The sequence below is a fragment of the Somniosus microcephalus genome, chromosome 18, assembly GCF_052327205.1.
Source record: "Somniosus microcephalus isolate GS21.2 chromosome 18, FLI_Smic_1.0, whole genome shotgun sequence".
Classification (NCBI taxonomy): Eukaryota; Metazoa; Chordata; class Chondrichthyes; order Squaliformes; family Somniosidae; genus Somniosus; species Somniosus microcephalus.
The window spans coordinates 54,564,401-54,708,579 of NC_141004.1; the positions used below are offsets into that span (position 1 = coordinate 54,564,401).

Genomic DNA, 144,179 nt, shown 5'->3' on the forward strand with positions numbered 1-144,179 from the left:
GTGCAGAAGGATGCAAGACCAGTTTACTGCAAGCCACGTCCCGTACCATATGCACTCGAGGAGAAAGTTGAGCAAGAACTCAAAAGACTAGAAACTGAGATCATTATCTCTAAGGTAGATCTGAGTAATTGGGCTACACCCATTGTTGTTGTACCTAAGTCAGGTGGTAAGATAAGATTATGCAGTGATTATAAGGAAACTGTAAACCAGGTTCTAGAGTATAATCTACCCAATATGTTGTCAAATGAGGAAGATATGTTCACAAGCTGACAGGTGGCCAGATATTTTCGAAGTTAGATCTAACAAACGCCTATCTACAACTTGAGTTAGATAGAGAGTCCAAGTCATGCTTGACTATACATACTCACCGAGGCCTATATCAGTTCAATAGGCTACCATTTGGAGTGTCTTCTGCCGCTGACATATTCCAAGGGGTTGCAAGGGATTGAAGGGTAGTGTGTTATTTGGATGACGTACTTGTTTCAGCACCAAACAGGCAAATCCATGATGAGGTGTTGAATGAAGTGCTCAAACGGCTAGAGAAGCACGGAGTACGAGTGACAGCTCACAGGTGTGAGTTGTGTCAAAACTCAGTGGAGTACTTAGGGCATAGAGTAGACAAAGATGGTTTACATCCAACCAAGGGAAAGCTGGATGCAATCAGAAATGCACCCACTCCCAAGAATGTCCTTGAACTTCGATCATTTTTGGGTCTTTTGAATTATTACGGAGTTTGTCCCAAGCTTGGCTACATTGTTATATCCACTGAATGAGCTGTTGAGAAAACAGGTCCCTTGGAAGTGGTCAAAAGAAAGCGACACAGCATTCAAAGGGTGTAAAAGCCAGTTAGCAGAGAGTACCATGTTAGTTCACTATGGTGTATCTAAGGAGATCAAGCTAGCATGTGACGCCTCTCCATATGGAGTTGGGGCAGTGATCTCTCATATAGTGGGGAGGAGAGACCAATTGCTTTTGCTTCACGCACTCAGTGCCAGTGGGCGGAATTATGCGCAGATTGAAAGGGAAGCTTTGTCATTGTTTTTTGGGGTCAAGAAGTTTCACAAATACTTGTTTGGTCGTAAGTTTACCATAGTTACTGACCATAAGCCCCTGACAGCAATCCTCCATCCAAAGTCCCCAGTTCCAACCTTAGCTACAGAGATGGGCTTTGATTTTGTCAGCATATGCGTATGACATTAAGTACAGATGATCAGCTGATCATACTAATGCTGATGCTATGTCCAGGTTGCCATCCCCATCACAAGTTACACCCAATAAGGAAGAAGTGTTCTATTTCTCATACATTGATGAGCTGCCAGTCACAGCTGAAGAGATTGGTAGGGCAACCAAACATGACCAAATTATGTCAAAGGTGTATGATTACATAGCAAATGGATGGCCAAACCAGGTATCAGAGGAAGATATCCATCTATACCTCGTTCATAGGAATAAAGATTGTATCATGTGGGGAGCAAGAGTGATTATCCCAAATAGGTTCAGGTCTAAATTGTTAGGAGATCTTCATGACCAGCACCTAGGAATGTGCTTGACCAAGAGCTTTGCACGCAGCTACTTATGGTGGCCATGTCTAGATAAAGAGATTGAGTACATAGTCAGTCAGTGTACAACATGTCAATCGGTGAGCAAGAAACCACCATCAGTACCATTACAGCCATGGAAATGGCCTCCCAGAGTGTGGCAAAGGTCACATGTAGATTTTGCTGAGCTAGAAGGGCAGCAATTGATCATAGTGTTAGATAGTCACTCGAAGTGGGTAGAGGTGTTTACAATGCGGATAATAACAACAAGCAAAACACTCGACAATTGGCAAAGATTGTTTTTTTCATACGGCCTCCCAGAAGAAATTGTGTTTGATAATGGGCTGTAATTTTGTTCAGAAGAGTTCACACTGTTCATGAGCAGAAATGGAGTGAAACATACCAAAGTTCCACCCTACCACCTTGCTTCAAATGGTGCAGCAGAGCGCACAGTACAAATTGTCAAACGTGCCCTCATCAAGCAAATGTTGGATCCAAACCCAAAGAAGCGTCAGTTGTCGTAGGACCACAAAATGGCAAATTTTCTGATTACCTATCGGAATACTCCTCATACCACTACTGGTAGAAAACCAGCAGAGTTGCTTCTCAAACAACAGCCATGAACCAGGTTCTCGTTGTTAAAGCCAAACTTGGCACAGTCCGTAGAAGAGAAACAATGAAGGCAGAGAGAGAGTCATGATAAATGTAGAGTTAGAGAGAGAAGTGTGAAGTTGAACCAGAAGGTTCAAGTGAAGAACCATCACCATAAATGGTTAAAGTGGTTACCAGGAAGAGTAGTGAAGATATGTGGCCCTCACACATATTTGGTCAAGATGTTTGATCATGGAAAGGTTAGGTTTGTTCACATTGATCATATCTTACCTACAGATGTGGAAGGAGTTGAACGCTGGGATGATGCAATTTATTCTGATGAGTCAGATAGTCTTGTTACAAGTAAAGTACCAGTCGCAAATCCTACATCAGACGTACCAGAAACAAGTCCAAGGCAAAGTCAGAATTTATGTCTGAGCCCGAGTCAGGTGGACAAACAGCCTGAAACTGTAGAGAGTCCAAATGTAGATCGAGGTCAAGATCAAGAAAAATTCTCCGCAGGCTCAGCCTAGAATGAGTCAAAAGTCCTACAACAAGATCTGAAAGTTCTGTTCAAGAAAGAAGGTATCCTCTTCGAAACAGAAAACCAGTGGTTAAGTTTAATTTGTAAATATGGAAAATAAGTTCATATCTTTTGTTCGTGTTACAGAATTCTATAGTAGAATTTGGAAACATAAAATGAGTTCCATTTGAGAAATGTATACCAAGAGTTGTGTATACTATGCAAGTCATGTACAATGATTATTTGCTGTGATTAACTTCTTCAACAAGGAGGGAGAAGTGTAATAGAGCCACCTGGTGGACTACTGATGTAAATAATAATAAAGCCATATGCAGTACAGTTCTTACTGGAAGCCATGTTGTGCTGTTGTGTCTCAAGATATCACAGGTGCCTCCCATCTTGGATCTGCTGCTGGGCAGCCGACAGACCGGGCCTCTCCCTGACCTATATTTCAGTTTAAGTCACGGCACCAATGCTGTCATTCCCGCAACATTTGAATGTTAATGAGGCTCCGCCTACCTTTTGCGGGAGCCTCGTTAATGGCCTAATTTGGGTCTCCAAACATATAAACTCATGGGAATGGGGTCGGATTGGGGCCGCGTTGCTCAATCCTGAAATTTTTAACACCCCAACCCTCTCCCTCCTATCGGTGTGGGGGAGGGGCGGTTAAAATCGAGACCGAGTATCTGGCGAAATCCATGCTTTTTTTTCTGCACAGCAGGGATAAAATTAAAAGAGGGTGTCTGTCAGATGTGTAGCTGCCAATTCCTGCGTCTTCTGAGAAGTGAGATTTTGTGAGGACAAGCAGATTGCAATCCCCTTCAAATACATGCAGCTGGGATTGTCTTCCCAAGAGTGAGGCAACACCCATGGAATTCTCTTACCAAAATGAGCAAGCCTGATATGTAAATATTTAAGACAGCACAGCGGTTGGCTCGCAGCTGACAGATTGCTGCTGGCATCCTTTCACCTATGTACAGGGCCTGCTATAAGTCATTGGTGCTTGCAGACCTTGTGAATTATGGGTCTTTCATGCCCAAGAAAGAACACCAGTAACTCACTGTCACCAGTTGAGATATCACTTATTCATTCCATCCCTCGTCAGTAGATCCTGGAGGTGCGATGTTGCTGGTCCCCTCACACACACACTGCTGCGTGGGCTGTGAGTTATGCAGGAAGCTGCTGTGTTATTCCAGCAGTTTAATGAGTTGTGACATGAACCTCGTACGACGCCAGCCAAGGGCTCGACACTTGTTTTCCATTATAACAAACGTTGCTGACAACTGAATTTGTCACTGCTTTTCGCTGAGTGAATGTTCTGTTACTTCGGTCAACAAAACCTCACACGTAGAAGTCAGCAGCACACACACACACACACTCTCACACACACTCTCACACATATACACACACTCTCACATACACTCACACTCACACACTCTCATACACTCTCACACACACTCTCTCAAACACACTCACTCACACGCACACACACAGCCTGTAGGCACCATTCCCACAGCCCAGCTCTGCTGGAGGTGCAGCCCTTCTGCAATTTGCAAAAACACATAAAAAAAGCACATTTGGAAGCAATCACAATGGAGTAACATCACCGCATGGCTCTGCATGTGTCATCACTTTACAGGCAATTGAGTACAGCCGCAGTCACAAGGATACCAATCTGGCTACAGTCGCAATCAGCCTGTTTGATAGGGCCTTGCTCAGTGTCTCCTTGGAAAATGACACAAAGGTCTTGGTGAAGATTGTCCACCTTTACTTCGAATTAATGTAGGCCATGAAGGAGCTATTTGTAACATCAAGCCTGCTCTTGCCATGTACAATCTACCCTATCGTGGATTCTGCCTCCCCAATATTATAATCTGAGGGAAAGTTCTGAATAAGTGGCCCCGATATTAACTCCCCATCCCGCCCCCCCGCCTCCCCACACACCCCCCACTAACCAGGTGGAAACCGAGCCAGGGGCGGGGGGCATATAAATGAGGGGAATAGCTTACCCCTACGATCTTGCTGCCTTCTCACCAGGTCCCGATATTAACCTGCTCTTTTGAGCAGGACACCTGAATGAAATGAAGGCAGCGGGTTTCCTTCTTTAAATATGCAGATTGGTTTCTGATGACATCAGTGACAGCTTCCCCGTCAAGCCAAACCTGCCGGGAGGTGTGTCGTGAGCGACAAGAGGCCCAGGCCCAGGCAGATATGCTTTAAAACCTTTTCTTAGGTTTCCAGGAGGAGCAGGAACGTTCCTCCGGGCCCCTCAAGTAAGACTCCACCCCCTACCCACCTCACCACCCCCCCCCCCCCCACCCCCCGATCACCTCCGCCCTCCGCTTACCACTTACCTGACTGCTGGGGACCGATTCGGTGAGCCCCTGGCTGCGGCCTGCTGCCTGCAATCTTCCGATCCCGCCCGCCCGCCAGGTAATGTATCTGGCCTGGTTCGGGCGGGACTCTGATGAAAATTATGGTAATGAGTCCATGTCCCTGGACTCTCCGGGTGGGCGGCCTGCTTCGAGGCTCACGCACACCATGCCCATCCCCCCCCCTTTAAAATTGGAGCCAGGGGCCCTGATATTTATGGGTTGGCAGGGAGGGAGCAGCGGCGTGTGTCTGCAGCTGGGAAACCTGGAAACGCCAGGAATGCGGAGGTCCTGCCGAATTTAACGGCAGGACCTCATTAGCATTTTTTTACTATGTTTCCTACCCGGGAGCAGGCCCGATTGAGAGACTGGCCATCTGCTGGGCGGGAAAACCGGTGGTAGAAGGTCACAGCCGGGGACCACTTGCGCTCCTGGTAATTGGAGAAGATCAGGGCATGGTCATGGGGGGCGGGGTGTGGCTCGGAGCACGGCAGCAAGGAGGGAATGGAGGTCGTGGTGGGGGTCTGAAGATCGCAGGGGCTCTGAAGATCGTGGGGGGGGTCTGAATATTGTGGGTGCTCTGAAGATTGGAGGGGTTTTGAAGATCACAGGAGGTCTGAAGATTGCGAGGGTAGGTTCGAAAGATTGCAGGAGAAGATTTGTTTAAGGAGCTGGGAGAAGTGCTCATGCTCCTCTTAGCCCACAAGCAGTGCTATTAAAAGCACTTACCTGCTGGATCTGGCAGCTCCTGTCATCCTTCGACTGCCTCGGTTCCCGAGCCTTGGGAAACCCGGTTCGTGGCTCCAAAAATCTGAGGGACAGAGCCTTATTTAAAAATTATAATCCAGACCGGGTTATACGGACACCCCCAAACTCGCCGCGGTTAAAACGGAAGTAGGCGGGTTGGGATCGGGTTTCACATATTTACCAATTTAACCTGTCCCCAACCCTCTCCCGCCCATCGTCGGGGTGGGGGTTAAAATTATCTCTAATCAAGCAAAACTCAAGAGTATTTACCCAACCCCTGAACCTGGCATACAACAAAACCTGGAACATTGAACAAGATCATCCAGCAAAATAAACTCTCAGTCCTGCTTAAAAAACAAAGGTTTTTTCAAATCCATTTGCTGCAAATAGCAAACTGAGGAAATCTCTTTCCCCATCAACAATAACTAAAAAATTAGACTAAACCCTTAAAGTGACTTCTGCGGTTGGGGCAATTTTAACCCAAACCACCCGGGACCGGGTCGGCGTGGCCGCCCGTTTTACACCCCGCTTGATTTTACTTTCCAGCACAGCAGCAGTCCCGCGCTGACTCTTCGCTCTCTGCTCCAACCATCGCCAGCGAGTCTCCATTGCTTCTTCTGTGAATGCACCATGTGCTGCTGACCCGCTGGTGCATACAAGTAGATGCACGCAGGGCCGAAGTGATTATTTCATTGTCCCTGTCTTACGGGAATAAACTCATTCTTTACTAAACTTAAGGAAAAACACAAAGGATGTGTGGAGTAAGATCTGGTTGACGCCTTTATACCGGTGTGTAGAAAAAGAAAAGAAAGACTTGCATTTATATAGCGCCTTTCACGACCTCAGGACGTCCCAAAGCGCTTTGCAGCCAATGAGGTACTATTTGAAGTGTCGTCACTGTTGTAATGTGGGAAGCGCGGCAACCAATTTGGTGCACAGCAAGCTCCCACAAACAGCAATGTGATAATAACCAGATAATCTGTTTTAGTAAGGGATAAATATTGGTCAGGACACCAGGGAGAACTCCCCAGCTCTTCTTTGAAATAGTGCCATGGGATCTTTTACGTCCACCTGAGAGAGCAGACGGGGCCTCGCTTTAACATCTCATCCGAAAGACGGCACTTCCAACAGTGCAGCACTCCCTCAGCACTGCACTGGGAGTGTCAGCCTAGATTTTTGTGTTCGCGTGGGCGTGGGACTTGGACCCACAACCTTCTGACTCAGAGGCGAGGGTGCTGCCCACTGACTAATGGAGAGCATATTAAATATAATTAAGTGCCAGAACACTGCTATAATTAGCTAATCTAGGGTGTACATTAAATACAAGGGACGCAATTCAACCTATGTTGGAGAAGTTTTTAAACCAGCTGTCATCAAAAAATGTGAACGATCAGCCTATCGTGCCCACACTCTGAGGAATGCAAATCAGACTCCGCCCCGGGGATTTACACCCAGGCACATGGAGGCTGCACACTTACTCGGTTGAGATACCCGTGACTGTGGAACCAGAAAGGCTTCCTTCTGGTCCGCGCTTACAACATAAACAACAGCAACAAGCTGGCTGTCACTTGTCGATCACCCGAGTGAGTGCAGCCTGGTCTCAGGTGGCTCCCTGCGATCCGCAGCCTTTCCCACGAGTGAAGCTGCAGCCGGACACAAAAGTGCTTGAAACCCCGTTTCGTTCATTTCCGCAACTCTCGAAAAGTTTCCGAAATTTCCCCTTCAACCAACCCAGGTTTTGAATAACGAAAGCGCCCCGCGTGTCGTCTCTCGGGTGGGAAGAGAGAAAGAAGGTAACGTTTGATTGAATTACCTCTGAGAATGACAGAAGCCGCATTAATCGTGTCGGTACAAGCACATGGGTAAAGTGAAACCGCATTTCCGACGGGAATTGGTGGGATCGGTTTAGTTACAGGAAATATTCTCAGAATGCAACTTATTTGTAAGCCAGGTTTTCGAGCCATTTTGAGGACATTCTGACAGCAAACCTGTTCTGAATGAGGGTGTCTAACAGGCACGGTTAGTTTGTGGAGTCCAACACAACCCTCTGAACACACCTTTAAAACAATTCCACTCCATTTTGAATACACTAAGCTGTGTTTCACAGAGGAAGTTAAAGGGCACCTCCCTTGGTTGTCAATACGGTGCCTATAGGTTTTGATCTTTGTTGGTGGTTTATCTGGAGTAAAGAAGGAAAAGTTATGGGGGGACTTTTAACATGGAGCAGCGGGTGGGTTTGGGGGTTAAAGTTGGCTAAAATGTCTTCGCGACCAGAAGCTGGCATCAACTCGCCAGCTTCCAGGGTTAACTCGGGTGCGTTCGGCTGGTTGCTCATAACCCACCCCACCGGAAAGGCGGGTTAGCAATTGAAATAAGTAAATCCATGAATCACTGATAGTTTAACCGGTATTTAAATTTGCTGGCATATGCATAGGTTTCCCGGGCTCCTGAAGCTCACCATTGAAACCAAGGCGAGAAGAGACCAGCAATTCACGGGACGCATTAACGGTCGGGCAAATACAGCAGTAAATTCTCGGCGCTCACAGCTTCTTTCTTGCCTACCACCGGGAATGGGTTTGTTCTGGGTGCTTGTGGCGAGAGGTTAGCTTCGGCCCTTTGGAGATATTGAGACTCGGGATGGGTGGCGCCATGGCTGCCTTAGGTTGGCTCTTGGATGAGGGGCAATATGATCAGCAGCAGCAGCAATAGCCTGCTCTGATGAGATCTACAGGTGGTCAGCAGAGAGGGGGGGTGGAGCTCGTAGAAGGCAGTATCGGCGTAACAGGGTGTACAGGCAGAGACTCGGCTTCCCTGACCTCCAGGAAGAGCAATGCTCCTGGAGGTTGTGGAGGCAGACATCTGCAGCCCCCTAGAAGAAGACCTGCTCCCTGCTGGGCCTGGTGGCCATGCATTACCAGTGGTTGTGAAAGTGATCACCGCCCTCAATTTTTTTGCCCCCTGATCCTTCCAGGGTGCGGCCGGAGACATATCCCCGATCTCCCAGTCGGCTGCACATAAATGCATAAGGGAGTTCACCGATGGGTTGTTTGCCAGGGCCGGCAATCATGTGAACTTTGCCTGTGATGAAGCTGGTCAGAATGAGCGGGCGCTCGGGTTTGTGTCTCTGGCTGGTATCCCACAGGTGCAGGGTGTCATCGACTGCACACACGTGGCAATCCGCGCACCCCCAGAACAACCAGGAGTATTTGTAAACTGCAAGGGGTTCCATTCCATCAACGTGCAGCTGGTGTGCAACCACAAGAAAAGGCACAGCATTGCACAGTAGCAAGGATTGGAGTTGGAAGAGGAATAAGACACTGAGCACGCCTCGTCTGCAGATGAATCCGAAGAGGAGGAGGAAGATGGCAATCCCAACACAGCACCAGCCACCCACATTGCTGCCCGGGATGCCAGGGATTCCCTTGTTGCTGTAAGGTTCAGTTAGTTACCACCACTGGACCGATGTAACAATCACATCCAACGGCCACTCTCATCCCCTGCCCCCCAATCCCACTGACGCAAAGCAGTCCTGCAACCACCCATTGCACATCCTCCACCTCCCCCCACCCATCCCATTGGACCCCGTCATTTCATGTCTTCCCAATCATCAACAAGCAACTGAAAAGGTGAGTTGCCACCCAACAACCAAGAATGGGCAACATGGGAAAGTGGTGCCTAGTACTGTAATACATTTTATATGATTCTACTGAAGAAACCTCACAACATAACAGTTTCTCCTACACCCATGTGCGTACCCTTGTGCAACTACAAAGCTTTACTCTTCCTTTTCCTACACGGTGCAACCCCTGTGGCTTGAGCAGATGTCGAAGCAGGCTGCTCAGATCCCTGCTCTGACTGCTTGGATGCTCTTGGCCGATGACCTCTGGCTGTTGGAACCCGTGAGAGCCCTGCCAAAGACTGCTCCACCCGCACCTGTGCAGGGACAGACTCGGCCATCGGGAGAGGAGGTAGCATATAGGGTGCTGACTGGGGGCGGGTCGGGGGTGCAATGAGTGAGAACCCTTTGAGTGGAGTCCCCACTTCCATGTCCCCTTTCATCCCTCATGGGCCGGCCACATTTCACTCCTCTGCTGGAGAGCAGCTTGGTGCATATCAGTGACGTGCTGCAGGGCCAAGGCTAAGGCATCGGTTATCCTATTTAAGGCACCAGGCATGTAGTCATTCAGAGTCTGCATGGTCAAGGCCTGCATGGACTCATTTGCTTGCCACATTTGATGTCCCACGGAGCTGGCCACTCTATCCATGGAAGAAAACATCCTCGCAATGCCCTGCAACATCATCCCACTCATGCTTGCTTGAGGTGGACTCCTCCGTTCTCTCTGCGATCGTGGGCAGTGTGTGTGTGTGGTAAACCACTGTTTGTATTCCACTGTGCACAAGCCTGGACATGCCTCTGCTGACTCCTCCCACAAGTCCTAGTATAAAGGTGACTGCTCCCCAGCCCTTTGTATTTCTGGACCGGTCGACCACTCGAGGCAGACCTTCATTCTTTTGTTAATAAAAGCCTTTAGTTACTCTCTTAACTCTCAGTCTTTTATGAGTAATTGATAGCGCATCAATTTTATTAACAAAATTTTTATAATGGAGAAGATCCTCACACCAGCATGCCTGGACTTAGATCATCGGGAGGCGGACTCATCCACCAAGTTTACTCACTGGCTTAAGTGTTTCGAAAAATTCCTGACCGCCTCCGCAGCAATCAAATCGGACGAGGACAAACTGGATGTCCTGACCTCCAAAGTGAACCACCGAGTGTACTCGGTCATCCAAGACGCGACCTCGTACGCGGACGCTATCAAGCTCCTCAAGGACCAGTACACGCGCCCAGTGAACGAAGTGTACGCCAGGCACCTTCTGGGGAGTCGTAAACAACAACCTGGGGAATCGACCGTGGAATACCTTCAGGCACTGTCTGTGCTTGGCCGGGCCTGTGGTTGTAAGGATGTAAAGGCCGCCGTGTACACAGAGGAACTTATCCGGGACGCTTTTGTAGCGGGCCACAGATCCAATTACACCCGACAGCGACTGTTGGAGCAGAGTGACCTCGACCTCAACAAGGCCTCTGAACTCGCACTATCATTGGATGCAGCCTACCGGGGCATGGATGCCTACTCCTCTGCACCGTGGACGCCGCGGGGAATGACAGCCTGGGACACGGTAGGACCGCCTCATAGCGCCGTGCCACCCCAGCCACACCCCAGCAACGGCCCAACTACCGCAGCAGTGTCCCAAGGCCAGACAGCAGTGCCCCAAGGCCAGAAATGCTACTTCTGTGGCCAGGCAAAACACCCCAGAGTGCGCTGCCCGGCGAAAAACGCGATCTGCTCGGGCTGCGGGAAGAAGGGACACTACACTAGCATCTGCAGGGCCAAAGCCACCCCGAACCCCAGCAGCGCCGCGTGTGGGCCATGCGGGCCGCCATCTTGGGCCTCCCCGGCCATGTGCGAACCACCGGTACAGCAGCCATTTTGGACGCCTCCAGCCACATGGGGATCATGGACACCGCCATCTTGGACGACAGCCGGAACGCAGCAGGCCCCCAACACCGCCTCATCTGATACCCGCAGCGACACACCGACCCGTACGCTGGCATCCGTTACACTGGACCAAGCGAGACCGCACCAGCCGGCCAGTTCCACAATGGACATTAAGGTAAATGGCCACGATACAATCTGCCTTTTTGACTCTGGGAGCACGGAGAGCTTCATCCACCCCGACACGGTGCGGCGTTGCTCTCTCCCAGTCCTGCCTGCGCACCAGCGGATTTCTATGGCCTCCGAGTCCCAGTCGGCGGACATCGGCGGCTACTGCGTAGTGACACTCGTAGTAGACGGGACCGTGTACGATCATTTTAAACTTCTGGTCCTGCCCGACCTCTGCGCTGCCGTCCTGCTGGGGTTAGATTTTCAGTGCCACCTTTAAAAGTGTTACGATGGCGTACGGTGGACCCCTACCCCCACTCACAGTCCGCAGCCAGCAGCTCCCAAATTGCCCGCCGTGCACCAGGTGCAACCTCTCCACACTCAGTCACCCCCCCCCCCCCCCCCCACTGTTTGCTAACCTCACCCCCGACTGTAAGCCCATCACCACAAAGAGCAGGCGATACAGTGCCGGGGACAGGGTTTTCATTAAAACCGAAGTGGAGCGGCTCCTGAAGGAAGGGATTATTGAGGGCAGCACCAGCCCCTGGCGAGCCCAGGTTGTGGTCGTTAAGACCGGCGAGAAGCAGCGCCTGGTCATCGACTACAGCCAGACAATAAATCGCTACACCCTGCTGGACGCCTACCCACTCCCCCGCATAGCTGATATGGTCAACCAGATCGCGCAGTACCGCGTCTTCTCGACCATTGACCTGAAATCAGCGTACCACCAGCTCCCTATCGGCCCTGAGGACCGCCAGTATACTGCCTTTGAGGCAAACGGCCGCCTCTACCACTTCCTTAGGGTTCCCTTTGGCGTCACCAACGGGGTCTCCGTCTTCCAAAGGGAGATGGACCGGATGGTAGATCAAAATGCGTTGCAGGCCACTTTCCCATATCTGGACAATGTGACCATCTGCGGCCGTGACTTGCAGGACCATGACGCAAACCTCGAAAAATTTCTCCGCACCGCCCAACTCCTGAACCTGACATATAACAAGGAGAAGTGCATATTCCGCACAAACCGCCTCGCCATCCTTGGCTGTGTTGTGGAACACGGAGTCATCGGTCCCGACCGGATACGTCCCCTTATGGGACTCCCACTGCCTCAAGGCCCTGAAGAGGTGCCTAGGGTTTTTCTCCTATTATGCCCAGTGGGTCCCCTACTATGCAGACAAGGCCCATCCGCTGATCAAGTCCACCTCTTTTCCCTTGACGGCAGAGGCCCGCTTAGCCTTCCACCGTATCAAGGAAGACATTGCCAAAGCCACCATGCACGCAGTGGACGAATCCATCCCCTTCCAGGTGGAAAGCGACGCGTCCGACTTTGCCCTGGCCGCTACCCTCAATCAGGCGGGGAGACCCGTGGCCTTCTTTTCACGAACCCTCCAAGGCCCGGAGACCAGACACTCCGCTGTTGAGAAGGAGGCCCAGGCGATTGTGGAGGCTGTGCGTCATTGGAGGCACTACCTGGCCGGAAAATGATTTACCCTGCTCACTGACCAACGTTCAGTTGCTTTCATGTTTAACAACAAGCAGAGGGGCAAAATCAAAAATGACAAGATCTTGAGGTGGAGAATCGAACTTTCCACCTACAATTACGAGATCTTGTACCGGCCCGGGAAGCTCAATGAACCCCCGGATGCGCTATCGCGTGGCACCTGCGCCAGCGCGCAGATCGATAGACTGCGGGCCCTCCACAATGACCTCTGCCACCCGGGGGTCACCAGGTTCTTCCACTTCATCAAGGCCCGCAACATGCCTTACTCTATTGAGGAGGTCAGGACCATGACCAGGAACTGCCAAGTCTGCGCTGAGTGCAAACCGTACTTTTATAGACCAGACAGGGCCCACCTGATAAAAGCCACTCGCCCCTTCGAGCGCCTGAGCGTTGATTTTTAAAGGGCCTCTCCCCTCCTCCGACCGCAATGTGTACTTCCTCAATATTATTGATGAGTACTCCCGTTTCCCGTTCGCCATCCCCTGCCTGGACATGACCAGTGCCACGGTCATTAAATGTCTGAACGACCTCTTCACCCTGTTCGGTTTCCCCAGCTATATCCATAGCGACCGGGGCTCATCGTTTATGAGCGACGAACTCCGTCAGTACCTGCTAACTAGGGGTATTGCCACAAGCAGGACCACCAGTTACAACCCCCGGGGGAACGGACAGGTGGAAAGAGAAAATGCGACAGTTTGGAAGGCCGCCCTGCTAGCCTTAAAGTCTAGGGGCCTTCCAACCTCCCGCTGGCAGGATGTGCTCCCCGATGCACTCCTCTCTATTCGGTCACTGCTCTGCACTGCCACTAACGCCACCCCTCATGAGAAAATGTTTGTCTTCCCAAGGAAGTCCACATCGGGGACATCACTACCGCCATGGCTGACGTCCCCAGGGCCGGTCCTACTGAGAAGGCACGTGAGGACCCATAAAATGGACCCCCTGGTCGAGAGGGTCGACCTCCTCCACGCCAACCCCCAGTATGCTTACATTGCATACCCGGACGGGCGGGAGGACACAGTCTCCATAACAGACCTTGCACCCTCGGGGGCCGCAGTAACCCACTACTCACTACCCCCCCCCCCCCCCCCCCCCCCAGATCCGATATCCAGCCCCAGCAGACGGCAGGCCTGGGCCCCGCGACCCGCTCGACATCTACGAGGACGACACGCCTGTGCCACCGCCTACGCAGGACTCGACGCCGGAAGCTCCACTACCCCTGCCGTCGCCACGCCGATCACAGCGGCAGACAAGACCTCCGGAGAGACTCCAATACACTAACTTTTAATACACTTCACCCCGCCGGACTCAATTTTAAACAAGGGGTGAATGTGGTAAACCACTGTTTGTATTCCACTGTGTACATGCCTGGACATGCCTCGGCTGACTCCTCCCACAAGTCCTAGTATAAAGGTGACTGCTCCCCAGCCCTTTGTATTTCTGGACCGGTCGACCACTCGAGGCAGACCTTCATTCTTTTGTTAATAAAAGCCTTTAGTTACTCTCTTAACTCTGTCTTTTATGAGTAATTGATAGCGCATCAGTGTGGAAGGCCTGTCAGTACATTGCAGAATTTCTGCTGCCCCTCAATGATTCTCCTTTTCATCAATGGCCCCCGGGGGTACAGCATCTGTGTCCAGCTGAGCAGAGCTTGGAGCAGGCTGCACCCTCCGACGCAGACACTGTACAGCTGTCCCTGCCACCAAGGTCTGCTCTTGCTCATTTGTGAACTGTGAGTCACCAGGTGAAAACCCAATTATCCGTCTAACTGGACCCGCGAGGTCCACCGACTGCTGCTGCTGCACACGTGAAGGCCCTGGCGGCGAGAAAAGATATGAATTAGTACTGGCAGGGTAAGAATGTTGCAACTTATCATTATAGAGATGATCATATTTCACTCACTGAAATCAAGTCAACATGACTGAGTGTTGTATGACATGTAGGTCGCTGATATTTAATTCTGTCACCAGGTACAGGAAACTTTGTGATATCCGGCACTGACGGGACCGAGCTGTTGCCGTCCCATCAAAACTGCCGGACAAACCAGCGCTAATGTTGAAACATACGGAGCTTTCTATATCTGGCAACAAACCCTACAGCTTCTAAACAGTCGGCTGTACCTTGCAAGCGTCTCTGTAGCTTAGCAACAGCTTCAGCGCGACCTTGCAGAGCCTGACTGGTGGAAAAAAAAAGCAATGAAAAGAAGAAAAAAAACCTAACAAAACGGCTCCTGATTTTTGCCGGTGGATCGAGCATATTCCGGACAGTTAACCTCCGGATAAACCAAAGTTTCCTGTAGCTGTAAGGCCCCAATCATTCCATCTCCAATGGTCAGGGACAGCGAAATGCCACTGCTCTCCAGCGCTTCCTCCTCTGCAGTTGTTAACTGGGAAATCTGTGGAGGACCACCTCCAGTTCTCTCCCTCGTGTTCTGCGCGCTCTTCTGCAGAGGGGGAAAGAACAGAACTATAAGTGACTGTAATGACATGTTCATCTGATCTATGCAGTGCATTTGGTAAGGGTGACTTTGGTAAGGGTGACTATCAGGAAGGGCCATCAAATTGCTTAAGGATGAGGGTGCGTGGCAGTGGTGGATGGGTAGATGGTGATGTGAGGAAGTGCATAGAAAGAGAAGGATGGGTGCGCTTGCAAGGTAAGTGGGTGTGAGGAGTGATGTGATGGAATAGGCTTGACAAGGCAGAGAGAGTGGGGGGGACGGGGTATGTGCACAACAGGATGTAGATGAATGTGCAACTGTACTCTCATTTTCTGACCTGGTTACATCATTAAAGCGCTTTGTGCACTGAATCTAGGAGCGTGGCACCATGCTCCTGCTGCTGACCTCCTGAGCCACATCCAGCCATGCCGCCTTTGTGGCAGCAGCAGGTTTCTTCCTCCCATTGCTGGGGAAGAGTATCTCTTTCCGGCTTCTCCCTTCACCCAGCAGTGCATCAGGCAATGCATCATTAAATCCACACTAATAGCCAACAGCCGCCCTTGAGCGTCCTGAATCCATTCTGAGACGTCGCGCTCTCTCTCTCTCTTGGTTCAAACTCCTAACTCTTCCAAATTCCATCTTTAAATACTTGAGTTGCGATTGCATCATGCAGGTCCTCACCACGCCCGCTGCCGTGCCTTCGGCGCCAAACCTGGAAGTTATATTATAATTAGGTGGCTGCGTTAAAATAACTCTGATCAATGCACTGAAAGTTCTTTGCGTTTCCCACCAGATATCGCAGCCCCCACTCCGACCGCCCCTCTGAGTTATTATCAGGGCCTATGTGTTTGGAACACCAAAATAAAATGCCACTTAGTTCTTTCCCTTCGGCTCTTTTGCTTCTCTATCTGTCTATTTCTCTTTTATGTTGCTGTCCATTCTCAGACTTCTTGAACATGATTCCAAAGACTTTTAAACAGACCTTTGAACAGATAAATGTTTCTTTCAAGCCACTGTATCACACAATTTGATGTATTGGATTTGAACTGTACCATTTTCTATTATTGTGTATATCTCTAGGAGAGAAAACATTTTAACATCAAGAAGTACTTTAAATGTCCCAGGCTAGTCGAGGTGGTGGGGGTGGTGGGGAGAAACACCCAGAGTTGCGCCTCTGATTGGGAGCCGCTGACTCACATTGGGAAGTGTGTAGATGTTGGGGGAAGAACTAGATTGGACTCAATTGTGTTCTCCCTGCAGGGTTGAGTAATCTGCTGCCACCCATTGTCTAGGCTTATAAATGGAGAATGGCTAGAGTCCATAGAATCACTGAGTCATTGTCTGTGGGGGTGGAGGGAAGGGGCAAAAGTATAAATGGAAATATACGTTTGAGTTTTGTTTTACAAGGTTTCTTATAGAAGAGAGAAAGCTGCACTTTGAGTTAAACAGGTAAAGTTTAAGGTGGGTTCACCAGCTCACCCCAGTACTGATTGTCTCACTGCCACTAAGTTAATCATTACATTTGTTTCATTAACCATTTGCTAATATTCACGTACATACAAAGCCATTGTTGATGCTACCAAAGTCTGAGTGAAGATATATTGATTTGCTAAATCTCAGTCATTTAATGAGTTGAAATGTTTGTATAATCTCATATGGTTGTCAAGGGTGTTCATGTTTTAAAGAAACTAGATCCCTAGATTTTAGAGCTGACTATAAACTGAAGCCTAAACTGTGCTTATCTGTTCCATATCAACATTAAAAAAAAATCATTTAGTTAGCATGGTCTCTGTGCTGCAGAGATGAGTGACTGTATGGCTCCTGAATAATTTGAGTATTTTAAACTGTTCATTGAATATTAACACAGTGTACTGTCACTCTACACAATCTAATTCATTCATTGACGAGCTGCACTTGGATCAATTCTAACCTTGGATTGAAATGCTGCTGGATGGAGAGTTGTCACTTGGGGAGAAATACTTTTCACCGTTGTCTGTCAATAGACGTCGGAGCAGCAGAACAGAAGCTATTACATCCCGAGGCATGGTAAAGTACATGCTGTTTGCAAGGAGCAATTATAGAAGGCAATTTAAGCAGGGAATCCTTTAGGCTCTGCTGACAAGGTATGTCTAATAGTGGAATACAATGGGCTTAGTTGTCAGTCCAAGAGTGCTTGTAAAGAAATCACAGCTCTACTCTGAAGTCGAGATGCCAGAAAATAGCAGAAATTTGGCAAGACACAAGAGTCAAGATTTCTTCCTTGTGGAGGAGATTGCTCTGGTAACGCATGTGGGATTGTTGAGTTATGTGATTCATTTTCAAGTTATTCACAGACCTGCTGCTTACTTGATTTTTAAATGCTCCTGAAATCAATAGGAAAATCATCTGGATTGGAAAAAGTAGCTCTCTGATTTTTATGAATACAGAGTATCTTGAGCCTGGCTCGTGCTCCAATATCTGTGACGCAGTTTGGAGAGTTTCTCAGTCTACCCTGACGAGAATGAATAGAGGCTGCGTGTCGGATACCCGTCAATATAATGTTTATTCAACAAGTTCCACCACAGACCCAATTCACGTACGAACCGGGGTCAAGCAAGGCTGCGTCGTCGCACCAACGCTCTTCTCAATCTTCCTTGCTGCAATGCTCCATCTCACCCTCAGTAAGCACCTCGCTGGAGTCGAGCTAATTTACAGAACAAACGGGAAACTATTCAACCTCCGTCACCTCCAGTCCAGATCCAAGGTCGTCCCATCCTCTGTCGTCGAATTACAGTATGCAGACGACGCTTGCGTCTGCGCTCACTCGGAGGTCGAACTCCAAACCATCGTCAACACCTTCACCGAAGCGTACTAGAGCATAGGCCTTCCACTAAACATCCATAAGACAAAGGTCCTCTACCAACCTGCCCCCGCCACACAGTACTGCCCCCCGATTATCAAAATCCACAACAAGGCCTTGGACAATGTGGACCACTTTCCATACCTCGGGAGCCTACTGTCAACAAGGGCAGACGTCGACGACGAAGTCCAACACTGCCTTCAGTGTGCCAGTGCAGCCTTCGGTCACCTGAGGAAGACCAGGACCTCAAGCCCGTCACTAAGCTCATGGTCTACAGAGCAGCAGTGACACCCGCCCTGCTGTATGCCTCAGAGACATGGACCATGTACAGCAGGCACCTCAAAGCACTGGAGAGCTACCACAAACGCTGCCTCTGCAAGATCCTGCAAATCCACTGGCAGGATAGGCATACCAACGTCGGTGTTCTTGCTCAGGCCAATATCCCCAGCATCGAAGCTTTGACCACGCTCAATCAGCTCCGATGGATGGGTCACATTGTCCGCATGCCCGATACGAGACTCCCAAAACAAGCGCTCTACTCTGAGCTCTGGCACGGCAAGAGAGCCCCAGGTGGGCAGAGGAAACACTTCAAGGACACCCTCAAAGCCTCCTTGAAAAAGTGTAACATCCCCACCGACACCTGGGAATCCCTGGCCCAAGACTGCACAAAGTGGAGGAGAAGCATCCAGGAAGGCACCGAACACCTCTAGTCTCTTCACCGGGAGCAAGCGGAAGCCAAGCACAGGCAGCGCAAGGAGCGCACCCACCAGCCCCTTCAACCACCGTCTGCCCCACCTGTGACAGAGACTGTAGGTCCCGCATTGGACTCCTCAGTCACTTGAGAACTCATTTTTAATGTGGAAGCAAGTCATCCTCGGTTCTGAGGGACTGCCTAAGAAGAAGAGGATTCAACAAGTGGACCTGACAGTATTATGGCGTTATCATGTCATATCCACCCATTTGATAAAGATCTTTATTCAGTGGGTTTTTGATGTATGCTTTCTGGTGTTGTCTCTCCAGTTTCTGCTCAAAACATTGGCTCATGCTGACACACACTGACATCAGCAACTCATCCAAGCGACAGGCATTTCATGTGTAAACTGACCCAGAACTTGCCAGTAAGCTGCTTGATGAGGGATTTCACAGACAAGACCAGTCGAGTTCCTCTTCGATGTCCACATGCATGAACTTTTAAGTTGAGGTTGCTGGGTAATAACCAGGAACAAGAACCTTGGTTGGTTTTTCCCCCTTAAACTAAGAACACCTATGTCAAATTCAGTGCCCCTAGCTGAGAACAGCTAATTCAGCATAATCATACAAACCACTGCATTTCGCATTGACAGTCAATGTTTTGGGGTCTGGTCGATGTGCCAATCAGTGCCCTTTCCCAGTCCCATTCCGAACTGTGATGAGCTACTATTGGAATGGAACAGATCTCTCTTGCTCTCTTTTTCTCCTTTTGCGCTAATCCTAGTGCTAAAGGCAGGGACTGTGGCCTCTACAACTGTAGCAGGAATTCCTGTTCTTGCACGAGCTTCCGCATACAGTATACAAAGACTACAATCCTGTCCATAGCACTGAGAGGAGAGAGGGACCCAGCCTGATCTGGTATTGGAGGAAATGTGTGTGCAAAGCTCGCTGACACCTATTTGCATGTAATTTACAATGCTGTGTTTCATCAAGCAGAGTTGGCTGCAAACACCAGAAAAGTCACAAAGGAGGTTTGGGTCCGGTGTTATTCTGGGTCTGGTGTTATCCTGGCTCCAGTATTATTCTGGGTCTGGTGTTATCCTGGCTCCAGAATTATCCTGGGTCCGGTGTTATCCTGGCTCCAGTATTATCCTGGGTCCGGTGTTATCCTGGCTCCAGAATTATCCTGGGTCTGGTGTTATACTGGCTCCAGTATTATCCAGTGTTATTCAGGAACAAAGTGGGTGCAAAGGATTAGCACCTGTTGCATCTGTTTCTCAAAAGCTATTTGATCAGGGCAGAGGAAAATCATCCCAATAATTTCAAGACCTTATGAATACATAGCCTGGTACCTGGTAATCAAAGCGCCTCTAGATGTTTCCCAAATAGTTGGATAACTGTTATTTTAAGTTTCTCTATTCCTGTTTGAACAGGAATAATCGGGTATTAAAACTGCCTGTGTTCGCACACTGGACAGGGGATGATGGATAGGAAAGGTGGGAGGGGGAAGGCAGAATTAACACATTGATCTGTGTTGAGTGAGGTGATTTCAAGTGGGGCAGCAAAAGGGCTGAAAAATGGAACAATCAGCCAAGATTCAGGCTTCTGGTCACTATATGCAGCAACCCCTTGGAAATGCAGATGGGATCTGGCTCTGCTGTAAAAGCTTCTGCAGCTGAACAGCCTTCTAAGTGGTGTTGTCGTCATCGAGCTGATTACCAGGTGCCAGCCTATGTATTCATAAGGACTTGAAAAGTGGCCACTGGGGTAAGGCAGTATAGGGTAAAGTATCAGAATGCCACCTCTGACCTATATCCCAGCATGAATTACTGGGGGCAGTGGGGGGAGGAGATGAAACGGAAAAAAAACTCCTGCAAAGTAAGGAACCAAGCATTGTGTCAAAAAAGGAAGAAGGGAATCTAATAATCTCCAAGGCAGGAGGAAAATGTTTTGAAAACTGCGGTAGAGCCTTGTAATAGTTGCAGGTTATCGGGGAATCATATGAATTAATAGTGCCTTATGTGGCCCAGCCAGATCTGGCTCAGCCAATTGTCCATAATCAGCGTCCCTTGGACTTAAGGGAGTGGAGATGAAGGCCGTACCAGAGGGAACAACCTCAGAGTAATAGTAATGAGCATTGGGACACGGGTATCAAAGGTGGAGGTGAAGGTGTAATTGAGCAGATCATTAGCTGCAGAAATGTCGTTGCGAATGGAAGGCCAACAGTTAGATAGTTGGGAATTTGAAAATGCTGTTGTAAGTGACTTGGGGAGAGTTTTTTTCAGACACAGAAGTAAGTGGAGTTGGGAAAGGCAAGGAGAATGTGAGTGAAAAGGTTACAAGGAAGTGACTTTATCTGTGATTGCTGCATAATGTTGCACAATGGACTCTACCTGCCTATTTTGTATGTTCCAAAAAGGCATTTCATAATGAAAGATATTTCATTACCTTTGACTGAAAGAATGTAGCTTGATGAGTTCTACATTGCATTGTATTTGCAAGCAAGTACTGAAGAGATTATTGAATTCTGGTGCAGGCATTAATGCAATATGAAAGCCTGCCTCCTTGGAACCAGCTCAATAAGCACAATTCAATAGTCAATTCACAATCTATCCGCTAATGATTATATTACATGATCCAGAGTGTTTTGATGCTGGATTAAGGAACCTCGGGCTGGTTTAATCAGATCTCTCTCCATTAAGGATGCTGGAATGTTTGTTGTAACTATAATAACAACAGCTGGAAGGCCAGCTGCAATCTGCGACAGGAGGCCATTAAATCAGCTTGGCTTCCCGATCCCAGCAAAGCCAAATTAAAAAGTATAGAAGACACAACCATGAGTGAAAAGCTCAAGGGGTTTATGCTAGTAATCTGAATGCCCTGATTGTGTTACCACCTTTAACTCCTTCCAGGGAGTTTCGAATTGGACAGTCTGGTTTTAGATTGAGCTGTCAAGAAGTGCCATAAGATTTGAACGGGATACCCAAGCCTAGATTTTCCAACCAGTGTTATCTTAACACGAGCGGTAAGTTATTTGAGGGTTTTGTTGCTTGTACTCCAGTTTCCATTACCCTGTATCGAATAGATATCCAGCAGCACAAAATTACCATGTAACGACCCAGTGCCTGTTGGGTGACACTGTATCGTACATTTGTTACAGCAGTTACTTTGTTTAGATTTCCTCACTACCACTTCTCTCGACCGCTCCACAGTCTCTAAATTGTCAGACTGCTTGTCCGACATCCAGTTCTGGATGAGCAGAAATTTTCTCATATTGGGAAGAGCGAAGCCATTGTTTTCAGTCCCCGCCACAAACTCCGTTCCCTAGCCACTGACTCCATCCCTCTCCCTAACATCTGTCTGAGGCTGAACCACACTGTTCGCAACCTTGGTGTCATATTTGACCCTGAAATGAGCTTCCGACCACATATCCACAACATAACTAAGACCGCCTATTTCCACCTCCGTAACATCGCCCGTCTCCTCCCTTGCCTCAGCTCCTCCACTGCTGAAACCCTCATCCATGCTTTTGTTACCTCTAGATTTGAATATTCCAATGCACTCCTGGCTGACCTCCCACATTCTACCCCACATAAACTTGAGGTGATTCAAAACTTGGCTGCCCATGTCCTATCTCGCACCAAGTCCCGTTCACCCATCACCCCTGTGCTCGCTGACCTACATTGGCTCCCAGTTAAGCAACGCCGCAATTTCAAAATTCTCATCCTTGTTTTCAAATCCCACCATGGCCTCACCCCTCCCTATCTCTGTAATCTCCTCCAGCCCCACAATACACCTCCCCCCCCCCCCCCCCCCCCCCACAGAGATAACTACACTCCTCTAATTCTGCCCTCTTGAGCATCCCTGATTATAATCGCTCAACCATTGGTGGCCGTGCCTTCTGTTGCCAAGGCCCTAAGCTCTGGAATTCCAAGCCTGTCCGCCTCTACCTCTCTTTCCTCCTTTAAGACGCTCCTTAAAACCTACCTCTTTGACAAAGCTTTTGGACATCTGCCCTGATTTCTCCTTATGTGGCTCAGTGTCAAATTTTTTGTCTTATAATACTCCTGTGAAGTGCCTTGGGACATTTTACTACGTTAAAGGAACTTTATAAATACTTGTTGTTGTTGTTGTTTCTATGGCACTTGAAGGCTCTGTTTACCCACATCACTGATGGTAACAGAGCACGCACCAGAAAAATCACATTCCAAACTCTCTCTTCTTGAAATAACTCCAGGGGGGGAAAATTTGGTTGCTTTGCGCCTCCCGTTAGCGCCCTAAGAGGGCACTTACGGGGCGCAAAGCAACTAGCGCCCGGGCGTGGCGCCACCAACGCTTCCCGCGAAGAGGTTAGCGGCGGCGGTAACCATTAGTGCCCCGCGGTGCTGCACTGCCGGCGATGAGGTCATCACTGTGCGCAGCGCCCCGACCGCGATCTTGGGTAGCGCCACCCCCCCCCCCCCCCCCAGCAGAGTGCCGGCTGCGCTCTGTGAGCCTGGCACTTCCCTTGAGTGCTGGGCTCTTTTGCTGGTACTCCAATCCCTGGTGGCCCAGCTGGGCCTCGGGTCGCGCTGCGCATAGTCCCTCCTCTTTAATAAGGGGTGGAAGGCCTGCAGTACCGCGGTACGTAGTGCCACGATATTCCCTCCCAGCGCCCCAAGAGGGAGGCGGGGCGCTTCCAGTAGCGCCCCACTTCCCTCTTGGGGCGCTACCGATGAATTTCAGCCACTGGGGTGCTAATTTTTTTGGGTTGCTAAAAGTAGTGCCCCGGCGAAGCGAAGTTAGCGCCCCAAAGGGGGCACGACTCAATTTATCCCCCCAGTTTTCTCCCATGCATCTCAATATATTTTCATCGTCGGTAAACCTCAGAACTCGAGCCATGATTCAGCTCTGTGTCCCACCCCTTCATGACACCCACCCAGTTTTGGCTTTGGTAAAAGATGGTATGAATTACTTTACAGGAATAGAAAATAATTTTTAAGCTGGATAAGTGTTCGAGCAATGTACTGATAAACGGAGCCTGCCAGTGGCCCAGCAACAATGTAAACATGTGAGTGCTGTAACAATGTGTGATACAGTAATATGATCGCTACTGAGATGTCACATGGTAATTCTGTACTGCTGGATAGTCATTAGTCACCTTGTATATATTCTCTATAGAATCACGGAGACTAGAGCGTGATCACGCAAGCAGTAATCTCATTGAGAACTTCAGCAGACGTCATAACTTGAGTGAAGCCGAGATAGTATAAGCTGAAATAAAAAGAGAAAATGCTGGAAATACTCAGCAAGTCGGGCAGCATTGTGGAGCGAGAAACAGAGTTAACGTTTCAGGTCGATGACCTTTCATCAGAACTGGAAAAAGTTTGTGATATAACCGGTTTTAAGGAAGTAGCAGAGGCAGGGAAAGGGAGGAGGGGAGGAAAGAACAAAAGGGAAGGTCTGCGATAGGGTGGAAGGTAGGAGTGATGAAAAGGCAAAATGGGTGATGTGCAAGGTAAAAGGGAGTGGTAATGGGACAAGGAAAGAAACAAAATAATATAAGCTGAAGCTGGTTTTGTATTTATACTTGCAGGTTTTTAACTTTGTTTATTGAATCTCTTCAAATTTTACCTCAACTCACACGAAGGCCCAATTTGCATGAAGGTATCTGGACTGTGGAACAAGCTAGAGGGCCTGAAACTATCCTAAAAAGAAATGGAAATCGTAATTCATTTTAGTCTGTAGAATGTGACATTCAATTCAATCAAAGACTGAGCATCCATCTTATATTCCACCCACAGGGTTCTTAAGTAAAGGGTGATTTTAGTGTCATATTGAAATACACTCTTCCTGTTGAAACTACAGTACAATCTTGTCACCCATTCCTCTGTGTCCCACCACCCAAAAATAAAACACTACCTCAGTCTCGGATGGTAACTATTAAAGAACCAGAGCTTCTCAGTAAATAAGTTAACTGGAATGATTCAAAAATACTGAAACATTGCAGAAAAAATGTGGTTGCTGATATAAAATTGACTACATTGAAACTTGATTAAAGTTGCTCACAATCCCTAACTCTGTTAAGGGGAATGATTTTCTTCTATTTACTAAAATCCAGGATCCCTTCTCCAGATCGACATCTTAAATGTTCCAATTTAATTCAAAATTTAATGTAATCACTCCAAAGCAATTCTGGTTTTTTTTTTTAGATGATTTTCCCCCCGCCCCTGTCCAGGTTGTCAGCGGTTTCTGATCTCCCCTCTGGTGTGCAGATTGTGGGAAGAGGCGCAGCAGATTGGTGGACTATCTGGAAGGTGGGAAAAAGAATGGCGCCAAATGAGTAGCTGCAACTTAAGTCAGTTTAATGTAAAAGTAAAGAACTTGCATTTATCATGCCCCCAGGATATCCCAAAGCATTTTACAATCAATAGTTTACTTTTTCGAAGGACAATCAGTGTTGTCAGGTAGGTAAAACCCGAAGTAGTGTATATTATACAGTCTAAGATAACATAAAAGAACATAAGAAGTAGGAGCAGGAGTAGGCCATACGGCCCCTCGGGCCTGCTCCGCCATTCAATAGGATCATGGCTGATCCGAACCTAGACTCATGTCCACTTCCCTGCCCGCTCCTCGTAACCCCTAATTCCCTTATCAGCTAGGGAACTGTATCTCCGTTTTAAATTTATTTAATGTCGCAGCTTCCACAGCTCTCTGAGGTAGCAAATTCCATAGATTTACTACCCTCTGAGTGAAAAAGTTTCTCCTCATCTCAGTTTTGAAACGGCAGCCCCTTATTTTAAGATTATGCCCCCTAGTTCTAGTCTCGCCCATCAGTGGAAACATCCTCCCCGCATCCACCCGATCAAGCCCCCTCACAATCTTATATGTTTCGATAAGATCGCCTCTCATTCTTCTGAATTCCAATGAGTAGAGGCCCAACCTACTCAACCTTTCCTCATAAGTCAACCCCCTCATCTCTGGAATCAACCGAGTGAACCTTCTCTGAACTGAACTGGAGACTCAAGAATACACTGAAGATATAAGACTTGCATTGCTGTAGCTGTTGCTTCGACAGACCTGCATTTGCTGTGGTAGTGCCAGTAGTTTTGAATCTTCTACGATCAAATGCCTCTCTGTGCCTGATTCACCATCAACCAATGCCCCAACCTAGTTCTACTGTCTAAAAAGACAGTGCTAACATCAGCAAGGAACTACATATAGATGTCTAAGAAAACCATACCTGCTGCTCCAACATGTGCATGACACTTCCAGTACTTTATTTGTAACAACTGTGCACTTTAATAGTTGTCCAATATCTCCCAGACACCATAGTGTGGCCGAATGGTACATTTGCCTTATGTCCTCTGTGACTTTTTTTGAAACACCAGGAATGGTCAAGGGCCTTAGTGTATGACATCATAAAGTTACGCCCAAATTGTGCCTGGAATTGAGTGGGCAAACAACGTGCCAAATTAGGCCCATGAATCATGGTGTTGGCTCACGGTCTCGCCTCATGCCGGGGTGATTGCATACTTTAGGGGGAAAAAAGTGTTTTAATTCTACACCAATAAAAAAAAAGCTGCAAGAAAATGGTGAATTCAAATTAACCAATGCAGCATTTGCAGTGGGGGCTGTGCTATAAGGGAGCACCGCTTTCAGAGTTTTTTATTTGGTTTTTTTTATGGGTGTGGGCGTCGCTGGCATGGCCAGCATTTATTGCCCATCCCTAATTGCCCTTGAGAAAGTGCTGGTGAGCCGCCTTCTTGAACCGCGGCTGTCCGTGTGGTGAAGGTACTCCCACAGTGCTGTTAGGTAGAGTTCCAGGATTTTGACCCAGCGACGATGAAGGATCGGCGATATACTTCTAAGTCAGGATGGTGTGTGACTTGGAGGTGGTGGTGTTCCCATGCGTCTGCTGCCCTTGTCCTTCTAGGTGGAAGAGGTCGCGGGTTGGGGAGGTGCTGCCGAAGAAGCCTTGGTGAATTGCTGCAGTGCATCTTGTAGATGGTACACACTGCAGCCACGGTACACCGGTGGTGGAGGGGGTGAATGTTTAAGGTGGTGGATGGGGCACCAATCAAGCGGGCTGCTTTGTCCTGGATGGTGTTGAGCTTCTTGAGTGTTGTTGGAGCTGCACTCATCCAGGCAAGTGGAGAGTATTCCATCACACTCCTTACTTGTGTCTTGTAGATGATAGAAAAGCTTTGGGGAGTCAGGAGGTGAGACACTTGCCGCAGAATACCTAGTCTCTGACCTGCTCTTGTTGCCACAGTATTTATGTGGCTGGTCCAGTTAAGTTTCTAGTCAACAATGACCCCCCAGGATGTTGATGGTGGGGGATTCGGTGATGGTAATGCAATTGAATGTCAAGGGGTGGTGGTTAGACTCTTGCTTGTTGGAGATAGTCATTGCCTGGCACTTCTGTGGCGCGAATGTTACCTGCCACTTATCAGCCCAAGCCTGAACGTCGTCCAGGTCTTGTTGCATGCGGGCATGGACTGCTTCATTATCTGAGGAGTTGTGAATGGCACTGAACACTGTGCAGTCATCGGCAAACATCCCCATTTCTGACCTTGTATGGTACTGCATGCCCATCCCTGACCCTTGCTCCCTTCCATCACATCTCCCCACTGGGCATATAGGATTGATGGATTTGCCACGTAAGGTTGCATCTTACACCAATATGGCCAAATATTTTTCCTATTAAGCCTCAAATTTGGACATGCAATTTGCTTCATGGCATGTTTGCAGAGTCCTATTGGATCCCAACACACCCCCTCAAGATCACTGTTTGAGTTTCCCAGTGCCTGCATTACCAGGAACATTGAAAGGGGACAGGAACTGGGGCAATGCCGCCTTGTGGCTCGAGAGGAAAATTGAGTTCACAGTAAAGTCTTTGCACCACTCCAGTTATTGTTCTTTTCTGTTTCTCCATTGCACTTGCTAGGGAGGTCGAGCAACTAATGTTCTTGGTGCTCCCATATTAGAATATTGTTCATAGTTTCTATTTGCAGATAATTATAGCCGATGGAACTGACTTAAAGTTTTGTCTATATGAATGATGAATCTCTAAGGGATCGATTTTCATTCAGCAGCTGGGAAGGAGGCGGGACTACAACTTTCGGGTTGTAGTCCCGCCTACATCGATGTCTGGCCAATCCACGCGATTTTCCCTTGATTGACCTTGTTGAGCCCGCCCAGTGGGCTCAGCAGGCCAATTAAGGGCCACCCGGCAACAGGTGACGTCACAGACTGAAATTTCATCTGTCAAAATGTCTTGACAGATGAAATATCAGTGTTTCACAGCTGTTTGAAGCTGTCAAACACTGACAGTCTGACTTCTAACCTGAGTCCTTCTCCACAGACTCAGTTAGAACTCACACCGGCAATGAAAGCTGAAGGCTGTCACTTTTGACAGCTCGCAACCATTTTGCTTTCAGTGCCGGCTGAATGATGGACTCCCGAAACCTAGAGGAAGAAAGGCTGTTAAGGTAAGTGCAGGTAAATTAAACTTCTTTAGACACACCAAACACACTTACCTTTGCACTCATGCACCCATCACTCACCTGAATACCGACATCGCGACCTCTCCAAGTCCTTCAACCCGACGGCTCGTCTGCTCTAACCTGGCGTGGTTTGGAGCCGTCGGGAATCCCACATGACACCCCTCAAAATAGGGATTAGGCTAAAAACTACCTGTTAACAGGCAGTTAATTAGCACTAATCCCTTCCCGCCTCGGGTCGGCGGGTCCCAGTGCGGGGCGGGTACCCGCCTCCTTTGAAACTTACGTGGAGGCGGGTTTTGGGCAGGATGGTGTCGGGACCCCCGAATTCAGGATTTTAGCCCCCCACACGCCTAAAAGCCCGCCTCACGGCACACTGAAAATCAACCCCTAAGAGTCACTATTTATGCCAATGTAAATGGCATAAATACATCTGTCCCCTCTATATACTACAAAATCTGTGGAAATCTGTAAAGGATATTCAGAAGTTGTAGGGTTTACAGCTAAGGTGGCTCAGTTCTGTGTGTCTGACAGGAAAAAATAATGTAAATTCTTCTAATTTTAAAAAAAACCTCAAGTTTAACTGAGCCCAGCTTGCTCAGTCCAATGAAATGGAAAAAAATGGATTAGATCAGACTGCAGGCTGTGATTTGTACTTAACCTGACAAAAGCCATTCCTGTAGGTATTAGGAAATATATTCATCTGTTTCACAATGTAGAGGGTATCCAGTCGAGCTATTACTGTAATCCACTTTCTGACAGTTCCACTTCTTGCACATCATTCTGTAAAACAAACACTACTTGGTTGAGTTTTTGTGTATCAAACCTTTTGCATCGTCTATTTTTATCATGTGGCGCAAGAGACCAGAGTTTATGATTTTTGCATGTTGTTTTGGTGTCGGGAGGAGGTGGGAATCTATGTGCTGTTTGAGGGATTGTGGTGTTGGGGAATGGTAGCTTTGTTGAAACGGATTTTTTTGGTCCTCAATCTGGTTCAGTACGCGGAGCGAGTTGTTACCTTATTTTTGCATTCTATATTCTCAGCTTCACGCACTCCCAGGTTAGGCAGAATCGAGTTCCCTTTGTGAAAACCAAAGAAGATGCTTAACCACAGCCTGAGATGATAAACGCCCATCTGACATTTCTATTTTCCAAAGTGAGTCATTTTTATGGCCTTTTTGAATGAGTTTTCCAATTTAGTGTCAAATTGTGGCCATTTTTATGCTGTGTAGTTACTAAAGCCCATGCTTGAACTGGCCCAGGTCACTTCATGTAAACCTTTACTGCTAGCAGAAAGAAGAGTCTATTATCCCACCTATCTGGGCTGTATTCAAATTTAGCGTGCAGAAGTTGAAGGAATATGTGCTTGCCTATTATACCAACAATGTAGTTGACATGATAACGTCATCACTGAGCAACAATGTATTTCCGCTTGGCTTGATAAAAAGCAGTATTTGCACAAATTTAAGAACAGGTTTCCCGTCTGCTTTCCTGCCCAGCAAAAGTTGCATGGGAAAGACCCAACCAGGAAAGTTGGAAAATAAGGCAAAAATTAGCGATGCCGACACCTCAATCTCCGATTGCAGTTGAATCGTAATTTGTCCTGAAAACAAATCCAATTTAAAAAAAAATAATTCTGTTTTTGCACATTGTCTAGAACTTACAGGATCACCAGATATTATCAGGAGCACTAAAACACTACTGCTCATCAGTAGTTTTACTGCAATCAGAGTCACCATTTTTATTCAATAATATCCTCTTGGGAGTAAACCTCATAAAATTCCTTGGGGCTAATTCAGTTTTTTTTTAAACGATTGAAGGAATGACCAGGCCTCTCATAGCCATTGGCGTTTTCTTTCTCTGCAGTTAGAATGTTGTTAAGTACGGACTATAAAATCGAGCGTATGGACTTCCAGTTCTTTTGGAGTTTTAGGGCTTGCAAAATCGACGGAACACTTGAATTCCCTCCATTTTTTTCTCCCAAAATGTTTTATGTCATGTTTATCTACACTAAACTGCATCATAAAATTATAGAATACCACAACACAGAAGCAGGCAATTTCCCCCTTCCTTCCCCCCTCCCATCAAGTCTGCACCAGTGTTGTACTTCACCTGAGCCATCCAGTCTAATTCTGCTCCCTCGCTCATTTTAGTATTCCTCTCTTTCAAGCAACTATCCAATTCCCTTTTAAAAGAATTTACGGACTTTGCTTCAACAATAATTTGTGGCAGAGAATTCCATGTTCTTACCATCCTCTGTGTAAAGATTTTTTTTATGACTCCCCTTTAATCATTTTTCTGTTTATCTTAACGTTGTGTCCTCTTGTTACTGTAGTACTTGGGGGAAGTACTGAAGGGCAGTGGGAGTGCATGAAAACTGGTGCCCTGACTACTCCTCAGCATGGCTGCCTCTTCCTCGTATTAAACTGAGCTCCACAGGCCGGGAAAGCCCCAAGTTCTACTCCTGGTCTGTGCTGAATTAGTTGATCTCAACAGGACAGTGTTAGTGGGGGTTATAACAGGCCCAAGTGCCTCAGGTTAGACCAGAACTCCTGCTTCTGATCAGTATTATCAGGAGAGGGTGGGAGAATTGGCAACATGAAAAAGAAAAGAATAAAGATAAGATTCTCTTTTAATTGTGAAAGGGGGAAATTGTCAAATGATCAGGACAGATTGGTGTGTACTGGCCAGGAAAATCACTATTCTGCATGAGGGAGTCAATACAAAGCATCGTGAGGCCACTTTGGAGAGAAACCTTGAATCGATGCTACTATCAAATAACAGATTTTGTTGAGTGCTGCACTTAATAATAAACAGCTCGACCTTCCACTGACAGCAGGGCTCGCTCTGCTCCATCTGAGAGCAGATAATCAGACCTCAAGCCCCCACACGCTGACTTATTAATGCACAGCTTGTCAGAAGACAAAGAGCACGGAGACTGGGACCATCAGGAGTGCAGAGTTGTAGCTGACTCATCTCTTCGGTGTGATCCAAACGGCCCTTTAAAGATCCAACTTGTAAGTTCTTCATTCAAAGTCACCATTTGTTAGATTTGACAAGAGAATGCATTATGTTCACATCCATGTTGTGTACATCAGATTACATAGGGCCAAGGGGTTGTGGGTTGGACTATACTGTGGGTGAGTTGCTTCATGACTTTCATTTCCTGTTGTCAACCTACTCGCTGGCATGAAGCAAAGAGATGATGGTGGAGCAGTCGTGCACGAGAAATGGAATTAATTGTACTGAATTGAGAATCGCTGTACTGCAGCTGTAATACTTGGATCAAACAGTAAGTGTGAAGTGTTAGCATTGCTGTAATGACAATATTTTTTTAAATTCGCTTATGGGATGTGGGTGTCACTGGCAAGGCCAGTATTTATTGCCCATCCCTAATTGCCCTTGAGAAGGTGCTGGTGAGCCGCCTTCTTGAACCGCTGCAGTCCGCGTGGTGAAGGTACTCCCACAGTGCTGTTAGGGAGTGAGTTCCAGGATTTTGACCCAGCGACAATGAAGGATCAGCGATATACTTCTAAGTCAGGATGGTGTGTGACTTGGAGGGGAACTTGGAGGTGGTGGTGTTCCCATGCGCCTGCTGCCCTTGTCCTTCTAGGTGGAAGAGGTTGCGGGTTTGGGAGGTGCTGCCGAAGAAGCCTTGGCGAGTTGCTGCAGTGCATCTTGTAGATGGTACACACTGCAGCCACAGTACGCCGGTGGTGGAGGGAATGAATGTTTAAGGTGGTGGATGGGGTACCAATCAAGTGGGCTGCTTTGTCCTGGATGGTGTCGAGTTTCTTGTTGCAGCTGCACTCATCCAGGCAAGTGGAGAGTATTCCATCACACTCCTTACTTGTGCCTTGTTGATGGTGGAAAGGCTTTGGGGAGTCAGGAGGTGAGACACTCGCTGCAGAATACCTAGCCTCTGACCTGCTCTTGTGGCCACAGTATTTATGTGGCTGTCTGGTCCAGTTAAGTTTCTGGTCAGTGGTGACCCCCCAGGATGTTGCTGGTGGGGGATTCAGTGATGGTAATGCTGTTGAATGTCATGGGGAGGTGGTTAGACTCTCGCTTGTTGGAGATAGTCATTGCCTGGCACGTAAGTGGCAGATAACATTTGCGCCACAGATCAGCCCAAGCCTGAACGTTGTCCAGGTCTTGTTGCATGCGGTCATGCACTGCTTGATTATCTGAGGAGTTGTGAATAGTGCTGAACACAGTGCAGTCATCAGCAAACATCCCCATTTTTGACCTTATGTTGGAGGGAAGGTCATTGATGAAGCAGCTGTAGGTAGTTGGGCCTAGGATACTGCCCTGATGAACTCCTGCAGCGATGTCCTGGGGCTGTGATGATTGACCTTCAATCACCACAACCATCTTCCTTTGTGCTAGGTATGACTCCAGCCAGTGGAGCGTTTTCCCCCTGATTCCCATTGACTTCAGTTTTACTAGGGCTCCTTGATGCCATTCAGTCAAATGTTGCCTTGATGTCAAGGGCCGTCACTGTCACCTCACCTCTGGAATTCAGCTCTTTTGTCCATGTTTGGACCAAGGATGTAATGAGGTCGGGAGCCGAGTGGTCTTGGCGGAACCCAAACTGAGCATCAGAGAGCAGGTTATTGATGAGTAAGTGCTGCTTGATAGCACTGTTGATGACACCTTCCATCACTTTGCTGCTGATTGAGAGTAGACTGATTATACAACTTTCCACATCTTGATTCTCTCCCTTTTTTACTTTTTTCTAATGAAGTATTTAAATCTTTGTATATTCTATTTAACTCATTTCAGTTACTTTTTCCTGACTTCTCACCCTTTTCACTGTTCCTTTTTCGCAAAGCAGAGACTCGCAAGGTAGATACAGATAAGGAAGGCCATTTTTTCCCCATCTGACCTCATCATCCAGACAAACCTACAGTCACAGCATTGAGCGAATGATTCCAGGGTTTTTACCTTCACTGCCCTACTCTGGAATCTAGTTCCTGGGTTAATAGGATTGCCAACTCTGGCTGGATATATTCCTGGAGGTGTCATCACATGACCTTCTGCCTCCAACCGTTCTGCCCCCACACTCCTGCCATTGGTCGCCCAACACGTCCATATTCGCGGAGCACCGCCTTCTCGCACCAGTTGGAAAACCAATAGACTCATCATTACCCGATTGAATGATTTCAGCCAAACAGCTTTATTCCCATCTTAGATATTTTTCATACTAATAGCCAAAGTTTTCAAAGATTTTTATTTTTTTAAAAAGCACAATTTTAACGCCTCGATTACTTTTTTTTCTCCTGGGTTGCTCTCGGCAGTGTCCTGGCGATTAGTCTTTAATTCCTGGAGATTCCAGGGTAATCCTGCTGAGCAGCCTTTGTGTGAAGAAGAACTTCCTAATATCAGTCCGAACTTTGTCTTTCAGCATTCAGAACCTGTGCCACTTTGTCCTTCTGTCATGGTTGACCCATCCTGGGGGTATGATTTCCCAAGCACTGGCACCCTCTGGTCCCTGTGTAAGTGCCTGTTGCCCTTGCCTAAACCCAGGCATTGCTTGCTGCCAGACCGTTCAACCACTGATAGGTGGGCGGGATATCAGAATTAAGCCCAGCCCCTTCCTGCCTTTATCCAATATGCGTGCACGTACACCGATGTTCCAGAAGGGTTATTGGGTACTGATCAGAACCAAAAATCTGAATTTCTTTTTCCATTTCCTAATGTGGGGACACCAAGACCAATTGTAGCACCCCAACACCACCCTGACCAACATCAACTAACTCAACACAAACCAGGTATCAAACCTAGGACCTTATCCATTGATGGTGCATTACCCACAGATCCATTTGGGACACTGTTGAAGTCTGATTGCTCCACAGCATTCAGATTATTTTTTTCCCAACATGGCTATTCCTTTAAGTGCCCATCATTTTAAAGGATGAATAATATTTGATGAACTTTATTTTGTTTGGGGTGGAAAGAAACAACATATATGGCATGACAAAGGAAGATTAGTAAATATTTTCTTTTGATTTCATCTTTTTAATGATTTTTTTTCGCAGTGTAATGTGTTTTGCTATTTTTCCATTATCTGCTTGTTATTAAACTTTTTATAAAGCCTTTTGGCCTAATCCTCCAAGTCAATCTGTAGCACAATCATAAATATCTCCCTGGAGACTGGAGCCATGCTGTGCATTTCTTTTTGCATTGAAGTTATTGCCCATATTAATTCAGAAAAAAAATAGAAAAATATTTGAACAAAATGTTCCAACATGAAATCATTTCTCTTTGTATTTCCTGGAACTGTTGGTTCTGTTCAAAAATAGCTTTTAGAATGATGTGGTGTTTGAACACAAATGCACTCATTTGGCTGGCTATTGAATCTGATTGTAAGCACCCATCAATTAGGGCTTACGGTTCAGTGATTCACCCCCCTGAAAAGAAGGCAGCATTTAAGTATACGTTTAATTTAGTGTGTGTATGCTTGTTTTTAACATTGTAATGGAGAGATTTTCTCTGACGCAGTTCTTTTGAGTCGATAATCTTGCTTGGTTACGTGGAAAACTCAAATACAGGAAACTCTCTGGTATCCGGCACCGACGGGACCGGGATGGTGCCGGTTGATTAAAAATTCTGGATGACGGAGAGGGTTATCTACCGAGGCTATTTTTAACAAACAAAAATTAAAAAATCAAGAAATGTGCAGTATAATTGGGTACTCACCTACAGAATGTTGTGTTAAAGAGACTACCGGCAGCGCGGGAGAGTCCGACTCCTGTTATTGAGGTGTTCGGACTTCCGACAACGCCAAGAAGCCGAGTAGTGGCAGTTTGGAGAACTACCCCCCACCGACTAACTCGGCCACCGCGGGAGACTCGGACTCGGGCTCTGCAACATTTCCGGTTATTGAGGTGTTGTTTTCAGAGTATGAATTTTGCCGGTTAATAGAGAATTCCAGTGCCGTTTAAACGAGAGTTTCCTGTAGTGTGTTGGATATCCCTCCAGTGGGCTCAGTCATGAGTGCTGACACTGAGCCAACTTGGATTCAATGGCCCGGATCTTGCTGTGAGCAGCGAAGGAACAGCTTTCGCCGTTCACCTCGGGTACAATTGCCCAGAGACATTTTGCATCTTGTGTGGGTGGGTTAAGAAACTCTTAAATGCACCCCGCTAATTAAAGTGTCTTATGATCATGGTTCACAAAAAAACATAGCCAGCTTAATTTGAATGGTGTAATACAACTGTGATAACATTCTATTTAAAATGTTGCAAGAGGTGCTTTATCTCAAAGAAAGAAATAACCAGTCTTGTGATAGATTTTGCCAAGTACAAATATTCTAGGAGTGTCCTTGTCGGGAGATAAGGTATAATAAACTCCTATTGAAAACACCTTCAAATTTACACAGGAAATGTTGTGCAATCATTATATTTTCTTTGCAAGTTCAAGTGACGAGTATTAACCTTGCAGAGACTGGTCTCTGTGGCTGGAAACATTTAAACAATTTCTCTTCGTACATTTACTGTTGAAGCAGCCCTTGTGTAAAGAAAAGGTAAGCACAGTTTCTTTAAATGCTGCAATTTGATGGAATCGGTAGATTCTCCATGGTGTACAGTGCAAGCTACACATACTCTTCAGACCGAAAAATACATTTTGGCATTGTTCCAGGGAATACAATTTGCTCTTTTGTAAAAATGTCTGTTCAGACCCCTTCAGAGATGATGATTTTTTTTATCGTGAGCTCTGTAGGACTTGTATAATTAGACCACCCTTGATACAAGACTAAGTGTTTTTTTGTTATAGACTGTTGGTCTTGAAACATTTATAATTTTTTTTGTTCGCCAGTCAGAAAATGAGGACGGACGGTATGTTGCAATTATGTTCAGTGGTAGCAATGAAGAGCCTTTTATTGAAGCGATAACGTTTCCATTTTCTTGGCTTAATTCAATATCTGGGGGAAATACATTGGCCCGGATTTTGCGGTAATAATAACGGTGAATTTATCAGTCATTATGGAGTAACTCGGACAGCAACTTCCGACATCTGCACATGAGCAGTTAAACGCGGAAATCAGGAAGTTGCTGTCCAATTTGTCCTGCTTCTCCGGAAGCTACCAGCACCTCACCAAGAGATTCAGCATTGAAACCCAAGAAGAGTGTGAAGTTATGGTACTTACCCACTAGTTACCCACGAAACACGCCAGAAAAAGTTAGGGCTTGTCCATTCAAGTATAACTGAATTTTAATGGTGTGATAAGTCTTAATTACTACTAAACAACCTCTCTGGCATTTTTACTTTTACAAGTGTGAAGTCTCATTCCTTCAGATTTTGATTATTGTTGGAGATTTTTTTTTTTTTTTTCTTTCTGTCGCTTTTATCTCTCTTAATCCCAACTATCTTTCCCTCTCTCCTTTTGCTTTCTGGACATGATTTTACATTGAATTAAATATTGTAAGTTGCACTTCCTGGTTTAGATTCTGCGGGGGAGAAATTTAGTTGTTAGCGCCAGCCGTTTGCGCCTTAAGAGGGCGATAAGTGGGGCGCGAAGCGGCGAGCGCGGCGAGACCTGCGCCTCTCGCGACATTGAGCGGACATTTAGCGGCGGCGCAAAACCGCAATGCCCGCTCAGGCGCGCACGCAGATCCTGACGTCATTTCATGGTGCAACGCCCTTGGGGCGCCCCCCTCCTTTCCGCCTGGCACTCCCAGCGACTGGTTGACTGGAACGGTTCCCAGTCGCTGTGGGGCTGGGGGGGCGCTGTTTAAAGGGGGCTCTTCCTGGCTTCTTAGTGGTAGCCATTTTTGGACCACTCCTGTGTGAGAGAGATATTTGCAGAGAGACAAAGGGAGAGAGCTTTCTGCATTGAGTCAGCGCTCGCACAGGTACTTCTGGCTTCGGCCCAGAACTTTGCAGTTGGATTGATTTTTTCAGTGCCATAGCCTTGAGTGGCCACATATTATGGGGGCTGCAATGGGTGGAAACGTTGGGTTTCTCCATTGCATTGAGAGGGCTCCGAGATGCCGAGAGAGCGTGCCAATCACGGCCAGACAGAGGAGGGCCAACAGGCGTCGGCACAGGAGACCTTCCCCTCCCAGGGTATTCCGCCAGCAGTTCTCCTACCTCAACATGTCTGAGGAGCAGTGTATTCGGAGGCTTCGATTCAGCAGGGAGGTGGTCACTGAGATCTGCCACCTGCTTCAGCCAGATCTGCAGCCTCAGCTGAGGAGCAGGACGTCTCTGTTGGTGGCAGGTAAGGTGACAGTGGCTCTCAACTTCTATGCCACCGGCTCCTTCCAATCTGCTTCTGGGGACATTGCCAATGTCTCCCAGTTCGCGGTGCATTACTGCATCCGCCAAGTCACGAATGCCCTCTTCAAAAGGAGACGTCCATACATTTCCTTCCCCATGACCCTGGACAAGCAGCAAGAGCGCGCAATGGGATTTGCAAGAATAGCGGGCTTCCCCATGGTCCAGGGCGCCATTGACTGCACACATGTGGCTTTGCGGGTGCCTCGAGATGCCGAGAATTACCGCAACCAGAAGGGGTTCCATTTGTTGAACGTGCAGTTGGTGTATGACCACAGACAGCTGATACTAGCTGTCAATGCCCGCTTTCCAGGCAGCAGCCACGACGCCTCCATCCTGCGCCAGACTTCTGTGGCAGACCTTTTCAAAGCCCCGGCTCACCCAGGAGACTGGTTTCTTGGGGACAGGCTATCCTCTGTGCACCTGGCTGATGACCCCGCTCCGTGCGCCCAGCACCCCTGCTGAAGAACGATACAATGACGGCCATCAAGCGACCAGGAACATCATTGAGCACACAATCGGCATGCTAAAGCAACGGTTCTGCTGTCTGGACCATTCCGGGGGAGCCCTTCAGTACTCGCCTGAGCGAGTCTCCCATTTCATTGTAGTGTGCTGCATGCTGCATAACCTGGCAATCCTCAGGACTCAGCCACTGCCAGCAGACATTGGAGCACCAGCGGAGGAGAAGGAGCACCAAGATGGGAGGGAGGCACAAAGTGCAAGGGCCGTCCGTCAGCAGCTTATTGCAAGTCGGTTCTAGGCCCCCTCTGAGGGAATGGCTTGTGCCATTGAAAGAACATGAATGGAACAGTTCCGCAAACCCTGAGCCAGTCAACGCAACAAATAGTTCAAAGAGCAAACATGCACAATCTGAATAAAGACAATTCTTTATTTAACAAACTGTGTGCCCTTCCCGCATGACAAAGTAATACAGAGAAACCCCAAACAAAGCAATCAGACACATAACCGGCTCTCACAACCTGGAGACAATGAACAAAAGAGTTAACAAAAAATGACCACGATCCTCGGCCTTCACTAAAAAAATTAACAGCATTTTGCCACACCTCCTACTTTTTGCCCTTCGAGGGTGATCTGCTTCGCTTGCGAGATTGGTCCCTTCCCACCCTGCAGCTCCTCCGCAATGGGGCCCCAGTGGCTGCAGCAAGGCTGGGGGAAGGCTGCTGAGTGTCAGAAACTGAGTCGGCAGATGCCCTTTGGGGACGGCCTGAACCAGCTCTGGGCCTGGAGGGCCCGGCTGCTGACTGCTCCAATTCTGCATGGGCGGCAGCAGTCTGTCCTACAGGTGGTGGCAGCTGCAGTGGAGGAGTGACAGTGTTGGCAGCAGGAATGCTGCCATCCTGACAGAGGACAGGCACTCCCTGGTCGGACGACACACTGGCACTCCCACGGGGCAGCACTGCAGCATGCGGAGCAATCTGCTGAAGCACAGACTGCTGGCCTTCTGCAGCGTGGCAAGGGCCCCAGCGATTCGTGCCCGATGCAGCGAGGGTGGCAGCAGTCATTGCTCGTGTGGCCTCAATCTGTGTCTGCATCAGACCAGCCACTGACTGCATTGTACCACTAAGCACTTGCGTGGAAGCTGCCTGTGCTGCACCGAATTCCTGCAGACTCCTTGCCAGTGCTGCACCGAAGTCCTGGACACTCCTTGCCAGTGACTCTATGGAGTCGGGCATCCTTGCCAATGCAGCCATGAGCTCAGTGTGCCTCTGCTCCGCCTGGGCGCCCATTTCAGCGAGGAGCCGCACCTCTTCTACGCTCACTGTAGCAGGACTGGAGGCCAGACTCTCCCTCCGGGGAGAAGGCCGCCGAGCTTCCCTAACGCCCGCCCTCCCCCCCCCCCCCCCGCGTTGCTGCAGCCCGCTGGGCCCCGGAGCTTCACCCTCCTCAGACCCTTCCCCCTTGCTCCCCTCCAGGGAAGACGTGTCCCCATTATGGCCATGGGTTGCCTCGGCTGAGGGTGGCACTGATGGTCCGGCTTCCTCTTCTTCATCGCCTTCAGAATCACTCACAGTGGCAGCTTGAGGGCCCGCCTCCTCACCTGGCGAGTCACCATCTGAAAGCAGGGAGGTACAAGAGTTGCTTTAGCGTGAGGACAGGGCGGCAGCGAGGGAGGCATGAGTGCTGCAAAGCACTGTATTGGTTCGATAGTGGCAAAGGATGCTGGTGTGAGGCACAAGTGGAAGGAGAGAGGTCAAAAGGTGATGACCTTACCATTGCTCTCCAGAACGGGGTCGGCATCTCCAGTGGCGACGGGGCCAATCATCCGGCCAGCCATAATGCGTTGGACTCGCTGCTCCTGATCGCTGAGGTCTTTAAGGTGAGGCCGGCCTCCCCCGGTCCGTTGCTGCTGCCTCCTATTATGGGCCAGCTTGGCCTGCAAGAGAGAGGACGGGCTCTGAGTACAGTGTGAAGCCCTGATCTTGGCTGCACTGCCTCCCATGGTCGAATAGCCCTTACAGTGTGAAGCCCTGAGCTTGGCTGCACTGCCTGCCATGGTCGAATAGCCCTTATAGTGTGTAAAGTGGTGAATGTGCGTGTGAGTTTCATGAAATGCCCATAGGTGTTGGATGAGGGCTGGGCATTGGGGCTTTCAGGACCCTTTCGCCATAAAGTGAGGTGGACATGCAGGGATGAAGAGGATTCTGAAAAGGGTACTCACATGGACGACCTGAGTGAGGTCGTTGAACTTCTTACTGTATTGCACAGGGGTCCTAGGTACCATGCTGCTGGAGGTCACTCTGTGAGCCACCTCCCTCCAAGCTTTGCGGTAGTCGGTGGGCAGCGGCCTCCTGCCACTGTCCGGAAACAGGATAGATCGCCTGCACTCCACTGCGCCAACCAGAACCTGCAGGGCCCCCTTAGTGAACCGCTGTGCTCGCTCCCTGGCCCTCTCCATGGTCCTAGGCGTTAGAATGTGGCAGCAGGTCTGTCCAGGCCGAGAATCAGGGCTCCAATGTGCAGGGTGTGGCTGCAATCCAAGATCGACCCTCCCCCTTTAAGAGCTGACCGGCGCCAGCGTGTCTGCCTGCAATCGCTAACTGGCCGCACCTGCGCTGCGCCCGCCCTCGGTGGTAGCGCCTCGCTTCTCCGGCTTAGCGCCATAGGACAGTTGTGCAGCGCCTGCTTTAGCGCTCCAAGCACCTCCAGGCGAAGCAGGTCAATTTAGCTGAAGGTGGCGATAATTTGCGCCGGGCGCTAAATTTCACGCCCGCTCGACTATAACGCCCCAAACATGGCGATACTGAATTTCTAGGCCTGCGTGTCTCAGTGAGGATTTTTCAATCTGATTGGTTGAAGAGACATGGGGGAGGAAATTCGGTTGGTTAGCGCCACTGGGGGGGTGGTGCTAACTGGGCGCTAGGAACTTGGCACCGCTCGCGCGGCGATCTTTGCGGCGCTCGTGAAATTGACCAGTCGTTTTGCGGCAGCGCTAAACACCACTGCCGCAATCTCCTGCGCCCGCGGATCGTGCAGCGCCCCAGACTGGATATTGAGTCGCGCCCCCCTGTCTTAGCGCCTGCCGCAAGGAACGATGGGTAGAGGGGTACGTTTTCAAGTCGGGAAAGGGCTGGGGGAGTGCTATTTAAAGGCGGGCGCTTCCTGCCTTGTTGGCAACATTTTTGGTACATGCAGGTTGAGAGGGAGAGAGACGTCTGGAGACAGTTAACGCTGTCCTAAGGAGTTTTGGCCCTCAGCACCACTTTTGAGGTTCCTAAGCGCCGAGCTCTTTCCTTGGGCCTATCCATTAGTGCTTCCAACACAATTGCTTTAGAGGTCTCTCCAGGCCGAGATTCAAGTCTGCAATGAGCAGGGTGTGGCTGGCCAGCAGGATGTCCCCTCCCCTTTAAGAACTAGACAGTGCCAGTCTGTCTGGCTTCCATGGTAACTGACATCGCCTGAGCTGAGGTAGTACCTCACTCCCCAACGTTAGTGCCTTAAGAGAGGTGTGTAACGCCTGATTTAGTGCTCAAATCCCTTCCAGGGGCGATAGAGGCGAATTTTGCAGTCGGAGGGGATAATTAGCACCGGGCGCTAAACTTTGCACCCGGCCGATATTAGCGCTCCAAAATGGGCGATACCCAATTTTCCCCCCCCATGCTATTGCTTGCGCTGCTCACACAGGCCTCAGAGCCCCTGTGGAGGGCGCTGCGCTGAAATGGCTCACTAATTACTATAAAGTTGCCACACAAAAGCCCACTAAAAGTCTGTGGGCAGCTGTAACGCTGTTCATTCAACGCTGACTGCAAAATCCAGGCCATTTTTTTTTTTAAATCTGGCTTTCTGAAATAAACAATTCTTAATTTTAATTCAAATGACCCTACAAATATTTATTTCTTTTTTTTAAATCACATTTAATGTATCTACACGAGTTGTGTCAGCAGTCATTGCTGCCATTAGCTCTACTTTGCCTGAGTCATCCTCAAAATGGCAGAGCATAATGGTGGGTGGGGTTGTGATTCTAAAGCACTTGGTGTACCATCTAATAGCCATTTTTGAGTGCAATTACTTGGGTGCGGTGGACCTAATGGCAGTAAGCACCATGGAGCTGATCTATGTGTAGTGCAGCAGAATTTAAATCACAGTATATGCAAGTCCTGTCTATTTAATATTAAATGCACTGTTCTGCCTTCACAGTAAACTTTCCTTCCTGTGTAGAAGGATTTAATAGACATCTGGAGTTCTTGATGGTCTTGTTTTGAATTAATGATGAGTTCGGTTTAATTTTTAACATGCAGGCTAGAGTTGAACAGTTTTATGTGATGGTCTTAATGGCTAAGTTGAATTAGTGTAAGAGACTGTCATTTTTAAAGCCCCATTAAATGTTATTGCAATCCTTTGAAAATTATCCACTTTTGTGGTTTGAATGATTACTGTCCATTTCTAACTGGCTGGCAGCAGCACCATTGATTTCTTAAATATTGTAATCAGAAAAAGCAGCATGGGGGGCCGTGATGGCTCAACGGGTGAATACACCACGAGCCGCACCGACCACGAATGCAGTTTCAATCTGTGGTCCTGGGCTGAGATGAGTGAGTTCAGCTGGGGAAATGGTGAGGATGCTACAACGTGCCACCATATCGCTGGGGCAGGGAGGGAAACAAATCACCGGGTGATCCCTCCTCTTAAACACCATCTAGTGATTCCTCTTGGAAAGTGTATATGTGTGGACGACGAGTGAGGACAGGACTGAGCTCAATCTTGACGATTTCCCTCTCCCTCACCCCACCTCCTCACTCACCTACCGCCCCCTTGCTCCTGCCCCTCACTAATAACCTGCTAACCCTTGCTGTTTATACTGACACATGCAGAAAGTCATTTGGGTGAAGCACCTGTGGAACCAACACTATGGAATGCTACTTCAGAATGAGTCACACCCTTCAGGGTAATTTGCATTATTTTGGTGGGTGAGGTTCCACTGCTGCCGGCTTGCCCACCTCAGTTTGGGGTGAGGGAAATGGTGACAGTGCTGCCCTATCTAATCATTCACCACCAGATTTAGCTCAGTGATATCCAGCAGTTCGATGCCTCAATCTCGGCCAAAACTGTCGACTATTCAAGGATCATCTTGTAGGGCAAGGACAAACCAAGGCTTTCTTACCCCATGACCAACTCCCCCCTGAAACCTCTTTTGTGACACCTACCCTCAAAAAAATCATAAGTGCAAAGAGCTCATGGATTAATTTCTCTCCAAGATTGAGGTCATCTGTAAATCTATATATGCTGCTGCCTCCCCTGCCTCTGCCCTAATGGCACTAAGTTAGGAGGCACAGGAAGTTGTGTAGTTAGGAGCAGGAAGTTAAAAAGAGACATGAGACACATTGGGCTAGATTTTCTCAATGGAGACGTGTTGGAGGTGGGACTGCTGCTTGCCCGGTTTCAGTCCCGCCTCCATCAGTCTCTGGCCAACCAGCGGGATCTTCCCCTGATTGACCTTGTTAAGCCTGCCCGGCGGGCTCAGCGGGCCAATTAGGTGGAAGTCAGTGACAGAGCACGTCAACGTATGACTTGTCATCTGTCAAGAATTTTTGAAAGAAGAAATGTCATCGTTTGACAGCTATCAAACACTGACATTCTGTGTAGTTTGATGAGTCCTTGTGTTCAGGACTTCTGATTTCTACAAAGTAGAAAAGTTTGATATGACTGTTGGATCCTCCGATCTGTGATCTCTACAATGGAGATGTCGGGGACTCCGGCTCCACAGGGGCTGAAGGCTGTAGGCAGAAACAAAGGTAAGTTAACATTTTCTAACACTTTACACTCACCTCACATACTTACCACTCCACACTTGCACCCATCGCTCACCTCTACATCGCACTTTCAGACCCCGCAGACCTCCTACTCGGCTCCTACACCCTGGTGGGGTTCCCCCAGGTCGGGAAGCCTGCACTTCAGAATGAAAAATAGGGATAATACTATTTTCTGCCTGTTAACTACCTGTTAACAGGCAGTTAATAGGCTTTAATCCCTTTCCCGCCTCGAGACGGGACCCGGGGCAGGACGGCTTCCCGCCTCCTGGCAAGAGGGCATGGAGGCGGGTTGGGGGCGGGTTTGCCAGCCACCCCCAAATTCTGCAACTTTACCGGCAGTCCCTCCTCCATACCCGCCTCCTCGGGGCTGAGAAAATCCAGCCCATTAAGTGAGGTGGCAAATGGATTGCAATGTGGGGAAGTTTGAGATAACCCACTTTGAACTCAAGAAAGACGAATTAGAATATTTTCTGAATGGCGAAAGATTAGGGACTGTGGAGAAACAAAGGGATTTAGGTCCACAAATTACTAACACCTAGTGCGCAAGTACAGAAAGTGAGCAAAAAGACCAATGGAATGTTGGTCTTTATCTCAAGGGGCTGGAATGCGAAGGGGAGGAAGTGATGCCTCCGTTGTACAGAGCCTTGGTCAGACCCCATCTCGAGTATTACGTTCAGTTTTGGGCACCGCACCTCAGGAAGGATCTATTGGCCTTAGACAGAGTTACAGTTCAGGTTTCACTAAAATTATACCCGGGCTTAAAAGTTTAAATTATGAGGACAGGTTCCATAAACTTGGGTTGTATTCCCTGGGTATAGAGGTTGAGGGGTTATCCAATTGAGCTCTTTAAAATGATAAAGGGATTCGATAGGGTAGATACCGGGAAACTGTTTCCTCTGGTGGGGGAATCCAGAACAAAGAGGCACAATCTTAAAACTAGAGCTGGGCCATTCAGGAGTGAAATCAGGAAGGACTTTTCATGCAAAGGGTAGTGGGAATCTGGAATTCTCTTCCCCAAAAGTCTGTGGATGCTGATCGACAGATTTTTATTAGGTAGGGTATTGGGATATGAATCCAAGGCAGATAACGAGTTGAGGTAGAGATCAGCTATGATCTAATTGAATGGCAGAGCAGACTCAAGAGGCTGAACGGCCTACTCCTGTTCCTATGTGCCAATCACCAACCTATTCTAGTCACAATACATTGTCATTCCGTAGATTCTCCTTTCCAAGCTCATCTCCACCATGAAGCCTACTTCCTACCCCTTAGGTCACTTCCCCATCACACTCCTACTCAACTGACTCATCAGAGCTGACACCATTGATCGCTACATTAGCTCAGGTACCATTCTGCTCCTTTTTATAATTACTGGTATCACTGCCTCCTGAAGAAAACCACCCTTGATTTATTTCTTCTCTCCAGCTATTGCCCCATATCTAACCTGATTTTCCTCTCTTAAGGCACTAGAATATGTCGCTGCCCCCCCAGCTCCGTGCCCACCTCTCCCTAAACCCTGTTAAAGTCTCTTTAATCCAGTTTTCACCCTTCTGTCAGTAGACAGACTGCCCTGGCCAAAATAATGAATGGCCTCCTTGGTGACTGTGAGCTTACTGCTCTGTCCCTCCTTGACAGTGTTTGATGCTGTGGACCATCCTCCTCCTTTGCATTTTGCTCCGTGGTCCAGCTCCTTGGGAAATTCCTCGTTTGTTTCCAATTCTTGATTTGTCCTCGTGTCCCTCCTCTTCCTTATCTACATCTGGCCCTTGGCATCAACGGCGAGCATGGAGTCCGTTTCAATATGTATGCTGATGACACCCAGCTCTCCACCTCCACCAATCTCAGTGACAACCTCCATGCTGTCAGACTGCCAGTCCACTATCGAATCATGGCTGAGTCAAGACTTCCTTCACTTGAACATTCGGAAGACTGGAGCCAGCATTTTTGGCCTTCACCATAAACTTAGAATCAGTGGTAAGGGACTATTCCATCTTCCTACCCAGCAACTCGCTCAGACTGAACCAGACCATGTACAGCTTGACATTTTGTCCAATCCAGAGCTGTGCTTCAAACTCCATCATCACCAAGACTACTTAATTCCACCATTGTAACTCGCCCTACCACTGAAACCCTTAGTCATACTTTTGTCATCAATTTCTTCATGTTCATCTTATTGGTTTCTTGCATTACACCATCAATAAACTTGAACTTTTTCTAAACTCAGCAACCCGTGCCATGTCCCACACTAAGACCTGCTTTCCTCTGTCCCTGTCCTCGCTGACCTACAATTCAATAACAACTTTCTTTTATATAGCATTTTTATAGTAGGAAACATCCCAATGTGTTTTAGACAGTAAGGGAACAGATGTCAATCCCTAGCAGGAGCGATTTAGGCAGGGTGGCCAAAACCATGTCAAAAAAAGATTTTGAGAAGGTTTTAAAAAGGTGGAGAGAGAAGTGGAAAAGTTTGGGAAGGGAATTCCAGAGTTGGTTGAAAGCTCTACCACCAATGAAGGGTCCCTGTCCCCCAACTCATTAAATCTAAAACTCTTGTTCTCATCCCTCCATGGCCTGACTCCACCCTATCTCCTCCAGCCTGTTATCCCTTCCAACCCATATGATTGTCCAGGTCTGGCCTTGACCGAATACCACACCTTCCCGCCCCCCCACCTCCACCCCCAACCTCGCTCTTTCCCCCCTCCTACCCTTCATTGGTGGTAGAGCTTTCAACCAACTCTGGAATTCCCTTCCCAAACTTTTCCACTTCTCTCTCCACCTTTTTAAAACCTTCTCAAAATCTTTTTTTGACATGGTTTTGGCCACCCTGCCGAATCGCTCCTGCTAGGGATTGACATCTGTTCCCTTACTGTCTAAAACACATTGGGATGTTTCCTACTATAAAAATGCTATATAAAAGAAAGTTGTTATTGAATTGTAACACTATATTTGACCAAATATAAAATAATAGATACCCTGGAGTGATTACAAGGCAGTGAACAAGGAGTTCAGTTAGCTTATATGTAAATTAGTGCACAGCTGGGAGTGATTTCAGGGTCATTCATATACAGGAAACTTTTGTTTAACCAGAGGTTAAATGTCCGGAAAGCTCTATCTACCGGCAAAATTCAGGAGCCGTTTCCTATAAGTTTTTTTACTTCTCGTTGCTTTTTTTTTCCAGTCAGGCTCTGCAAGGTCTAGCTGAAGCTGTTGCTTCGCTACAGAGACGCTTTTAAGCTGCGGCCGACTGTTTTGAAGCTGTTGCTAAGCAACAGGGTTTGTTGATTCACATGGAGCTCAAAAGCTCCGTATGTTTTAACATTAGCGCTGGTTTCTACGGCAGTTTTGATGGTACGGCACCAGCTCGGTCCCGTCAGTGCCGGATACCAGAAAGTTTCCTGTATCAAGTAAAGGGTTCAGATGGGACCATTAACTATAAGAATGAACCTTGAAGGATTTGTGGGCATGATCTGAACCATGACATTAAGTTAAAGCCTTGAAATGACTCCTTACTCCCTATTGTTGTTTATAATATGTGCTGCCAAAACTCTGCTGCCCGTGTCCTAACTCACACCAAGCCCTGTTCACCCACCACCCCTGTGCTCACTGACCTACATTGGCTCCCAGTCCGGCAATACCTTGATTTTAAAATTCTCATGGTTGTTTTCAAATCTCTCCATGGCCTCGCCCCTCTCTATCTCTGTAACGTCCTACAGCCCTCCAAGATCTCTGCGCTACTCCAATTCTGGCCTCTTCCTCATCCCCGATGTTCTTTGCTCCACCATTGATGGTTGTACCTTCAGCTGCCTGGGCCCTAAGCTCTGGAATTCCCTCCTTAAACCTCTCTGCCTCTCTACCTCTCTCTCCTTTAAGACACTCCTTAAAACCTACCTCTTTGACCTGTCCTAATATCTCCTTATGTGGCTCGGTGTTAAATTTTGTTTGATAATGCTCCTGTAAAATGCCTTGAGGCGTTTTCCTAAATTAAAGGTGCTATGTAAAAGCAAGTTGTTGTTGAATTTTGTTCTAAATCATTAAGTTTGTTAGTCTGATCATTTCCAGTCACTGTTCTGTGGTGAGAGGCTGTGATGGATTTCACGGCAGCCATTTCATGTTTCCTGCATTGTCAGCATTTCCTCAATTTTCTGCAAGATAATGTCATATTTTCATTCGAGCCGTCCCCTACAAACAATCATCCAGGGTTGCAGAGAACACTTTGGAAATCATTCCTCTACAGCTCAATTGTGTACTCAATTTCTGTGTAATAGGTAACAGGCAATAATCTTTCTGAACTGTAATCCTTTATATAGATTCACCTTCAGTGGCAGATCCTTCAGCCCTCACACCCCTTCACCACTCACAATCCTTAACCCCCTCAACCTTGCTACGTCGCACACCACCTTCAAAAGCCTCCTCACAAATAGGGTTCCCAACCCTCCTAGAATAACCGGGAGTGTCTCAGAATCGAGGATACCGCTCCCGGGAGATCAGCTATTTAAATTTTTTGCCGCAGTGCACCCCCATCCCCCCCAGCTCCGAGACATCACTGGCTGCTGGTAAAGCCTCAGGCTTGGTGATGTTGCTGGGACAGTCGGCAGGGGGCTGGAGGCTCGGCAATTGCGGCTGTTGGTATTCGGGGAGTCTCTGAACTCATGAGGGCTCTGAAATCACGGGATTTGAAATCGCAGGGCTCGAGAGTGGGGGAAGAGAAGGAGACTGGGAGCGAGCTAAGGGTGTCTGGGGAATGGGGATCGGGAATGATGGGGGCTCGGGGCGAGAGATGGGGAATGGGGGCTAGAGGAAAGGGAGACTGGGGAATGGGGGCTTGAAGAAAGGGAGACTGGGGAATGGGGGCTTGAGGAAAGGGAGACTGGGGAATGGGGGCTTGAGGAAAGGGAGACTGGGGAATGGGGGCTTGAGGAAAGGGAGACTGGGGAATGGGGGCTAGAGGAAAGGGAGACTGGGGAATGGGGGCTTGAAGAAAGGGAGACTGGGGAATGGGGGCTTGAGGAAAGGGAGACTGGGGAATGGGGGCTTGAGGAAAGGGAGACTGGGGAATGCTCGCTCTCTCTTGCTCACTCTCGTATGCTCGTTCTCTATCTCTCATGTATTCACTCTACCTCTTGTATGCGCTCTATCTCTCCTGTGCTCTCTCACACTCTCTTGCTCTCTCCCTCTCTTGTGCTCTCTCTCTCTCTCGCTTGCTCTCTCCCTCGCTCTATCATGCGCACGCTCTCTCTCACTCTCCTGTGCGCTCTCTCTCTTGTGCTCTTGCGCTTTCTCTCTCTCCCATGCTCGCTCACTCTCTCTCGTGCTCTCTCTCCTGTGCACTCTATCTCTCCTGTGCTCTTTCACACACTCTCTCTCGCTCTCTCTCTTATGCTCGTTCTCTATCTCTCATGTATTCACTCTATCTCTTGTATGCTCTCTATCTCTCCTGTGCTCTCTCGCTCTCTCCCTCTTGTGTGCTCTCTCTCTCTCTCGCTTGTTCTCGCTCTCTCTTGTGCTCTCTCTCTTACTCGCTCTATCATGCGCGCGCTCTCTCTCCTGTGCGCTCTCTCTCTCTCGTGCTCTCTCGCGCTTTCTCTCTCTCCCATGCTCGCTTGCTCTCATGCTCTCTCTCCTGTGCTCTTTCACTCTCTCGCTCTCTCTCTCTCTCTCCTGTGCACGCTCTCTCTCCTGTGCGCGCTCTATCTCTCCTGTGCTCTTTCACACTCTCTCTCTCTCTCTCTCTCTCTCTCTCTCTGCGCGCTCTCTCTCCTGTGCGCTCTCTATCTCTCCTATGCTCTTTCACACTCTCTTTCTCTCCTGAGCACGCTCTCTCTCTCTCTCCCCTGTGCTCGCTCACTCTCTCTCTCCTGTGCGCTCTCTATCTCGCCTATGCTCTTTCACACGCTCTCTCTCTCTCTCCTGTGCGTGCTCCCTCTCCTATGCTCGCTCGCTCTCTCTCTCTCTCGTGCTCTATATAGTGCACGCAACTTCAATCACAAGTCTGTCATCATCATCTTTCTACGTGTCATCATGCACAACCCGGCCATTAGTGCAGGCACGGGCACCTTAACGTCTTCATTGTCACCGTGTAGGCTGCAGTTAGTGCTGCCAAGTTGATGCAGTAAAACTTTACCAGAACAACAAGAACAATTTCCATTTAAAGTAGTAAAATGTCCCAAGGCGAAGCGTTATCAGACAAAATTTGGCAGCGAGCTATATATTAGGACAGGTGGCACACAGCGGAGGTTTTATGCTGCAGTTCAAATATATTGTACACGACTGAGAAATTGCCAGAATAAATCCCAGGTATTTATTGGAGATCATTTTTACAAACTAATTGTTTACTTACCACACAAGTAATTCAATGCTAATATAGGCACAGTGATAAACAAGCAGATGAACAGAGGGAATTTGGTAGAGTCGTTTTAAGCCTCGCTAAAAACCGTTGTGTGCAAAACACAACATGCTGGTGTAGTGCGTGGCGTGATAAACTTGTGTAGTGGCTGAGGTAGGTCATGTGGTCAAAGTCAAGTATAAGTGGGAAACAAAGTGTTCATAGAAAGACGAGTACAAAGAGCTCTCCAACAACCCAGGTGGTCAGTGCACTGCCTGATATAATACTGAGCCACACAGACTAGGTGGGTTCAAGGTTCGATTCCTGGCCTTTGCTGGGTTAGCTGATCTCAGCCGGAGCAGTGGTTGGGGGCACTACAGATGATCTCGGGGTTACTTTTGGTGAGTGGGGCAGCGGAACTGACAACAGGAGGACTCGGGCAGGGTTCCCACTGAGGATCACTATCCTGCAGGTAGTGAGCTGCTCAGTCAGCTCCTTGTAGACAGTCCTGCTTCCAGTGACATTGGTGGAGTTTGTATGAGGACAAGGTTGGGTTTGGAGGTGATGGCCCTCATGGTTGAAGAGCCTGCTGATACTCGCTGTCTGAGCTTACGAAACACAGCTACGCGGGTTGAGTAGCAGAGGCCTGCCTGTTTCCATCGAAATGGAACTAAAAGAAATACTTGCATTTATATTGCACCTTTTCACATCCTCAAGAGAGCCCAAAGCACTTTGCAGCCAATTAAATACTTTTTGAAGTGTAGTCACTGTTGTAATTTAGGAAACGCGGCAGCCAATTTGTGCACAGCAAGGTCCCACAAACAGCAATGCGATAATGACCAGTTAATCTGTTTTAGTGATGGTGGTTGAGGGAGAAATATTGGCCAGGACACCGGGGAGAACTCCCCTACTCTGCTCGAAATAGTGCCACGGGATCTTTTACATCCAACGTCACGCCCGCAAGATGGCACCTTCGACAGTGCAGCACTCCCTCCGTACTGCACCGAGCGTGTCAGCCAAGATTATCAGCTGAAGTGGGAACCCACGACCTCCTGACTCGGAGGCGAGAGTGCGACCCACTGAGCCACAGCTGAGACTCCCAGCAAGGAATCCCGGGCTTGAGGGGAGAAAAGAGTAAATTGGGGGGAAACAAATGGAAAAATAAGACGCCGCAGACACCTTCAAAATAAAAGTTGCACGTCGCAGCGCTGAACAATGATGGCAGCAGAGCCCTGACAAACTGACATTAATGCCTCTATACTGTGATTTACCAAGAGAAAAATTACAGTTACAGAAATTAAGCCTCATCGAGATGATTTTAATTTAAGAGAAAAAACCCTTTTGTCTCTTTTGCTTTGGTATAATGTAATGAAATGAACAGATGCCATAACATCGCTGCAGTCAGCACAATATCAGGAACTTTATCACCCCATTAACTGGATGTGGATTTCCATAGTCTCACCGTACCAACTGTTACCCTGAAAATAACGATCGGGCAATTACGGGTGCTATTTGTTATTGTCAGATATTTAAATAAGCAGCATAATTTACCCGGCCTAGTGCTTAAATCTTGGCAATCAGAAATAAAAATGGAAAATGCTGTAAAGGCACAGCAGGTCCGTCAGCACCTGTAAAGGATAAGTCAGTGTGTTGGGTGGAAATTGGCGGTGCAAGTTTCAAGTGAATGCGTGAGTCCTTCCACCCCAGTGACGTATACACATCGTGCAAGCGCCGCACCATCTGCTGCCATAGTGTTAATGAATTAGCGCCTAAATCACAATTGCTATGGTGTGACTGCACAGGCTGGATATTCGCTGCAAATTGGGTGGCCTGGTCAATGCTACATGAAACCTAAGGCGTTAAAGTGGGCACCAGCAATTCCCGATCAGAGTTGGGTTTGCTGATCTCTGCCGGGTTTTCAGTTGGCCTCTGCACCCAGGCTTAGGGATTGGGAATCAACAGAGTTCAAGCTCCTGATGGAAAGTGTATGTCTACCAATATTAGGCGAGGCGAGGACAGAATCCAGCTGTGAGGTGATGCCCCACTTAGTCGAATAAGTTCTAGTCTCACACATGAAGAATGGTCACTTGGGCGAGGTATAGGAGACTGACCAGCACCCATGAAACAGTACTGCTCGTACAAACAGTGACAGACTGGAAAAGACCCTCTGGCGCACTCAGCCTGTCCCACACAGCCTGTCCCACACAACTGCATCACAATATATACCCACCCCACCCCACCCGAAAGCCATGTGATCGATCTCCTCTCATGTGGAGGTGAAATAGGGAGACATTTTCCAAAAATAAATCTGTGAAGAGGAATTCTTCAGCACAGTTTGAAGTCACCTGCTGATGATGCAATACACTTAAAAAAAAAATATATATATTTTTTCCAAGCAAAAGAAATTACACAAAAAGCTTTTAAATACATTTGCATAGCACATTCAATCAGTTTCGAGTTCGCATGGCATCTTGTGTATTGATTCCCACTTGCAGATGCACTGAATTTGGTGACGAGGCAATATATGTTTTGATGGGGAGTTGGAGTGGATTGTTGGCAGTGTCTCTCATTTTTTGGGGGGCTAACAGACACGTAAGTGGACATCTTGGGCTGAATGACCCCTCCCCGCATTGCAGGAGGCTTCCTTTGATTTGAACTGGTTGTTCGCTCTATTGAAGGGGGCAGTCGCACAGGTGACAAAAGAAAGACTTGCATTTCTATAGCGCCTTTCATGGCCTTTACACCCAATGAAGTACTTTTGAAGTGTAGTCACTGTTGTAATGTAAGAAACGCGGTAGCTAATTTGCGCACAGCAAACTGCAATGCGACAATGACCAGATAATCTTTGTGTTTTTTTAGTGATGTTGATTTGAGGGATAAGTATTGGCCAGAACACTGGGGAGGACTCCCCTGCTCTTATTCATACGGGGCAGTGGGATCTTTGACATCCACCTGAGAGAGCAGACGGGGCTTCGGTTCAACATCTCGTCTGAAAGATGGCACCTCCGACAGTGCAACACTCCCCCAGCACTGCACTGGGAGGGTCAGCTTAGATTTTGTGCTCAAGTCTCTGGGGTGGGACTTGGACCCACGACCTTCTGACTTCAAGGCGAGGGTGCTGCTAACTGAGACACAGGAAGAGGCCCCAACTCTGCCCAGAAGCAATACATCGCTGGTTGTGAGAGCTGTGTCAATGTGAGCTCCATAATGTTCTAATTTTTTATCAGCAAAATAACATACTTACAAATTCAGTTATTCAGACTCTCGTCTCCTCAGCCTGGTTCTTCCAGTTTAGTCCGATTGTCTTTTTTTTTTCCCCTCAGTCCTTATTTGGCATCTTCCTGTAACATGCTGTGCAGCAATTTAATCTAGGTCTAGGTTTTTAATTTTAGGTTCAACCTTTTATTTTGCTCCACCAAGCTTTGCCGAGCTGTGCAGGAGGTGCTTCGGGCTGGCTGTAGCCCGTGGACTTTTGGCCACTGGTTAGCACAATAAGCAGAGCGTTCATCAGCTGGAGGGTGAGACCCCAGGTGTACAGAGCTGCTGACAAAAGGTGCAGACAGCAGCTTTCAAGGCCAAATCGGTCCCTTCATCAGGCGAGTGTTGAGCAAGAAGTTATATTCACTGAGATTGACTAGCGTGGAGAAACCGTGTCAAGCTGGTTTTGCCAGACTCGTTGCAAAGCACACACCTCCTCATTCCTAAAGGGTCTTTAGTCTATCTCATTTATAAAATAAACATGGGTCTATTTGATTCAGTGGGTTTGCAGCATATCTCGCAGTAATAAAATGTTGTTAGTTTAAATAGGTCTGCAAGTTGCCTCCCTGTTTAAAAAAACAAACAGCCAGTGTTTTGGTTCCATGAATTGTAACATTCCAGTGGCCTGCATTGTAAAGGGTGAAACATAGTTACTGTTCCAACTCCTTTATGCATACATTGAGGCACAAGCAGGCAGACAGAGACAGTGGGCGTGAAGCAAAAAAACCTCTCGATGCTGGAAATCTGAAATAAAAACTGAAAATGCTGGAAACACTCGGCAGGTCAGTAGGGAACAGTAGCGTAGTGGTTATGTTACTGGACTAATGATCCAGAGACGTGAGTTCAAATCCCACCACGGCAGCTGCGGAATTTAAATTCATTTAATTATTAAATCTGGAATTTAAAGCTAGTGTCAGTGATGGTGACCATGAAACTATTGGATTGTTGTAAAAACCCATCTGGTTCACTAACGTCCTTTAGGGACTAATGTCTAATGGTTCACTAGTGTCCTGACCTGGTCTGGCCTGTATGTGACTCCAGACCCACAGCAACGTGGTTGCCTAACGAGCCACTCAGTTGTAACAAACCGCTACGAAAAACAAGAAGCATGAAACCGGACGGACCACCCGGCATCAACCTCCGAGATGACGACGGCACACCCAGCCCAGTCGACCCTGTAAAGTCCTCCTCACCAACATCTGGGGACTAGTGCTAAAATTGGGAGAGCTGTCCCACAGACTGGTCAAGCAAAAGCCTGACATAGTCATACTAACAGAATCATACCTTTCAGCCAATGTCCCAGATTCCATCACCATCCCTGGGTATGTCCTATCCCACCGGCAAGACAGACCCACCACAGGTGGTGGCACAGTGGTATACAGTCAGGAGGGAGTGGCCCTCCGGACCCCATGAAGTCTCATGGCTTCAGGTCAAACATGGGCAAGGAAACCGCCTGCTGATTACCACCCACCGCCCTCCCTCAGCTGATGAATCAGTACTCCTCCATGTTAAACACCACTTGGAAGAAGCACGAAGAGTAGCAAGGGCACAGAATGTACTCTGTGTGGGGGACCTCAATGTCCATCACCAAGAGTGGCTCGGTAGCACCGAGCTGGCTGAGTCCTGAAGGACATAGCTGCCAGACTAGGACTGTGGCAGGTGGTGAGAGAACCAACACGAGGGAAACACCTAATGGCCTCCTCCTCACCAATCTACCTGTCGCAGTTACATCTGTTCATGACAGCATTGGTAGCAGTGACCACCGCACAGCACTGGTAGCAGTGACCACCGCACAGTCCTTGTGGAGACGAAGTCCCGTCTTCACACTGAGGACACCCTCCATCGTGTTGTGTGGCACTACCACCATGCTAAATGGGATAGATTCAGAACAAATCTAGCAGCTCAAAACTGGGCATGCATGAGGCGCTGTGGGCCATCAGCAGCAGCAGAATTGTATTCCACCACAATCTGTAACCTCATGGCCCGGCATATCCCTCACTCTACCATTACCATCAAGCCAGGGGACCAACCCTGGTTCAATAAGGAGTGCAGAAGAGCATGCCAGGAGCAGCACCAGGCATGTTTAAAAATGACATGCCAAGCTGCAACACTGACTACGTGCATGCTAAACAGTGGACGCAGCATGCTATAGACAGGGCTAAGCAATCCCACAATCAACGGATCAGATCAAAGCTCTGCAGTCCTGCCACATTCAGTCATGAATGGTGGTGGGCAATTAAACAACTAACGGGAGGAGGAGGCTCCATGACTATCCCCATCCTCAATGATGGTGGAGCCCAGCACGTGAGTGCAAAAGACAAGGCTGAAGCATTTGCAACCATCTTCAGCCAGAAGTGCCGAGTGGATGATCCATATTAGCCTCCTCCTGACGTCCCCACTATCACAGAAGCCAGTCTTCAGCCAATTCGATTCATAAGGACATAAGAAATAAGAGCAGGAGTAGGCCATATGGCCCCTCGAGTCGGCACGGCCATTCAATAAGATCATGGCTGATCATGGACCTCCGCTCCACTTTCCCGCCTGATCTCTATCTCCCTTGATTCTCCTAGAGTCCAAAAATCTATCTATCTCAGCCTTGAATATTGAGAATATTAAGACTCAGCATTCACAGCCCTCTGGGGCAGAGAATTCCAAAGATTCACAACCCTCAGAGAAGAAAATCCTCCTCATCTCAGTCTTAAATGGCCGACCCCCTTATCCTGAGACTATGCCCCCTAGTTCTAGACACTCCAGCCAGGGGAAACAACCTCTCAGCATCTACCCTGTCCATCCCCTTCAGAATCTTGTATGTTTCAATGAGATCACCTCTCATTCTTCTAAACTCCAGAGAGTATAGGCCCATTCTACTCAATCTCTCATCCCAGGAATCAATCTGTAACTAGTGGGGTGCTGTAAGGATCAGTGTTGGGGCCGCAGCTATTTACAATCTATATTAATGACCTAGATGAAGGGACCAAGTGTATTGTATCTAAGTTTGCTGATGATACAAAGCTAGGTGAGACAGTAAGCTGTGAGAATACAAAGGGCTGGATATTGCCAATGAGGAGCTTTTGCAGGCGGTTTCAGTCCCGCCTCCATCAACTTCTGGCCAACCCAGGCCATCTTCCCTTGATTGACCTTGTTAAACCCGCCCAGCGGGCTTAGCAGGCCAATTAAGGGAAAGCCGGTTACAGAGAACATCAACGTATGACGTTTCATCTGTCAAAAATTTTTGACAGATGAATTGTCATCGTTTGACAGCTCTGTGAAGCTGTCAACCATTGATGTTCTCTGTAGTTTGATGAGTTCTTGAATTCAAGACCTCATCAAACCTCTTCTGTAGAAATTAGATGGTTGCTGCATTGGAGAATGCAACGGCCCTCTGTCATCTCTACCGCGGAGGCCCGAGACTCTCCGCATACCCACCGATTGAAGCCTGCAGGAAGAAACAAAGGTAAGTACACTTTTTCTAACACTTTCCACTTACCTCAGATACTCACCTCTCCACACTTGCACCCATCACTCACCTCCACAGCACACTTTTAGACCCCGCAGACCCACTACTCCCCTCGCTGACCTGGCGGGTTTCGGAGCCTTCGGGAAGCCCGCACTTGTGTGGGCAAAATGGGGATAATCCTATTTTCTGCCGGTTAAGATGGCACGGAGGCGGGTTGGGCACCTGCCCCCAAATTCTGCCATTTTCCCAGCAGTCCTGCCTCCAAACCCGCCTCCCCAGGGCTGGCAAAATCCAGCCCAAAGAGGCTGCAAAGTGACATAGATAGACTAAGTGAGTGGGCAGTAAGGTGGCAGATGGAGTATAATGTGGGGAAATATGAGGTTATTCACTTTGGTAGGAAGAATAGAAAAACAGAATATTTTTAAAATGGTGGCACTGCCTCTATGGCAAGTATATCCTTCCTTAGATAAGGAGACCAAAACTGTGCACAGTACTCCAGGTGTGGTCACACCAAGGCCCTGTGCAATTGTAGCAAGACTTCCTTACTCTTATACTCCAACCCCCTTGCAATAAAGGCCAACGGACCATTTGCCTTCCTTATTGCTTGCTGTACCTGTGTGCTAGCTTTCTGTGTTTCTTGCACGAGGACACCCAAATCTCTCTGAACACCAACATTTGAAAGTTTCTCGCCATTTAAAAAATATTCTGTTTTTCTATTCTTCCTACCAAAGTGAATAGCCTCACATTTCCCTACATTGCACTCTATCTGCTTTCCAGATAGGTTGGACAACTGTGTATCGGGCTTCATTAACAAATGATGTCTGATACTACTGATCCTTGTCACGATTTCTAGCCAGCAGCAGTGCAATGATCTTGTTACAGGCAGGCTAAGTGGTGTTAATACTTACAGTAACTAGATATGTGTGTGTTACTGGATCTGTCCTGCTGCTGTCGCTTAAGTTATAAATTTTATAAGCACGATGGTGTCTTTAGCTTTTCCAGTTTAGAGGGCTCAGTGGGTGGGGACATAATTCCCTGTGGGTTACCATTACAGTCAGTGTTTCACTGTTTAGACTATATCCAATTCTGTTTTTCTATTGAGAAAGCAAGGTGAATAGTTCAGGCCCTCAAGCTGCAGGTGATGACCAAGGTTGGAAATAAAGTAGAGTGGGTCAATCAAAGAGTAATAATTGGGTTGTGCTATTCTTAGACTTTTAAAAGCCTGAGGATTGTTGGAGGGGAAAGAGAGACTGAGGGAGGGAGAAAAAAAAAAGAAAGACTTGCATTTATATAGTGCCTTTCACGACCTCGGGACGTTAAAAGCGCTTTAGTCAATTAACTATTTTGAAGTGTAGTCACTGCTGTAATATAGGAAACAAGGCAGCCATTTTGCGCACAGCAAGCTCCCACAAACAGCAATGTGATAATGACCAGATAATCTGTTCTATTGATGTTGGTCGAACAATAAATATTGGCCAGGACACCAGGGACAACCTCCCTGCTCTTAAGGTAAGGAGTTCCACGGTTTTGAAATCCTTAGAAAGAATGAGTTAGAGTCGAAGGGGGCGATTTTCTGCCGTCGGAGGAGGCGGGTTTGGAGGCGGGAAAATCAGAAACAATGAGGACGGGTTCGGAACCCGCCTCCGCGGGATTTTGGCGGTGCCGGTTTTGGAGGTCGGGAAACGGTCCCGCCTCCAGCTGGCCATAGCGCTAGTTAACATCATCAAATGCTCATTAAGGGCCTCTCTAAGCCTATTTTGAGAAGCCCTCATGATTTTTCAAGCATTTCGGCGTGTTCCACAACCCTCCTAAACCACGCCAGCTAAACCTGGTGGGTTGACTCGTGAGTGGTCTCCTCACAGCTGCAGGTCTAACAATAAATTGTTTATTGCATCAAGGATTACTTGCAGGTGCCAGAACTTTGCTTTAAAGGGTCTTTGAGCACTTTTAGAAGGCCTTCTGAAGTCAGAGGTGCTGCAGCTTCAATCTATCAACTGTGGGACCTCCTTGGAAGACCCTCTCCCCGCTTGCAATGAGCGATTCCCCAACAGAGGCATCTGCAAGCAGCATGTGAACCATTCGTTTTCTTTCTCCATGGACCTCAGATGAGGAGCATCCAGGGCAGCAGCAGAACCAGGCAGCTCAGGAGCAACAGCAGCAGGAGCCCCAACCTCCTGCTCAGCCACCTGATGCTGCACAGGGCAGAAGGCGTCAGCGCATCAAGGCACCTCGTCGCAGGGGATACCCCTGACAGAGGGTTTACAGACAAAGGATGAGTTACCTCAACATGAGTGAGCAGCAGTGCCAAAAGGAGGCTGAGACTTTCGCGAGAGATTGTCCGAGAGATCTGCGGACTGCTGCAGCAAGTCCTGGTGCCCAGAGGAACGGGTGGACACCCCTTACCAGTGGCTGTCAAAGTCACTACCGCACTCAACTTCTTTGCCTCAGGTCCCTTCCAGGGATCATCAGCAGCATCTCCCAGTCGGCCACCCACAGTTGCATCAGGCAGGTTACCGATGCCCTTTTTGCTAAGGCCCACAATTGCATCCAGTTCTCAAGGGATCAAGCAAGTATAACCGCCCATTTGGTTGGCTTTGCAAATATGGCAGGCATGCCAATGGTGCAGGACGTCATAGACTGCACACATGTGGCTCTTAGGGCACCCTATCACAACCCAGCTATCTTTGTCAACCAAAAGGGCTTCCACTCTCTCAATGTACAGCTAGTGTATAACCACATGAAGGAATTCTTGCATCTTTGCACCAAGTTCTGTGGTCGTTGCCATGACTCTTTCATCCTGTGGCACTCTAGTGATCCTCCGCTTTTCAATCCGCCAAACCAACTTAATGGATGGCTCCTTGGTGACGAAGGCTACCCCCTGAAGAAGTGGCTAATGACGCAGATCAGGAGGCCAGCTAACAAGGCTGAAGAGTGCTACAACACCAGCCACACTTCGACCAGGGCCATCATCGAGCAAACCATTGGGTTGTTGAAGATGCGCTTCCATTGCCTTGACCGATCAGATGGAGCCCTGCAGTATTCACCATACAGGGTCTCCAGAATGGTCGTGGTCTGCTGTGCACTGCATAACATCGCACAGTGTCGTGGCTTGCAGCTTCCTGATGAGCAAGTTGCTCAGTTCCAGCCCTTCTCAGATGAGGAGGAGGACCTGGTAGAGGAGGAGGAGGAGAAAGAGGAGGAGGAGGTCAGAGTGCCGGTGTATCGACCAACAGCGGCGGCAGCACGCGAGCACATGGCTGCCCAGGATGCAAGGGATGAACTTATCATGGCCAGATTTGCATAGGTTGCCCAAGTTGGCACATGCCCTTGGCTCCCTCCTAAGACATCATTGACAATGGACATGACTCTCTGATCTCCTTTCACTCAGGCCACCAACCTGACAACGCAAATGTGGTGGATCCCGCAATGTGGAGCTGCCTAAGGCGAAAGAACAGATGCCATAACGCCAACATTTTGGCATCAAATCATTTTAATGCTTTCCAACAGGGATGGCATTTCATCAATACACAAACATTCTCCCAATCTGCACACAGATCTGGAGGGTATATCCCTTGCTAGCTGGACCCACACAGCCTTGGTTTCTTTGGGATGCCTCTTCCTCCCAGATGAGTGGAAGAGCACCTCCCTGCTAGCTGTCACCCCTCAAAAAACATTTGCAGCGCCTCACCCGAGAGCCTCGGGGAGGCCCTTGCCTTGGAATTGGACATAGTGATTTCTCAGAATATGTTGCAGGTGGTGCAGCATAGGCAGAAATCCTTTGGAATGAGCCAAGGCAGCAAGAAGCCATAAAATCAGACTGGAAAAGTGATGTCAGCAGAGGCGGGTTTCAGTCCCAAAACACTAAGTGACCAAGGGCATCCCACACCTCTGAAATCAAGTGGCCAATCAAGGGAAAATTGCAGTTTTTTGAAAACTATCAGTGGAGGCGGGTTTCAAACCCACCCAAACTGAAACCCGCCTCCATCTCGCCTCCAGTGAGAAAATCTCCCCCCAAAGACTCTCTTGATTTCAACACAGTAAGGAAGAGAAACTGGGGGCAATTTTCTCACTGGAGGCGGGTTTCGGCTTGGGTGTGTCAGAAACTCGCCTCCACTGAGAGTTTTCAAAAAATTGAGATTTTCCCTTGATTGGCCACTTGATTTCAGAGGTGTGGGATGCCCTTGGTGAATTAGTGTTTTGGGACTGAAACCCGCCTCTGTTGACAGCACTTTTCCAGTCTGATTTTATGGCTTCTTGCTCCCTTGGCTCACTCCACAGCATTTCTGCTTCTCCTGCATCACCTCCAACATCTTTTGAGATACGAATATCCAATCCCAAGGCAAGGGCCTACCCGAGGCTCTCTGATGAGGCGCTGCAAATGTTGTTTGAGGGGGTGAGAACTAGCAGGGAGGTGCTCTTCCACTCATCTCGGAGGAAGAGGCCTGTCAAAGAAACCAAGGCTGTGTGGGTACAGCTGGCAAGGGATATAACCTTCAGATCTGTGTGGAGATTGGGAGACTGTTTCTGTGTATTGATGAAATGCCATCCCTGTTGGAAAGCATTAACATGATTTGATGCCAAAATGTTGGCGTTATGCCATTTGTTATTTAGCCTTATGCAGCTCCACATTGCAGGCTCCGCCACACTTGCGTTGTCAGGTTGGTGGCCTGACTGAAAGGAAGCCAGAGAGTCATGCCCATTGTCGATGAAGTCCTGGCATGGAGCCAAGGACATGTGCCAACTTGGCCAGCCTATACAAATCTGGCCATGATAAGTTAATCCCTGGCAGCCATGTGCTCGCGTGCTGCCACTGCCGCTGGTCGAAACACCGGCGCTCTGACCTCCTCCTCCTGCTCCTCCTCCAGATCAATCTCCTCCTCCTCAGCTGCCGCCGCCTCCTCCTCATCTGAGGTCAAAGGTGAAAGAAAATGAATGTTTCCCATTCTGCTTGCAGATGTCTCCTCTGGGGAAGCGCTCATTGTAAGCGGGGCGAGGGTCTTCCCAGGAGGTCCCACAGTTGATGGAGTCAAGCTGCAGCACCTCTGACTTCGGAAGGCCTTCTAAAAGAGAACTTTCAAAGCCATGGTCTGGCAGCTGCAAGTAATCCTTGCTGCAGTGATCAAGGTCTTGTTAGACCAGCAGTGAGGAGGCCACCCACGAGTCAACCCGCCAGGTTTACCTGGCGTGGTTCAGAAGTTGAGTGAAGCACACTGAAATGATGGTAAATTCAAGAGGGCCTCTCAAATTAGGATTAGAGAGGCCCTTAACAAGCATTTGCAGTAGTTAATTAACGCTATGGCCAGCTGGAGGCGGGAGCGTTTCCCGACCACCAAAACCGGCACCGGCGAAATCCCACGGAGGCGGGTTGGAGTTGGGTTTCTGACCCGACCTCAGTAATTTGAATTTTCCCGCCTTTCCCAACTCCAAACCCGCCTCCTCCAGCGTCAGAAAATCGCCCCCTATGTGCAGGAGAGCATAATCAGAGCGTAAAAGAACTAGAGGGAAAGTTTTAAGGAGCAGTGACTAGCGATAATTAAACAAAGGCAAGAAAGGTTACTGTTATTGATGCAAAGCAAATGACAGTTTGGCCCAGTGACTGGAAATATGTTGGACAGAACAGGCACTGGTTGATGGATTTCAGGTGGAAGTGAAGCTGCAGAATTGAATCCGCAGCCAGACTGTAGGTTTTGAATCTGTCTCGATGATCTGGGGAGGTGAGGTAGATCACAAAGTCAAACCGGGACGTCACATCAAATTCACTCTAGCATGAACCATACGCCCACTGAACAAGGCTTCATATTACTATTACATGATGTACTTTTCTGTTCTGATCTGAGAAACCCATCAACAGACAATGTTTTATAAACTGAACGTTCATTCATGGTCACTTTGTGCACAGTGTAACACATACCTCCCAGTTTCTAAACCAATGCACTAACAAGTATCGATTTGCTGTGTAGTTGATAGAAAACTGCAGTACATACGGGTATTTCCTGACACATGTGACTTAACCTAATTACTTTGGCGCTAATGGCACTGTAAATGCTGCCATCAAAGGCAGTCCACACCATCAGAAGAGGTGATTTCAACTTGTGCCACCAATGATAATACGAGCACAAAGGGATTGATCATTGGAGTTGGCCGTGTTTTTTTTAGCGTCCAATGGGATGAGTGGCTAAAGTGCTCAGATTTGGCCCGTACAACAACAACAACAACAACTTGACATTTAAATAGCCGCTTTAATGTAGTAAAACGCCCCAAGGCGCTTCACAGGAGCGTTATTAGACACATTTGCCTGTAAAGTGGTTTCTGTGTCTTGGGCCTGTACATATCTTCCCCGGCCCTTAAGGAATATAGTACTGTCAGTGGAAGAGTCTACAACAGTGACTAAAAGAATATACAAGCTTACATATGTGCAATTGTTTTAAAGTGCGCTTTGCTTGTCTTTCACACAGAGTGAGCTGTCTGGTACTGTATCATTACTCTTAAGAGTATGAGATTGTGGAACTCGCCACTGCATGGAGTGCTTGATGCGATTAGCGTAGATGTACTTATCTATATCGACATTCCCCTTAAATACATCAGGGAGAAAGGAATAGAAAGATATGTTGATAGGGTGGGATGAAGTAAGGTGGGAGGAGGCTCGTGTGGCGCTCGGACACCAGCATAAACCTGTTGGGCTGAATGGCCTGTTTCTGTGCTATAAAATTCTATATAACTTTTATGCATCTATAACCTTTTTTGCAGGAATTTTGATTCCTTTTTAATTAATGAAGCAGGTTATGTCTTGGTCCAAGGTTCAAAGCTGGTTCATTTCAATAGCTGTTTGGGTGGTTGATGGTAAATTCATGTGGGTGTTTGCATCTTTACAGACACAAATATTCCTACCACTGGAATGATTTGGATCCTGCCTAGTTCCCTTCTTGCATAATGCATTTCTTTAGATTTTGTTTGTTTTGCAGCCTATACATTTTATATCCGTGTATAATATTGTTATTTCATCTGCTAACCCAAGCTCGAATGAATTGTGTTGTTAAAAACAGGTCACCGAAACCGTGCCGCAGTTCTCGCCACTTCAGGCAAAATGGTCACTTGTTCATAGAAGAGAATCATACAACACAGAAGGAGGCCATTCGGCCCATCGTGCCTGTGCCGGCTCTTTGAAAGAGCTCTCCAATTAGTCCCACTCCCCTGCTCTTTCCCCATAGCCCTGCAAATTTCTCCATTTCAAGTATTTATCCAATTTCCTTTTGAGAGTCACTATTGAATCTGCTCCCTTTCAGACCGTGCAGTCCAGATCGTAACAACTGCTTGAGGGAGATGCTCCACCTATACTTGTGTATTGTTGGAATTTACTTTGCCAGTAGGCAGGACTTTACTTTTAGAAACTAAAGATACTTTCTGTTTACATCCAAAAATACTTCTTACGAAGGGCAATTAGTCCATTACAGTCTTTTCTCCTCACATTTATGTTTTACTTTTTAGTTATTGCGGGATGTTTTGCATGGTTCATATTTTGTTTTCATTAGCGAACTCTGATTTATGTTTGCTATCTTCCAATCCAAACTGAATGTGGTATTTGTTGGATCCGTGGTTCAGTGGATATGCTATTATTAAATAATCACACGGATGCTGTACATTAACAAATAACAGGTCTTTACTGGAGGAGGGTAGTCTCTAGACTGGGGGTACAGAGGCATGCGCAAAGCTTATATACCGGTGTGGTCACTGCCGGTACTACAGTATACAGGAGCTGTAAAAGTAGTTCTGACTTAAAGGCACAAACACTACAATTCCTCCCCTTTTAGATTAGTAATACCCCTAATATTCAAATAACAATTAACATTTCAACATGTACTTTAAACAACAAAAGTCCATTTATAGATTCAGTCTTTGGGGCGGCTTCCTGACCCTTTCGGGATAGCGCCTTTCCAGAGGTTCTTGTTGGTGCAGAGGTGATTCTGACCCCTTTTCATCGGGTAGTTCATCGGGTTCCACTGCTACTGGGTCTGAAGTAGATGCTACCGGTATGTCGGGTTCATCCCCAGGTACTCGAGACATGGGGTTGACGCGTTCCTGTGACGCTAAGATCTGATCGACGTGGCATCTCACAATGTTCTCCCCGACATCCACTGTGTACATTAATGGCCCCTGCCTTGTACATATCGTTCCGGGTTGCCACTTCTCTGTTCGATAGTCACGGGCCAAGATTGGTTGCCCTACATTGAAGCTCCTTGTCGGCTTCTCATTGATGTGCTGGAATTGTTTGTCCTCAACATTTCTTCGCACATTTGGTCTGAGCAAGTCCAGACGAGATCTCAACCTTCGGTTAAAGAACATCATGGCCGGGGTCTGGTTGGTAACTGCATGTGTCGCGTTTCGGTAGGCTAATAAGAAATTGTCCATCTTATGCTGTCGTGGAATTTCATCGTCGCACATGGCCTTTATCGCCTTCTTAAAGGTTTGTACGAACCTCTCAGCCAATCCATTTGTGGCTGGATGATACGGGGCGGATGTGTAATGCCTTACCCCATTCCTTTTCATGAATTTTTGGAACTCGTCGGACACAAACTGTGGTCCATTATCAGAGCAAATCTGTTCTGGCAAACCGCTTCTGGCAAATATGGTCCGTAGGACTGCGATCGTTTTCTCTGTAGTGGTTGAAGACATTTTTATCACCTCAGGCAACTTTGAATGAGCATCCACTGCTATTAAGAACATTGAGTCCATGAATGGACCAGCGAAATCAATATGCACCCGTTGCCATGGAGAGGAGGGCCACTCCCATGGGTGTAGAGGGGCATGTGGTGCATTTTGGAACTTCTGGCATCCTAAGCAGCTCTTAGTTAGGTCTTCGATTTGTTGATCGATTCCCGGCCACCACACATAAGCCCTAGCAAGGCTTTTCATTTTCACTCCCCCCCCCAGATGACCTTCATGTAGCTCATTTAGCACTCTCTCCCTTAACTTGGGTGGAATCACCACTCTGGATCCACACATCACTGTCCCCTGGCATACTGACAGCTGTTCTCTTCTGGATGAGAATGCTGGCAACAGTGAGTCGCCATGTGTTGGCCATCCCCTCACCGTCAATTCATATACCCGTGACAGCATCGGATCATTGCGGGTCTCCTTCTCTATATCCGCGTTTGTTACTGGCAATCATTCAATTATTGACGAATAAAATATCTCGATAGGGTCCACTGCTGGTGCTTCCTCCACAGTAGGCAGTGGCAGGCGCGATAGTCCATCAGCGTTCCCATGCTGTTTCGTGCCTTTATATTCTATTTCATATTGATTCGCCCCTAGAAACAGGAACCATCTTTGTAACCGCTGTGCAGTCATCACTGGAACGCCCTTCTTAGGATTAAAGATGGAGACAAGTGGTTGGTGGTCAGTCAGCAAGGTGAACTTCTGCCCATGCAGATAGTGGTTGAATTTTTTTACTCCCCATACTAGGCTGAGGGCCTCCCTGTCAATCTGGGCGTAGTTGCGCTCGGCTGCGGTTAGTGACCGAGACGCAAAGGCTACTGGCCTCTCCAACCCGTCTGGGAATTTGTGCGACAGCACCGCTCCAATACTGTAGGGTGATGCATCACATGCCAAACGAATTGATAGTGCTGGGTTGAAATGGGCCAACACCTCTTTTGATGTGATCAATTCCTTACACTTCTGCAAAGCTCATCTACGTTCGTCATCCCACTTCCATGGTACCCCTGTTTGCAGTAGGGTGTTCAGCGGGTGTAATACCGTAGACAAATTTGGTAAGAACTTGTGGTAGTAGTTTACCAGCCCGAGGAACGACCTCAGTTGTGACACATTTTCCGGTGCTGGAGCCTTGACTACTGCCTCAATCTTGTCAGGGGACTTATGTAACCCCTCTTCATCGATGACGTGGCCACAATACGCGATCTGTTTCTGGAAAAACTCGCACTTGTGGCGATTAGCTCGTAGCCCATACTCCTTTTAATCTGGTGAGCACCTTCTCCAAGTTGGCGAGGTGATCACCGTCATTTTCGCCCGTGACCAAGATGTCGTCCAAATAACACTGGGTCCCTGGAATCCCTTGCAGGACCTGATCCATCGCCCTTTGCCAGATAGCCGGAGCTGAGGCTACTCCAAACACCAGCCGGTTGTATTGATAGAGACCTTTGAGTGTTGATCGTAAGGTAATGTTTTGAAGCTTCTTCTACCTCCATTTGCAAGTACGCCTGGGCTAGATCAATTTTGGTGAAGCGTTTACCTCCAGATAGCGAGGCGAAAATATCCTCAATTCGTGGAAGCGGATATTGCACCGTGTGAAGGACTGGGTTCGCTGTCACCTTAAAATCCCCACAGATGCGGACTTTCTTTGGTTCCCCAGGCGTATTACTCAACGACCTCTTCATTACAGGAACGATGGGTGTAGCCCACTCGCTCCAGTCCACTTTGGACAGTACTCCTGAACGTTCCAACCCTTCCAGCTCTGCTTCAACAGCTGGTCTGATCGCATAAGGCACTGGTCTGGCCTTCAGAAACTTTGGGCTTGCATTTTCCTCTATTTTAATCGTTGCTGTTCCTTTTAGTGTTCCTAGTCTCTCCTGGAACACTTCTTTTGCGTCAGTTAGCATTTTTGACAGTCGTCCAGGTGTGACGTCGTCATCCTTTTTGGCCTCCACCTTCAGTGCCTGTATGGAATGCCAATCTAATTGTATCTTCCGGATCCATTCACGTCCTAGCAGTGGTAGTCCTCCATTTGGCAATACATATATATCCATTTTAGGTATTTCCTGGCCTTTATATGTCACTTTCACCCTTATTTTTCCTTTGGGGTAGACTTTTTGCCCCGTATACGTCTTCAAGACAATCTCTGTAGCTTTCAAGGGTATGTGTGAAAATAGCCGCTTGTAGTCTCTTTGATTTATGACTGTTAGAGCTGACCCTGTATCCAATTCCATTTCCACTTGGACTCCGTCTATCTTGAGTGTAACCCAGATAGTCTGGTGATCCTCCATTTCGGTTACCTTATGTAGTTTCAGACAACCCAGCTCCTTGCTTCTGGAGTCTGTGTCACTTTTCTGTTCGTCTGAACCACTGTCCATCACCTGGTGTACCTTTTTGTACTTCTCCTGTGGAGATTTCTTACTGTTGGTTTTCTTCCCAGACCTGCAGACTCTTGCTATGTGTCCTGCTTTCCCACACTGTCTGCACACTTGGTCCTTGAACCAACAATCTTTCTGGTCATGTGTTGTTCTGCCGCAGCGATAGCACTTCCCTGTTCCATAGGACATTTCATTGGTGCCATATTCTTGCGGTCTCCGTTGTATCTCTGCAGCGCCCCTTGCGGCTGCATCGTGTGATACTGCCATACTGAAAGCTTTGTCCGGCGTAAGGTCCTTTTCTGATAGAAGCCGTTTCTGGGTTCCTTCACTTTGTAGCCCACACACAAACTTGTCCCTTAACGTGTCTGCTAGTCCCGCTCCAAACTGGCAGTGTTTCCATAGCTTGCGCAGTTCCGTTAGGTACTCAGCATTGCTTTCATCTTTGTGTTGCTTCCTTTTATGGAACTTAAATCGTTCTGCTATCAGCAGCGGTGTGGGGTTTAAGTGGTCCTGTAGGATTTCTACTATGCTTTCAAAATTCTTGTTTACCGGCTTCTCTGGGGTTATTAGATTTCGCAGTAACCCATAAGTTTTTGCACCCATGGAATTTAACAGAACCAGTGCTTTATTAGCATCTGGCACTTCATTCGCTCTGCAGTACACCTCAATATGTTCCACATATGTCGCCCAATCTTCGACTTCGTTGTCGAACGTAGAGATACTGCCACTCTTCGGCATCCTTGGTTGTGCGTTAACTATCACAAATGGCACCTCCCGCGCTTCCCCTTCTCCGCTGGCACAAAATGGCGTCTCCCGCCCTTTCCTTCCTTCCCGCGCTCATCCTTCTTCTCCGCTGCGGCTTCTAAAAATGGCGTCTCCCGCGCTCTTCCTTCTCCGCGGCTCAATGGCGTCTCCCGCGCTCTCCCTTCTCAATGGCGCCGCCCGCGCTCTTCCTCCTTCTCCGCGGCTCAATGGCGTCTCCCCTTTCTTCGCCCCGCGGACCCTGTTCAGCCCGTGAGCACTGGCTGTGCTCAGCGCTTTCTTCTTTTTATACTTTTCAACGCCGCTCAGTCTAGAACCCGGCTGTTTCTTACCCTCTCTCTGGTTTGTTTTATTTTCTTCGCCGCTAGGTGTTCAACCCCCGGCCGCGCCCTGCGCTCTTCACCCCTGTCTTACCCCGTCGACGCTGCTCGGCTCTCTCTCCGCCATCGGTCGGCTCCAGCCGCCGCTGCTCGGGAAGGGTCTGCGCTGGACCTGTCGTCGGTCTCTTACTGCTCGTTGTGGCTGGGGAACCAAGCCCGGCTCTCCACAGCCTCCCCTGCGAAGTTGGATCTCTGCCTGACTGCTGGGCGGTTGCTCGTGGTCGACGCCCGTATTCCTGGCCTCTACTTTTTTTTTTATGTTGCAGGTAGATTCGAATCGACACTCGTCGCCACTGTTGGATCCGTGGTTCAGTGGATATGCTATTATTAAATAATCACACGGATGCTGTACATTAACAAATAACCGGTCTTTACTGGAGGAGGGTAGTCTCTAGACTGGGGGTACAGAGGCATGCGCAAAGCTTATATACCGGTGTGGTCACTGCCGGTACTACAGTATACAGGAGCTGTAAAAGTAGTTCTGACTTAAAGGCACGTACACTACAGTATTGTGGCACAAGCCAACGTTTAATCCAGTAACCTGCTTCTGGCAAGTAGAAAAAATTGTTATTCTAGAGCATGCATGAGGCAAGGCCTGTTTATAGAACCTGCCGAGAAACCTGAGACTAGATAGTTTTATAGAAACCCAAGTTGTAATACCTCAGTGAAATATTGTTTCACTTCATCATTTACATATGTTTTGGTTAAATGTCGACGTATATTTTGTTACCCTGACTGTTGGTACGATTGAGTTCCTCATGTTTTTCACGATCAAAAAAAGAAACCACTTAACTAAATTAAACATCCTTGGTAAATATAAATTACAAGCAACTGCAGCTGCACTATTCTAATAAAAAAGGAAAAGGTTAATCAAGTAGGAAAATCAAGAAGTGTTTTTTAACAAGTCCGTTCTGACCACAACACACACATTAAGGAGTGCCTAGCAATCATTCAGCCTCAATTATTTTTAAATTGAGAACCCTAGGTTAAGAACCAGCACTTGTAAAGCAACAAACCATCAACACTGTAAAGATCAAAGAAGATACATCATGAAGTAATGACTCAAAAGCCAGAAAATTGTAGAATGAAAAGCTAAGGGAAATAAGGACTACAAATCTTCTCCCCACGTGTGCTAGCCAATATTTATCCCTCAACCACTATCACTAAAACAGATTATCTGGTCATTATCACATTGCTGTTTGTGGGACCTTGCTGTGCGCAAATTGGCTGCCGCATTTCCTACATTACAACAGTGACTGCACTTTAAAAGTACTTCATTGGCTTTGGGACATCCTGAGGTTGTATAAATGCAAGTTCGTTCTTTCTTGTGCTGCTTCAAAATGGAATCAATTACTTTCCAGCCTTCGCGGAAGCAGTTCCTGTGATTGAAATGGTCACCCACAAAAATATTCCTACATTGGCAAGACATTCACAGTAAACCTTCAGCTTTCTGCATGATTTATTTTAGAATGTGAATTCACAATAAAGCGCACAAGTGAAACGAGCTCATTCCTCTAGTACCACACATGCAATTTCAATATTGTTGTCTTTTTAAATACTCCTTACCATTTAATATTAGAATATCAAATTCTTTAGATTTCCAAATGTTCTGGTTAAATGCATTTGAACAATGAAACTTCAGTTCTCTGCCGTTGTAATTGACTGCAACTCCCATCCTCCGCATCGAGTCCTACAGTGGCGATGGTGCAGCGGCCACCTTTCCTAAGGTTGATTGCTAAGGCGGGCATTCAGTATTCTGCTTCGCCCTTTAGCACCTCAGATTGTGTTGCTTTTCATTTTGACGAGGATTTTTACAAACTATTGCTGCATTGACGGACATTCATGAAGTCGAATTTGAATGTAATCAGAGAATTTATGGCCATTCAAGAATCGTTTTTGCATGAAAACGATTGGTGGTTTGTTTCCATGAACCTTAACAATGAATTGAAGTGGCATCATTCCCTTTCACTGCTAAAATTGCACACAGGTGCCCACGGCTTGTTTACTATTATGATTCAATCTATTCAATGGTTATAAAGTTGCGACAAAGAACGAACCCCCATTTAGGGACAGACTAAGGTCTAGTACCATTAATAACTGTTTAGAATCAACTTGAGTTCTTGCACACACACCTTGGCCTGCAGGAGAGGCCAAACCAAACAAAACCACTTGTGATTACAGGCTACAGTGTACAGTAATTACTCATCTACTGTTATATATAATTAAAGAGCTTCACTGGATCATTTTAATTAGAATTAGTTGGGCTAATATTCTGTGCTTTTAGTCTTTGCTCTAGATTCTGTTCTTGGATTGCAGTCCCAGTGCCCGAGAGAGAGAGAGAGAGAGAGAGAGAGAGAGAGAAATCCGATTGTGTGCCTCCCCATATGCACTAATAGAGCAAATTTGTGAGGAATTTACAACTCGTCCAAATTCTGCCTGATCCAGCGTACCTTTACCAATCATTTTTGTTCAGCCTATTAGGAAAATATGAAACCAAAACAGAAAATATGAAACCAAAACAGAAAATATTAGAAACACGTAACAGGTCAGTCAGTATCTGTAGAGGGAAGAACGTGGGTTAATATTTCAGACAGTGTCCTCCTTCAGAACTCAAAGGATGACGTGTTTATCCATTATGTTCCATGTGTGTTGTTTCAAATGTAGGATTGGTCACTTTGCTTACATTACGTCTGACCCTTTAAGTTTCTCAGCTCATTCATTTATTTGGTCTGTTATTTACAATGACCAATACATTTATAATTTACAAAGTGTACAGTGACGAGAGTTCTTTATTCTATCCTTAGATCTCACTGTCGTGTACCTATATATTGGGCAGGTAAAATACTCTCCAGATCATAGGGACGTGAGATCTGTTTACAGGAATGGTCAGCGATTGATGTAAAACTCAACAGCGTAACACTGACCTATGTTGGCAGAAGGGCCATTGTACTGTAGCTAATATAAAGACAACCTAATATTACTATTACTGCCATTAATATTCCATGTGTGGCATGTTTGGGATTTTCCAAATCCAGTACTACAAGGCCCTAGAAGGCTGCTGCGTTGAGTTTGTGTTAGTGTTACACACGGCTTGATATTGCATTTCGGCCTCCGATAATTCATTCACACAGCCAATTGCTATTATCATTCTGCATTATGATTGCCCGCAGGATGAAATCAGCAGACAGTTTTCCTCTGCTGCTGTTAAATATACTTTTTGCAGGGAAGGTTTTAGACCAGTTACAGAGCAAAATGGTACATTTCAAGCTGATTTCCATTCCTTGTCTTCAACACGGCATTAAATATATTGTGATACTATCGAACCTGTTTTAGCGACAGGGTGCTGAGTGAGGTAGACAGCAATTGAGATTGACCGAAAGAATAGAGAGGCTTATGCTGAAAGCTTACAGTGAAAATAGGAGGGAACCTTTCCATGTTCTCCTCCCCTCTCCTGCTGGTATTGACTCTAGCAGGAGTATGATTTGGACAGTCAACCAATGGGGAGAGGTGGCAGATGCCCACCAGAACCTCACCCACATGGTCATTCTTTACAGGTAAGCCTGGACCATGAATGTCAGCGAGCTGTTTCCCATCAGGCGGAAGAGGACAGACACATCACAGCTAAACGCGATCTTGTCCTCAGTTCATGTCCATACACGTGCAGTTTCTACCACAGATCACCAGGAGCGACCAGAGCAGGATCTCTGATAAATTGTTGTCTGTCCACCCCCCTTCATAGGTAAGGAACACTACGGCCAACACTATGGCCTCTCGTTCAAATGTAGCACTCGCATCACTGACCTGGCTCAAATCAGCCAACTTAGCACAGACCAAAGATTGAAGCTGGACTCTTGCTGGCCTGTGTGGCTCACTACCACACCAGGCGGTACATTTTAAAAACTGGGGAGGGATCTACCCCCGTTTGAATTTCTGGTTTTGTTTTTCCTTTTAAAAGTTAGTTACATTTTCTAAATTTTGTCGATATGGTTTTGATTCTGATCCAGTTGATTAACCAAAACCTACTGCCTATTTGGTAATTTGGAAAGGAACATGGTGCAGCATAAACTCCCATAACCATTACTTTTAACACACAATGCACCAGCCCGGAGAGAAATGGAAGCTTTTACTGAGTGGGTTTTTTTTTTGTGGAGATGTGGGTTTTGGATGAAGAAGTTTGCAGTGCCACATGAAATCTGCAGCAATTACATAAGTTATCTGGAGTATTATTATGAATGCCAGTAACACTCCGTAATTGAGTTTTTACTCAGGAGAGCTCTAATTAAGTCTCCTTTAATGGAATGTACACATCTCTGCTGAACAATCCCTTTTCATAGACTGTATTTGAGGCATAGTGTGTCTTGCAGAATTACTCAGTGGTGTGTTTTTAATTGTACTGTTATGCTGACTGGACAAAAGCTCCAATCAATACAAATGCACAACTCGACAACTTTCTCCACCAGCTTTCTCCTCCCCCTGAAGGTGTTGCATCCTTGCTGCTGCTGTTCCACAAGCACTGGTCACCCTCTGATATCCTTCGTGTGTCAGCCTTGATCAGCTTTTTGATTGCAAAGGGCATCACAGACACACCAGATCTTGTTCTTCCACACACTGACATTCCAACCCGGGTTGCTAGATAGTACTCGGGAGCAGGAGTTCTGGTTAATTTAACCTTCCGTAACCAAGAGTGCTGAAGCCAATTCTAGAGTCTCTGCTCAGATTGTGGAGTTATTGGGTGGGCCATTCTTTGAGTTAAGGGGGTAATTTTAACTATGGTGTACAATGGGTGATATCGAATTGGCCGCCCATTATACACCAGACACGATTTTCCTTTCCATTGAAGTCAACAGAAGAGAAAATCAGGCAAGGCGTATAACGGACGGCCAATTCAATATCGCCCATTTTACACCATCGCCCACAGTTTAAAATTACCCCCAGAGTCAGAACCAATGCTCGTACCTGCCAGAACCTTAGCTGCTCTTTGAGTGTGTTTTTTTTTAATGTCTAATGCTAGTGTCAGCCATGCCTCAGGTGGTCGCACTCTCTGAGTCAGAAGGTTGTGGGTTCGAGTCCCACTTCAGAGACCAGAACACCAAATCCAGTCTTGACACTAGTGCAGTGCTGAGGGAGTGCTGCATTGTCCGAGGTGTCGTCTTTCGGACGAGACGTTAAACCAAAACCTTGTCTGCCCATCTGTGGATGTAAAAGATCCCACGGCACTAGTTCGAAGAAGAGCAGGGGCGTTCACCCCGGTGTCCGGGCCAATATTTATCCCTCAACCAACATCACTAAAATAGATTTTCTGGTCATTTATCTCATTGCTGTGGTAACCTGCTGTGTGCAAATTGGCTGCCGCGTTTCCTAACTGTGACCATGCTTCAATAGGTACTTCATTGGCTGTGAAGCTTTTTGGACATCCTGGGGTTGTGAAAAGCGCTATAGAAATGCAAGTTCTTTCATCTTTCTTTATTCGTGACCATTAAAGTCAAATAACATTGAAAGAATTAAGAGATAATGAAACAGAAAGTTGGGGGGGGGGGGAATAATAATACAAAAAGAAGGAAATTTGGACTCCCCTTTGTACAGGAATTTGTAAATTTACTGATGAGGGCAACAAATCCCAATTTTTGATGAATCGTAGAATGGGAGACCATTCAGCCCAGATTCTGTAGGGTTCCTTTCTGAAGACAGCTAACCTCAAATAAACTGGCCCTGATGTGAAGTGGCGATCCTACTCTGTGAAGTCTGAGAAAGACTGCCTGTTTTCAGCTCATTCACACAGACAGTGGTGTACAGCATACGTGGGGGAGGCTGAGCCGGCTGTGCCATGAGACATCTGACACAGAAATAATGTTTCATGAAAGATAAAAGGAGATGGCAGCAGTATGATGGATTTTGTAATGTGACGGACAGAATAGAAACAGCAGACTGAGAAACTAAGGGAAATCAGTGCAGGTAAGTCAGACAAGTGAATGAAAGCCCAAAAAAATACTGTAAAGAGAGAACGAAAATAAATGTTTTGCTTAACCTTGCATTTTTAATTTCCCTGTGTTCCCATAATTGAGAGGAAACCATGGAAACAATTTCATTATTTCCACACTTTTGTCTTATGTTGACATGAGAAAATATGGAGGAAATACAAGATACAACACATACTAAAATTACTGTGGTGCACAAGACAAGTCTGATTGTAATATGGAAGCAATTGGCAAGATATTAAACATTTGACTAAGTTATTTCTGTCCTATTTATTGCCACCTGATGCTTTTATTTTCTCTCCCTCCCTTTCACATACATCCATACCTGAATAGGGATAGAAGAAGGACCATATTAGTCAATGACACAATCTGGGGTTCAATTACATCAACTGTTACCACAGCAACATGATTTCTGCAAGTCCTATTAACACACACATCACATTAAAGCTTTCAAATCCGCCCTAGCCATCAAATGTTTATCTGTGTGCAAATTTATTAAGTCTTTTTAAACGTTCGAAGTTGCATTAACTTCCCCATAGTGACACCTCAGAGCAAAAAGAAACAGGGCTCTGAAATTCTGGGGGCCATGGAGGGTGGAAATGCGGAATGATCCTAACAGAGTTGGCAAAACATTTTTGTGTTTCCGCTCGCCTTCCGTGTCAGAAGCTGGCCACAGCACCTTCTGGATGGGTCACTTCTGTTAGTTTCACATATCAAGTCTTTGGAAGTAGGAAGCTGTGACAGAAACAAAACCAACTGTTACGAGCACAACAACCTAAGCAAATGCATGATTCAACATCATGTGGCTGACCTGAAAGTATACTTTTATTTGCCTTTTGCAGTGAGATACATGACCTGGTCCATGCTTATGGTTGCTGATCTCTGGCTGTCCTTGTGGCACTCGTCACTGCCGCCTTACGAGCAGCAACCCCAACTGTCCCATCCTACTCTCTCGTCGGCCAGCATGCCTGCTGGGGGCTAATCTTCTCTACTTCCTTCCTGTCCCACTCACCCCTCCCAGTGCTGACCCTGTGGAACCTGGCAGTGGGTCAGCTATCACCGCCCCTCTCCGCATCTCCCTCCAGAATGTCCGTTCACTTGTGAACAAGGCCCTTGTCATCCATGAGCTTATTGTGGGTGATTGCATTGATATCATGGCCTTGACGGAAACCTGGCTGAGGGAGATGTCACCTGCCCCCTAAATGAAGCCTCCCTGCCTGGCTACACCTTCCACCACTTGCCCCGCCCAAACCGCCTTGGTGGCGGTGTGGCTCTTATCACCAAATCACACCTTGATCTGTCCTCCTCCTCTGGCACCTTCTCCTTTTGAGCATCTCATCTTGTTCCCCCCCTCTTGCCTCCCATTTCAAATCCTCGTTCTTTACTGCCCACCAAAGTGCCATGCCAATTTTCTTACCGAGATACCTTCACTGTTTTATTCCCTCAGCCTATGCAACGAGCGACTTCCCGTCCTCTGTGATTTCACCCTCCATCGGAACTCATTATGCTCTCTTTTCTCTGAGTTCACTGCCCTCCTACCCTCCCTTAATCTCTCCCTCCATATAAACTCCCCTACCCATGTTCACTGCCTTGACCTTGCCATCTCACATGGCCTTGCTGCTCTCATCGTGTCAATCACAGATGACCACTTCCTTTTGTCGCTCGCCACTCACATCCCCCTCACATCAAAATCCCAACTGTCTAGCCTTTGGCCCTCTATTCACTACAGCATTTCTGCAGCTACTGATCTGCTCAACCACACTTCCTCACCTCTACATTTGATGCCCAGTCCCCATTAAAACCATTACTCTCTCTCACCCTGGTTTTTCGTCCTGGTACGGCCCTTATCTCCGCTCCCAAGGGACACAGACTTGAATGTATATGGCGGACAACTGGTTTAGCCATCCATTGCCAGATTTGGCTGGACCACATAAAGCACTACTGGGCCCTGCTCTCCTCTGCCAAGACTGCTCACTATTCCAGGATATTCCTGAAATGCAAAGATAAACCCCCGGCTTCTTTCCTCTACTACAAACCTTCTTAAGCCCCTCTCCCCTACCTCATGGACTTCTTTGTCACGAAGATTGAGACCATCCGTTCAGCTGCCTCTGCTGCTTCCCTTCCTTCCCCTAGCCCACTGGGCCAAACTTCCTCGAAGGATCCCCCTGCCCTAGCCCTGAACTCGCATCTTTCTCTAGTTTCTCTCCTATCTCCCCTCATACCCTATCCGAGCTCATCTTGTCCATGAGACCCACCTCCTGCTCCCTCAACCATATTCCCACCAAACTGCTGACCACCCAACCTCCCTCCCTGGCCCCCATGTTAGCTGATATTGTTAATGGTCTCTCTCCTCCGGGACTGTCACCCTCACCTTCAAATCTGCCGCCTCGCCCCTCCTCAAAAACAACCCTTGACCAACATTCCCTTTAGGCTGCGCAACACTCTGCAGCTCCTGCGCAGCCGGTGAGCTGATTTTTAAATAGGGAAAAACTGTGCATGCGCGGTACTTTGGGCCATGCATCCCCTTAAAGGGGCCGCGCACCCAAAAAAATTAACGGGAACGTTGCCCTTGACTGCTCTGTCCTTGCAAACTTCTGCCCCATTTGCAACCTCTCTTTCCTCTCAAGTCCTTCAACATGCTGTCACCTCCCAAATCTGTGCCCATCTTTCCTGGAACTCCATGTTTGAATCCCCCCAGGGTTTCCACCCCTGCCAGAGTACCGAAACGGCACTTAGCTGAAAAAGCAGCAACAACTTGTATTTATATAGCGCCTTTAACGTAGAAAAATGTCCGAAGGTGCTTCACAGGAGCATTATCAAACCTAATTTGACACCGAGCCACATGGGATATTAAGGCAGTTGACGGTAGGTTTTAAGGAGCATCTTAAAGGAGGAAAGAGAGGTGGAGAGGTCTAGGGAGGGAATTCTGAAGCTTCGGCCTTGGCAGCTGAAGACACAGCCGCCATCGCTGGAGCAATTAAAATCGAGGCTGCTCAAGAGGCCAGAATTGGAGGAGCGCAGATATCTCTGAGGGTTGAAGGGCTGGAGGAGATTACAGAGATAGGGAGGGGCGAGGCCATGGAGGATTTGAAAATAAAGGATGATAATTTAAAAATGAAGGCGTTGCTTAACCGGGAGCCAATGTAGGTCAGCGAGCGCAGGGGTGATGGGTGATCGAGACTTGGTGCGAGTTAGGACACGGGCAGCCGAGTTTTGGATGACCTCGAGTTTACAGAGGGTAGAATGTGGGAGGCCAGCCAGGAGTGCATTGGAATAGTCAAGTTGGAATAATGACGATTCCTTCTAAGTATAGAAAAGTTTTGCATCTAATCTACATCTTATCCATGGCATTGAGTGTCCGCTACAGGCATGCAATGCCACAGGAGAGACACGTGTAATAGTAGAATTGGTTTGTCCAGTTGTTGGCCCTCTAGTGCTGAGACTGGAATGTCTCCCAATGCTTTTAAAGGTCACAGGTTGAAAAGTATGATGTTATTGGTTTGAACACTCTGCAGTGATTAGGGAATGTATTGTTGCAATGAGATAACAGTTAATCTTTAACCTTGAACACCTTAGACAGGCACATGTACTTTGAAAGTTTATTGAAGGAAACATACAGAAGTTATTTGAGAATTATTCCTGTAGCTGATTTATGATGAAGTAACTTATCCATTTGAAGAGCTTTCTGACCGGTTCATTCAAAGCATTAATGCCCGATTGAGCAGCCTTTTTGCAGCTCTGAGTACAGCTGGCCAGCAGGAACGCTATCTCACTGATCAGGTGAATTAATTTTACAAAATACTGCGCATGATTGAAAAGGGAAGTGAATTGTACGTGGGCTGTGTGCTTTCAACCAACTCACGGGTGTAAACCTTTTAGGTTGGAACGAACTACACTCCAGATAAACTCATTTAGATTTCTGTTTTTGCTATTTTTTGTTTGTTTGACGGAAACAGTAACATTTCACAGCCCGACAGCCTCCGAATAAAATTAATGCAATTCAATTCTGTATTGATTGCAACTGAGTTTCTCTTGTACCCACCTACTGCTTTATTTCCATGCTGCGTGCCCACATTCGAGCACCTCCATCTCGTGGAAATGACTCATTTCTGCTTAGATTTTTATCAGCACTAAAGTTAAAAAATAACCAGAAGGCTGTGTCTGCCATGTCTGTGTCTGTTTTATAGGCATATTTATGTGCGTCGTTTCCTACAGTAAGTAACTAAACAGTGGCCTTAAAGGAAGAGGCCAGGTTAAACACTGCTCCATCATGGCTGCCACAACCTTGCTATGAGCAATGCTATGGGAGATTGGCTGGTATTGTTTTTCAATTAGATGGTATGTGAAAGTTGTGGAGGTGGAATCTTTTTACACTCTCCCTTTCCGCACTGACTGTACAATTGGTTTTAATCTGTTCTCTAATGATGTCTTTAAAGAAAGCCTGTTGATTACCTATGTTGCAGCTGGCTGGATTGTAACAACCCCAGAAACATTCTTAAAGCAACATTACCGAAATACTGGATCTTACCCTTCCAGGCTCAGCATCTATAAGTGCCAGGCAATGACTATCTCCAACAAACTAGAGTCTAGCCACCGCCTCTTGACATTCAATGGCATTACCATCACCGAATCCCCCACCATCAATATCCTGGGGGTCACCATTAACCAGAAACTTAACTGGACCACCCACATAAATAATGTGGCAACAAGAGCAGGTCAGAGGCTGGGTATTCTGTGGCGAGTGTCTCACCTCCTGACTCCTCAAAGCCTTTCCACCATCAACAAGGCACAAGTAAGGAATATGATGGAATACTCTCCACTTGCCTGGATGAGTGCAGCGCCAACAACACTCAAGAAGCTCGACACCATCCAGGACAAAGCAGCCCGCTTGATTGGCTCCCCATTCACCACCTTAAACATTAATTCCCTCTACCACCGGCGTACCGTGGCTGCAGTGTGTACCATCTACAAGATGCACTGCAGCAACTCGCCAAGGCTTCTTCGGCAGCACCTCCCAAACCCGTGACCTCTTCCACCTAGAAGGACAAGGGCAGCAGGCGCATGGGAACACCACCACCTCCAAGTTACACACCATCCTGTCTTGGAAGTATATCGCCGTTTGTTCATCGTCGCTGGGTAAAATCCTGGAACTCCCTCCCTAACGGCACTGTGGGAGTACCTTCACCACATGGACTGCAGCGGTTCAAGAAGGCGGCTCACCACCACCTTCTCAAGGGCAACTAGGGATGGGCAATAAATGCTGGCCTTGGAATACAGAAAAACGCATTGTGTGGTCAGCTTATTTCAACTACAGTATTGCTTTGTTCTGGTTAAAGTATTTTTGCATTCTACCTTTTCCAAGCCATATCCTGTTTCCACCCCAGTGTGTGGATGCACTTGTTCTAGCACAGGTCACTGAATCATGCTCAGGAAGCAGGAACACTGGCTGATTTTTCTCCTATTCCCCACTGACCACTAAATGTGACATCACAGTAGTTTCTCCAACTCTGCAGTGGCGAAGGATTGCACTTCAGACCTGCCTGGTTTGTGTGGCTCAATATTGCATTGGAAGAAACAGCAAAGCGCTTCACAACCAACTAAGTACTTTTGAAATGGAGTCACTGTCATAATGTAGGGAAATACGGCAGCCAATTTGCGCACAGCAAGATTCCACAGATAAGCACGATAGATGACCAGATTTAGTGGTACTGTTTGAGGGATAAATGTTGGCCAGGACACCGGGAGAACTCCCATACCCTTCTTCAAAAAGTACGATGGGTTCTTTTATATTCCCCTGACCTTGGTTTAAGGTCTCATCCAAGGACTGAATCACTGACAGTGCAGCACTCCCTCAGTACTGCACTAAAGTGTCAGCCTAGATAACATGCTCAAGTCTCTGGAGTGAGGCTTGAATTCACAAAGTTCTGACTCAGAGGCGAGAGTGCTACCACTGAACCAAGGCTAGCACTTTAAAATCACATTGGGCATTTCATTTACCATTTTGGAACTTCAGGGTTAATGATTTTTACTTAATTTTAGGTGTCACGGACACTGGAAGGTTCAGTATGTAAACTGTGATGGTCATTTAAAAATAAAACTCATCTCAAAGGCAAAGGTTTAGCCCATTCAAACACTACAAAATCTGCTTTTAATATTAGCTTAAAGGTTGGGTGTTTTAAGTCAAGTGTTTGTGCATCTGTAAGATAATGAATTCACGTTTTAATTGTTGGCTTTGCAGCACAGATAGCCACGACTGTCAGAGTTGAAAGAAACTCAATCCCAGTCCTCGCAGCTGATGGTCTCACTCCTTTACCAACCTTGACAAATAATTGCACAGTTCCCAGTCTCTGTCAGTTAAAGTAAGCTCTACCATCATGAAACTTTTTCTATCATGAAAAGTTTCAAAAGTGCCAAACCAGCCTTTTGGATAAACTTTGCTCCGGATATAGTGCAGTTCCTGATGCAATTAAACTAGAGGTGTTTGAGTTATTGTGCTACAGACATATACTGACATATTAATTGGGACAAGAAGAATGACTAATGAGAAGTCATTGAACTAGCACAAGAATAGAGTCAAATCATGGGCTGATTATGTTGAGAAGTATACACTGTGGGCACAATACTGCAAGGAAAGTTGTAACTTCAGGGGAGTTCACACAATTCATCTGTGTAAAGGCTGGAAAGTATGGAGTGTACCTGTCACCGGCCTCCCGAGTGAGGAAGATAGAATGATCCAGCTAGGTAGATATTCTCTTCTCTGTAGGTTGGTGACAAGTGCACCGAATACGTCAAGAGATATCAGCCCCTGCAGTTACACCTGCCCATACTATCAATCATCTAGCTTAGAATAGAATAGAATAGAAATTATGGCAAACACAATTGCATTAAATAGGGTTCCAGTGTACAAGGGTTTCTGGTTCAAAGAATCTTTGATATGCTCAAGATTGAATCAGGCTGTCGCATCCCTTTGCAAAACGTTTGCGATAGTTAGACAAATTAGAAGATTGAATTTTCATTTGTAAACAAGGCACAATATTACAACGTTACCTTAATAATTGTTACATTTTGACAAAGCAACTCAAATTTGCACCAATTAAGCTGCTTTTTAAAAAGTCGCGTAAATAACTGACTTGTCTTGAAAGCTACTTGTATCTAGGGATCAAGCCAGCTTGGTTTGATTCTTTTCCAAGAATAAGGCACAGAAAGGAGAGTGGCAGTGGGACAAGAGACTGACTGGCCTGTTCAACCAGTTTATTTATCTCCTAATAACCATTTTGTAAGAAATGACGTGAAGCAGTTAAATCACTTTACTGTGGGTGGTTTGAAAGAGAAAAAGGACTTGCATTTATATAGCGCCTTTTGCGACCTCAGGATCTCCCAAAGCGCTTTACAGCCAATGAAGTACTTTTGAAGTGTAGGCACTGTTGTAATGTGGGAAACGCGGCAGCCAATTTGCGCTCGGCAAGCTCCCACAAACAGCAATGTGATAATGGGCAGATAATCTGTTCTTTTAGTGGTATTGATTGAGGGATAAGTACTGGCCAGGACACCGGGGATAACTCCCCTGCTCTTCTTCGAAATAGTGCCATGGGATCTTTTACCTGAGATCACAGACGGGGCCTCGGTTTAACGTCCCATCAAAAGGCGGGTTTAGATCCCTCTGTCTACTCCCTAGACATTTCAGTTTTCCTGCCGCATTACTTTCTGCAGTGGGCAATGCAGGTGGGTCTCCTGTTCCCAGACCAATGCTAGTGCCAATCCAAACCAGTAGGGGGTGAGGCAAACCAGTAGGGGGTGAGGCAAACAAGAACACAAGTACAGTTAGTGACCACTATAGGAATCGAGTAAACACTGTCGCCAACTAACACTGAGTGTTAGAGACCTTTTCAGCTTTAGCTCCACACATTATTTCTCTCAAAGTAGCAAAGATTTCCAGACCGTAATTTTTTATTTTAAAATAATAATTCTTCTTTTTCTCTCTCTTTATCTCTCGAGAGCAGTGACTCGTGTACGGGGAAGGTTCCTTGGGTATTGGCAGCCCCTTTTGTCATTCTTCTTATGTACAGTAAATATTCGGCAGCTATTTGAGCATGGGGCCCATCATAATGAAGCCTGGTACTCTCTCCACCTGTTGTCCCACGTACTGTACTTTGTTCAATAGTCTCCTTGCAAAATGATGCCGCCATCGCTTTACCTGAAGACTTGACCTCCAAATTGACAAGAGTTTCTTCTGTGTGTTTTTCAGAGTGAGACTGTAAACAGCCCTGACTCATGATCAACTTGGAAAGATCCTGCTGCAATGAGATGCTACTGGAAACGATCAGTAACTACTGTTGGTTCCTTCCTGTTTCTTTGTCTTTTCATGTACCTCTGTACGAAGGATGAAGAGGGGAGTGTGTTGGTGAGTATTCTAGGTGGCACAATGTGAACGGAGCCCACTTTGTACCAGTTTTTTTTTTGACAGTCTTTGATGGTTGCCTGCCAGGAGTGGCTGAGTTACCCTGTGAAGGTGGGGATTGTTCAAGTGCATTCCACTTGACAAATCACACCTTCCCATACAACGGGTCATTGTGTATCAGGCTGGCTGCAAACTTAGAAACATAGAAACATAGAAGATAGGAGCAGGAGTAGGCCATTCGGCCCCTCGAGCCTGCTCTGCCATTCAATGCGATCATGGCTGATCATCCAAATTCAGTACCCTGTCCCTGCCTTCTCCCCATATCCCTTGATCCCTTTAGCCTTAAGAAATATATCCAACTCCTTCTTGAATATATTTAATGAATTGGCCTCCACTGCCTTCTGCCCACAGGTTCACCACTCTCTGGGTGAAGAAATTCCTCCTCATCTCTGTCCTAAATGGCGTACTCCTTATCCTTAGACTGTAACCCCTGGTTTTGGACTCCCTGACCATCGGGAACATCCTTCCTGCATCTAGTCTGTCCAGTCCTGTTAGAATTTTATAAGTTTCACTTCTGTCAACACCAAACCTAAGAAACCTTCCCATTGGTGTGTGCATTCTAACCGAGATCTTATAGTGAGAAGAGGGCGGTCAGCTTCTGTCCTCCAAAGGGTTGGGGAACTTGACATCGTTCATGGTGCAGCAAAACATTCCATATACATTTACCATTCATATACCGTGTCACTAAGACGAGTTCTCCCCAGCACAATACATGGAGCAGGGTAATCCCCATCCACATTTAAGCGAAAGCTACATATTTCTAGCAGCTCCTGATATTCTAGAAATAGCACAGTTGCAGCTCAGACATACATTTGTGCTTTCTCTGTAGTTTTGTAAATTGTCTGCATCAAGGGAGAAATAATGACTTCTCCCGAGCTCATACTGATAATATGGTCTACAATATTTTCCTGCACATTTCCTTCTGAGAATGAATGCCTCCTCTCAAACAATGTAGCTCCGCTTCATCGTCCCACCTCAGAGGAGTATCCCAATAGTCCTGAACATGCGACTAACGTCAAGACCAACAGGCCAATTGAGCTCTTGTATTTTATGGAAATACGGAACCCAAAGAGATTAAAACAGTGTTGTCCAGTGCATTAGCTACGAGTCACGTGGTGAATTGCATTTCTGATCAGTAAATAAAAATGTGTAATAGACGCTGTAGTTGGACATGTGATCTCAATACGCGCCTCTGCATCTGTGTTTTAACCTTTTTGTGCATTTGTTGGTAAAATGACAACAACAACAACTTGTATTTATATAGCGCTTTTAATGTAGTAAAATGTCCCAAGGTGCTTCACCGGAGTATTAAAAGACAAAAAATTTGACACCAAGCCACATAAGGATAAATTAGGGCAGGTGACCTAAAGCATGGTCAAAGAGGTAGGTTTTAAGGAGCGTCTTAAAGGAGGAAAGAGAGGTGGAGAGGTTTAGGCAGGGAATTCCAGAGCGTAGGGCCTAGGCAACAGAATGCACGGCCACCAGTGGTTGAGCGATTATAATCAGGGATGCTCAAGAGGGCAGAATTAGAGGAGCGCAGATATCTCTGGCGGGGGGGGGGGTGGGAGGCGTTGTGGGGCTGAAGGAGATTAGAGCTAGGGAGGGGTGAGGCCATGGAGGGATTTAAAAGAAGGATGAGAATTTGAAATCAAGGCGCTGCTTAACCGGGAGCCAATGTAGGTCAGCGAGTACAGGGGAGATGGGCAAACGGGACTTGGTGCGAGTTAGGACATGAACAGCCGAGTTTTGGATGACCTTAAGTTTACGTGGGGTGGAATGTGGGAGGCCAGCCAGGAGTGCATTGGAATAGTCAAGTCTAGAGGTAACAAAGATGAATAGCAGAGCGTGCGAGTGTTTTTTGATTGTTTTGAGTGCTTTACTTCCTTGGTTACGGAATGGCAGTAGATGTTTGTTAATTAATAAATATACACATGTGTAACTCACCTGTGTGAGTGTTTGTAAGACGGTTTCTCCTAAAATTAGTGCAAGTGACTAAAACATTGTTGCCGTAGCCATACCTGTGGCTAGTGAGTGATTTCTATTGGACAACACTAGTTTAATAGAACCTCCGGAACTAGAAAGTTGAAGTCCTGTTCATGCTGCGTCAGACACTGTGTGATAAGTATCTAGCATGTTGACAAAAAAGTAACTCGGTATTCTTCAAAGCAAATGAAAAACGGTGGGGCACAATCAAAATTCAAAAGAAATAATCATTCCATCTAGTGTAAGATTAAAAGAGTTGACATCAGATAATTCTTGTGAGGAGGAGGGCGATGTTTGAAGTGCAACTTTATTCTGACCCAGAGATGTTGATGGCAGTAGTCTTGTTTAATACTTACCATGGAGATAAACTGTAATGAAAAAAGTTAGGGGGTGGGGGGGGCGGCGGGGTACACAGAGATAAATGAAGCTGACTGGGAAGTAACAGACTGACGTCTTTAGTTTTATATGTTCCCATTTCCAAATGGAGTTTTCCCTAAGAAAACTGCTATGACCCACAAACAATAGGGAATGCAGGCGAATACCTGTGCTTGATGTGTAATGTATGCAAATTAAATATAGGCAAGTTGTTACCAAGTCTCACTTTCACTTAAATTAATTAATACTAATGTAATTATTTCTTGTGTTAATCTGGCTTTAAGCAATTACTGTGGCATATAATAGGATCCCAAGAGTCCAGCACGAGGCAAGCAAATCTCCTTGTTTATAATGAGAGGCCAATATTATTAGTCTGACTCTGTTAATAGGCACATCTGCCTAACATTGTGTTTTATTAGAATTATTTCTTGCTCTGATGCATTGGCTTTGTGCTCCACCCTGATGCACCCCTCGTATGCGACATGTAGTACCTGTAGAATTTGACATAGTCCGAGCAGACCCAAGTTAAGCTGCTGCCTACCAGCTTGCTATGACCCAGAGACAGTGGAGCTCTGTGCAAAAAAAGCCACGGTTTTTAAATGTGGAACAGTAGCAGGGATTGCCCAAGGTCTCCCTGGTTTACAAGCAGCCATTCCTCCAGTCACTGAATTCCATTATAATAGTGCCTTTTGCATATCCTAAAGTACTTTACAGTCAATAAAATACTCTTGAAGTGTCGTCGCTGTTGCCAAACTGGGTGGCAGAACCAAAAACAAACCTGCACAATGGTGCAGAAATTTATTCTACCTTCTATTGTGACACTGAGTCACAGGATAATGTTCAACTTAAGGGGCGAAATTCGTCTCCTTCGCGCCTGCCGTTAGCGCCTCCGGGGGGTGCTATTGGTGCGCAAATGGGTTATCACCCGGGGAGCAAAAAAAAGCGCCTCCCGCGAAATTCGGCTGAGGCGCTACCTGATAGCGCTGCGCCCCCGGCGATGACGTCATGGCCATGCGCCACAACCCCTCGGCGCCCCATCGCGTCCCCTTACCGCCCCGCGGCAGAAATTCGGCTACGCCCCTTGAGGCTGCCACGGGCGTGTCAGCGCCAGCCTCGTGGGTCGTGATCCGGCCCGACCTCCGCTCATGGGGCAGTATTTAAAGGGGAGGTCCGGTCGCGACCCACGCTGCCATTTTCTTTTTTTTTTGGCCCACCTCCAGGTCGGCCCTCTGTGGTGGGCCGTGGCGTGGTCCTGGCTGCCATTGTGCAGCCCGGCACCACGCCGCCCTGGTGGCCTCGTGTGGGCCATTGGAGGCCCTGCAGAGTGCGCAGCGGCCCTCCCCTTTAATTACTTCCAATTTGGCCCATGGCCAGGGACAGGAGGGTGTGACTACAAGCGAGGCAGGTATTGGGATCCAGGAGGTAGTGATGGAGGAGCCTCAGCCCTTGGCCTTGCCCAACAGGTATGAGATTCTTGCACCCTGTGTGGACGAGGCCAGGGACTGCAGGGAGGATGAGCAAACTGACCACAGCACCGTGGTACAGGGAGCCATTCAAGTGGGGGGAGCAAAAAGAAAAGTTGTAGTGATTGGGGACAGTATAGTGAGGGGGATAGATACTGTTCTCTGCAGCCGAGAGCGTGAGTCCCGAAGGCTATGTTGCCTGCCCGGTGTCAGGGTAAAGGACATCTCCTCTGGGCTGGAGAGAAACTTGGAGTGGGAGGGAGAAGATCCAGTTGTCATGGTCCACGTAGGTACCAATGACATAGGTAGGACAAAGAAAGAGGTTCTGCTGAGAGAGTATGAGCAGCTAGGGGCTAAATTAAAAAGCAGAACCACAAAGGTAATAATCTCTGGATTACTACCTGAGCCACGAGCGAATTTGCATAGGGTAAATAAGATAAGAGAAATGAACGAGTGGCTCAAAGACTGGTGTGGGAGATATGGGTTTAGATTTGTGGGGCACAGGCACCAGTACTGGGATAAGAGGGAGCTGTTCCGTTTGGACGGGCTTCACTTGAACCATGCTGGGGCTAGAGTCCTGGTGAATCGAATAACTAGGGCTGTAGAGAGGGCTTTAAACTAAATAGTGGGGGGGGAGGATCCAGGTGAGCGGGAAAATAAAAAGGAAATGAGAAAGCAATAGAGCAGGCTAGAGATGGGGGAAATAATAACCAGAGTGTGACAGGAAGGGACAGAATGTTTAAAAATAAGAGTGTAACAGAAAAAAGGGCCAAAACAAGGAAAAATGGTAAAAAGACTAAGTTAAAAGTTCTATATCTGAATGCATGCAGCATTCGTAACAAGATAAATGAGTTGACGGCACAAATAGATACAAATGGGTATGATCTGATCGCCATTACAGAGACGTGGTTGCAAGGCAACCAGGGCTGGGAGCTGAATATTCCAGGGTATTTGACAATTCGGAAGGATAGAAAGAAAGGAAAGGGAGGTGGGGTGGCTTTTAAGGTGAAAGATGGGATCAGTGCAGTGATGAGAAGTGATATTGGCTCAGAAGATCAAGATGTAGAATCGGTTTGGGTGGAGATAAAAAATAATAAGGGGAAAAAGTCTCTGGTGGGCGTAGTCTACAGGCCTCCGAACAGTAGCAATGCTGTTGGACAGAGTATGAATCAACAAATAATGGAGGCCAGTAAAAAGGTACGGTAATAATCATGGGTGATTTTAATCTCCATATTGATTGGACAAATCAAATTGGCCATGGTAGCCTAGAGGAGTTCATAGAGTGCATCCGGGATGTTTTCCTAGAACAGTATGTAATGGAATCAACCAGGGAGCAGGCTATCTTGGATCTGGTACTGGGTAATGAGACAGAATTAATAAATAAACTCATAGAAACATAGAAGATAGGAGCAGGAGTAGGCCATTCGGCCCCTCGAGCCTGCTCCGCCATTCAATGCGATCATGGCTGATCATCCAAATTCAGTACCCGGTCCCTGCTTTCTCCCCATGTCCCTTGATCCCTTTAGCCTTAAAAAATATATCCAACTCCTTCTTGAATATATTTAATGAATTGGCCTCTACTGCCTTCTGTGGTAGAGAATTCCACAGGTTCACCACTCTCTGGGTGAAGAAATTCCTCCTCATTTCTGTCCTAAATGGCTTACCCCTTATCCTTAGACTGTGACCCCTGGTTCTGGACTCCCCGACCATCGGGAAGATCCTTCCTGCATCTAGTCTGTCCAGTCCTGTCAGAATTTTATAAGTTTCAATGAGATCCCCTCTCCTAAACTCCAGCGAGTATAAGCCCAATCGACCCAATCTCTCCTCATACGTCATTCCTGCCATCCCAGGTATCAGCCTGGTGAATCTTCGCTGAACTCCTTCCATGGCAAGAACATCCTTCCTCAGATAAGGCGACCAAAACTGCACACAATACTCAAGATGTGGTCTCACCAAGGCCCTTTACAACTGTAGCAAGACACCCTTTTTCCTGTACTCAAACTCTCTCGCTACGAAGGCCTTCTTAACCGCCTGCTGTACCTGCATGCTTACCTTCCGCATGCTTACCTTCATAGTAAAGGATCCTCTAGGAAAGAGTGATCATAGCATGGTTGAATTTCAAATTCAGTTGGAGGGTGAGAAAGTTGTATCCCAAACCAGTGTCCTGATCTTAAACAAAGGCAATTATAATGGCACGAGGGCAGAACTGGCTAAAGTGGACCGGAAAAACAAATTAAAGGGTACGAAAGTTGAAATGCAGTGGCAGACATTTAAGGAGATATTTCATAATGCAACAAAAATATATTCCAGTGAGAAAGAAAGATTTTAAGAGAAGGGAGCACCATCCGTGGCTAACTAAGGATGTAAAGGATGGTATCAAATTGAAAACGAAGGCATACAATGTTGCCAAGATTGGTGGGAGACCAGAGGATTGGGAAATTTTTAAAAACCAGCAAAGGATGACTAAAAAAATAATAGAGAGAGAAGATGAATTATGAGAGTAAGCTGGCAAGAAACATTAAAACAGCTACTAAGAGCTTCTACAGGTATATAAAAAGGAAAAGGGTAGCTAAAGTAAACATTGGTCCCTTAGAAGATGTGACTGGGGAATTAATAATGGGGAAATGGCAGAGGCTCTGAACAAATATTTTGCACCTGTCTTCACTGTAGAAGACACTAACAACATCCCAATAATGGATAATCAAGGGGCCACAGGGAGTGGGGAACTAAAGACAATCACTATCACTAAAGAAATAGTACTCGGTAAAATAATGGGACTAAAAGACGACAAGTCCCCTGGACCAGATGGCCTGCATTTCAAGGTCTTAAAAGAAGTGGGTGCAGAGATAGTGGATGCATTGGTTGCAATATACCAAAATTCCCTGGACTCTGGAGAGGTCCCAGCGGATTGGAAAACTGCTAATGTAACACCCCTATTTAAGAAAGGAGGGAGACAGAAAGCAGGAAACTGTAGACCAGTTATCCTAACATCTGTCATTGGGAAAATGCTGGAGTCCTTCATTAAGGAAGCAGTAGCAGGGCATTTAGAAAAACATACTGCAGTCAAACAGAGTCAGCATGGTTTTAGGAAAGGGAAATCATGTTTAACAAATTTGCTGGAGTTCTTTGAGGATGTAACAAGCAGGGTGGACAAGGGTGAGCCAGTGGATGTGGTGAATTTGGATTTCCAGAAGGCATTCGATAAGGTGCCACATAAAAGGTTACTGCATAAGATAAGAGCTCACGGAATTGGGGGTAATATATTAGCATGGATAGAGAATTGGCTAACTAACAGAAAGCAGAGAGTCGGGATAAATGGGTCATTTTCTGGTTGGCAAACGGTAACTAGTGGGGTGCCACAAGGGTCGGTGCTGGGGCCTCAACTATTTACAATCTACATTAATGACTTGGATGAAGGGATCGAGTGTAATGTAGCCAAGTTTGTGGATGATACAAAGATGGGTGGGAAAGCAAGTTGTGCAGAGGACTCAAAGAATCTGCAAAGGGATATAGACAGGCTAGGTGAGTGGGCAAACATTTGGCAGATGGAGTATAATGTGGGAGAGATTACAAAATGCTACATTTCAGAGGGACCTGGGGGTCCTTGAGCATGAAACACAAAAAGTTAGCGTGCAGGTACAGCAAGTAATCAAAAAGGCAAATGGAATGTTGGACTTTATTTCAAGGGGGTTAGAGTATAAAAGCAGGGAAATCCTGCTACAACTGTATAAGGTATTGGTGAGACCACACCTTGAGTACTGCATACAGTTTTGGTCTCCTTACTTAAGGAAGGATATACTTGCATTAGAGGCAGTTCAGAGACGATTCACTAGGTTAATTCCAGAGATGAGGGGCTGGATTTTCATTCCAAAGTCGGGAAGGAGGCGGGACTACAACTTTCGGGTTTTAGTCCCGCCTCCATCGAGATGCGGCCAATCCACGCAATTTTCACTTGATTGACCTTGTTGAGCCCGCCCAGCGGTGTTTCACAGCTGTTTGAAGCTGTCAAACACTGACAGTCTTACTTCTAACCTGAGTCCTTCTACACAGACTCAGTTAGAAATATCGCTGGCACTGAAAGCTGAAGGCTGTCACTTTTGACAGATCGCAGCCGTTCTGCTTTCTGTGCCAGCTGAATGATGGACTCCCGAAGCCTCGAGGAAGGAAGGCTTTAAAGGTAAGCACAGGTAATTTAAACTTCTTTACACACTTTAGACACACCAAACACACTTACCTTTGCACTCATGCACCCATCACTCACCTGAACACCGACATCTCGACCCCTCCAAGTCCTTCAACCCGACGGCCCGACGACTCTAACCTGGCGTGGTTTGGAGCCGTTGGGAATCCCACATGACACCCTTCAAAATAGGGATTAGGCTGAAAACTACCTGTTAACTAACATGCAGTTAATTGGCACTAATCCCTTCCCGCCTCGGGTCTGCGGGTCCCAGTGCGGGGCAGGTACCCGCCTCCTTTGAAACTTACATTGAGGCGGGTTTTGGGCGGGATGGTGTCAGGACCCCCGAATTCGGGATTTTAGCCCCCCGCACGCCTAAAAGCCCACCTCACGGCACACTGAAAATCGACCCCGAGGTGTTTGACTTATGAGGAAAGGTTGAGCAGGCTGGGCCTATACTCATTGGAATTTAGAAGAATGAGAGGTGATCTTATCAAAACATATAAGATACTGAGGGGGCTCGACAGGGTAGATGCAGAGAGGATGTTTCCCCTCGTGGGGAAATCTAGAACTCGGGGGCACAGTCTCAGAATAAAGGGCCGCCCTTTTAGAACTGAGATGAGGAGGAACTTCTTCTCTCACAGGGCCGTAAATTTGTGGAATTCTCTGCCCCAGAGAGCCGTGGAGGCTGGGTCATTAAATGCATTTAAAGTGGAGATAGACAAATTTTTGCAAGATAAGGGAGTGAAGGGTTATGGGGAGCGGGCTGGGAAGTGTATTTGAGCCCAAGATCAGCCATGATCTTATTGAATGGCAGAGCAGGCTCGAGGGGCCAAGTGGCCTATTCCTGCTCCTATTTCTTATGTTCTTATGTTTAACTGAAGAGGAGGGGCGTTGAAACGCGGCAGCGCTCTGTGGAACCTCTGCGGAGCGCTGCCGATCGCTCCCCGACATCGCCTCAGTTACCGTCCCACTAGGAGGTGGAGCGCCCGAGATTGAGCTCCACTTCCTGGGCGGGGTGGTAAGGACAATTTTGCGGCGAGGGCAGGATGTCCCGCCACGCCAGCGTTACCGCCCTGAATCGGGGCGCGACCGAATTTCGCGCCCTTATTTGTAAACTTGCTCCCTCTGGTGGAGGCAATGGTAATGCAAACTGCTGAATTCTGGCAGGGCAGGGCTCTGAGACTCTCCTTTACAAAGATCAGCAAATAACCTTGGAGTTGTTCATTTTGAGCCTTGCTATTTAAGGGAACCTCTCGGCCCTTCTACTCGGGCATCAAGGACTTAATGCTGCTCTCTGTAGAAGAAGGACATTTATATACCACTTATTTATATAGCACCTCGCCACACCTCCCAGAACTGTCTCAAAGTGATTCGCATAAAATGAAGTAGGCCAGTGATAACACTTTTGCTCCTGAGTTCAGACCGGACTCCAGAATTTGAGCACGTAACCTAGGCTGACACTTCAGTACAATACTGAGAGAGTGCTGCATTGTCGGAGATGCCATCTTTCAGATGAGATGTTAAACTGAAACCCCATCTGCTTGTTCAGGTGGATGCAAAAAGATCCCATAGGATTGTTTTTCATTCAATCAACACTGCCAAAGAAAATCCTTAATTGGCTATTCATCTCATTTACCGTTTGTGGGACCATGCTGTTCGTACATTGGCTGCCGTGTTTGCCTACTTAACACTTCAAAAATTAATTGGATGCGAAGCAGTTTGGGATGTCCTTGGGAAATGATAAGGAGCTTGTTACAAATTTTGAGTCTGCCATAGATAGTCTCACAGGTTCAGTGGCGCAGGTTATTCCCGTGAGCAGACCTTGTGCCTCTTGTATCCCCAAGTTAACTCACACTGCCCAACAGCTACCTGTATGACGGGAGTAGGCCTTTGGCGTAGCGGTAGCATCCCCGCCGCTGGGCCAGAAGGCGTAGGGTTTCGAACCCCGCTCCAGACAGTCCCGGCAAGTGGAGTCGGAGCTCCGGCTCTAAATTCTGGGTTGACATTGTCCGTGGGTGTGGGTGGCCCCCCCACCCCCCCTTCGTATGGGTTGTGGGAGCCCGTAAAACCCTCCCGCCATAGGACTAACCACCCTAATGGCTGGTACAAAGATGGTTACGGTCACGGAAGGAGCATTAATCGCGGCCAGAAATCCTTCCACCACTTCATACAGTTCCCCAAAGGGAACAGTGTGAAGACACGTACGACGACGACCTGTATGATAACATAACCCGGGGGATATAGCAAGACAATTTGGATCCCATGAACCTACACATTCCCCTTGCATGTGTTTCCCCGATCTTTTGATAGGCAGAACTGAGGAACACTGGTACAAATTTGGCCACAACTCAAGAAGCTGCTTTATTTAGCAGGCTACGCAAGGCTGAACCAAAGTAGCAATTCCAGACTTTTTTTAAACTTCTCCTTCACATGACTACACAAAACAACAAAGACACACCAGGCGATCCAGAATAGCAGACAGAATATTCACTTTTCATATTAATTCCTTTTAGGTCCACCTGCTATATCTTAATACCCAGCTCAGGCCTTCTCACAGCCTTTGTTAGAGTGGACTGAATCTGAACATGGGTTATCCTCTCCTTTCTCTGTTAAGATTCCTCTTTGAGGTCAAAATTATCAGATTACCATGGCAACTGCCGCCCTGCTGAGTTTAAAATCAATCGAACTCACTCGTCCAGAATGGGTGTGAATGGTCACTGAAATGTCCCAACTCATTTTCGCTGCCTGAAGCCCGCTGGTTCAGACACGCAATTAAATCCTAAACTTAATCTCTCAGCCTTGTTATCCTGTAAATTTAACCCATTGAGAGCTAAGTTTAACGCAGCAATTGTATTTTTAACATAAATTACACCAAGCTCACCCCCACCCTTCATGGTGGCATAGTTGGACATCCCAAAATGTGACGTACCTTATAAATGCATGTTCTTCGTTGATGTAGTTAAACTGAAGATTGGAAAAGGGGGAAAGAAAACTTGCCATATCAATGTAAACAAAAATATGACTCCAGTATGAGCAATTAAGAGAGTTCTCTTGGCACATGTTCTTTTACTGATTCTGAACGTGAACATCTTCATACACAAAGCAACTATTTCTATATTAACAGAAAACACTGGAAAAACTCAGCAGGCCAGGCAACATCCGTGGAGAGAGAAATAGAGTCAATGTGTCAGGTCGGTGGCCCTTCATCAGAACTGTTCTGATGAAGGGTCATCAACCTGAAACGTTAACTCTATTTCTCTCTCCACAGATGTTGCCTGGCCTGCTGAGTTTTTCCAGCGTTATCTGTTGTTATTTTGGATTTCCAGCATCCGCAGTATTTTGCTATCGTATTTCTATATTACTTCAGCAAAGAACTAGATGGCTCACTTGTCCATGTTGAGCACCCTCTGCTTAAGGGCCTTTCCACTTGTGACGTGTTCTCCTTTGTGTGAAAGTGCAAAGGTTGCTAGTTGGGCCCATAAAGCAGGTATTACTGAAGCATGCACCTTTGATAATTGTCACACTTCCTGCTCAAGCTGCAACTTACGATTGTTTGCATTGTCTTTCAGGAAGAAGAAGAAAGGAGACTGGCCAAAGAAATAGCTGTACAGCAGCTGTATTCGGAGAGGAATGTGCAGAACTTCAGGGAGCTGATAAACTTTTCTGCACCTATTAATGTCACCTATCAGTATTTAGCAGGGTTTCCTTTATTGAAAAAGAGTAAGAGAAAAACTTTTTCTTAAAGTTGGTAATGTGTTAACTGTAAACTGGAAGGATTGGGAATTAACTAATAAATGTGAGAGCCACTTGGTCTAAAGTCTCCTGAAGCAGGAACTGTTACAAAAGAACATAAGAATTAGGAGCAGGAGTAGGACATTCGGCCCCTCGAGCCTGCTCCGCCATTCCATAAGATCATGGCTGATCTTCCTCAACTCCACTTTCCTGCCCGATCCCCATAACTGTTGCCTAGAACACAGCTACAGTTTCAAATTAACTAATATTTTTTTTCCTGCATTTGTCTTGTTTTATGGTGAACAATTTTGCTCTCATCCAAACCAGGGATTCCAGCGTTTCCACCAAGCACCTGAAGGTCTACTATAGCTTATGCTTCCATATTAGACACAACTTCTGCTTCGCTCCAAAAATGCCCCTTAACCCAAAACATAGCAAAGGACCCTCTATTGTACTGGATTCAAACATAAATCATAGAGGTGAAAGGCTAACCTTCCAATCTGCTGTATTAAAAACAGGGTCAATTCACAGTTTTGTTCAGCACCCGATTGTCAGTGAACGTTGCATTTTCTTGAGACTTGTGGCATCCCCAAGTTCTGTTCAATGGACTAAATTGGTATCAATGGGATCTCTTTACTCTTTGACAGTAAGATTACCTGTAAATCCTTCCGTCTCTTGTGCACGTGTAAGGAGGGTTGACTCAGCAGGTGTGCGCTTGCCCTTTGTCTGGAGAACTGATTTTCCCAGGACCCCTTTCCATGCATTACATTTAACCCTCGGACAAAGTAATATACCCACATTGATTTTGCCCTTGCAGATGAACGTAACATGCAGAGGAACTTTTAGTCATTTATACATTCCTTTTTTGTCTGCTCAGTGCTAGGAAAAGGAACGTTGTTTTGACGTATCATCCCAGTCACCAATCATCATCAACTACTCCCATATCAGGTATGGCACAGGCCAGGTGCAGAGTAAAGCTTCCTCTGCCCCACCCTAGCCCTAAACATCACAAAAGAACAGCCCCGCCCCCTGCCCCTCTACCCAATGTACAAATGAGACATTTACAGTTGCTGCGCTGCATAACACATTTTTTACACACGTTTAACTTATAGCTTATAAGCCTGGAATAAATCGGATGATTTTATCAAGACTTGTTAGTCATGTTATTCTAAGACTGAATGGCCTCTTACTGCTGGTGATGGACACCAATTGTTGTGCAAGTAATGGAAGAAAATCCTATGGCTAAAGAGCACAATGGTTCCCACTGAGATTGTCTATCTCATACCCAGGCATCACCTAATATCCAAACTCACCCATATGGAAGCTGCACAGATCCACTCCTTTTTTTGTAGAAAGCCAGTTTGATTGCACCATCTTAAATTGCTAAATGGAATGGAAGCAGTTTGGAGTGATGTTGGCTTTGGAACTTTTAAAACATCTCTCTAGATTATTTTGTCAAGTGTATAAATGTATCTCTTTCTCCACTATTTACAGAATACCTTGCAGTAGGTCTGTCTTCAGTGAAACGAAAGCGAGGGAATTACCTGCTAGAAACACTTAAGTCCATATTTGAACAATCCACTAATGACGAGCTCACGGAGATGGTGGTGGTGGTGCACTTGGCAGACTTTGACATGGTGTGGAATGCGCAAGTGGTTCAGGACATCTCCAGGAAATTTGCTCACCATATAATCTCAGGCCACTTGATCATTGTTCATGCCCCCAAACTATACTATCCATCTCTAACAGGCCTGAAACGAAATTATAATGACCCAGCTGATCGCGTGACTTTCAGGTCGAAACAAAATGTGGACTATGCTTTCCTGCTCAATTTCTGTGCAAATTTATCAGATTATTACTTAATGCTAGAAGACGATGTTCAATGTGCCCGCTCTTTCTTAACGGCAATTAAGAAAGTCCTTGGTTCAAAAGAGGGCTCCTACTGGGTGACATTGGAATTTTCCAAGCTGGGTTATATTGGAAAACTTTATCATTCGACTGATCTCCCAAGACTGGCCCACTTTCTACTGATGTTTTACCAAGAGATGCCGTGTGACTGGTTACTAAGTCATTTCCGAGGCCTTCTCACCCAGAAAGATGTCCTCCGCTTTAAGCCTTCCCTTTTTCAACACATTGGGTATTATTCCTCTTTCAGAGGGACGGAAAATAGGTTAAAGGATGACGACTTTGAAGAGGATTTCTTTGATATTCCTGACAACCCGCCGGCTGCAATCTACACCAGTCTCAAAGTATTTGAAAACTATGACCCCAGCAAAGCCTACAGTAACAGCGACGAGTACTTTTGGGGAAAATCGCCCTCCAATGGAGACGACTTCACTATTGTATTTGCAAAGCCAATGAACATTACCAGAATCCACGTAGTCACTGGCTCAGAGGATAGGCATAATGATATTCTGCACTCTGGGATCCTTGAAGTTGGAAAGAAAGCAAAATTGACACAGAAAGGGAAAGATTGCTCAGAATATGTTAAACTAAATGAGTTCCAAAAAGGACTGTTTGACAAAAAAGATATAGGTACCATTATTAATTTCAGTGTAGAATGTGTGCGAATATATATAACAAACAGTCAAAAAGACTGGCTAATTATTAGAAGCATCGGTATCTGGGCAAAGCACACTAACCTACTATGACAAAATACATTAATTGCGCCCCTCCCTTTATAGTTTTCTTCCTTCTTCTCCCCTGTGACTTGTACTGGGATATATAGTTCCGTGGGTTTATCTCACCAAAGTGGTCATTCTTTATGGGTTAGCCTGAGCAGCGAATGTTGGCAACCTATTCAACTGGACAGTGCCACAGTCAAGCTCATCCATCTCCGAACGCACATCCAGTTTCCAGGAGTGGAACGCCTAACCTCATCCCAGTCCAGGGATATTGAGACCAACACTTTGTTTTTAAAATAACATGAAATTGTATTAGAGAGCGTCAGTTCTGGGATACCAATTAGAGCTGAATAATTACTAATTAAGTATTTTTTCTGACGCATATAAGCTTTTATAATATACCATGAAAATACTCCCAGAGGACCACTCAAAAAAAAGCTTTTGAATGCCAGGCTACCTGCAGCCAACCAACATTCCATATCGATTTGCTAAATCCCAAATGTATTACGCAGCACAACCAATGTTCCCTGTGAGCTGCACTTTGTTCTGCGTGGCCTGTTTCTTTTAATGCGCGGTCCCTTTAAATTTCAGCGCCTGCGCGGTATTTACATTGGCCCAGAAATTCGGGTCTCCACAGGTGAGTACGCACGGGTTACTCACCCGTAAGCCCGATGGAAGTGCCAGTTTCGTGCATGCACGGCAAACCGGCACTTCCGTTCCCCTGAAAGCAGGGGTTCAGAGGTCGAACGCGTGTGCGGGGGAGGATGCGCGTGCGCATCGAACTTAGTTTTTTTTTTACAGGTTTTCACGCGAGGGTAAGCCTCCAGGACTTAGAAATATAAAAAGCAGGCGTAAGGCCTGCTTTTTACAAGGTAAGTGGTGAATTAATTAAAATTAAAACATTTTTTCCACAGGTTTATTATTTTTAAATACTTTAAAGCAAGGTAAGTTTATTTTTAGCCCCATTAGAATATAAAATTATTTTTTTCAAAAGTTTAAATTATTGTTTAAAATAGTTATTTAATGTAATTTATAGTTTAAAAAATGTGATTTTTTAAAAATGTATTTGAATGTTTAGTGCTGTTTTGGGGCCGTAGTATTTATAAGTCTTGACAGCACTTCCTGTCAAGACTTATGAATGGAGCATTCCCTGCTCCGATTGGCTGCCCATGACCCACGTGATCCCAGGGGGACGCTTCGAACTAACTGCGCCCCTGGGATACGCAAGCACTGCGCGCCGGCAGCTGGACCAGGCCCCGGATCGGAATTCCACGGGGCCCTACAGCTCAACTGCCGGCGCGCAAGGTAAGTGCAGGTCGGGGGCTTGCACCCACGGGAAGCCCCCGACCCGAATTTCTGGGCCAATGTAAAAGCCGGTGAGCGGCCCGCGCGGGACCTTTCCCATTACTGTGCGGCTGTGCGCTCGCGCACCTTAACGGTAACATTGGTCACAACAGGTAGTTATTTTAAAAAGCGTATGACGTTCTCTTGTTTGTTTAGCGCCTGTTGGATGCCGTAAGTTTTCAGTTTGTAACATGACCCTTCGCCGCCGCAGAATGATGCAGTCAGATCAGAGGTTTAAATGTCATGGTATTCAACGGCCGTCTAACACATGTCCTCCATTTCTGCTCATTGGCTGATTAGTGATGTGATTGGTAGTGAGAGGAAGGGGCCAAGACAAGTAGAGAGTGCCAGGGAGCAGGTTATGATTGAACTTTAAGGATCATTAAAAATTTTCGCAAAACTATCCCCAAAATATTGTGTATATCTGACCACCTATTTCTTCCGACACCAACTTTTAATAAGCACAATGAGAAGGCTGCATATATGTAAAATCAAAAGCCTAGATTTTTAAGCAAGAGTAGTATCTTATATGTTCAGAATAAATGAGCATTAACCCACTGGCAAAGCAACCCAATTTTTCCCCCAAATCTCTATCATTTAGACTCAGTTCTGCGAAATGTAAAGGTTTGAACATTCTGCTATAGGTGCACACCACCTTGGGAGTGCAACAAACTGGCAGGCTGAGTCTCGCACCACAGAAGTACACGTGTGTTGTCTGAACAGGAATAGCCCGCTGCCAGGACTGCCCCCAACTCTGTATCTGGAGTTGAAGGAACGAGAGAATGGCAGGGAACTAATGGCGGGAGAATGGGGCAACTTAGTTCTTTATGAATAATTTTACAAATCCTCATCAAATGGTCCTGGGCGAGCTCGCTGGAAGGTGAGCTTCTTCTCCCGAGAAGTTTGATTTGTGTATATAGGGGCGGCTGGAATTTCAAGCCATTAACCATAGGAAGGGGATTCATGGCTTTTTCTGCAGGTGTAGATATCAGTGAAGAATTCTGTATATTTGTATAAGCGTTTGTACTAAGATTCAAAGAATGCCTTGATCTTGATGTGTTATATATACCATAAAGAATGTGATTATTACTGTTTTCGAGGTAACTTTGTAAATTAAGAACTTTATTCATGAAATCCTCTCAAAATATGGAAATGTTTACTCTTGTGCTATTTTTTTAAGACAAGCAACAGTGCAGATATTTGAATATTAATTACAACCATGGTCCATTAATGTTAGGAACGCTGTACTATATTGTAATGAATTGTTTTAAAAATGTACCTCTTTTGCCTCATTTTCTACTATTCTAAAGGGTATAAGGTATAATTCAAGACAAACAGTTAACACGTACCTAATGCAGCCCAATCCACTATAACGTACAATAGATTTTCTGCAATTTTTATAGTTAACCAGAATATGAAGCGTGTTGCAGTGCACATGAAGTGTCCTACAACTGAAAGTAATTATAACTAGGAACTGTTGACCTTGTACAGGAGGGTGCCAAGATGAGCTCATTTGCATGCTCACCAAAGTTAAAATGATTTAATTCCATAAAGACGTGATTATATCTGCCCAGAGGAACATCGCCAGGGAGGCTGTTAAACATTCGGGGGCAAATTAGCCAGCATCAGGTCATAACGTGGGTTTTACAATGCACTGATAACTTGAAAATGGTCTGCATCACCAAGGTGAAGCCAGGTGACTTTGGAACCATGGGGGGGGAGAAATTGGCCCCCTTGCGCCTCCCGTTAGCACTTCCGGGGGGCGATAACTGGGCGCTAAGGGCTTACCCACCGGGCATGGCGAAACTACTGACGCCCGCGGACTTCCATGGTGGATTAGTTAGCGCTGGCGCTAAAACTTACCACCTCGATCTGCTGCGCCCCGGAGATCGTGACGTCATCCAGTGCGCAGCGCCCCGTTATCGCCCCGGATGTAAAATTCACTTCCGCCCCCCTGCAGCATCAAAGTGAACTTGCTGGACTCTTTAAGGGTGGCCACTGTCAGTCTTGGCAGACCTGGGAAGTTTGCTTTGGGATTGGCCCTAGCTTCATGGGAGCCATGTGTTGGGAGCCTCGCACGGTATAAAGAGAGTTTAAAGTGTGTTCAGAACAGCAGGGTTTACACTCTTGGCTTCAAACCAATTTTGCAGCTGCAGCCTCATGGCACTGCAAAACTTGTGGTTTAGGTGGACCTCTGGAGGTTGACATTGCACTGGCTGCACTCGGAGCTCCAGTAGATGCTGAATTAATGAGGTGTTAACTGACCTGTGCAAAGGTCATAAACCGGTTCACTGACTTACATGACTGAATAATGCAAATTCCGATATTATTTGCTGAATTTTGGTATTTTTACCAACTTTTTGGGAATCCTATTCTGCAATTCCATGATTCTGGCCATTTATCCATGAAAACTGTAAATCCGCGGCCTTGGTCATAGACTATTCATGTACCTCCTGAAGTGTGCACTGTGTGTATGTACTATAAACCTATTGCCTTTATTACGATACGCAAACAGAACAGGCATTTTATAAGGTTTATGGATGCGGGCGTTTTTTAAAAAATGTCTGCAAAGTAATTCCAGTTTTGGGGGGCGGGGGGGTGAAAAAAAGTACTTTGTACAATTTGAAGTAGATCAGATTGATTTGAAGTAGATCAGATTGAGTGTATCTGCTGTGATTCAGATTGCTACCTGGCTATCGGCTGCATTCAATTGTCCAGGTCCCGGCCTAATTTCCGGCCCTTCCGCTGTACTTCTACTTCAGTGTGCTAAAAGGACCAGGAATTTTTGACCTGTATCTCTTTTTAATTTGGGAGGGAGACTCCCCTTCCATTGAACTGATGAGTCAGGTTGTGCAGAATCATTTTGACCATTGCTCCACCAATCCTTGTTCTTCACCGCGATTTTTATGATCAGATGTATAATAAGACAAATATTGACTGAAGTTCAATAAAATAGACAGTTGACCCTTGTTATAGTAATGCCATTAGCCTTCATTTTTAGAGCTAACCCTCCCTTGGTTATAACTAATATCCTCAGGCCAATATTTTACTACTAGGGCTCCCAGTTGACCCCAATATTTGTATCTTTTGTCCATATATGTAGTCATTGTACAATTAACGATGGCAGTTCACAGCTCAGACAGTAAAGTATTGACACATGGCATGCAAAATTCATCACAACAATGTGTTATAAGGCCTGGCCTGATTCTAAAGCCTGATGGGGCCTTATTGTTCACTGCTATGACCCAGGAGCAACAGTAGCCTCAACGTTGCGATCAAGATTTATTTTACACCCTTGAGTATTTTTCTTGAATTAAAAAAGACTCTTGTCTTTTTCTATTGCCTGACGATATTAATTAATGGAAAACAGTAAAAGTATAGCATCATGGATGTCGGGTGAATTGCATACAAGGGAACGGATGGCTAGCTACTAGATAATAGCATACTGATTTATAGATCACTTGCAGCGATTTAAGGTTTGGACTATAGGCAGCTAACAGCCAGTTAGAAACAGGATGGTTGGAATGAATTTGATACTGAATAATAGGTGGTCAGGAGTTGCATTTATGAAGAATAACAAAATTGAATGACTGCAGCCAACGCACAGCCAGACATTTAGGGCTCTTATACTCTATAGTTTATTAATGGCCTGGATTTTGCGCTCTTGATGATGGTATACGCACACCGTACGCCGTCGTAAGCCATCAGAATGGCCCCCGCTGCGCATGCGCGAAAACCGGGAACTTGCGATCTGTCAAAGTTCGCCTTGACGGATCATCCTCACCAACCCAAAAATCACTTTCGCTGCCGCAGAGTTGGGATTTTGCCCAACTATCGCCCAGCAAATGGCCACGAAACCCTTACATCTGGTGAAAGTAGGCATAGGGCCTGCTTTCACCAGCGTAAGTGTTAATATAAATCTTAAATTAAAAAATCATGCACAGACATTTAAAATTAATTTATGTAAACTTTGGCCCGGGTTAAAATGTTTAAAATTATTCTTCAAAACATTGAAGTTTTGATTGTATATGCTTTATTGAAGGGGCTATTAATTAAATTTGAAAATGGGAACTTTTTATTCCAGTTATATAAATTATTTAATTATTTGGGGGTTCCTCATATGCTTATGAGGATTCCGTTCCTAAATGAAATCCCCGAAAGCATATTGGCGATCCTCCTTTCTGATTGGAGGACCTGGCCCACGTGATCCCAGGGGATGCTTCCAAACCGCCTGCCCCCCTGGGATCCGTGGGCCTTTACGCAGGCGTACACCGGCAGGCCCAGGACCCGAAGTTTCTGAAGCCCGGGAGCCAGCAGGTAGATGCGGATTTTTAAAATTGGGTCGGAGGCATACTCTGGAGGTACGCCTCCGACCGCAAATTCCAGGCCATTCGATTCAAGAGGGACATTGACCATGATTGTTGTGTGTCAGGTTTTTTTGCAACTTTTTTTCTTTCAGTGATTTTGTTACATGTTCTGGAAGCAAGCCTCAGCCCCCCAGACAGCTTTTTTTGTAGCCTACCTTTGCAGGTGGATCAGGTCTAACAGTGAAAAATGCACTGATTTTCACATTGGCTTGTTTTGAGATCCCTCAGCAACTTAGCAACTAATCTCATGGCCTTCCTCCAACAGAAATGTGGTAATGTATCTCTAGTATGTTGGCCTTGTTTTTGTTTGGATTGTGGGAGAACAGCCTCTGCGAGCTGGCTAATTCTGGTTCCCTTACCCCAGCAGACTCCTAGACCCAGTTTTTTGTCAAATACATAAACAGTCGACCGACAGGGTTTTCTGTTTGTAAACGAACCTGGCCGAAGAAACAACTGCCACGCTGCAACCCAACTTATAACCCCAAATCTCCTTCACTGAACACGCATGAAATTATTCTCAAACTGCACAATAGTTGCATTCAAGTCTCACTGGACCGATTTTGTTTATTCAATCGCTCGACACCTTTCAGCAAACTTCACAAAGTATGATAGAGAGACAGCCTGAGTGATGTGAGCCCTTTTGAGAATGTAATGATATCAAAATCCTGATGGATACGAATACTTGATGTTTCACACGCTTACAGAAAGGTCATTTTCTTTTGAAGGGGACAATGATGTTCATTACATTCAAGGCAGCAAACATTGTTTTGAAACAGAAAACAAGGAACACCCAGTAGGTCTATCGGCATCTGCAGTGAAAAGATTACATTTTCAAACATTTAAAAAAAAAATCCCGTTTCCAGTTCTGGGGAGGGTCTCCACCCTAAACATTAACCTTACTTTGGATACTGACAGACCTGCTGTATATTTCCAGCAGTTACAGGTTTTCTTTTTAAAATGAAACAATGGTTCAAAGTCCCACTCTGATCTACAGTACAGTACCTGGCCACCCAGCTCCAAGCCCTTCTCTTCATTAACCCTTGCCTAGCCACTGCTGTCTGTATTGTATAAAAAATGCACAAATTAAGCGTTTGTGAAAATGAGATAGAACCGAAAGGTACAGTGTACAGTTTCATGGGACTGATTCGATAGTAAAACCCTTTATTTTCAACAGTGTGGTGCTGTGGGTCATTGGGGAAGTTAAAAAGTTTATTATGCAATGATATAATGTTCTTTGGGAGGCATGAATTCTGCCATCGTTGCACTATTAATATGTTCTTTCACAGATGAGCACAATTAATAAACGAATTGTTCTAATCCTTCAAGGTAGTTCTGGATTTTTAGTCATTTTTATTTTGGAAAAGGTTTGTGCCCTTGGTTTTAGGGTCCTCCTTATGTTTCTGAATAGGTTTTTACAACTGTACTTTGGTACTCGAGTCTTTTTTAAATTGTCAAGTAAAATTCGATTTTTTTTTCTTATGTAGAAGACTGTGTGTGAATTTCCTGTCAGTAATGGTGTATTGGAATAAAGTAATTTGCCTAGTGTTGCGTCTGTAATCCTTTCCGTAGGTGAGACAGTAAATAAATTAAAGTCAGTACTTCTGTAACTTGAATAGTTCTCTTCCGTTATAATTTGAGATTTTACCTTATTCCATCCTCATTTAATGACCACAACTGCACCACATTCTGCTCTACCCAGATAGGTACGATGGGCTGAGCCACAGATGTCACCATCAATGTCTTTCCACAATTGTCCGACAGCAAGGGTACATTGAAAGTGGGGGGAAGACTCTGCAAAGCTTTTGTTTGATCCCCTACACCTGCCTTGAGTTGGAGAGCTCTTCCGTTGCAAAATATTTTTTTTCTGATAGCTTGCTCTAGATCTGGTGAAACTGGTGGTCTTTGTGTGTGTGTGTGTGTGTGTGTGTGTGGCCACACCCCCTTTCCTTTGTTCTGTTTCTTTATTAAAATGCTGTTCATCTGTATTGTCTTCCAGTTCTGAGGAAGAATTCAACACCCAAAGCGTCGACTTGTGTTGGCGCCAGATGCTGCCTGGCACGTTTTTTAAATTAGTTTATGGGATGTGGGCGTCGCCGGCAAGGCCAGCATTTATTGCCCATCCCTAGTTGCCCTTGAGAAGGTGGTGGTGAGCCGCCTTCTTGAACCGCTGCAGTCCGTGTGGGGTAGGTACTCCCACAGTGCTGTTAGGTAGGGAGGTTCCAGGATTTTGACTCGGTGACGATGAAGGAACGGCGATATACTTCCAAGTCAGGATGGTGTGTGACTTGGAGGGGAACTTGGCGGTGGTGGTGTTCCCATGCGACTGCTGCCCTTGTCCTTCTAGGTGGAAGAGGTCGCGGGTTTGGGAGGTGCTGCCGAAGAAGCCTTGGCGAGTTGCTGCAATGCATCTTGTAGATGGTACACACTGCAGCCACGGTACGCTGGTGGTGGAGGGAGTAAATGTTTAAGATGGTGGATGGGGTGCCAATCAAGCGGGCTACTTTGTTCTGGATGGAGTCGAGCTTGAGTGTTGGAGCTGCACTCACCCAGGCAAGTGGAGAGTATTCCATCACACTCCTAACTTGTGTTGAGTGTTTCCAGCTTCTTCTGTTTGTGATTCAGATTTCCCAGCATCTGTGTTGCCTTGCATTTTTGTTCAGGATGATTTTAATGTTGGGGATTCCAAGATACAGTACCCTACATGTCCTTCAGATTCTGCATGGCTTTTGACATTAATCAGGCAGGGATACATTTTAAATGAGGTGAAAACCTCTTGACCCTTTTTTCTACTTGGCTTGATTATTTCAATGTTAATGGAGAACCATACTGATTGTATGGAGGAGCCTTACAGAAATTATCAGCAATAGTGGAGTATAGAATGCATACATTACAATAGTGAGATAATTGTCAACTCTCCGCTGCTAATTTCCAGGGAGCAGGGAATTGATTTTTTTAATATAGATTTTAGCAAAGTTAGTTGTATAAATAGCACACATCATCCATCATAGTGAGGTAAGTACGTGAAAAATGAAACTGTTTACCACAGAATAAGAAAATCTGTATCAGTCACTGGGTGACCTGCTGTCCACCTATTTTAACGACTTTGTATTAGTTCTAATGCTTTTTTTTAATCATAGTACGGAACACAAAGCTTTCAAACAAAATGTTCCGAAATCTTCATTGTTTCCTGAGTTAGTGCTAATGATCTAAAGGATGTCTATTACTAAAATAAAAGTATTGTTTGTGTTGGTAATGTAGATACCACTCATATAAAGGGAGTAATTTGGTAAACGGATGGCTGATTTAACATGTGTATGCACTCTGCCATGGGGGGCGCTACCAGCTTTGCGACCGGGCGCAGCGCTAGTGCCAATGCCCGCGAAATTGAAGAGGTTTGTGGCGACGGTAACCACTAGCACCACGCACTCCTGTGGCCAGAGATCGTGACGTCATCCGGGTGTGCAGCGCCCTGGCTCTGAAATTTACTCTCGCCCCCTGCCTGAGTGCCTGCCGTTAGCAACAATAGGTAGAGGAGGCGGAATGCAGTCGGATGAGCACTGGAACAGCGCTATATAAAGGCATCAACTTTCAGTTTTTTGTCGGCAAAGAAGGCTGCCTTGTCAGTTTGACAAAAGCAAATGGGAGTTTTGAGCGATTTGAACATTCTCAACTTGAAGGAGTATTCTAGCTGAGAAAAATGTATCACTTTCATTTGGGTTACATTTGATAGTGCAACATTTCCATCTATTAATGGGGGCTGTACTGGCACAGGACCTCGCCCTCCAGCATCACAGTCGGAGGCAGAGAGAAAGATTGCAAAATGTGGCCAGAGGGAGGAGGGCCAACAGGGCTCTCAACAGGAGGCCCTACTTTCCCAGGGTATTCCAGCAGCATTTCTCCTACACCAATCTCACTGAGGAGCAGTGTCTTAGAAGGCTCTGCTTCACCAAGGATGTGGTCACAGAGCTCTGCCACCTCCAGCAGCCGGACCTCGAGCCTCAGATCAGGAGCACCACGTCTCAGTGGCAGGCAAGGTCACCATCGCCCTCAATATCTACGCCAGCGGATCCTTCCAGTGTGCAACAGGAGACATATCTAACATCTCGCAGATCGCCGACCATTGCTGCATCCGCGAGGTCACAGATGCTCTCTACAGAAGGAGAAGGGATTAAATTCCCATCCCCATGACCAGCGAGAAGCAGCATGAGCATGCATGTGGCTTTGCCAGGATAACAGGCTTCCCCATGGTGCAGGGCACCATTGATTGCACCATCATGGCTTTACGGGCACCTCATAACAATCCTGAGGTATTCCATAAACGCAAAGGCTACCACTCACTTAATGTGCAGTTGGTGTGCAACCACACACACTGCATCCTCACCCTCAATGCCTGTTATCCTGGCAGCAGCCACGATGCCTTCATCCTGCACCAGACCCGTATGCCAGCACTCTTCCAGCCACCACATCAAGCTCACGGATGGCTGCTGGGAGACGAGGGCTATCCGCTCTCCACCTGCTCCCGCCTGTGCTGCAATGGAAGCTGCCACATCGCCCATGACTCGCAGCATGAGGTCTGGATTCCCACAGTCTTTCAGGGAGTCCACCATCCTCTGCAAAGTGGAAATGATGTGCTCCATGGTGTGCGCAGAGCTCTGTGCAATGTTGGAGGCAGACTCCTTCACGCTCCTTACCATTTCCGACAGGTGCAATGGCATGGATGCCCAAGAGCCTATCATCTTGGAATCCATGCCCATCACCCTTCTTGTGAATGCCTCCCCTTCGAGGTCCTCATCTGAGTCCTGTGCAGCAGAACTCTCACCCGCGAACTCGCCCTCCGGGGAGCTGCCTCCCGAGCTACCCTCTCCCCCTGGCCTTGCTGCTGCCTGCTCATCCCCGGTGCATCACCCAATGCAGCCCCCTCTACTACAGTTGCCTCTAAAGATCACGTAGTCCCAGTATCTGAGGTGGTGCCTGCAGGTGAGACATGCAGTGACACGGTGCTTTGCTCCTCTTCTTCCTTACTCTCAGTTGTAGGGTGAGGGACAGGCTGGTCATCTAGTTGCTAATTCTCTGAAAGCATAAAGGCACAACACTCGCGTCAAGGTGAGGGCAGGGGGGCAGGAATGGAGCAAGGAATGCAGACATTCTCAGGAGGTGGAAATTAGGAAAGGCTTGTGGTGTGAGGGGGAAGTAAGATGAGCGAAGGAGAGGGGCTGAACATACCATTGTTGCCCCCAAGGGGGTTGCCGACGGCCACGGCGCCCACCACCTGCTGCCCAATGAGTCGCAGCACTCGCTCCTCGAGGTCTGAGAGTTACTGTAGCTGCGCATCACCCCGCCTGTTCTCTGCTGCTCCCTCCTATTGTGGGTCATCTTGGCCTGCAAGAGAAACGAATGTGCATGAGTCAGAGTCCAGCTATGAGTTTGGGAGATATGCCTGCCTTGATTGAATAGCTGTGATTGTAGGCAAAGCGTGAGATGTGGATGTGAATTTCAGTAGGTGCAGATGCTTGGTGGGTGAGTGGTGGTTTGTGCAGTGCACACAGACTGAGGTTCAGATGCTGCTATGTAGGATCTGTTGAAGTATGCACTCACCTTGACCACCCGACTGAGGTCATTGAATTTATTGCAGCACTGTGTCAGGCTGCGTTCCACCACACTACTGGCTGAGACCTCCTGGGCCACTTCCCCCTCCATTTCCCTGAAGACCTGGGGCAATGGCCTCCTTCCAGCGTCTAGGAACAGCACTGCCCTCCTTCGCTCAACTACCGCCTCCAATGCCTCGTCCGTGAAACGATGAGCTCTCTCCCTAGGACTGGGATCAGCCATCACGATCAGGGGATTGAGTTCCTTGCAGGTCGCCCTTCACAGCCAACAAAGCTGATAATGAGAACCTGCACAATGATGCAACCTCCCCTTTAAGAGCTGGAAGGGGCCAGTGTGAAGGATCATTCCCGATTGCATAGCACCTGAAATTCATTATCGCTCTGCTGGTAGCACCCTGCTTAGGTCATTAGTGCTTGAATTAGGGCTCCAGCTCTTTCCAGGACTGCTAAAAGCCAATTTAGGGAAACCTCAGACTCATTAGCGCCTGGTGCTAATTTTTCACGATTTCAAAATTTAGCACCCTAAACGGAGCGATACCGAATTCCTCCTCCCTTGTGCCCACGGGTACTTCCACCAAGTCACCTTTGAGCCTTAACTCTGAATGTCAACAATCTATTGGGCCGGGGAGTGCATCAGAACCAAGCTTGATCTTGCCTACACTTGATAGCCTTACACATACACTTTAAAGCAGGGGTTTCTGGATGGCAGTTAGGAGCAAGAACCCTGATTGTTGTTTTCTCTCCCTAGCCCAGGGATGCTGAGGCCAATTGTTCCACTTTAGCCAAGACCTGAGTTCAAGCCTGGTATTATTTACAGAATAAAACAACATGAGCCAGGGATTCTGCCCAATTGGTTCAGCACGTAGGATTTAAAAGGAGTTTAGTGGAGAGTACAGACAATGGAATTTGTACAAAAGGATTTGAATAGGAGGATTAACTGATGACTTAACACAAAAGATTTAATACAAAGGATTCTGAAAAGCTGCGCTGTATTCATTATAGTTTGCTAGTCACTCATGATATTAAGGTAAATTATGGAAGCAGCAGGTAACAGTTTGAGAACTGATGTACATGCATGTAAGGAAAGTACAGCAAAAGCATGTTCTTGAAATACAGAAAAACTGGTCTGTCAAAAGAACAAATGGCATTTAAAGGCAATTGTATTAAAAAGATAACAAAGGAGAGGAAAAAAAGATCACATACAGATAAGGGAGATCATGTAGCCCCCATCTAAACTCATCCAGCTAGAATTTCTCAAAAAATACAATACCGCATCATGTCTTCTGTCTTTTTAATGATTCTAAGATTTTTGCTTCCTGAAGAAGTGCTTTCTGGCACCTGTTCTAAATTTCCCTTTTATCAGTTTTAATCTATTTTCCTTGTTCTATATCTTGACATACCTGGAAGTTATGCCATAGATTTACCTTATCTGTGCCATTTATTATCTTGTATATATTTCTATAAAATCCTCTCCCGGCCCTGTGAAGACTAAAGAGCCCCAGTTTCTCCTGCCTTGCCTCGTAATTCAATTCTTAGCTGTTACGAATCAGCCTTGTAGCTCTTTGCTTGGGTATTTTCATTATGCCTTGGTGACCAGAATTGAGCACCGTATTGAAGGCGAGGTTGGGCCAGGACACCCAGGTCCCTTTGTACATCAGCATTTCCCAATCTATCACCATTTAAATAATACTCTACCCTTCTGTTTTTCCTATTGAAGTGGATAACTTCACATTTATCCACGTTATAATGCATCTGCCATGTATTTGCCCACTCACTCAACTTGTCTAAATCGCCTTGTAGCCTCTTTGCATCCTCCTCCCAATTCACAATCCCACCTAGTTTTGTGTCGTCAGCAAACTTGGAAATATTACGATAGAAAAATACTGCGGATGTTGGAAATCCGAAACAACAACAGAAAATGCTGGAAAAACTCAGCAGGCCAGGCAACATCCGTGGAGAAAGAAATAGAGTCAACGTTTCAGGTCGAAACCCTTCATCAGAATATTACATTTGGTTCCCTCATTCAAATCATTGATATATATTGTGAAATAGCTGGGGCCCAAGCACTGATCCCTGCGGTACCCCACTATCTCCACCTGCCACCCCGAAAAAGGCCCATTTATTCCTACTCTCTGTTTCCTGTCTGTAAACGAATTTTCAATCCATGCCAGTATATTACCTCCAATCCCATGTGCTTTAATTTTGCACACTAACCTCTTATGTGGGACTTTATCAAAGGCCTTCTGAAAATCCAAATACACCACATCCACTGGTTCTCCCTTGTCTGTTCTATCAGTTACATCCTCAAAAAACTCCAGTAGGTTTGTCAAACACGATTTCGCTTTCATAAATCCATGGTGACTTTGTCTAATCCCGTTGATATTTTCTAAGCGTCCTGTTATCACATCCTTTATAATACTCTAGCATTTTCCCTACTACTAATGTTAGGCTAACCGGTCTGTAGTTCCCTGTTTTCTCTCTTCCCTCCTTTTTTTAAATAGTGGGGTTACAATTGCCACCCTCCAATCTACAGGAATTGTTCCATAATCTATAGAATTTTGGGAGATGACAACCAATGCATCCACTATTTCCATGGCTACCTCTTTTAGTACTCTGGGATGCAGCTTATCAGGCCCTGGGGATTTATCGGCTTTCAGTCCCATTAATTTCACCAGCACTTTTTTTTACTAATACTAAATTCCTTTGAGTCCTCCTTCTCACTAGACCCTTGGTTCCCTAGCATTTCTGGGAAGTTATTTGTGTCCTCTTCCGTGAAGACAGAACCAAAGTATTTGTTTAATTGCTCTGCCATTTCCTTGTTCCCCATTATAAATTCTCCCGTTTCTGACTGTAAGGGACCTACATTTGTCTTCACTAATCTTTTTCTTTTTACATACTTGTAGAAGCTTTTACAGTCCACTTTTATTTTCATTGCAAGTTTACTCTCATACTCTATTTTTCCCCTCTTGATCAATCTCTTGGTCCTTTTTTGCTGAACTCTAAACTGCTCCCAAACCTCAGACTTGCTACTTTTTCTGGCAACTTTATATGACTCCTCTTTGGATCTAATACTATCCTTAATTTCTTTTGTTAGCCATGGTTGGGCCACTTTTCCTTTTCTGTTTTCGCGCTAGAAAGGAATGTATAACTGTTGCAATTCATGCATTCATTCCTTAAATGTTAGCCATTGCCTATCCATTGTCATGCCTTTTAATGAAGCTCCCTAATCTATCATAGCCAACTCACTCCTCATACCATCGTAGTTTCCTTTGTTTAGATTTAGGTCCCTAGTTTCGGATTGGACTTCTTCACTTTCCATCTTAATGAAGAATTCTATCATGTTATGGTTACTCTCCCCTAAAGGACACCCCACAACAAGATTATTAATTAACCCCTTCTCATTGCACAATACCCAATCTAGGATAGCCTGTTCCCTAGTTGGCTCCTCAACATACTGGTCTAAAAAACCATCTCCTACATACTCCAGGAATTCATCTTCCACAGTATTATTGCTAATTTGGTTTGGCCAGTCTATATGTAGATTAAAGTCTCCCATGATTACTGTAGTACCCTTGTTACATGCATCTTTAATTTCCTGTTTGATGCCATCCCCTACATTGCCACTACTGTTTGGAGGCCTATAGACAACTCCCACCAATGTTTTCTGCCCCTTGGTGCTTCTTAGCTCCACCCAGACTGATTCTACATCCTGATTTTCTGAGCCAATATCCTTTCTCACTATTGCTCTGATTTCATCTTTTACTAACAACGCCATCCCACCTCCTTTTCCTTTTTGCCTGTCATTCCTAAATATCGAATATCCTTGGATATTCAGCTCCCAGCCTTGGTCACCCTGCAGCCATGTCTCCGTAATTGCAATTATATCATATCCATTTACATCTATTTGCGCTGTTAATTTGTCTACCTTATTAAGAATGCTTTGTGCATTCAGATACAGTGCCTTTAGATTTGTCTTTTTAACATTTTTAGACATCCTAACATTTTTTTGTACTATGGCCTTATTTGTCTTATTACCATTTTCTCTTACCCAGACCCTATTTGTTAGTGCACTCTTTTGTTTGTACGCTCTGTCCCTTCCTGACACAATCTGGTTATCCTTACCCCAATCACTTTCCTGCACTGCTTCCTTGTCTTTTCTCTTTGTGCTATAGCGCCACCAGGAACATAATTGAGCAGATGATTGGCGTGCTGAAGCAACGATTCCGTTGCCTGGACCACTCAGGAGGAGCCCTGCACTACTTTCCTGAGCGAGTCTCCCTGTTCATAGTTGTGTGCTGCATGCTTCACAACCTTGCAATCCTGAGGACCCAGCCAATGTCACCAGGGATTTGTGCACCACCTGAGGAGGATGAGGAGGAGGATGTGGAGGTTGAGCAGCAGCACCACCAAGGTGGGAGGGAGGTGCACAATGTTGCCAGTGCAAGGGCTGTCCGTGAACGGCTGATATCAAGCCGCTTCTAGGCCCCTACTCAGAAGATGGGTTCTGACATGGAGAACAGCATCATGGAAAGCAACCCGCACCCCCTATTGCCGGCCAAAGCTAGAATGATTCCAAAGACCAAAAATTTAAATTTTGAATACAAAAACTTTTTTATTTAACAAACTGTGTATGGGCTAGATTTTCGGGGAGCCGTCAGGCGGGGTTTCAGGCGGGGGGGGGGGGAACACCATCCCGCCCAAAACCCCGCCCCGCGTAAGTTTCAGAGGCGGCGGGTACCCGCCCCGCACTGGGACCCTCCAAAACCAGGCGGGAAGGGATTAGTGCCAATTAACTGTCTGTTAGCGGGTAGTTAACAGGCAGTTTTCAGCTCAATCCCCATTTTGAGGGGTTTTGTGTGGGTTTCCCGACAGCTCCAAACCACGCCAGGTAGAGCAGACGGGCCGTCTGGTTGAATGAGTTGGAGGGGTCGCGATGTCGGCGCTCAGTTGAGTGATGGGTGCATGAATGTAAAGGTAAGTGTGTTTGGTGTGTCTAACGTGTGTAAAGAACTTTTACTTACCTTAACAGCCTTTCTTTCTGTAGCCGTCAGGAGCGCAGCACTCAGCCGGAGCTGAATGGCTGCGATCTGTGAAAAGTGACAGCCTTCAGCTTTTAGTGCTGCTGAGATTTCTAAATGAGTCTGCGCAGAAGGACTCATCTTAGAAATCAGACTGTCAGTGTTTGACAGCTTCAAACAGCTGTAAAACACTGATATTTCATCTGTCAGAAATCTTGACAGATGAAATTTCAGTCTGTGACATCACCTGTTGCCGGGTGGCCCTTAATTGGCCTGCTGAGCCCGCTGGGCGGGCTCAACAAGGTCAATCAAGGGAAAATCGTACGGATTGGCCGGACGTCAAAGTAGGCGGGTCAAAAACCCGAAAGGGGAAGTCCCACCTTCTTCCCGACAGGTTCGACAAAATCGACCCGTGTGTCATTTATTCAGGACAAACAATTCGAAACAAACACAACAAATCATGAACTAACAGAACTCGTTCTCGCAAGATGAAGATAAACGGCAAAACAGTGAACAAATGTAATCACAAGAACCTCGACCTTTACCACAAACATTCCCACCATTTATTTAGGCCTCCTACTGTTTGCCCTTCAAGGGTGATCTCCATCCCCTGCGCATTTCCCCCCTTCCCACCCTACTGCTCCTCTGTAATGGGGCCCCAGTAGCTGCAGCAAGGCTGGTGGAAGGCTGCTGAATGTCAGATCCAGAGACTGCAGATGCCCTTGAAGGACACCCTCGACTAGCTCTGGGCCTGGAGGGCCCGGCTGCAGACTGCACCAACTCTGCATAGACAGCAGCAGTCTGTGCTACAGGTGGTGGGAAGTGCAATGGGGAAGTGGCAGTGGTGGGAGCAGGAATGCTGTCATCCTGAGAGAACAGCACCTTCCTGCTCGACCGACACACTGGCACTCCCACGGGGCAGTACCTCAGCATCTGGAGCAATCTGCTCGAGCACAGATTGCGCTAAACTTTGCACCCGGCCGATAATAGCGCTCCAAATGGGGCGATACCAAATTTCTGCCCCTTAATCTTGCGATTCAGCTTGTGTGATTCTGGCACACTGTACACCAGCAGTTCCTGCCCCATCTCGAGGTGATAGTAGGGGGCAGTAATAAACAAAGCTGTAAAGTCTGTGGGTTGTTTAGTTAATTAATACACAGACTACCAGAGTAACTTAAAACAGGACTTTACTATTCGAAGGTCAGGGCGAATCTGCCAAATAAATCCTGACACAGCACTTATATACCGGTGTGGTCACCGTCGGTATTACAGTATACAGAAGCCAACAAAGTAGTGCCACACCTAAAATAGTTCTCTTAAAGGTGAACGGTTACATACAATGGTTTTCTTAAAGGTAGACGGATACATACACTACAATCCTCCCTTTTTAGCTTACAACATACTTAGTCCCCCATTAAACATAACATATATTCAACTTCATGTAAAACAATTCACAGGTATAATCTATGCGGGAAACAGTTTACAGATTCAGTCTCTGCGGGAACAGTTCACAGATTCAGTCTCTGGTCTTGACTCGGTCCGAACAACATCTCTGTGGTGTAGCCAGTTCACATTGCTAGCGTGACTCATCCAATAGTCTTTCCCTTGACTTAACAGCTTGAACTTCCGTCCTGCTGAACCAGCAGTGCTGACTTTTACAAACAGCTGGACTGCCTTGGTAATTTTTCCTACTTGCCAACTGATTTGGCTCCCTTCGTAGGGCCCACGTACATGATCTGGTAGAAGTGATAATGATTTAGATGGTTATCACCTTCTGCTTCGTCTTTTTCTTTTCTGCTTCTTGGAGACTCTCGGGGCTCCCTTATCAGCTGCCAGCTGTAGCGCCACCATCTCCCTATGTTCCTTAGACTTTAAGTGCTTCATCCTGATTTCTGCACTTTGGGAGTTTTCATCACAAGCTGGGCAGACCAAGTCCTCGTAATATTCCGTGTCACTCAACAGGTCATGGTAATATTCGGTGTCGTCCTGAACTAGTCTAGCGAGAGGGCCTGCTACTTCTTCCTTACCCAACTGGACGTTAGCCGACTGTTGTTCCCTCCCTAGACATCTTTCCTGAAGAGACTTCTTCATGCGTTCATATTCATCCCGCTCTTCCTGGGTTTCCTGCGAATCCTTCACTACTGACCTCATTTGTGATTTCAATACTTCCCCTTCCATCGGGGATTGATTGATCGGGCTATTCAATCCTTCTACTGGAGCAGCTGTTTCAACATTCTGTTGTTCACGTAGACGTGATTCAGCATACTTTTGGCATCCCAGTAAAATCTGTGTTGCAACCTCAGCTATTTCCATAACTTTTGAGAGCTCCGAACTTCCCTTTGAAGATTGAAGCTCGTGTTCAGATTGTTCCCATTGCAGAGTCTTGTCCCTCAGCATATGAAGGAGTTGGCTGACCGTTAACTCTTCCACGGGAACACTGTGGATCAGAGTCTTCTCCATTTCATCCACCTTTTCCTCCAATGCTTTCACCTTCTTTTCCTCTTGTACTTTGGCTTTCAGCGCTCGGAGAAGTTGCGCCTTGATGCTCTCTAGCTCATGTTCAGGGGCCATTCTTACAGTCTCTGTGTTTCTTACAGTTTCCTTTTCTTCCACTGAGAGGATTCCCAGTTGAATCTGTTCTTCAAGTTGTTGAACCTCGGTCATTGCCGCCTCATATTTGTCTTGGGTTTCCTTCAATATTTTTATGAGTTCTTGGACATCTTGTCTTTCATGTTCTGCCATGTCTTTCACCTCTAATTTCTCATCTATGGATGGAACTTCTACCGATGAGTCTGTCTTGGCCTTGAGCTCATCAAGAATTTCCTGCAGCCTTTGGACTTCTTGCTCATGTTCAACCTTTAGTTGCTCATATGCTTCTACTGAAACTAGCTTTTCGGAGGTTGCCGAGTTAATCCCCTCCAGGATTGTAGCCTGGGCCTGTTCATACTGTTCCTTCAACTTCTCAAACTCTGCTTGTAAGGAGTCGTAGAGAAGAACGGGAATAAAATCCTGGCTTCCTGAAGATTCCTCTTCATTTGCTCCTTCCTGCAAATATTCTAACTCCTGAACAGCATAAGGGAGATGTGATCGGTAATTGGTCACAATGGCTCTATGGTCGCTCTCTGCTTGAGCTAGCTGCTTCTGTTGTCTTTCCAGATTCTCCCATTCGGTGTCATAGAACTTTTTCATTGTTTTCATCTCTTGTTCGAGACGGTAACTCACTTGTTCTACTTGCTGTCGTAATTTGAAATAAAGTTGAGTCCGAGCTCGGTGTTCGTCAGTCATGGATATGTCCGTAAACTGAACAGACTCAGAATTCTCTGTCAAACTATGTTGTCGTTGTTCGGTGGAGTTCTGTTCTGAAACTTTGTTCTTCTCTGGAGCATAAGCCTTTATGCATGCCTTCGTTCTTCCAACCTTAGTCGGCAAGTCCATTTTAGCCTTGTCTTTCATATTTGGGTTGGTCTTATCGTCATCCGTTTCAGAATCTGAGCTGATTGTCTGCACCGAGTCCTCACTCGTTATGGCTTTTAGATAGTGCCATTCCATGTCTATTTTCTTGATCCACTCCCGTCCCAGAAGTGGTGGTCCTCCCTCAGGTAGTACGTATAAGTTCATTCTTGGGTGTTCTTTACCCCCATCTCTCACCTTGACTCTTATCTTCCCCATGGGGTATACTTTATGCCCCGTGTATGTCTGCAATACGAACTTGGTATCTCTTAAGGGTATATGTGAGAATAGCCGGTGGTAATCCCTTCGATTTATGACTGATAGAGCTGATCCAGTGTCCAACTCCATTTTCACTTGGACTCCAGCTATTTTTAGCATGACCCAGATAGTTTGTAGGTCAGCTTCCTTACTCACATTGTGAATTCTCAGACTGCCCAGCTCCTGGCCGTTTGGGTCTGAGTCCGAATTCTGTTCGTCTGAACTCTTCTCAGCCACCTTGTGTACCTTGTTGTACTTTTCCTGTGATGGCTTCCTTTGGTTGTTGGTCTTCTTCCCTGACCGGCATACCTTAGCTATGTGACCCAGTTTGCCACATTTCCTACATTCCTGGTTCTTAAACCAGCATTGGTTCTGGTCGTGTGTTGTCTTCCCACAACGATAGCATTTTGTTGTACTCGAGGTAATTTGATCCACACTGAGTGCCGCTGCCTTTAGCTGCATTTCCGCAGTTCCCTTCGCTGCGGCTTCGTGCGATGCTGCAATAAGGACAGCCCTGTCAAGTGTAAGGTCGTTCTCTTCGAGTAGTCGCTTTTGCGTTCCTTCCTTTGACAACCCGCACACGAACTTGTCTCGCAATGCCTCTGTCAGATTCCCTCCAAACTGGCAGTGTTTCGCTAGTCTACGCAGTTCGACCAAGTATTCTGCGTTGCTTTCGTCTTTCCTTTGCGTTCTCGCATAGAATTTGAATCGTTCCGCCAACATCAACGGTGTGGGGTTCAAGTGATCCTTCAGAACAGTCACAATATCATCGAAAGTCTGATCCGCCGGTTTAGCTGGTGCTAGTAGATGCTTCAAGAGCCCGTATGTCTTCGCGCCCATCAAGTTTAGCAAGGTTATAGCTTTGTCATCTTCTTCTATTTTATTGGCCTCACAATAGATCTCAATGCGTTCCACATACGTGGCCCAGTCTTCTACCTCGGAATTAAAATTGTTGATGTTACCACACTTAGGCATCTTCCTCTCTTCCTGATAACACCACGAATTATTTCTTTAAATTTTCTTTTATTTTTTTTTCCAAGATGGTGGTTCCCGCGAAAATGGCGGTTTCCCGCGCTTATCTTCTCTCCCCGCCCACTTCAATGGCGGTTTCCCGCTTCTGTCTTCTTCCCCGCCTAATGGCGGCTTCCCGCGTTTCTTCCCTAGCGGGAGGGGTACACTTTCCCCACGGGCGACAGCCGCTGGCTTTCAGGTTCACAGCCTGTGCGTCGGCTTCAGTGCTTTCCCTTTTCTCGGCAGGGCAACCGGCGCTGGGTACACCCCGTTGACGGCGAACAGTTTCAGCCACTGGGCTGGCTCTCGCTCAGTTCCCCTTGCTCGGGCTCTGTCTCTCTCCCACTCGCTCGGCTCTACCAGCGCTGGGTACACCCCGTTGACGGCGAACAGTTTCAGCCGCTGGACTGGCTCTCGCTCAGTCTCCCTTGGTCGGCTCTGCCTCTCCCGCTCGCTCGGCTCCCAATCGCGCCTCCCAGCCCTCTCGCAGTCCGGTGCTTCCCTCCCCGGCTGCGGCTGAGTTTTTATATCTTCCCGCGCCTACGCTCCCGGTCGCAGCGCTTCGTGGCTTCGGTCGCTGCCCGGCCTTTTTCGCCGGTCGCGGTCTAGCTGTCTCACGACGCCGTTGCGTCCCCAGCCTGTCTGTACCGCGGCTTCCTTGCTCCACGCTGCCCCAGTCTCAGCGCCTCTGGGCCCGACTTCTGTCCGGCTCCTTTCCCCCTCGACCGTGGTCAAGTGCACCGCCCTTATCCTCCGGTTATTCTTTTTACTTTTCCCTTACTCACAGTCACCGTGGCCGGCTTGCTTCTCGTGCTGATCGGCTCACTCCTCACCGTGGCAGAAGGGACAGTCAGTGCCTGTTGCTGATGGAAGTCTTTGTCTCTGAATTCTTCCTCCTTTCCAGCTCTGCAGACTCGAGTTTTCTCCCAGCAGAATGACGAGGGCGGTTGCCTCTTCTCGACGCTCGTTAACTGCTTCGGAAGTATTGTTGCCGCAGGGTACGATCGGACTCGTCGCCACTGTAAAGTCTGTGGGTTGTTTAGTTAATTAATACACAGACTACCAGAGTAACTTAAAACAGGACTTTACTATTCGAAGGTCAGGGCGAATCTGCCAAATAAATCCTGACACAGCACTTATATACCGGTGTGGTCACCGTCGGTATTACAGTATACAGAAGCCAACAAAGTAGTGCCACACCTAAAATAGTTCTCTTAAAGGTGAACGGTTACATACAATGGTTTTCTTAAAGGTAGACGGATACATACACTACAAAAGCAAACAGAATACTTAGTTCAACAACTTGCTTTGTTTATTACTGCCCCCTACTATCACCTCGAGATCCGTAAGAGAAGAGAAGCCAGTTTAGCATTTAGGCCTTTTGTAGCACAGCAATGGAGTGATACAAATGTATTTTTGATGGGGCAGGAACCCTCCAAGCATGCAAAGAAATCCTTTGCAATACGTACAGAGAGGATCAACACTGTCTCCACCACTCAGATGGCTTAATAGATGATCTGCAAGAAGGCACCAGACGTTAAAAAGAACACAAGTGAGAGCATTATTGCAAAGTAGCAGGACAGGACATATATGCACATGAAGGAACGTAGAGCTGTAAAAATGCTGTACTAACAGAGCAATGTTAGCAAGGATGTAGCAAATAAATTAGAAATTAAATTAGCAGCATAATGCATGCTATAATGGGGGAGGGAATACACCGTGAGAAGTGATTTCCATAGACTAAGTCACCATGTCTAAATTCTCACTGCTCTTACAGTTAAAGACAATCTTGGCACGTTATGGTGGGAACAGCCTGGAACAGGCGATGAACCCCAGATATTAAAGAATTCATTCCATATGAGGAAACTAAGTTGATATGTTTGAAAGAGAAAGCTCAGAAGACATCGGAGTAGAACTTCTGCTGGACTTCCCTGGAGAAATGACATAAAGAGCCAAAGCTCTGCTTTCGGGCCATGCAAAGTCGCTCTGTGCTTTCGGGCCGTGCAAAGTCCCTCCCAACTTTCAAGGACTCAGGAAAACTACCCTCAAGTGCCATCTTAATGATGTTTTACACAGATTTAATGAGATTTAGTACAACTACTTTGTAACTGCAGCCTAAGTGTCAGATTGTCTTATTAATCACCAGCTGTCACTGCAAAGGGAAAAGGGCGTTGGCTCGTTTCCAAAGTGACGTTGCAATCTATACTGCAGCAGTATTGCAAAATGTGCTGTGAAATCGCAGTGGCTAGAAGTCCTTACACATCACTATTATTTTGGTACTTGTTATAAATCATGAGGCATACAGGAAGGTGAGAGCAAAAATTTACCTAGTCGAGGCTGGTGATCTGGGCCAGCTAGAGAGAGGCATCTAATGGGGGCTGAGCTCACACCAGGTTGGGGGCCAGAGCTGAGAGGAAGCAGGAAATGCCAGCTCTGGCCTGGGAGAAAATGGTGATTTTTTTAAAATTCAAGGCCAACATTTATTGCCCATCCCTAATTGTCTTTAAGAACGTGGTGAACCACTTTGGTGGTGGCTTGCTAGGCCATTTCAGAGGGCAGTTACGAGTCAGCCACATTGCTCTGAGTCTGGAGTCACATATAGGCCAGACCAGGTAAGGACAGCGGATTTCCTTCCCAAAAGGACATTAGTGAACCAGATGGGTTTTTATGGCATTCCGGTAGTTTCATGATCACCATTACTGATACTAGCATTTTATTCCAGATTTATTTAATTAACTGAATTCAAATTCCCCAGCTGCTGTGATGGGATTATGAACTCAAGTCTCTGGATCATTAGTCTAGGCCTCTGGATTACTAGTCCAGTAACATAGCCACTATGCTACCATACCCCTGGCTGGAACTGTGGGCTTGTTCTCCAGGCTGGGTGGTCTTGAGGCTACAATGGATCCAGATTTGTGACCCCACACTGATGTGTCTGGAAATTGCCGTGAGTGAAACTGGGAGTGTGTTCCTGGGGGAAGTGCATGCCAGAGTCTGAATTACAAAGATTTGAAGACCTGAATGTGGGTCAGAAAGAAAGGAACATGAAGCTAGAGCTGAAGGAGGGCCAAGAAATTGATAAAGAAAGGGAAAATAGAATATGAGAGTAAACTAGTGAGAGACATAAAAACAGACTGTAAAAGCTTCTATAGGTGTGTAAAAAGGAAAAGATTAGCAAAAGTAAATCTGGGGCCCTTACAGGCTGAGACAGGAGAAATTATAATGGGGAATAAGGAAATGGCAAAGAAATTAAACAAATACTTTAGGCAGGATTTACATTGGGCTGTGGAGGCGGGATTGGAGGTGTGTTGGGGGTCAAAATCTCGAAATCAGGGGGCACGAACCCATCCCACCCCCAACCCACCTCCATGCCAGTTTCAAAGGAGGTGGATACCTGATCTGTGCTGGGAGCAGCCTCCTCGAGGCGGGAAGGTGAATAGTGCCAATTAACTGCCTGTTAACAGGTAGCTAACAGGCAGTTTTTAGCCTAATCCCTATTTTTATTGCTGAAGTGTGGGATTCCCGACGGCTCCAAACCACGCCAAGTTAGCAGAGGCGGACCGTCGGGCTGAAGGGCTTGGAGGGTTTGAGATGTCCGGTGTTCAGGTGAGTGATGGGTGCATGAGTGCAAAGGTAAGTGTGTTTGGTGTGTGTAAAGTGTTTAAAGAAGTTTTACTTACCTTTACAGCCTTCCTTCCTTCAGGTCTCAGGAGTCCCTCATCTCACCGGCACATTAAGCAGAATGACCGCGAGCTGTCACAAGCTGCAGCATTCAGCTTTTTGTTCTGGAGAGATCTCTAAATCAGCCTGAGAGGAAGGAATTAACTTGGAGTACAGATTGTCAGTGTTTGACAGCTTCAAACAGCTGTGAAACGCTGATATTTCATCTGTCAAAAGCTTTTGACAGATGAAATGGCAATATGTGATGTCACCTGTTGCTGGGTGGCCCTTAATTGACCTGCTGAGCCCGCTGGGCGGGCTCAACAAGGTTAATCAAGTGAAAATCGCGTGTGTTGGCCACAACTCGATGGAGGCGGAACAACAACCCCAAAAGTTGTAGACCCGCCTCCTACACACCTCCAGTATCAAAATTCAGCCCTTTGTGTCTGTCTTCATGGAAGAAGATGCAAAAAACTTCCCGGAAATAGTGGAGAACCAAGGGTCTAGCGAGAATGAGGAACTGAAAGAAATTAGTATTAATAAAATAATACTGGAGAAATTAATGGGACTGAAAGCCAATAAATCCCCTGGACCTGATGACCTACATCATAGGGTTTTGAAAGAGGTGGCTATAGAGATAGTGGATGCATTGGTTGTCATTTTCCAAAATTCCATAGATTCTAGAATGGTTCCCGCGGATTGGAAGGTAACAAATGTAACCCCACTATTTAAGAAAGGAGGGAGAGAGAAAACGGGGAACTACAGACCAGTTAGTCTGACATCAGTAGTAGGGAAAATGCTAGAATCTATTATTAAGGACGTGGTAACAGGGCACTTAGAAAATAATAATAGGATTGGGCAGAGTCAACACGGGTTTGTGAAAGGAAAATCGTATTTGACAAATCTGTTAGAATTTTTTGAGGTTGTAACTAGCAGAATAGTTAAGGGGGAACCAGTGGATGTGGTATATTTGAATTTTCAGAAGGCATTTGATAAGGTGTCACACAAGAGGTTATTAAACAAAATTAGGGATCATGGGATTGGGGGTAATATACTAGCATAAATTGAGGATTGGTTAACAGACAGAAAACAGAGAGTAGGAGTAAATGGGTCATTTTCAGTTTGGCAGGCTGTAACTAGTAGGGTACCACAAGGATCAGTGCTTGGGCCTCAGCTATTCACAATCTACATCAATGATTTGGATGAGGGGACCAAATGTAATATATCCAAGTTTGCTGATGATACAAAGCTGGGTGGGAATGTAAGTTGTGAGGAGGATGCATGGAGGCTTCAAGGGGATATAGACAGGCTAAGTGAGTGGGCAAGAACATGGCAAATGGAATATAATGTGGAGAAATGTGAAGTTATCCACTTTGGTAGGAAAAATAGAAAAGCAGAGTATTTTTTAAATAGTGAGAGATTGGGAAATGTTTGTGTTCAGAGGGACCTGGGTGTCCTTGTACATGAATCACTGAAAGTTAATATGCAGGTACAGCAAGCAATTAGGAAAGCAAATGGTATGTTGGCCTTTATTACAAGAGGATTTGAGTATAAGAGTAAAGATGTCTTACTGCAATTATATTGGGTCCTGGTGAGACCACACCTGGAGTATTGTGTACAGTTTTGGTCTCCTTACCTAAGGAAGGATATACTTGCCATAGAGGGGGTGCAACAAAGGTTCACCAGACTGGTTCCTGGGGTGGAGGGATTGTCCTATGAGGAGAGATTGAGTGGACTAGGCCTGTATTCACTAGAGTTTAGAAGAATGAGAGGTGATCTCATTGAAACATACAACATTCTTACAGGGCTTGACAGGGTAGATGCAGGGAGGATGTTTCCCCTGGCTGGGGAGTCTAGAACCAGGGATCACAGACTCAGAATAAGGGGTCGGCCATTTTGGACTGAGATGAGGAGAAATTTCTTCACTCAGAGGGTGGTGAATCTTTGGAATTCTCTACCCCAGAGGGCTGTGGAGGCTCAGTTGTTGAGTATATTCTAGACAGAGATCGATAGATTTTTGAATATTAAGGGAATCAAGGGATATGGTGATAGTGCAGGAAAGTGGAGCTGAGGTCGAAGATCAGCCATGATCTTATTGAAAGGTGGAGCAGGCTTGAGGGGCCGTATGGCCAACCCTGCTCCTAATTCTTATGTTCTATTAGAGTCTGTCTGTCCTCTTAGAACTTGGGTTGCCAACTCAGGTTGAACATATTCCTGGAAGTTTCCTGTCACCTCCAACCACCCTGCCAATCAAACAACCTTTTACCATCTCCAAAATTTTTTAAACTAATAAATGAAAGTGTTCAAAGAAAATGAAAAGAAAAACACAGAACTTTTTTTATTCCCTCTATGATTTTTCTCCTGAATTGCTCACAGGAGTGCCCAGGAGATTAGTCTTTAATTCCTGCAGACTTCAGGACAATCCTGGAGGCTTGGCAACCCTAGTTAGAACACATGCACCCAGTCTGCAACAAACCCTGCTGTGTCTCCAACAGGCAGTGAAGCTTGGAGCCTTGACGAGCGGGACTGATGGGAGGTTGTGATGAGTGGACTGGATGGGAGGTTGTGACGAGTGGGACCGGATGGGAGGTTGTGACGAGTGGGACCGGATGGGAGGTTGTGACGAGTGGGACCGGATGGGAGGTTGTGACGAGCGGGACCGGATGGGAGGTTGTGACGAGCGGGACCGGATGGGAGGTTGTGACGAGTGGGACCGGATGGGAGGTTGTGACGAGCGGGACTGATGGGAGGTTGTGACGAGCGGGACCGGATGGGAGGTTGTGATGAGCGGACTGGATGGGATGTTGTTACAAGTGGACTGGATGGGAGGTTGTGACGAGTGGGACCGATGGGAGGTTGTGACGAGTGGGACCGATGGGAGGTTGTGACGAGCGGGACCAGATGGGAGGTTGTGACGAGCGGGACCGGATGGGAGGTTGTGATGAGCGGACTGGATGGGAGGTTGTGACGAGCGGGACCGGATGGGAGGTTGTGGAGCCCGGGTGAATGGTAGGAATGAAGTCTGAAATCATGAAGTGTGGCAGGGAGTAAGATGACTACTCAAATCCTTGCGAGGGATGGGGGGTAGTCAGTGCTGTAGCAAAGTGGAATGGGGGAAGCAGAACAGAGCAGGATCATTGGAATTGTGCCTGGGAGGGCGGGAGTAGGCAGTGCAGCAGTGGACCTGGATATGGAGCAGAGCAGAACTGGAGAACTGGGCCTGGATATGGAGCAGAGCAGAACTGCAGCACTGAGCCTGGATATGGAGCAGAGCAGAACTGGAGCACTGGGCCTGGATATGGAGCAGAGCAGAACTGGAGCACTGGGCCTGGATATGGAGCAGAGCAGAACTGCAGCACTGAGCCTGGATATGGAGCAGAGCAGAACTGGAGCACTGGGCCTGGATATGGAGCAGAGCAGAACTGGAGCACTGGGCCTGGATATGGAGCAGAGCAGAACTGGAACACTGGGCCTGGATATGGAGCAGAGCAGAACTGGAGCACTGGGCCTGGATATGGAGCAGAGCAGAACTGGAACACTGGGCCTGGATGCAGAGCAGAGCAGAACTGGAACACTGGGCCTGGATATGGAGCAGAGCAGAACTGGAGCACTGGGCCTGGATATGGAGCAGAGCAGAATTGGAACACTGGGCCTGGATATGGAGCAGAGCAGAATTGGAACACTGGGCCTGGATATGGAGCAGAGCAGAACTGGAGCACTGGGCCTGGGCTTGAAGTCAAGCAAAGCAGGAGCGCTTAGCACTGGCCTGGGAGCGAGCAGAGGTTGGGCAGAGCGAGTAAAATACTGGGGCTGGGGTACTAACTGAAAGAAAATTGGGTTGAAATATTTTCCAACAATCTGTTCGCTCAGTGGGCCAATCAGCAGTGTTACAGACTCACTGCAATATTACAGATACCACTTATTTAGTAATAAATCGAGAAGTTCAGTTACTTCATAAATAACAAGTTTTTTTTTAATTCTGGTTCACCCCTCCCCCTGCACCCCAGCCTCCCCTGGGAATGGTGACATGCTCTGATATGGTTCCATGGATTCTGGTAATCCTCAGATAGTTTACCAAAGGCGACTACTCGACATGTGTGAATCTAGACAATAAGCATCACAGGCTATTCAGCGAGGGGGAAGGAGAGTCACAGCTGTGCCTGATCCTATCCATCCATGTACATACTTTCTAGCAGGTGTCCTCTGGGACCATTGTCTCATTCCCCACATGGTAGCAGGCACACTGAGGCCAGTTGTAGTCCCAGTGCTATCCTGGCTGATATCAGTCAACTCAGACAGACTAGAGAATGAATCTAAAACCATCCTGCTCTGTATGGCTCACCGTCATGCTGGGTGATACTCTTACACACTGCACTACTTAGGAAACTGGTTTGGGTATATTTATAAATCCACTCTGGTAATCTGCTGCTGCAGTCGCTCTATTAGAGTAAAATCATTAATCCTGTAATCACAGTTAATGTATTTCACATCTACATCCGGTTCATTGCATTTATCTGCATTAAATACCATTTGCCAATCATTACTCTAAGTGCTGACGCCCACCAAAACTCTTATTACTACTAATGATTCCAGATTTTTGTAATTAATTAAAATCCCAACACAAATTGGAAGCACTTAGAAAGTAGTCCCTTTGAGATTTGTGATCTTATATATTGAGAATTGCTTTGGCAGTTCTGATGTTCAATCTTAGATTCATAGAATGATACAGCATAGAAGAAGTCATTGGGCCCATCATGCCTGTGCCAGCACTTTGAAAGAGCTATTCAATTAGTCCCACTCCCCTGCTTTGATAGATTAGTCCCAATTCCCTGCCACAAAAAAGGTGGCATTGTAAGCAGTGTAGATGGAAGCATAACATTAAAAAATAGATATTAATAGATTAAGTGAATGGACAAAACTGTGGCAAATGGATTTCAATGTAGGCAAATGTAAGGTCATCCACTTTGGACCTAAAAAGGATTGAACAGAGTACTTTCTAAATGGTGCAAAGCTAGAGATAGTGGAGGCCCAAAAAGACTTGGGGTCCAGGTACATAGATCATTAAAATGTCATGGACAGGTACAGAAAATAATCAAAAAGGCTAATGGAATGCTGACCTTTCTATCTAGAGGACTAGAATACAAGGGTGTAGAAGTTATGCAGCAGCTGTACAAAACCCTGGTTAGACCACACCTGGAGCACTGTGAGCAGTTCTGGGCACCACACCTTAGGAAGAATATATTGGCCTTGGAGGGAGTGCAGGGTAGGTTTACCAGAATGATACCTCGACTCCAAGGGTTACATTACAAGGAGAGATTACACAAATTAGGGTTATATTCCATGGAATTTAGAAGGTTAAGGGGTGATTTGATTGAAGTTTTCAAGATATTAAGGGGAACTGAGAGGGTAGATAGAGAGAAACTATTTCCGCTGGTTGGGGAGTCTAGGACTAGGGGACATAGTCTAAAAATTAGAGCCAGACCTTTCAGGAGTGAAATTAGGAAACACTTCTACACACAAAGGGTGGTAGAAGTTTGGAACTTTCTTCTGCAAACGGCAATTGATGCTAGATCTATTAATTTTAAATCTGAGATGTCTCTATTTATAAGCCAAGGATCCTGTATGCCTTTTTAACAGCCTTCTCACCTTCAAAGATTTGTGTACGTAAACAACCAGGTGTCTCTGCCCCTGCACCCACTTTAAAATTGTACCAATTAGTTTATATTGCCTCACCTCATTCTTCCTACCAAATGAATCACTTCACACTTCTCTGTATTAAATTTAATCTGCCATGTATCTGCCCATTTCACCAGTCTGTCTATGGCTTCCTGAAGTCTGTTACCATCTTTATCAAATGCCTTTTGAAAGTCCATATACACAACATCAACCGCGCTACCTTCATCCACCGCGCTACCTTCATCCACCCTGTCCATTCATTCATCAAAGAACTCAAATCAAGTCAGTCAAACACAATTTGCCTTTAACAAATCCATGCTGGCTTTCATTTATTAACCCATACTTCTCCAAGTGCCAATTAATTTTTTTCTGGATTACCGTCTCTAACAGTTTCCCCATCACCAATGTTAGGTTGATTGGCCTGTAATTGCTGGGTTTATCCCCCTCCCCTTTCCTGAACAGGGGTATATCATTTGCAACCCTCCAGTCCTCTGGCACCACTCCCATATTTAAGGAGGATTGAAAGATTGTGGCCAGAACCTCTGCAATTTCCACCCTTGCGTCCCTCAGCAACCTAGGATGCATCCCATTCTGACCAGATGACTTTTCTACTTTGAGCACTGCTAACCTTTAAAGTACCTCCTCTTTATCTATTTTTATTCTGTCCAATTTCTCTACGGCCTCCTCCTTTACTGTGACATTGGCAGCATCCTCTTCTTTAGTGAAGACCGATGCAAAATACTCATTTAGTGCCTCAGTCATGCCCTCGGCCTCCACAAGAAGATCTCCTTTTTGGTCCCGAATCGGCCTCGCCCTTCTTTTGACTACCCTTTTACTATTTATATGTTTATAAAAGACTTTTGGGTTCCATTTTATCTTACCCACTAATCTATTCTCATACACTCTCTTTGCCCTTATTTCCTTCTTCCATTCTCCCCTGTACTTTTTGTATTCAGCTTGGTTAAGTTAAGCAACGCCTTGATTTCAAAATTCTCATCCTTGTTTACAAATCCCTCCATGGCGTCGCCTCTCCCTATCTCTGAAATCTCCTCCAGCCTCACAACCCCCTGAGATATCTGCACTCCTCTAATTCTGCCCTCTTGAGCATCCCTGATTATAATCGCTCAACCATTGGTGGCCGTGCCTTCTGTTGCCTGGGCCCTAAGCTCTGGAATTCCCTGCCTAAACATTTCTGCCTCTCTACCTCTCTTTCCTCCTTTAAGACGCTCCTTAAAACCTACCTCTTTGACCAAGCTTTTGGCCACCTGCCCTAATTTCCCCTTATGTGGCTTGGTGTCAAATTTTTTCTTATAATACTCCTGTGAAACGCCTTGGAACGTTTTACTACGTAAAGACGCTATATAAATACAAGTATTGTTGTTGGTTCCCTACTGAATTATGAACCCAACATTTATCATAAGTTCCCTTTTTCTGTTTCTTTTTAATCTCTATGGGGTGGAGATTCCACTTTGTTCTCAGTCAGCAATCCGGGCGCAAATTGCACCCAAAATTGCACTCGTTTTGAGAAATGTTTTTTTCCCCCCAAGTTTCCGCTCAAACTCATTTGCATACCGGTGATCGTAAAGTCTGCCATGAACCAGCACAATCAGGCAGCGTTTTAGAACATTGAACTTTTTTAAATTTTGCTTTAAAAAATATTCCTTGATATATTTAAGAGTGGTAACTTGGTGCACTTTGATTAAAACAGCTGAAAATGGGTTTATCACAAAAAATAAGCATTTTAGTCAGAGTGTCAAAACCACCACCTGTGGGCTGTGAGTAACCCGATTTTAAATGACTAAAAAAAACTCTACAGAACCATTTGTTAGTTACATTGGTGCACAGTAGTCAGTTTCTTGATACATTTTTAAAAATTATATATTCAAAGCTTTTAAAACGTGCCCATTAGTGTCCTTGAACCTAAAACAAAAGCTCAATTTTAAGAGCCTCCCCGAAGGCCCGCAAATCAGCACAATTAGCGGAAACTCGCAACGGCGATTAATTCGATCCGGGGACGTGGCCAGTTTTGTGGGCGGGGCCCGGCTTCAGCACAATCTTTTTTAAACTGGCGCAAAAGATCGCGGAAACTCGATTTGCACTGAACGTAACTTGCTCGTAAAATTCTGCGATCTTTTGTGCTGGTTTGGCCGATTTCGGGAAAATTGCACCGAAGAAACCAATGCAACCTCACGGAAACTCCAGGCCTATAATTTTAATCGTCCAGGGAGCTCTAGCTTTGGAGGCCCTTCCTTTCCCCATTGCTCACTTACTATTTTACCTGCCAACCTTTGATTCCAATCCCCCTGGGCCATTCAAATTGTCCCTCATCCAGTTGAATATTTTCACATTGATTTTTCCACGTCCTTTTCCATAACTACTCGAAACCTAACGATATTGTGATCACTCTTTCCCAAAGGCTCTCCCACCAAAACATGATCCACTTGCCCCACTTCATTCCCAGAACCAGATCCAACACTGCTTCCTTCCGCGTTTGGCTAGAAACACACTGATCAAGAAAGTTCTCTTGTTCACATTTCAGGAATTCCTCCCCCTCTTTGCCCTTCACACTGCTACTATCCCAGTCTATATTGGGATAATTGTATTCCCCATTATCACTACTCTGTAGTTCTTCCATCTTTCTGTAATTTGCCTGCAGATTTGCTCCTCTATCTCCTTCCCACGATTTGGTGGCCTATAGTACACACCCAGCAGCGTAATAGCTCCTCAATTGTTATTTCATTCTAACCCAATAGGTTCTGTCTTTGAACAAAGTGATTATTTGCACGGCGATTTTTGACTCCCTCTGCGCATTGTAGGCGTTTTTTTACACTCCTTTAACCCAGATCCTGCCGCTAGTCGCCAAGAGATGTAAGTGGTTTTTGATCCTAGCCCAATTGCTAGACGGGCGGTTCGAATTGCCCCCGCCTTATGGAAGTTCTATACCCGGGAATTATTATTCAGAGTGCAAATGAAATAAGTCACGGACAGGAATGCTTCGGTGAAAAATCAAACTTGTATTTATTTGGTCTAACATACACTGGCTAAAACATGCACTACTAAACGAAATCACAATCCCTGTGGAGAATAAAATCCAGATTGCAATCAACATACACATACAGTACAAAACTGGGGACTATAACAAGCAGTAATTCCCTTGTTGCTATGGTGGACTCTAATTCCACCCTTACCAACGAATTACCCAGTCGCATAAACCCCTTCACCTGGCTGAACCAAACGAAGCTCCCCCCCCCCCCTCGGAATAGCCCCAAAAAATTCACTTCTGAGAGACTATGCTTACCCCCACACGTGGTTGGTTTCGATCGCTCTGCTCGTTAGCTTCTCTGGTACTTTGTTAGTTCGATCTTGTAGGAGCAGGGAGCGAGAGAGAGAATGGTGGGAAAGTGTCTATCTTTATAGTAGTCTGCCTGCCCCTTTTCCTGCCAATCTTTAAAATCCATTTGCTTCTGAGCACTCTGGTGCTTAATCAGTGATGAGTCATCATCGGACCCATGCGTATTCCGTGATTGGATTAATGGCCCTAAGTCTGGGACATATCTTTGGTCGTTGTGTTGGGAAAAACTGGCTCCCCTTCGGCTGGGTGAAGCTAGTGGGTCCATGTTTTTCTAATCAAGTTCAATGGCCCCCTTCCTTTTTCCAGGACTGTCGGGCGAACCTATACATACTGGATGACTGAAAGTCCTTTTGTCACAGCCAACTGCCATGCATTCTCTGGAGTTTTAACAAACCAGTCTTTCACGTATCTGCACAGGGCGATCCCATAACAGGGAAAATACCCTTAGAAAAGTCCTATATAGTCCACAAAATATTCCAAATTGAGTCCATTCTTCAGAGACTTTGCGATCTCTTCAGGATGCGCACGCGATCCGGCCGCACATGCGCAGTACGATATATGAGGAAGCCGGAAGTGGGGCCGAACCACGTTGCCATGCCTGGAGCTGCTGCCATTGCCGCCTGCCTTGTCTGCTGCCCGAGCCTGAGCCTGCGACTAGGGCTTTTGGGTTATCTTTCGAAAATCAATGTCTAGACTAACGGGGCCTCCAGGACTATTGCCTAGAATTTCTCTGTGATTATCTATGTATCGATTTGTATGTGGGTTCAATGATGACTCATTTATGAAAGAGAATGAGTTTTTATCTAAAGTATGTAAACAGCATTACAGGAGACATCATGTTTGAAATCCATCTAAAGCGAAACTAAAGCTAAACTCCTGCTTGTCTCTCACATGACCTCTGCTGGTCAGGCATAAGTAATCAATCAGGCAACTATGCTGGTAAGGCATCATAATCAAACAGGCAAATACCATCACTATTTGCTGATATCATTACATCTCCCTTTCTTAAAACAAAAGTATTTTACTTTTAACTAACAACATGTTTTCTTTGTATTACTCTACATTTTAACTGTAACACTTAATGAACTTACATTAACATTATCATTATCAAGGTTTTTTAACCTTGCTTTGTGTGTTCACATGAAATATGTAAATACACTAGAACTTGAAGAAAGAATAAGATAACATTACTTCCTTCTATAACAATAGTCCTTAAATTTGCTCAAATGAGTCTCTCAGGAGGCTTCACGTGTCTTGAGGATTTTCTGATTGATTGTCCTTGAATCTGAGTTGTTGCCTCAGATGATTGGTTCTCAGCTGTGTGATCAGGTTGTTCAACAGTATCAGTCTTTTGACTTGCTGTGGCTGGTCCCATGAGAAGATCTCGACGATTTCTTCTCAGAACAGCACCCTCATCTGTCTGAATGGTGTATGATCTTGGTTGGACTTCACTCAGGACAGTTCCCTTCTGAGTCCATATGTTTGTTTTGTCTTTGAACCTTACTTGGTCACCAGTGTGGAGTTCAAGTAGGTTTTGTGTTCCTCTGTCATAGTACTTTTGCTTTTCTTTCTGTTGCTCTTTGAACTTCCTCACTTTCTCCCCTCTTTTGTTTTCAGGAGGTTCTCCGGGATGGGTAGGTTTGACCTTAGCAGACGTCCCATAAGGAGTTGGGCTGGTGACATACCACACTCGAGCGGCGTTGTGCGGTATACAAGCATGCTCTGGTAGAAGTCAGTTCCACTGTCTTTTGCCTTGTACATCAGTCTTTTCACTGTTTGGACCGATTTTTCCACTAGTCCATTGGACTGTGGAAAGTGAGGATTGACGTTGTGTGGACAAAGTCCCACTCTTTGGCAAAGTGTCGGAAACTTGCATTGTAAAACTGGGGTCCGTTGTCTGTGAAGACCTCGCTTGCTATGCCATGTCTGGAGAATATGGCTTTCATACATGTTATCACAGCATCTGCAGTGGTGGTGTACAGTTTACAAACTTCTGGATACAGGGAGTAATAGTCTGTGACTACAAGATAGTCCTTCCCTTGACATACGAATAGGTCAGCGCCTACCTTCTGGTAAGGTCTGTCTGGTGCTGGGTGTGGCTTTAGTGGTTCTACCGGATTGCTTGCTCGATATTTCAGGCATATTGTGCAGTTCGACACCTCATTTGTCACATCTTGGTTGATTCGTGGCCAGTACATCACCTCTCGTGCTCTTTTCTTACACTTTTCGATTCCCAGATGTCCTCCATGGATCCTTTTTAGCATCTCTTTTCTCAGACTCTTTGGGATTACTATTTTACTTCCTTTGTAGATGATGTCTTCGACCACTGATAGTTCCGCCCTGCAGTTCCAGTACTCTGCCATGTCAGGTGAGCAGTCTTGCTTCATGTTGGGCCATCCATCCAAGATGCTTTTCCTCAGTCGTCTCATTGTTTCATCTTTGTTTGTCTCAGTCTTTATGAGCTCCATTTTTGCATCTGCTATGGGCAGTGCACTTGTGATCATGTCCACGTAGGCGTTCACTTTTTCATCCATTGTGGTGTTTGCGGGCTCACTTGGGTCAACAGCTCTGGACAACGTGTCTGCTGTATACATCAGTTTACCCGGTGTGTACGCAACATTCAGTGTAGAGCGTTGCAGCCTGATCATCATTCTTTGTATTCTAAGTGGACAGCTATTTAGTGGCTTTTGGAACAATGCAATCAAGGGCTTATGGTCAGTCTCTACACTGATTGCTTGTCCTGCCACAAACTGGTGAAATCTTTCACAGGCGTATGTGATGCTGAGCAGCTCCTTTTCTATTTGAGCATATCGCGTCTCCACGTCTGTCATTGAGCGCGATGCATATGCAATAGGTTGCCAGTAGTCATATTTTTGCAGAAGAACAGCACCGAGCCCACTCTGTGATGCATCTGATGATATCTTGATGGGTCTCGCTGGGTCATAAAACCTCAGAACTGGTTCCTCTGTGAGCAGTTTCTTTAGATTGCTCCATGACTTCTCATGATTCCATTCCCATTCTATGTTCTTTTCAGTTCATCTTCTCAGTGGCGCCATCTTTTCTGAGAGGTTGGATATGAATTTACCCATATAGTTGATCATTCCATTAAACCTCTGCATGTCCTTTTTGCATTGTGGCTTTGGCATATTCTCAATGGCGGACACCTTTCTGGGATCTGGTCTGATGCCCTCACTGCTAAGGATATCTCCCACGAATGTCAGTTCTGTCACCCCGAGCTGGCATTTCTCTCTATTCAGCTTCAGGTTTGTTTTCCTTGTTGCTTCCAGCACTTTTTTCAGTCTCTCGTCATGCTCAGTTCTCGTGGTTCCCCATACTATGATGTCATCCATTGATGTATCAACTCCCTCCAGATGCTCATAGATCATATGGATAGTTTTGTGATACACTTCAGGAGCTGAGGCAATGCCAAATGGTAACCTTAGGAATCTGTATCTGCCAAATGGACTGTTGAACGTGCACAGTTTTGAACTTGCTTCGTCCAGTTTCATCTGCCAAAATCCTGATGATGCATCTAACTTGCTGAAATACTTTGCATTTGCAAACAGTGACATGATTTCCTCACGTGTAGGAAGCTTGAAGTGCTCTCTCTTTATTGCTCTGTTTAGATCTCTTGGATCCAGGCAAATTCTGAGCTTTCCATTCTTTTTGTCCACTACGACGAGGGAACTCACCCACTCAGTTGGCTCATCTATCTTCTGAATCACGTTCAGGCTTTCCATCCTGTCCAACTCTGCCTTCAGTTGCTTTTGAAGAGCAAACGGAACTTTTCTGCATGGATGTATGACCGGTGTCATACTTTTATCTACTCTGATTGTGTGTTCTCCTGGAATGCAGCCTAGACCCTTAAATAGGTCGTTGTACTCTTTCATGAGTTCATCATAGACTGTCTCTCCTTCGCTTTCCACAATGAGGACTCTCTTTACCAGGTTCAGTCTCTCACAGGCTATTAAACCTAGTATGGCTTGCACATCCTTTGGCACCACGATTAATGCTAGCGTGTGCTCTCTGTCCTTGTGTGTTACTTTGACTGCATCTTCCTTTCACTGGTATATCAGTACCTGAGTATCCTGTCACTTTCACTTTTATTCCATGTATCTTTGGTCTGGGTCTAATTTTCTTAAAATCAGTCTCTGATATCACATTAACTTGTGCTCCAGTATCCAATTTAAATGGAATGTGTATGTCATTCACTTTTAGTGTCAACATCCAGTCTCTTTTTTCTTCTTTTGTTTTCAGACACAACATCCACATTGAACTCCTCTATCTCGCTTTCATCTACTGCATGGACCTTGCTTTGTTGCGCTTGGTTCTTGCAGCAACGGGCATAATGGTTGTTTTTGTTGCAACTATTGCATTTTTTACCATATGCTGGACACTTTTTTGGTGGATGCTGTGTACCACATCGACTACATGACTTTCGATTGCCCCTTTCATTTTTGTTCGCTGGCCACGCCTCTTTTTTCACATTGGCGCTCTCTTTGTTAAACGGTTTGTGTTTGTTCTTTCTCACTGCATCCACGTTGCAGCTACTGTCACTGAACAGCTCTTTTGCCTGCGACTTCACAGTCTCTGTAGCCCTACACAGTGCTATGGCTTTTCCCAGGTCTAGATCTTGCTCTCTCAGCAGTCTTTCCCTTAGACCATTATCTGGAATACCACACACCAGTCTGTCTTTTATCAGTGAGTCTGTCAGTCCCCCAAATTCACACGATTTGCTTCGGTTTCTTAGTTCAGTCACATACTGATCAATAGTCTCTCCCATTTTCTGTACACATGTGAAAAATCTGTGCATCTCAAACGTCACATTACGTTTAGGTATGCAGTAGGCCTCAAACTGTTCCATTATTTTATCTAGCTTCATTTTGCCTCCATCAGCAGCGAATGTGAAGTTATTATACACCTCCAGCGCTTCATCACCCACGACATGTAAGAACACTGACGCTTTCATTTTATCACTTTTCTTGTCAGCTCCGATTGCTGATAAATACAACTCCAAACGTTGTTTGAACCTTCTCCAATTTTCAGCCACATTACCTGTCAACTGAAGCTTCGCCGGTGGGTGTAAACCTTCCATTTTTTCACTTCGTTAGCTATTCTCCAATGGTAAGCAACGATGTTCTCTTTTGGCTTGCTAATATGTGGAGAGCTGATTTAACTTCAGATTTTTTCTCTTCATCTCTTTCAATCACTTCTGACACCATGTATCAATTTGTATGTGGGTTCAATGACGACTCATTTATGAAAGAGAATGAGTTTTTATCTAAAGTATGTAAACAACATTACAGGAGACATCATGTTTGAAATCCATCTAAAGCGAAACTAAAACTAAACTCCTGCTTGTCTCTCACATGACCTCTGCTGGTCAGGCATAAGTAATCAATCAGGCAACTATGCTGGTAAGGCATCATAATCAAACAGGCAAATACCATCACTATTTGCTGATATCATTACAATCTACACGAACATTTCGTGGCCTGAGAGAGAGAGGAAATCAGAGGTGGGAGAGAGTGAGAGAGAGGCATAGAGAGAGAGAGAGAGAGAGACATAGAGAGAGAGAGACATAGACATAGAGAGGGAGAGAGGCAGAGGGAGAGAGAGAGAGAGAGAGGCATAGAGAGAGAGAGGCATAGAGAGAGAGAGAGAGGCATAGAGAGAGAGAGAGAGAGAGGCATAGAGAGAGAGAGAGAGGCATAGAGAGAGAGAGAGAGGCAGAGAGAGAGAGAGAGGCATAGAGAGAGAGAGAGAGAGGCATAGAGAGAGAGAGAGAGGCAGAGAGAGAGAGAGGCATAGAGAGAGAGAGAGAGAGAGGCAGAGAGAGAGAGAGGCATAGAGAGAGAGAGAGAGAGAGCAATGCGAATGTATATTTATACACTCAGGGATATACCTGTTTATACACTGTATGAATAGAACTGCGTTTATGTGTTCAACCATAAATGTATTTTGATGCTTTGGCAACATAAGATGTACCTTATCATGCCAATAAAGCGATTTGAATTTGAATTTGAGAGACATAGAGAGAGAGAGAGAGAGAGAGAGAGAGAGAGAGAGAGAGAGAGGCATAGAGAGAGAGAGAGAGAGAGAGAGAGAGAGGCATAGAGAGAGAGAGAGAGAGAGAGAGAGAGAGGCATAGAGAGAGAGAGAGAGAGAGAGAGAGAGAGGCATAGAGAGAGAGAGAGAGAGAGAGAGAGAGGCATAGAGAGAGAGAGGCATAGAGAGAGAGAGAGAGGCATAGAGAGAGAGAGAGAGGCATAGAGAGAGAGAGAGAGAGAGAGGCATAGAGAGAGAGAGAGGCATAAAGAGAGAGAGAGAGAGACATAGAGAGAGAGAGAGAGAGAGAGACATCGATGTCAAATCGATTGACACCTACAGAATGTTGGAAAACTGTACCTTTTTGCTATGTAAGCTTTGGCAATATGGTTCTCTGTAAACTTTCATGCCAATAAACTTTCATGCCAATAAAGCATTTTAATTGGAAAAAAATTGGAGAGAGAGAGAGGCATAGAGAGAGAGAGAGAGGCATAGAGAGAGAGAGAGGCATAGAGAGAGAGAGAGAGAGAGGCATAGAGAGAGAGGCATAGAGAGAGAGAGAGAGAGAGAGAGAGAGGTAGAGAGAGAGAGAGAGAGGCATAGAGAGAGAGAGAGGCATAAAGAGAGAGAGGCATAGAGAGAGAGAGAGAGGCATAGAGAGAGAGAGGCAGAGAGAGAGAGAGGGAGAGGCATAGAGAGAGAGAGAGAGAGGCATAGAGAGAGAGAGAGAGAGAGAGAGAGGCATAGAGAGAGAGAGAGGCATAGAGAGAGAGAGAGAGGCATAGAGAGAGAGAGAGAGAGAGACAGAGAGAGAGAGGGAACTGTACCCAGAGGGAGAAAGCGACCCGAACCCGAACCCCCGGCCCTGGCACCAGCGGAGCGGAGAGCAGGTGAGAGCCGAAAATCAGCAACAAGTCCCGGGAACGGCAACTCCCAACTTGGGCAGAGTTCGCGGCTGCTCCGAGTAACTCGGGAGAGAGAAACAGCGAGAGAAACAGCAAGAGAGAGAAACAGCGAGAAATAGCGAGAGAGAAACAGCGAGAGAGAGCGCTGAGAGAATCACAGATACACACTGAGACAGAGGCCTGAACCGCGAGACCGGAGACCGGGAGGAGCAGCCCGAACCAGGACAGTAAATAAGAGGCCTGGGGAGGGTGAACCCGAGAACGCGAGGCCCAGAGACCGCGGGATCGGAGACCGGGAGGAGCGGCCCGAACCGGGAAAACGAGTAAGAGGCCTGGGGAGGGTGAACCCGAGACCGCAAGGTCGGAGAACGGGAGGAGCGGCCCGAACCGGGAAAACGAGTAAGAGACCTGGGGAGGGTGAACCCGAGACCGCGAGGCCCAGAGACCGCGGGAACGGAGACCGGGAGACCAGGGCAGAAAACAGCCTGGTGAGTCAAAAAACCCGGGGGCCTGAGACCGACACGACGACGCGAAGAGATCCGCCCAGAGCGCGGAAAGCGAATGAGTCCGGGGCACGGAGAGTGGACGAGTTTGGAGCACGGAGAGAGAGAGCGAGTCCGAGACCCGGAGAGCGAGTGAGAGAGTCGGAAGAGGAAAAAAAAATAAATAAAGCCGGAGAAATAAGTTTTACCTAATTCTACCTAAGTTTCATTTTAGTTAAAGTTAGTTCGGAAAAAGTTTAATTTTATTTAAATTTAGTTCGAAAAAAACCTGAAAAAAGAACAACAAACCCGCGAGGAAAAGGAATAGAAACCCGAGAGAAACGATAAACTACCCGAACCAAGAGCCTGTGAGAGAAAGAGAAAGATAAACCTTTAAGAGCAGCTATATCAAAGATGAACCCCTGAAAAACTCCCAATTTTGGACCTAAAAGTGGGCTAAGGTGGAACACGACACAAAAAAGAGAAAAAAAAAAGTTATCTATCTGAGACAAAAAACAAACGACTACAATGAGCAGGGAAATGATATATCCTGAGCAATGCACAAAAAATAAAGCAAAGGAAAAATACAAGTACACAACACTAAAAAATAACCCAGAGATCCTCTACGTTGACTATACCACACATAAAGGGACTAAGCTGAAGAACAACCTCATATTCTACACCGAATACGTCACCTCCTGGAAGGAGACTTTACAAAAACACTACGCATACGTCTCCAGTGAAGGTATTGGCAGTGGAGGCAGACTGAAAATATGTAAAGATGGAAACCTAGATAAAGATGACCCCCTGCTAACCATAAGCTACTACAACAAAAATAGAAAGATCATGATACAGGGGAATGTGGAAAATCTGGACTCCTTCGAAAAGGAATTCCCCCAGTTGAAAACTAAGGCAGACACAAAGAGGACCAATGGACAGGAAGCAAAAGAGAGTCGAACAGAGGATGATGAGAGCCAAGTGGAGGAAGAAGAAGAGAGACCAGCAGAGGAAAACACCTCCCTGTCCATCTCCACCCCCCCCCACACCTCTCAACGAAAACAAAATGATGAAAGAGAATCTGGCCAAACTAGAACTTGATTTCAACGAATACAGAGAAACACTGGCCAAGAATTTGAAGGAGGAATTCAAACAGCTAAAAACGGAACACGAGTCCACCATCCACAAACTGAGAAAGACCATAGAGGAGCAAAGAAATGAGATCAAAGAACTCCGTACTCAACAAAACGAAGGAGACCGTAGAAAGGCTCAGCAGGCAACACAAACCTCTTAAGGTCCAAAAACCTGAGGACACAAAAACACACACAAGGACACAGAACCCGCCGGATGCCACCCCACACGAAGACACACCGAAAGCCACAAACCCCGCTCCAACCAGCCCTCAGTCGAGTCATGCCCAGACTACTGCTACCCAGTCCTCACACACAGGAACACAAAAACCGACAGATACCCCCCCAAACGATGACACACCAAAAGCCCCAAACCCCGCTCCTGCCACACAACATATCCCAGAAACCCAGCCAACAACCAGCCACCAGGCGAGTCCTACCCAGACTACTGTTACCCAGTCTGAAAAACCAGCCCCTCAGGCGGTCCTGCTGACCGACTCCAACGGAAAGTTTCTGGACCCCCAGAGGCTGTTCCCAGACCATCAAGTCCTGAAAAAATGGTGCAGCAACACAGACCAAGCAATGAAGATCCTGAACAAAGAATCCCTTGGAAGCCCCAAATGGATTGTGATCCACACAGGCACGAACGACCTACGCACCCTACAGGAAGGCACTGCTAGGGCGGTGAGCAGGATGGCGGAAAAGGCCAGCAGGGAATTCCCCGAGGCGCGGATCGTGATCTCCACACTGCTGCCCAGAAAGGACACCCCAGCCTATATAATCCACAACACCAACAGGGAGATCGACACGAGATGTTCTGTCCTCCCCAACGTCTCCCTGGCCCATCATCCAAACATCAACACAAGGGACCTCTATGACGAAATACATCTACTCAAACAGCGGATGTGGGTCTTCGCAAGAAACCTCATAAACACTGCCAAAAGACGCAGCCCTCCCACCCCCTCTACCATTGGGAGCCCAAACAGGACCACCAATGTCCCCCACCCCCCTTTACAAAACCAACAACAGAACCGTGCTTTTATACCTGACCCAAGACCCCCCTCTAGACCACAGAATGTAGACCAAGAACTGAGAAAGATCATGACGATGCTGAACAGCCTGATAGAAAGCCGGAGAAATTATTAATATTGTTATTTATCATTATTGTTATCTTATCAGTATTATTACTATTATTATTAGATAGATATATGTGCATGCCTCATGAAATTTATACTAAATCATCATTTAGCATTATAGAAAATAGTGTTTCCACACTCATCCCACAAAATAGGTCCATTTTATTTCGTTTTATTGAACTATATAAATGCGTTCTTTCCACATAAGCTGCTGGAATATCCAGGGCCTCCGCTCCTCAACTTTTGGGATGAAGAGTACAGACCCTGAATTCCTAAAAGCTATAAAAGACATTGATATAATTGTGTTAACAGAAACATGGTGCCAAAAGGACGTGCCGACCCACTGTCCTCCAATGTACCATGAAATCATTGTGCCCTCAGTAAAGAACACTAAAACACGCAAGGGCAGAACCTCCAGGGGAATATTGGTGTGGTATAAGGGAGAACTGGACAAACACATCTCACCGGTAAAACAGGGAAAATCACACGTATGGCTAAAACTAGATAAAAATATAGGAATAGCAAAAAAAGATGTTTACTTATGTGCGATCTACATACCTCCAATAGAATCGCCATATTTCGAAGAGGAGTTATTTGATACTCTCCACATGGAAATCAGCCATTTCCAGGCCCAAGGAAAGGTGATAATATGTGGGGACCTAAATGCAAGGACCGGTTGTGAACCTGACTTCATAGACCCACAGGGAAACAACCATGTGTTTGGCCAGACCCCTTTAGATGTCACACCAGCCATCGCAAATCGGAACAACCTTGATCGTGAAATAAATAAAAGCGGTAGGGAGGTAGTGCAACTCTGCCGAGCCTTAGGCCTGTACATAGTTAACGGTAGGTTCAGAGGGGACTGCCTAGGGAGACTCACATACTCCTCAACTCTTGGGTCTAGTGTGGTGGACTATACAATCACTGACCTGGACCCCTGCGATATCAACTCATTCACTGTCAGGCAGCAATCCCCCCTCTCAGACCATAACCAAATAAATATGTACCTTAAACTTTCTGCCCAAACTACAGACACAAAAAAGGAACCCAGTAAGCTCCATAAAATAAACCAGACATACAGATGGGCCCCAGACAGTGGAGAAAAATTCATCACAGCACTAAAGTCACCTGATCTCACAAGTAAAATATCAAAATTTAAAGAAAACCCATACGAGATCACCAGAGATGGTGTAAACATGGCCATAGAGGATATAAATATGATCTTCCATGAGGCAGCTGTAAAAGCCGACCTTGTGAAACAGAAGAGGAAGCATCACAAAAGACAAAATAAAAATAAGAAATGGTTTGACCACGAATGCAAAAATGCCAGAAAAGACCTGAGAAAAATATCAAACCAAAAGCATCGCCAACCAAACAATCCGGACCTACGTACTAGATACAATGAAACCCTCAAAAGATATAAACACACCATTAGGAACAAAACACAAAACTATACCCACAAAATACTCGAAGAAATTGAAAACTCCACCAATCCAAAACAATTCTGGGAAATGTGGAATAACCTGAGTACAACACAATTGCAAGCATTACCAATCCAAGATGGCGACATCTGGAGAACACATTTTGAAAACCTCTACAAAGACATCCCAATAAACGAAACAAACCCAAGTCAACATCAGGTCACAGAAAAACTCCACACATTAGAAGCAACAATTAAAGACAACCAAAACCCTCTAGACTCCCCAATCACATGGAAAGAACTGGCCACAAAAACAAAATCTCTCCATCTAAAGAAAGCCTGTGGCCCAGACAACATCAAAAATGAAATGCTCAAGTTCAGCAATATGGAGATGCAGGGTGCGATACTCAAACTATTCAACATCATATTACGCTCAGGCTGTTTTCCCGATATCTGGTGCCAAGGACTAATCTCCCCCATATATAAAAGTGGAAACAAATCAGACCCAAATAACTACCGCGGCATCTGTGTCAACAGTTGTCTAGGGAAGTTATTCTGCAGTATTCTAAATAGTAGATTACTTGATTTTCTTAACAAACATAATATCCTCAGAAAAAACCAAATAGGCTTTCTTCCAAAACACCGCACAGCCGACCATATCTATACCCTTCACACCCTCATTGGAAAACATAAACACCAAACAAAAAATGGGAAAATATTCGCCTGTTTCATCGACTTCAAGAAAGCCTTTGACTCTATATGGCACGAAGGGCTCTATTATAAACTTCTTCAGTGTGGAATAGGGGGCAAAGTCTATGACCTTATTAAATCAATGTATCTGAAAAACAAATGCGGGGTCAAAATTGGAGACAAACGCACCGATTTCTTCACCCAGAGAAGAGGCGTCTGGCAGGGCTGCAATTTGAGCCCGACCCTGTTCAACATATACATAAATGAATTAGCAGACATGCTGGAGCAAAGTGAGTCACCAGGTCTCCGTCTCCTGGATGGAGAAGTGAAATCCCTGTTCTATGCGGACGACCTGGTTCTGCTGTCTCCCACAGAACAGGGATTACAGCAACAACTAGACCTACTCGACAAATACTGCCAAAATTGGGCTCTAACAGTAAATCTAAAGAAAACCAACATCATGATTTTTCAAAAAAGGCCCACATGTCAGGAAAACAAATACCAGTTTACCCTCAGTGATACCACTATAGGACACACTATGAGCTACACCTACCTTGGTCTAACTATTACAGCATCAGGGAGCTTCAGCATAGCAGTAAATGCACTAAAAGAAAAAGCCCGAAGAGCCCTATATGCAATAAAAAGAAA

The 144,179-nt window shown here is 46.3% G+C and overlaps 1 protein-coding gene across 2 annotated transcripts; it reads left to right on the top strand.

The window, feature by feature from the left end:
* The first annotated feature begins 7,249 nt into the window (after positions 1 to 7,249).
* LOC147105277 (alpha-1,3-mannosyl-glycoprotein 4-beta-N-acetylglucosaminyltransferase C-like) lies at positions 7,250 to 105,237 on the top strand. 2 transcript variants are annotated; one of them, XM_086011462.1, is made up of 5 exons: positions 7,250 to 7,564; positions 29,425 to 29,536; positions 83,409 to 83,564; positions 95,195 to 95,345; positions 96,852 to 105,237. In XM_086011462.1, exons 3-5 carry the CDS (start codon positions 83,463 to 83,465, stop codon positions 98,006 to 98,008), a joined length of 1,410 nt encoding a protein of 469 aa, XP_085867588.1. In that variant the 5' UTR covers positions 7,250 to 7,564; positions 29,425 to 29,536; positions 83,409 to 83,462; the 3' UTR covers positions 98,009 to 105,237. The 2 variants fall into 2 exon arrangements, with proteins under 2 accessions (XP_085867588.1, XP_085867587.1); XM_086011461.1 differs by lacking the exon at positions 29,425 to 29,536 and having other exon boundaries at positions 7,251 to 7,564.
* The last annotated feature ends 38,942 nt before the right edge of the window (positions 105,238 to 144,179 follow it).

Coding starts and splice junctions, on each gene's coding strand:
- LOC147105277 (XM_086011462.1), top strand. CDS start 83,463: ATGAGATGCTACTGGAAACGATCAGTAACTACTGTTGGTTCCTTCCTG. Junction 83,565..95,194: donor ATGAAGAGGGGAGTGTGTTG/GTGAGTATTCTA, acceptor ATTGTCTTTCAG/GAAGAAGAAGAAAGGAGACT. Junction 95,346..96,851: donor GTTTCCTTTATTGAAAAAGA/GTAAGAGAAAAA, acceptor CACTATTTACAG/AATACCTTGCAGTAGGTCTG.